Genomic DNA, 105,990 nt, shown 5'->3' on the forward strand with positions numbered 1-105,990 from the left:
AGTAGCTTAGGGCCTCATCAAACCTAAATCCGGCCCTGCCCAAATCATTTCTATAATCGCCCTAGAGGTGTTGGTGTGGAGGATAAGAAATAATTCAGACATAAAGAGGATATGGGTGGGCCAACGGAATTATAAATTAAAAGCCTTTGCAGGTGATGTGGTGTTTTCTGTAGAAGAACCATTGACAAGTGTACCTAAGTTATTGGAGGAAATATGAAGAAGTTGCAGGTCTTAAAACAAATAAAACTAAGGTTTTAGTGAAAAATATGGATACACAGGCAAAAAAAGATTGGCAGATGGCCAGTGGGCTGACAACTGAGAAAAAGCTGAAGTATCTGGAAATATGGTTAACAGCGAAAAACTCCAATATATTTCGAGGTACTTATGTAAAGACATGGAAAGCTATAAGAAAAAATCTTGAGTTATGGGGAAGAATAAAAACTCTCTAATGGGAAGAATTTTGGTTATAGAAATGAATATTTTGCCTAAAATGCTATTTTTATTTCAAACCACTCCCAACAGAAGGCAGAACAAGATGCTTCAAAGAATGGCAAAAATATATTTCTAGGTTTGTCTGGCAAGGGAAGAAACCGATAATTAAATATTAAATTTTAAGAGATACAAAGAGGGGATTTTCACTGCCTGACGTACAGTTGTATGATGAGGTGGCTTGTCTCCCCTTCTCCCCCAAACTGCGCTGCAGTGAATCAGGCCAGAGTCCAGCTTGCCACCCGGTTTCCCAGACACTGCTGCCCGCCTTTTGCCAAGGCAAGGAGAGACTCCTCAGGGAAGGCGTCTGGATTTGCCTTGTTTGGAGTGGGGGAATGAACCAGAGACTGGAGGGAACCCAAGCCCCAAAGTCTCTTTCTCAGAGGCCTGAGGCAAGGGGAGGGTGGGGGGAGCTGGAAAAGAGGCAAGGAAAGGGACTGGCTTTGGGCTCAGAGCCTGACTGATGAGCTGGGGGGCAGTGGCGTAGGAAGGTCAAGTGGTACCCGGTGCGGAAAATTTATTGTCACCCTCCCACACAATGAAATTATTAAAAGAAGGAAAAATAAGATACTTAACAGTTGCATGTGTTATTTTCTGGTTTATTTACTTAACATTGTGAGCATAAGCACTTAAAACCCTTTTTCACAATGGAAATTTCTTAAGAATGATTTTTTTTACTTAATTTCATTATTCTGCAGCCTACTGTTGATGTGGACTGCAGGAAGCTGAGGTGCTGTGTGAGTACAACTGCAAAAAACAAGCACCAGTGTGGATATGCCCCCACTCTTAAAGAGCTTACCTAGAATACAAGAAGAGCCGGTGGTGGAGGAAGGGGGTGCCGAGGGTGCAGACCGCCCTGAATGTCATCACTGAGGGGGGTAACAAAATGACAAAAAATATGAGTTGTTGTTGTTTTTAAAGTGGGCTCACAAAACTTTTTAATTTAGTCAACAAACATAACGAACCGCGGCTGGCACTGGGCACTACACTGCCGGGGCTGGCCCTTACTCTGCCTATTTGGTAATCCAGTCTGGCCCCTTTGGCTGCAGGAGAGAAAAGAAACGGAAGTTGAGGGACGCCTCCTGATGCGCTGCAGCTGTTCCCCACAATGAAATGGAAGGCTCAACATTTGTCAGGAACTTTCGGAAGCTCAGCAGCCCTGTGTGGTTACAACAACCCTGTAAAGTAAGCCAGTGCCATGCGCTCCCCAAATTGCAGCTGAATCCCTCGCAGATTGGCATCCAACCTCTGCTTCAAAGCCTCCAAGGAAGGAGAGTCCACCACCATTCCAGAGACTCTTACCATCAGAAAGTTCTTCCTAATGTTTAGTCCGAATCTCCTCTCCTGCCCTCCCCTCTGGAGCAGCAGAAAGCAAACTTACAGCACTCAGATATTGGAAGATGGCTCTCTTCTCTCCTCTCAGTCTCCTCTTCTCCAGCCCCTTCTAGGTCCCTGATGTACAGGGTACAGACTCAAGGACTTGTTATGGAAATAAAGGGGGGGGACTTATTGGAAATTAGTTTTGTCACCTCTCAACACCTTTCCTCCCTCAAAACCCTAGGACGATGAGCCTTTGCACTGTTGACTGTCCAGAACTACCTGTAAAGGCAGGAGGCCAGAATGCAGGTTGGTAACTGGACCTCATCCTGACTCTGACATTAATGGGAAGGGGGAGACCAGGCTCCAAGCTAACAATCTTTTGCAGAAAATGGAAGAACTGGAATTTGTGTTTATGCTGCATTTTTGGACCTGTGTACTAGGTCTTTTTCACAAGGTCAGCAAAGCCCTTCAAAAATCAGACCTGTTATTGAGTTCTTGTGCAAGTTTATACAGTTCACTTCTGGATTTTTAAAGGAAAATTAGAGATGATTTTGAAGAGCTTGAGAAACAAGCAAAAGCCACCTTGCCAAATGTCAACTACAAAACAAGGTGACAAAGAGTGAGGGAACGGCAAAGGAATGACAGAAGTGCACCTGGTCCCTTAGATGCACTTTCTTCAAGAGATAGGTTTAGGATAAAATCCGTTGATGGAAGCATACCCAGAAGATACTGACCTGAAACTTACTGATGAACTTTTGCACTATCACCTGTAAGTGAGACAAAGCCATAGGCTTACAGCAGAGCACTCTGTCTCATACAGATCTTTATCAAATTATATACAGTGGTACCTCGGGTTACATACGCTTCAGATTACATACGCTTCAGGTTACAGACTCCGCTAACCCAGAAATAGTACCTTGGGTTAAGAACTTTGCTTCAGGATGAGAACAGAAATTGTGCACTGGCGGCACAGCAGCAGCAGGAGGCCCCATTAGCTAAAGTGGCGCTTCAGGTTAAGAACAGTTTCAGGTTAAGAACGGACCTCCAGAATGAATTAAGTACTTAACCCGAGGTACCACTGTACAAGGGAAAAAATTGGATGGCCTTTCCTAATGTGGAAGTAATCTTGCAGCTATTTCTTAGCCTTATGGTCACTAAAGACTCAGGAGAGAAGAGTTTTTCAAAACTCAAAAGAATTAAAAATGAATTAAGGCCCATGAATTAAATTATTAGGGGGGGAAATGGGATTAGGAGTCACATAGATAAGAGGAATTAAGGCAATTTATACAGATCGAACTACAAACCTGATTGTAAATAATGCCAGTACAGAAAAAATGTAAGATATAGAAGGGGACGAGGCAAGGATGTCCCCTATGTCATGGCTGAAGCTGCATTTGAAAGAGAAACTTAACAGTTATTTTAAATCACTTGGCTATACCAGATCAGAAAACAACAGATCTCTGCCTGCAAGGTGCTTACTAAGTAAGTGTGACAAGATTAAGTGGTGTGGGGGAGGAATTAGGAAAGCCGAGGTTCAAATCTCTGCTCTACCATGAACAGCCCAAGTTGCATTAAGCAAGGAGCTCAAGTTATGTATGTAGCTCTCCTCCTCCCCATTTTATCCTCACAACAACCCTGTGCGGTAGGTTATGCATTCCTGTGCATGCTTGGATACGACATACTCATTTTATATTATTTATTGTATGCATGGTACCTTTAGTGTGTATTTATTTCATATCCACATGTATTAATGTGGCTCACACTTTGGGGGGCTTTGGGTGGTGTATGAATAAAAAACCATGCCATATGCCATGTATGTTGCTGTGTGCATAGGATATGTTGCTGCATGTTGCCTTGCATGTTAGCATGGGGTGCTGCTGTGAAGGCTTCTGCACACATTTGTGTTTGTGTGTGTCAGAGAGATGGAAAGGGAAGGAGGAGCTATCAAGACTTCAGCTGATCAGCTGTCTCTCTGGTTTGACTTACTCTGCTCCCTTGCCCTGCAAGGGAAGATGTTTAGGACCGAAGGACGAGAGGAAAGTGCGGGTACATGGAGGCAGGTCCACGCCATACACTTAAAACACATCCAAATCACATTTAAGGCACATGACACTCCTCCCCTCCCGAGTCCTAGGAATTGCAGTTTGTTAAGGATACTTTTGAATTATGGTGCTGGAGGAGACTCTTGAGAGTCCCATGGACTGCAAGAAGATCAAACCTCTCCATTCTGAAGGAAATCAGCCCTGAGTGCTCACTGGAAGGACAGATCCTGAAGCTGAGGCTCCAATACTTTGGCCACCTCATGAGAAGAGAAGACTCCCTGGAAAAGACCCTGATGTTGGGAAAGATGGAGGGCACAAGGAGAAGGGGACGACAGAGGGCGAGATGGTTGGACAGTGTTCTCGAAGCTACAAACATGAGTTTGACCAAGCTGCAGGAGGCAGTAGAAGACAGGAGTGCCTGGCGTGCTCTGGTCCATGGGGTCATGAAGAGTCGGACACAACTAAATGACCAAACAACAAGGACGCTTGGAATTGTAGCTCTGTGAGGGGGAAACTTCAGTTCTTAGGATCCTTTGGGGGAAGTAATGTGCTTTAAATGCACTTTTTGTTTTAAATATATGGTGTGGATCTGACATAAAAGTTGTAAAGCAGCACAATACAGTATGAGACGGTAGAACATGTTTTCTGCTTACACATTGTAAAATTTAAGCCAGGCCCCTGAACTTTTACAATTCCCATGCTTTTCGTTGCATGCATAAATATATGCCGTAACTCTTCACTTAAACATATGGTTTCAACGTTCCTAGAATAACTGATTCCTAATAGTGAATGCTATCTACACTTCAGTCTTTTTTATGATTTGTATTCTACCGTCAAGTCTGAGATGTGGAAATAAAGGATGAAAAGCCATGCCTGCCTGCCGATTCCAAATCAGACAGTAATAAATCACAGTAACATGTCAGAGGGGTTCTGTGACATTGAAAACATGGGTTGTGACACCATAGTCGCTTGTCTGTGTGCCGTAAGTTATGAGATATGAGGTCAGAAAAGTGGCACTGTATTCGTAGTTCCAGTTTACTCTGCCAAAGATTATCCCTTCAACAGGGATTTTAACAGAAGCCCAATGTACGTTTTTGCTGCAGCTGGCTGTATGACTACAAGCCTTACTGGTCTGAAAAGGATTCCCACAACTGAAAGTGTACCTTCCCTTTTTGCTCTATGGAGATGCCTGCATATTAAGTGCCTTAGAATGCCATCATCTGTCCTCCCCAAGTCTCAGGCTGGTAGAAACCCCAAATTGTGCTGGGTTTTGTGATGTCCAGCCCCGCTTGGATATATTGAGGATTGACCAGCACAACTGTAAATAAATAATAGAATCATAGAGTTGGAAGGGAGATTGAAGATCATCTAGTTCTAGTCCACAGGTAGGCAAACTAAGGCCTGGGGGCCAGATCTGGCCCAATCGCCTTCTAAATCCGGCCCGCGGACGGTCGGGGAATCAGTGTGTTTTTACATGAGTAGAATGTGTCCTTTTATTTAAAATGTATCTCTGGGTTAATTGTGGGGCATAGGAATTTATTCTTTTTTTTTTCTTTTCAAAATATAGTCTAGCCCCCCACAAGGCCTGAGGGACAGTGGACCTGCTGAAAAAGTGGACAGGGGCCCCTGCTGAAAAAGTTTGCTGACTCCTGACTAGTCCAACCCCCTGCAATGCAGGAATATACAGCTGTCCCATATAGGGACTGAGCCTGCAACTTTGGTGTAAACAGCACCATGCTCTAACCAACTGAAGTGAGTGCTAATAACTTCCCTTCTTTCTAGAAAGGAGAATTGGAGAGAGGTGATTCTCAAACAAAGAAGATGAGCTGAGGGAATGTCTCACACTGGAATAGGACTGACTCCACACAGTCTTGATTTGGCCTGAGGACTGCAGCAATAAAAGGAAAGGGACAAAGCTTAACCCTGAACTTGCTCAAACCAAAACAGCGCAGCCCAGCCCAGGCATTTGTATACAGGAAATCACTCACATGATCTGCTTCAGCCTTTCCTGTGTTTGAATGAAACCGGAAGAGCAGGGATAATAGCTCGTTTTCCCACAATTCCCTCCTTGATGATTGCCCCATCAATGCCCCAAGGCCACAGGTTCAAGGTCTGCTGTGAGCTCTGTGCTATTTTCCAAAAAGCAATCAGAAAAGCTTGAGTCAATGAAGCACAATCTTGCTGGAAACATCTACCCAGAAATTCTGCCCCCAAATGCTTGGGAACCTGGCAAGCAGAGGAGGAGACAGGGAGTTACTGCTTGATCAGTTTCAGAGAATGAGAAATGTCAAATCCTAGATGTGTGATCTTTCTTGACACATCTTCACTATGCTCAGAAGCACTAGAGGTTCCCATAAACTATTTTCCCCACCCCTTGTAATCACCAATTGTTATTTTTAAAATGTTCTAGGTCTGGGTTCATGCTCAAATTTTCCCTATTCCTTTCAGTATTTGATTGTAAGCCTGCAGGCGTCTTTTAAAAAAAAGAAATTCTGACAAAATCAGAACAATACAGAACAGAACATAGGGTTGCCATATTTTAAAAAGTAAACTTCCTGACACCCACAAAGTTAAAATAGTGATTTTAAGTTTCTGCTGCTTTTTTGATCGCTTTGCCATACATCTGGGTTTTCCCTGACATTTTGCTGATTCAGCAAATCCCCCATGCTATTTTTACACCCCAAAAAACAGGACATGTCAGGAATTTACTTGACGTATGGCAAGCCTACCTAAATATAACATAAACATAAAAGTTACATATACCTACAACTATCTCTGTTCTTCTTATGACTGGAATCCTCTTTTGGGGGGTCTGTGGTATCACTTTATGTGATTCCGCAGAAGGTCACGCATGGCTAGTGGTTGCCATTGATGTTCCTTTTGTGCTACGTTTTTAATAAAAGGATGCCATTTTGCTTGTAATTTTTCTTCTGTCTTTTTAAATTTGTTCGTTTTTCACCTTTTGTGTTATTTCCCCATCAATACAATGCTGGAAGCATTCAAATAGCAAGTTGTCTCTCAAATCCAGGGGTCAGCAAACTTTTTCAGCAGCGGTCCAGTCCACTGTCACTCAGACCTTGTGGGGGGCCGGACTATATTTCGGGGGGGGGGGAATGAACGAATTCCTATGCCCCACAAATAACCCAGAGATGCATTTTAAATAAAAGCACACATTCTACTCATGTAAAAACACGCTGATTCCCGGACCGTCTGCAGGCCGGATTGAGAAGGCGATTGGGCCAGATCCAGCCCCCAGAGCTCAGTTTGCCCACCCATGCTCAAATCTTTCTACCTTCTAGCTATATCTTTTCAGCTTCAAGCTGAAATACTCCAGATAGTAAAATTTTTAATATCCTTATTTTTTAATCACCCCCCCAACTTTTTATCAAATTTTTGTAACATACAAAAGTAGATAGGCACTGGGAAAAAAGGCAAGTAACAAAGGGGGCAGGGTGTGTAATATACAGTGGTGCCCCGCAAGACGAATGCCTCGCAAGACGAAAAACTCGCTAGACAAAAGGGTTTTGCGGTTTTTGAGCTGCTTCGCAAGACGAATTTCCGTATGGGCTTCCTTTGCAAGACGAAAACGTATTGCGTTTTTTGCAAGTTTGTTTTCTTTTTCTTAACACCGTTAATACAGTTGCGACTTGACTTCGAGGAGCAACTCATAGAACGCGGTGTGGTAGCCTTTTTGAGGTTTTTGGTGATTTTTGAAGCTTTTCCAAAACTTTTCCGACACCGTGCTTCGCAAGACGAAAAATTCGCTAGACGAAAAAACTCGCGGAACGAATTAATTTCGTCTTGCGAGGCACCACTGTACTGTGTAACAGAATGAAATAACAACAGCAAACAATACCAATCATATATCAAATGGTATTGAAATACCCCAATCATAATGTTTTACATTTTGACTTCCCTCATCAAATATGGGTAGCAATGCTATCCTGGGATTTAGGTCTAGTTTCTGACCCATGGTTAAGTCCCATTTCATAAAATATATTTTTCTGTAATTTCTGTATCTTCTCACAGGACCACAACATAGGGAAATTAGAAATTGACTCAGCAGCCTCTCCAGCGTAGTAGGCTATCGGTACTTGATATTCTGCTAAGACTCTGTGGAGCCAGGTACCATCGATGAATTAATCTGGGTGAATTTTCTCTCATTTGGGATGAAATGGACTGGAATGGTATCATGCTCCAGATTTGGTTTAGTTTATTCAATTTATTATATCTCTACACCGCTTTCCATTCAAATGAATCCCAAAGTGGCGTACAAACAATAACAAAACATGTAATAGAGCATCACAAATACAACATAAATCGTATAAAATAATTAAGAAATCACCAGTGAAACAATTACAATTTATAGTCAACTTTATAGTCAGTTTCAGGCTTTAAGACTTATTCCCAGTTCTCTTAGGCTTAGGGAGTCAAATAATGCTCGTGGTTTCTTGCAGTTTCTGATACAGTCCACTTCTCAGCGAAGGATCCAATTATTTAGAAATAATGCATATTTATTAATTTCAAGGCTGTTGAGAACCAAACCAGGAGTGGTTAACCTGCGATCTCCAGATGCTGAAGGACTCATAACTCCCATCAGCCCCAACTAGCCAGAGTTTTTAGGGGGCTAACCAGGTTGGGATAGCTGGCTTGTTAGTTTTTGAATGTCTTGTGTAGATTTTTCAATTTCGTTGTTCTGTATGGGACAATGACAATAAAGATTATCGTATTGTATCAATGATCACCAATGATTGGCGCTGCAGAGCAGTAACACCCAATAATACCCCAAGGGGCACAGGTTGGCCATCCCTGCCCTAATCCATCCCACTGTAGTAAGTGTGCCCCATGCTCCCCTGATGTCCCTTCTTGTATATATTTTCTTCAGGAGTCAGTTATGGACCTGGTCTCTCAGAGGAGGTTCAGAGGTTTTAGAAATCTCCCTTTGATTGGCGTGAGCTGCAGGAGAGCGCAGAGTTTCGATTTTCACAGAACGCTGCGCCGGGAGAGAGAAAAAGCCCAAGAGTGCTGTTGGACTCCAAAGCTTGCCCGCGCCCCTTTTTACACCAAACGAAGCTGCTCCCCTGGGAAGGGAGACAATGATTTTATGTATCTCCTCCCACGGATCTGGAAAGCAAGAGCCCCCGCGTTCTGGAGGCCGGAGCTGACCCTTAGCTGGAAAGCACCCTTGCCTTTTGTTCCACCCAGGAGAGAGAGAGAGAGAGAGGTGCACCCTTGCACCCTTGCACCCTTGCCTTTTGTTCCACCCAGAGAGAGAGAGAGAGAGAGAGGTGCACCCTTGCACCCTTGCCTTTTGTTCCACCCAGGAGAGAGAGAGAGAGAGAGAGAGAGAGAGAGAGAGAGAGAGAGAGAGAGACCCGCCTCCCCCGGGGCAGGCCGAGGAATTCAAACCCCTCCCCTGCCCTGCCTTCCCCGCCTCGCTCCGTCCGGCACTTCTGCCCAGGACCGAGCGAAGCGAAGGTACAAAGCCCAGGCAGGCGCGCCATCGGGGCTTCCTCCTCGACGGGACGGGTTCCTTGTGTGCCGGGGGTCCTGCCTGCCCTCCACCCGTCCCAGCGCCGGCTTTGAAACGGGGTTAGCGAGCGAGTACTTTCCGCGGAGCCGGGCGCCGCTTCGCCTGGAAGCTTCGAGGGGAGGGACCGGACGGGACTGGATAAGGAAGCTGATCGCGGCGCAGATCCGCTTGGAGAGCCTCGGACGGAGGGTGCCTTGGGAGAAGAGCAGGCAAGACGCCAGGGTGGGGGACGACGAGGGGACGACCGCCATTGCCTACATCGGATCGCGTTGGCGGGTTCGACGGGGGCCCCCCTAGCGAGTTCCCCGCCCGCTTGGGAGGAAACCGGCCGTAGGGAGCGGCCCCCTGTTCTCTGCGGGAGGGCTATGGAGAGCCTCTGACTCCGGATTCGCTGAGAGGAGTCTATAAACTCAAAGGGCTGGATCCTGCTTCCTCGACGGGAGGGGGTTTTGGCAGGCAGGAGTGTTCACCCCACTTCCCTGCTGAACGCCCCTGTGGCCCCCTGGATGGTCTCGATCCCGTGGGAAGTGGCGAGGAAGGCAATGTTAGTGACCTAGATGTGGGGGGCCGTGGACCAATGAGGCCCAGAGGACCCCAAGGAGCCCCTGGGAAGCATGTTCCGGAAGGCCCCACTAGTGGCCTGGGGGCCAGGTTCGCGGAGCGGGGGCACCACGGCCTACGCCAACCCCGTCTGGACGGCGTTATTTGACTACGAGGCTGCCAGCAGCGACGAGTTGACCCTGCGGAAAGGCGACTTGGTGGAGGTGCTCTCGTGGGATGCCGCCATCTCTGGGGACGAAGGCTGGTGGGCCGGCAAGGTGAACAACCAAGTGGGCATCTTCCCTTCCAATTACGTGTCGCCCAAGACGGGGGGCTACGCAGGCCCCGGAAGCCCCCCTGAGGCCGACTTCCGGGACCTGAGGCTGGAGGAAGTGATTGGAGTCGGTGGCTTCGGGAAGGTGTACCGTGGCAGCTGGAAGGGGGAGTTGGTGGCGGTCAAGGCCGCCCGCCAAGATCCGGACGAGGACATCAGCACCACGTCGGAGAGAGTGCGGCAAGAGGCCCGGCTCTTTGCCATGCTGCAGCACCCCAACATCATCGCCCTCAAAGCCGTCTGCCTCCGTGAGCCCAACTTGTGCCTGGTGATGGAATATGCGGCCGGGGGTCCCCTCAGCCGCATGCTTGCTGGCCGCAGGATCCCACCCCACATCCTCATCAACTGGGCCGTGCAAATCGCTCACGGGATGCAGTACCTGCACTGTGAAGCCATCGTGCCCGTCATCCATCGCGACCTGAAATCCAACAACAGTGAGTAGGAGGGTTGGGGTTGGTGGTGGTGGTGAGGGATTTGCATTTATTTGCATATATTTTGCCTAAAGAAATCTAGCTTGTTGGTTAGTTTGTGTCAAAAATGTGCATCTCCGCCTTTCCGCTTGAAATTGCTCACGTAACGATATCTTAAGATCGAACAGTGGAACGAAACCCGAGAAAATGTAACCGAGCCATAAACTGACAATAATGAAAAGAAGAACAACCGAGAAGGGAAAATAAAAACGAAACACGGAAAATTAACTCGGAACATCTCTGTTGAAATAATCTCATTTTTAAATGCCGGTTTAAAGATGAACAGGAAGGAGGCCGGGCAGACGTTTCTGGGAGAGAATGTCATCTTCTGGGTGCCACGTTGGAAAAGGCTCTGTCTCTTTCCCCCTTAATCAAACGTTTGCTGTTGTGCAGAAACAAGGAAAGCCTCAGCAGCTTGACAGAGGTGAAAGGCAATTCCCAAGACACCACCCTGCTTGCAGATTTGAGTGCAATACAGTGGTACCTCGGGTTAAGAACTTAAATCATTCTGGAGGTCCGTTCTTAACCTGAAACTGTTCTTAGCCTGAAGCACCACTTTAGCTAATGGGGCCCTCCCGCTGCCGCCACGTTGCAGCTGCGCGATTTCTTTTCTCATCCTGAAGCAAAGTTCTTAACCCGAGGTACTATTTCTGGGTTAGCGGAGTCTGTAACCTGAAGTGTCCGTAACCTGAGGTACCACTGTACTTAAGAAAACGAGGACACTGTAAGCCAGGAACAGGAAGCATCAGGCCTGGGGGCCAAATACGGCCCCCAGGACCTCTCGGTCTGGCCCTTGAACCTCACCCAAGGCCATAGCCCTCACCAGCCCTGCTCTGTGCCATAGTTGAGTTGTTTTGCCTGGTTTGCCTGTCTTCGGATTGTGAGAAGGTATCTTGCTTGCAGGATGGGAATATGTGGGGGAAGTGGGAGCCATGCAATTGCCTTTGGCTTTCATGTGCCCAGAATGCAACCTCCTGCACAAAGCTGAGCGTCACATGCATTGCTCTGCCTACTTTTGCATCTGGCCCCTCCCACTCCTGGCACGCAGCACCTAGAGCACTGGCCACGCAGGAATGCGACTTTAATGCGGGGAAGAACTTCCCCATTCCTTCCTTAAGCCTTGATAATAAATGTCAAAACTGCAATTCCAAGTTGCATCAATTTTATGGCCTAAGCTATGTCCTTCCTTATTTATTTTAGCTTTGGGGTACACAATCTAGCAGGCGGTTTGTGCCATTGTGTAGAAATATAACTTCCCGCTGGGGATTGTGCCCCACAGGGGGCGGGAACCACAGAAAGCCTTCCTTTCAGCAGTGGCGCTGAAATTTGAAATGTTGTTAGTGTTTCAAGTGTAAAAGAAAAATGGGGGGGGGGGGAATGAAGGCAAGAAAAGGTGACTTCTGGAACAGGTGTACTGGGAGCAAGCAGCACTCTCAAAAGAAGCCATTGATAAGGAATATGCACCGTAAATTTAAAGCACCTGTTCCCCATAGAAAATCCTGGGTATTGTAATTTAAGGGTGCTGAGAATTGTTGCTCTTTGAGGAGTAAACTACAGTTCCCGGGATTTTATTTGCTTTTAAGTTATGGTGTATGTGCAGCAATAGGAACATAGGAAGCTGCTGTATAGCAAGCCAGACCATTGATCTATCTAGCTCAGTATAGTATAGAAACATAGAATTGTAGACGTTGAAGGCACCCCAGGGGTCATCTAGTCCAACCCCGTGAAGCGTAGGAATCTGCACTAGCTGGCAGCTGCTCTCCCAAGATTTCAGCCAGGGGACTCTCCCAGCCTAACAGGAGATGTTGAGGGTTTAAACTTGGGACCATCTGTGTGTAAAGCGGGCACTTGACCACAGAGCCACATCCCTCCCTGAAGGGGCAAGCTGCCCAGTGGACAGGAAGGTTTTGGAAGGCACAGGAAAGGAGCCTTCCTTTAAGCCAGAATCAGGCCTGGAACCTTCCTTCAGTTCTGGGAAGCAAGGGTGCCTCTGAGCACATCCAGAGTACTTTCCCCCTCCCTCCCCCGCCAATCAAACACATTTTTCCCCTCCCACGTGCCATAGTTCAAGAGGTGAACTTAAGGTGGAGGCAGGCATGAGAACTAGCAAGTCCAGTTTGGGAAATGAAGTTCTATCTGCCACCCTCTCACTGTTCTCCTCCCGGAGTTTTGCCACCAGACAGCCAGCGAGTGTGACCTCAGTGACCCAAAGCTAGAAGGAAGTGACAGCAATGCACTCTCTCTCTCTATCTCTCTCTTCCCCTCCCTCTCCCAGAAACTAACTCTACACTGTCGTTTCCTCTTGTGAGGGCGAGATAAATGTTTTTCTTTCCATGCAAACAAGAGCCTGATGATTTGAAGCCTTTTCCTCTCTCTCTCCAGGCGCTGGGCTTCCTCCAGCTGTAGATTTGGGGAGGGGAAACCAGGGACAAGGAGGGGGAACTTTTAGATAGATAGATAGATAGATAGATAGATAGATAGATAGATAGATAGATAAACTTTATTTGCATTAGCCAACAGACATAAAACAAGCAATATATACAATTAAAAAACAACAACAATGGATAAACAGGACCTTCAAATGACCAAGAGGGGGAACTTTGTACCATACCATTGCAGCCCTCGCCCTAAGCAACTCTTGCTTTGATCTGTTTGAAAGCAAATCTTCCTGCAGCAGATGCCCGCACCTCCCCATCGCAGATAGGCAGATGGCCAGAGTCATCTCCCTTGTGCCGGTTGCAAGACACTCTGCACATGTTCAGAGGCATATTGTCCTCTAGATGTCACGTCTTTCAGGCAGAGCACTGGTTGAAGGGTTCCTGTTTCAAAGCTGATCGGATGATGGCTGTTTTCTTAGTCCCATCCCAACTGCCCGCCTCCGTCGGTCATAATGAGAATCACGCCTTGCAGGGTTGTTTTAATTCTGGATTAATGAATTTAACTCTGGGTTAATGAATTTAATTCTGTATTAAAGAATTTAATTCTGGGTTAAATGGGGAGCATCTGTTTGGCTACCATGGGGAACGAGACGCTGGAAGAGGTGGGCCTTTGCTCTTAATCCGGCAGCTCTGCTTCTTACGCTGCGGGAACAGTACCTAGCAATTTGTTCCCTAAATTGTAGTTATTACTGTTTGCAAAATGCCCACCATTATGTCAGGCACGGTGTGAGAGGAGGACAAGCCCGTATATGGCAGGGAATGTTCACTGCAACAGGATTCCTCCAAATATAGGACTAAATGGGAGCTGCCTTTGGATGCAAAGTTGGGAAGGGAGTAGATGTTAAGCACCCATCCTGCACCTGTGTGCAGAGCACTGTCCTCCTTGTTTCTTGGTCACCCTGAGTGTGACAGAATGCTGCAAACTGGGATATATACATATATTTTAGGCCCACGGATCTTCCTGGCTCAGGGACCTCACCTATCCTAAGAATGATTACTTCCCTCAAAACAAGGACAAATGCTGCTGTCATCGAATTGTAGAGTCAGAAGGGACTCTGAAGATTGTCTAGTCCAGGGGTGGCCAACTCCCAAGAGGCTGCGATCTACTCACAGAGTTAAAAACTGGCAGTGATCTACCCCATTTTGGGGGGGTCAGGTCAAAATTGTTGAGCTTCTTTGGGAGGAGCCACTGATCTACCAGTGATCTACCACAGAATGTCCACTTATTTACTGGTAGATCACTATCTACCTGTTGGGCGTGCCTGGTCTAGTCCAAGGGTAGGCAAACTAAGGCCCGGAGGCCGGATCCAGCCCAATCGCCTTCTAAATCCGGCCCGCGGACAATCCAGGAATCAGCGTGTTTTTATATGAGTAGAATGTGCTTTTATTTAAAATGCATCTCTGGGTTATTTGTGAGGCATAGGAATTCGTTCATTTCCCCCCCAAAATATATATATTCCGGCCCCCCACAAGGTCTGAGGGACAATGGACCGCCCCCGTGCTGAAAAAGTTTGCTGTCCCTTGGTCTAGTCCAACCCTAGGAATATGCAGCTGTCCCATATGGGGATCAAACCTGCAACCTTGGCTTTATCTGCACCATGCTGTAACCAGCTGAGCTATCCCATTAGGGCACAAGATTGGGAATCTTTTCAGCCTATGAGCCATGTTCCCTTCTGGAGTCATACCCCTTGTAGGCAGGGCTAGCAGCAAAAGTGGGCGGAGCAAAAATAATGTTAATTTTACCATTGTATAATCAGCTAGTTTCTACACACACGCAACACATTGCAGCGTATCCTCCATCAAGAAGCATGATCAGAGTTCAATGACACATTCCAGCCTGGCAAAAACACCCAAAGGAGGATGTGGAGCATCTGGAATTTGACAGATACTGTATGTTCAGAGCATACAGTATAGCCCATAGCTGTCAACTTTCAGATTTGAAAATAAGGGATCAGCAGCCTCGAAAATAAGGGATCAGCAGCCTCACCTGTTCCAGGGATAGTCTACAGAATATCTAACAATCCGAGATAGCAGTGGGAAGCAGTGGGAAATTGCGCTGGAATAAGGGAATTTCCCACAAAAAAAGGGAAGGTTGCCAGCTATGGTATAGCCTCTCCTAACAGGCTCAAAAACCTTGCCATCCGCCTCTCTATAGAAATATAAGCTACCGTAACAGAACGTAGACCAGAGCTTTCCAAACTTGTCATGGTGGTGACGCACTTTTTAGACACGCATCATTTCGCGACACAGTAATTCAGTTCTACTAGCAAACCAGTAATTCAGCTTTACTAGCAAGTTCTCATTCCAGCCCACACTGCAGCCGACACTATAACATGTCGCGACACAGAGTTTGGAAAGCTCTGACGTAGACAGTCGTTTTTAAGTCAGTTGGAGGTGGCTTGGGAGAGAGATTTCGCTTCCTGTGATGTACACACACATGCAAACTTCTTTCTTCCTACTGTCACTTCTGATCAAGCAAGTTTAGCGGGGGTGGGTGGGTGGGGGGATACGAAAAACTTGCCAAACCTGTTTAACACAGGTGAACATGGAAGGAGTAGGTACACCCCGCAAACAGTGATCCCTCTTTCAAATTCCTTTCGACTCCTCTCAAAGGACAACCGTTGCTTGTCTATAGGTTCTCCCTTCTTTATTCCAGGTCTTATGCGTGTGTGTGTGTGTGTGTGTGTGTGTGTAAATTTGTCGCTCATCTCAGTATTCGACCATCTGGCAATATCTGAAAGCAGCATGAGAGTCATCTTCAAATATCTGAAAGGCTGTCAGTCATGCAGAAAACAGAGCAGACTCAGGCCACCTTCACACCATACTATAATACTACTTTATAGTCATGACTTCTGTGCCAAAAAATCCTGGGAAGTCGCATTTGTTGAGGGTGCTGAGAGCTTTTATTCCTCTATTTCCCTCCCAGGGCTTCAGTTTTCTGAGTGGTTTAACAGTCAATCTCTTTTCCCAGGTAGCACTAGAAATGGTAGCTTTGGGAAGGAGAAAGGGGTTTCTTAACAACTCTCAGTACCCTTAACAAGCTTCAGCTCCCAGAATTCTTTGGGAGAAGCCATGACTGTTTAAAGCAGAGGTCAGCAAACTTTTTCAGCAGGGTGCCAGTCCACTGCCCCTTAGACCTTGTGGGGGGAGCCGACTATATTTTTTTTGGGGGGGGGATGAATGAATTCCATTGCCTCACAAATAACCCAGAGATGCATTTTAAATAAAAGGACACATTCTAATGTAAAAACACACTGATTCCCGGACCGTCCGTGGGCCGGATTTAGGTGGTGATTGGGCCGGATCCGTCCCCCGGGCCTTAGTTTGCCTACCCATGGTTTGAAGTGGTATCATAGTGCTTTAAATGTATGAATGTGGCCTTGCTAACTGTTGTTCTGGAAGTCTGGGTGTAGAGCCCTAGGTCTGGGAACAGCAGGGAAGAAGGTTTTGGCTAAAGATTAAAAGAAAGGTCCTAGTGGCATAAGCTGTCTGACAGAGAGCCAGGCTGCCTTGAGAGTCACAGGTGGGATCTCCTTTGCAGGGGCTGTTAAATCCCAGAGGCTGAGTGGCTGTCGGTCAGGGCTGTGTCACTGTAACATGCTGCACGAAAGATCCTTCGTGGAGGTCATCTCATGCAAACCCTTGCTCCACAAAGGATCTTCAGTAGATCTCAGGGCTTGCCATTAAGCCAAACCAACACAGAGTTTTCATGTACTGATGACTTCATCAATACATGAAAACTGTGTTGGTTTGGCTTAATGGCAAGCCCTGAGGAGCTGACTGGGGAGAGGACAGTTGCTACGGTATGTTGTGATCTACGGGTGTGGGGCAGTGTACCATTTTAATAAATAATAATAATAAACACAGTTTGAGCCAAGGCTTGGCCCTCATCCCTGTTTTCAGTGCTCCATTTTGCCGTCAAACATACAAAATGCTAACAGAGAGGAGAGTTTCTTTATACCCAGGCAAAGTGGCATTTGCAGCTTTACACCACACTATTATAGGGGCTGGATGGCAGTGCTTCAAACACCATTCTTTATTCTCTTTACAGGAATTCCAACCCCCTTCAGTGAATTCCTAGGGTGTCTTACCGTAAATGCAATTAAAAGAGTTAGAGAAGTACCACCATTTAACGCAGCAGCTGAAAAGCAAGGCCAGGAGATAAAATTATTCTTAAAAGCTGTTGTTGTAGTTTTTAAAAGCACATCTTCGCCCCATGCAGAAGCCAAATCAGAGCAAGCCCCACCCACGCTTCCTTAAGGAGAGCATTTCACAACCAGGCTGCCACCACAGAGAAGGCCCTTTCCCCGGTCACCACCCACTGCGCTTCTGATGGCAGAGGACAGCCGCCAACGAGACCTAAAAGCAGGGATGCGGAGCTTGTGGCCCTCGGCCTGGCTTCATGTGGCCCTCAGTCTAATGTCATGCAGGTGGCAGTAGCTGGGGGTGTGGAGAGGAGGAGAAAAAGTGAGGAGTGGGAGGCAGGAACAGCTGAAGCAGAAGCAATGATGGAAGGGGAGAAGGAAAGCTCTATGCAAGAAAGCAGTCCAGACCTCTGGCAAGAGAAACCTGCCCATTCCCTGGCAACCTGCCAGGCAAAGAAAGGTGGGGATTGTAGAAAGAGAGAGACAGATAGAGAGAGCTGGCAGTGGGAAGGTGGAAAGGGGAGCTTACCCTTCCAATCCTGAGTGTTACTACTTCCCATTAAGGTAGGGAGTAGTTGCTGACAGTGTTCGAAATTAGCCAGGGGCCAGGCGCATTTTGCACCTGGGTTTTGACCACTCACAACCAAGTGAAGGTGCCTGGGCGCGATGGTGCCTGACATCTCTACCATCTGGGAATCATTGGATCCGGACTGTTTTCCCATCCTGTAGAATTCTTATCAGTTACATTTTATCTTCACAATTGGAATGAATTTCGGGAACCAAATTGCTTTTTCTGTCAGCCTGAGCAGGAGCAGTCAGCATTAAGAAAAAGAGGTGGGAATAGGCCGATAGATAATAATAATAATAATAATAATAATAATAATAATAATAATAATAATAATAATAATAAATTTTATTTATATCCCGCCCTCCCCAGCCAAAGCCGGGCTCAGGGTGGCTAACAACAATCAAAATAGTCCAACATTCTAAAACATTCATTATAAAATTAATTAAATCAAATTAAAATCAAATTAATGGCAACCATCAAGCAAAATTTTGTGCAGATTGCCAGAGGAGGGGGTCAGGCTGCGCCCTGACAAAAGGCCTGGTGGAACAGCTCTGTCTTGCAGGCCCTGCGGAAGGATGTCAGGTCCTGCAGGGCCCTAGTCTCTTGTGACAGAGCGTTCCACCAGATTGGAGCCGCGGCCGAGAAAGCCCAGGCTCTAGTTGAGGCCAACCTAATATGCGGACTGTCCCTGGATCAAGTGACTTTTCTTCTTATAGTTCTCAAAAGTTAGCTCAAGGTTGTCAGCTGAAGTAGCCGGATGTTTAACTGAGAATCATTCACAGTGAGTCCATGAAAAAGAAGACTTTAGAGCCGTCTTGCCCTAAAATGGCAACTAGACATTCTCTTTTGGTGAGTGCAGCCTTGGTTTAAGGAGTCATTTGGCTTATATACTTGAGTTTCTAACACGGCGAGTCTTGGCAGGGCGGCAGAAGCAGGGGACGAGGAAAGTGCTCATTTCAACCACACACATAGGCGCACTGTGTTTTCATCTTCAAACCATAGCTAAGTTTAGCCATTGTTGAAAGCAACATGTGAACCAATCGACTGCCAGGGCCCTTTGCAGGAAAAGTGGGATGCAAATATTCCAAATAAGAAATGAAAATATGTGCTGGGACTGGTAGCAGCCTGACACAGCCTGCGAGAGGTGGACCCCACCATCTCCACCATGGCTGCGTGAGACCTGAGATCTGACATTTTTTAATTTCCATCCCACCTTTCTCTCTCAGGAGCTCAAGGTAACCTTAACAACCCTATGAGGTGGGTCCAGTGTCACCCAATGTCACCCTGGGATCTCCGCAGCCGAGTGGGGATGGAACCCTGGTCTCCCAGTTCCTAGTCTGACACACTAACCACAACATTGTACTTGCCTGCGCACTCCAGTGAGGAGTCTGTGTGGGGATTCTTGACTTTTGAATTGGTGGCGGCAGCTGCTGTCACTGGTGTGCCTTTAAAGATCTTACCACTCCTCTTGTGGTGCTTGCACGGTTGTTCTGCACTCCCACTCACCCCACCCCCGCACCAAGGTGAGGATCTCAGTTCTGCCTGTTCTCTCTCCTGTCCTGGAATTGTGAGCCAGAACTCCCAGACAGTTGGGGAGGCCTGGGAGTTGTGAAATCACTAGCAGAAAACCCCCGCACGCCAATTGTGCAATAATCACCATGGGAACTCTCTCGTATGTAAAGCAGCAGTCCTTGGCAGTAGAATCACAAGTAGGGACCCTGAGGTGGTTTATGTGCATGTGATTGAACGTCCGTGTGAGAGGCAAGATGATTTCTGTGTAACATATATATCCTCCTTATGTTCCAAGGTTTTGCTCTGCTGTTGCAGACCATCCAGCTAAGGCATAAGTGTTTCTCTGTGTGTGTACTAGTTGAGGAGGGAAGGGCAATTCACTCTGTAGCTGCCCCAAGAACTCCCCTTGTATTATACTTGCTAATAATATTACTTACTAATAATATTACTAATAATATTGTTCAAGGTTGTTTTCCATCTGAGTCTTATTCTGAGTAGACCTATCGGGAGGTTGTGGACTCTGCTTCCTTGGAGGTTTTTAAGCAGAGTTTGCATGGCCATCTCTCATGGATGTTATAGCTGAGATTCCTGCCTTGCAGGGGGTTGGACTAGATGACCCTTGGGATTCCTTCCACGCTGCAATTCTATGATTCCATGATTCTATGTTCCAATGAAACCCATAGCTATAACTAGCTTAGGACGATTTCTTCCCATGGGTCTACCCTAATGAAAACATAGTTGTTGTCCACAAACCTAGATATATTTATTACCTGCCCTTCACCATGATGTTCCAGAGTATTAAAATAAGTTAAAACTGATATTGCAGTTCCTTGAGAACCTTGCCTTTTTGAGGGGAGAAGAGACAAATTTCTAGTCCTTTATGCTGCCAAGTAAAAACTCAGTGGGCCGCCCATGAACACAAAGTAGTGTGCTGGTTAATTCGTAGGTAGAATTAACCTAGTGGCCTCCCGAACAATATTCACACCATACATTTAAAGCACTAGAGTATGCTCCGGGCAGCTTCCAACTTATATAAAAACATAATAAAATATTTAAAAACTTCCCTACACAGGGCTCCCTTCAGAAGTCTTCGAAAGGTTGTATAGTTAATTATCTCCTTGGCTTGGGTTTTGTTTTGTTTTTGCATAACTCCATACCCTCCAACATTTCTCCGATGAAAATAGGGACATCCTAAGGAAAAGCGGGACATCCTGTGGTCAAATCAGAAACCGGGACAGCTTCTGTAAATCTGGGACTGTCCCTGGAAAACAGGGGCACTTGGGAGGTCTGAAGTGTGGGTGCTGCCACGCTAAAAGATGGATGGCTTACAAATGTGGAATCAGTGTTAGCATGGTACCTGAATCGGTGCCAGTTCCACAGACCAAAGTGATTTGACTTAATAAGTTGTGTGTGTTTGTGTGACGGTGCTGGTAAGCAGACCTCCCTCCGGGATCTCTAGGAAGGCTGTGGATGTCGGTGGAGGGTGTGGCGTTGTTTTAAAGAGGGCTTTCCTTGCGTAGGGTGTTCTTTCAAGGCAGAGGAGGGAGGGAGAGAGAGAGAGTTGTTCGCCAGCCTCTCTTAAACAATGGCCCAGTGGTTGTGGCAGAGATCTGGTCCCTTCACTTCCTCCCCAGTGGCTTCCTGCTCGCTCTCGCTCAGGCTTCCTCTCTGTCCCGGTTGATCGGGGAAGGGAAAAACGTCTAGGCCTCAGAGCAGCAGCAGCAGCTGTTGGGGGCGGGGAGGGTGCCTTCTTGGGGTACTTCTGTCGGGGGAGCCCCTTCCCTACAGCCCAACGGAACAATGGACCGATTCTCCTGCCAGCGCCACACACAATGGGGCGCTCAGTGACGCAGCGTCCCAGGGAAATGCTTGAGTCGCCTACGGGTCATGGGGCCAAAGCCCAGCCAGAACGGCAGGGCTGGGATTGCCTCGCAGCCAGGGCTGCAGAAAGGGCTTGTGGGCCGTAGTTGAGGGCCAGGGCTGAGAAGGAGCCATGCTCCCAGCTGGTACTAAAGGAACGTGGGGGGCAGGGAGTCCTTTTGGGTGTCTCAGAGGGAGACACCCATAACCATTTCCCAGGATCTGGGAGGTACAAAACGGTAACAGCAGTGCCTCTGATGACGTGCAGAGTGCAGCCTTGGGTCACCGTATCCTGTGCTCGTACAGCTGGATTAAGGAGACAGGCTTGCTTTCTTCTGTTTATTGGGTGGTGGTGTTTGTATTTATAATGCTCTGCAGCATCTGTCAGACATGAGACACTAAGCCGCTTATGCGTTAGGTAAGGCAGATAGATTGCAATTCCAAATATGTCAGATCAGAAAGGTATGGCAAGGCAGCTCTGTTTCAGGTAGCATTAGGGATTATTTGGTTTATTCGTAACCAAAATACAGTCGTACCTTGGAAGTCGAATGCCTTGCAAGGCGAACGTTTGGGCTCCCGAACTCCGCAAACCCGTAAGTGATTCTTCTGGTTTGCAAACGTTCTTCTGAAGCCAAATGTCCGTTGCGGCTTCCGATTGGCTGCAGGAGCTTCCTCCAGCCAATCAGAAGCTGCACCTTGGTTCCCCAATGTTTTGGAAGTTGAAATGGACCTAAGTCTAGGTGGACATGTACAAAGGGCTTTTGCCTGTACAGTGGTGCCTCGCAAGACGAAAATAATCCGTTCTGTGATTCTCTTCGTATAGCGGTTTTTTCGTCTTGCGAAGCAAGCCCATTGACGGATTAGCGGATTAGCGCTATTAGCGGCTTTTAGCGGCTTATCTGCTGATCAGATCAGCTGATAAGCGGCTTAGCGGCTTAGAAAAAGGGGGGAAAGGAAAAGAAACCAGCAGGAACTCGCAAGACATTGTCGTCTTGCGAAGCAAGCCCATAGGAAATTCGTTTTGCGAAGCACCTCCAAAACGGAAAACTCTTTCGTCTAGCGAGTTTTCCGTCTTGCGAGGCATTTGTCTTGTGGGGCACCACTGTATGTATCTGCCAGGAGGAGGGAAGGAAGAGTGTGACAGCTCAGGGATAGGAGCCAACCCCTAGGGGCCAAAGTCCCTTCGCCCTCCCCCAATAAAGCATTTGAGGGGGCCAAGCCCCCCAAAGTTGATGGGCATTGCCATTCAAATGGTGTGGGTGAGCCCCAACATGTGATTGATTATGGGGGGGCTGGGCTTACCTGCCCTCCCCCAAATATTTTACTCAAGTTGGCACCCCTGGCTCAGTGGGAAGACATCTACTTGGCATACAGAAAGTTGCCATTTAAATCCCTGGCATCTCCAGCTAGGGTTTCTGAGAGCATCCTTTTTGAGAGCTGGACATTTTCTTTATCTCTGTCTGGCAGCCACTCAGAACAGGCAACAGCTTTTTAACAGGCAAGCTGCACATTGTTAAGTGCACGATCACATTTAATGTACCTGCTTTAAAAAGGTGGGGGTAAGGAAGCCAAATCGGGACTACATCACAAAGGGAACGGGGTTAACCCTCCTCTCTTGCCATGGTGAACACATACACATGGAAGTTGCTGCAGACGTTTCCCTCCTGGGCAAAGAGCAGCGTTCAGTGCGGTGATATTTATCAGAGTCCAGGCACAGAAGAAGGAAAAGGTTCAACAACCCTCTCCCTACCACATGCCCCTGTCTAGATCCCTGACCAACATCGGCCTGCTCCCCCTCCCTCGTCGTCCCCCAAAATGCCTGCTCTTAATAAAATGAAACAAACCTCTGCACACTCAATGTGATTATTGGTTCCTAAGATTTGTTGTCTCCTATTTCGTGTGTGCCCCATTATATATTTAACATTGCCCCCAAACTGTTCTGGGGAAACATCCTGATAAGCAAGAGCTGTCTGGAGGCAGAACAGGCAGCCTCGGGAAGTGGTGGGCTCTCCTTCACTGAAGGTGCTTAACAAGAGACTGTCAGGGATGCTGTCACGGGAAGATTCTTGCCCTGGGCAAGGGGTTGGGCTAGATGACAGCTAGGATCCCTTCCAGCTCTAGGATTCTGCTGCCCCTCATATGTTGGGATAACTTAGATTGATGACTACAAACATCTAGATGCTCCTGCTGGCTCCTGGATCTCAAGTTGTATAGGTCTTTAGGGGGAATCACTAACATTTCAAAAGAGGTTTAAAAAAACGGACCAGGGATTACATGTGCTTTTTCCAGCTCTGGCATGTTGCATTCCTGATAGTCAGGCATTAGTTTCTGGTGACTGGTCTCAGGGCTCTAGCGTTGACCTTGGAGCATCAAACAGGTAAGATAGAGAGCCTTAAATATGAGGACTAGCAACTTGAAAATAAGGCCCAAAGCCATTGGAATCCAGCAGGAAATTGAAAACACACTTGCAGCAGCAGGAGAGAAGCATGAGTTCAATCTGGAAAATTCACCACTGTGCTGAGCAAAGTTCTTTCATCTCCCCACTTTGAAGAGTAGTGATTGGGGGTGGGTTTCAGCTTTTTGGACCATCAGGGCCGAGGCCTGCCTTCCATCTGTGGAAACTCGGACCTGGCAGAGAACATTTAATTATTGGCTTCGTCTTAATCTGAATTCTCCTGGTCTACTGCCGTTAGTAATGCAAGATCCTCACGAAAGCAAGTGGTTTAAAACTGTGCATAAAAAACTCCTTACATGCGGTCTGCACTCACAGTCCCTACTATCAATGGGCCTCATCAAAGCAAAGAGTCTAATAGGCCAGCGCCTGAAAGACATCGAACGACAAAACAACCTGACTATCTTAAAGAAACTGTGCCCATGGTATACCTACTTTCCCCCTTCTCATTTTGACTCTCCAGCCTCATATTTGTCTAAACTAACCATCCCAAAATACAGACGTGCCTTTACATTGGCTAGATGGGATGTTCTTCCCTCTGCTGTACTCGAAGGTCGTTACCAAAAGACCCCATTTGAAAAACGACTCTGCCCATGTGGAGATGGTAACACGGAAACAGTGTCCCACGTCCTTTTTTCTTGCCCTCTTTACAAAGACCTAAGGAATGAGATTATTACTCCACTCATTCTCTCCAACCCCGGCCGTTCAACAGACATTACACTGCATTTTCTATTATCTGATACGAACAGTCAGATAACAGAGAAGGTCGCGAGGTACATCGAGAGAGCTGTGAAATTGAGGGCCACCATCTGAGTGACAGACCTGTTCACCCGACGGACCTCCTTTTGTCTGTTCTTTTCTTCCTTTTATCCCTATTCTCATTTTTAACTTTTGTACAGCTGTGGCCTGTTGGCTTTGCTAATAAAGTTTTGATTTGATTTGACCATCAGGGCACGGAGCCAGGACTCATGGGTTCCTTTGCCTGTGAAGTTCTGAGTTGGGTTTAGTAGGTTAGAGCAGAGGAGCGTGACTGCTTCTGCCTCGCCCTGGCGCAGTTTCCATGCTGTGTGTGTGCCAAGTGCACGGAGGAAGCTTGGCAGCGTGGGCAAAAGCTGCCAGCACAGGAAGCTCCTTTTGTGCCAGGGAGGTGCTGACGAGGGTGCCTTCCCAGGGACTGATTGCCACATAGTGCAGCAATAAGAATGTCAGGAGAGCTCTGCTGGATCAGGCCCATCTAGCCCAGTTCTCACTGCTGCCAACCAGCTGTCTGTGGGAAGTTCACAAGCAGGACCTGAGTGCAGCAGCCGTGATCCCCAGCAACCAGTGTTTGGAGGCATAGTGCCCCCAATAGCATCTGTAAAATATTGCCATTGTAGCTAGTAGCCAAATCATAACCCCTTAGCCACCCAAAAGGCAGTACTCCAGAATGACAACTTAAGCTGACAGAATATGTGCAGCTTTGCAGACTTAACATATAGAACAAGAGAACGAGAAGAACATACGTTTAAAGAAGATTGGAAAATGTTTATTGAATATATGGGGGAAAACTGTGTACAGCTGAAAGCACTGGAAGCATTAAGATAAATTCAACAGTGTAAATAAGTTTTGATGGACGCAATAATGAAATACTGAATGGTTTAGTTTTTGTAAAATATGCAGGGATTTATGATGTGCAAAATGAACCATGGAAAGAGAAGAATGGAAGTCATTAATATTTTAAGGATGTTTAAATGAGTGTTTAAAATTGTAAAACAGAAAATTTAATAAAAATTATACACACACACAAGTAAATAAAACAAAATGGAAGTACTCCAGAGGGCTGTCACAAAAGGCTGTCAGCCTTTGTAATTTAAGCTCCCTTTAAGCTGTTGCTATTGTTACATTTGGGACGCGGGTGGCGCTGTGGGTTAAACCACAGAGCCTAGGTCTTGCCGATCAGAAGGTTGGCGTGTTTGAATCCCCGTGACGGGGTGAGCTCCCGTTGCTCAGTCCCTGCTCCTGCCAACCTAGCAGTTCAAAAGCACGTCAAATGCAAGTAGATAAATAGGTATCACTCTGGTGGGAAGGTAAACGGTGTTTCCATGCGCTGCTCTGTTTCCCCAGAAGCAGCTTAGTCATGCTGGCCACATGACCCAGAAGCTGTCCTCAGACAAATGCCGGCTCCCTCTGCCAGTAAAGCGAGATGAGTGCCGCAACCCCAGAATCCCTTTACCTATTTTTTTATTTGTTTGTTTGTTTGTTTGTACCCCACCCATCTGACTGGGTTGTCCCAGCCACTCTGGGCTGCTTCCAGTATATACAAAAACACAATAAAACATTAAACATTAAAAACCTTCCTATAAAGGTTGCATGATCCACTATGCTGAAGTCCATTAACCACCTTTAACATGCTATTTCCCCCTCTCCCAATATTTATTAAGATAATGTGCTAAAACCCAAAAAGCCTTGAAAAATAAAAGTGTACCCTTAACTTTCCATCCCACCAATACTGGGTCCATGTCCTAACTCCACATTAGAACAATTTCCTATGGACTAGGACATGGGAGACCAGGGTTTAAGTCAACAACACAGCCATGAAGCTCAGCGGGAGACTTAGTGCCAGTCGCTATCGCTCGTCCTGACCGACCTCACAGGGTTGTTGTGAGAGTATAAGATTGAGAGGGGAAGAAATCCGTATGCCACCTTGAGCTCTCTGGAGAAACAAAGGTGGCGCCATACAAAATTATAATCAGGATGGGGCAATGGTAGATGTCTGTGTTAACGGGAGAAAAAGTATTTTGTTAATATTTGTAACCAAAGGACTCTGAACATATGAAGGGTGTCTTATACTCACTCCTGATTAGCCCCTCAGATGTACATGGGGAATTTTAAGGAAAGGCTTCCAGGTTATGGGGAATGAGGGCCAGGGAAGCTTTGGCCCGTTAAGGCCTCTCTGATGCGTTTTCCTGGATGGAGGCCTCCAAGCCTCCTTCACTGGCTTCCCTCAGAATCCCATGTCTGCTTCTTCTCTCCCTTCAGTCCTGCTGGCGGAATACGTGGACGATGGAGATGTGAGTGGGAAGACGCTGAAGATCACCGATTTTGGGCTGGCCCGCGAGTGGCACAAGACGACCAAAATGAGCGCGGCGGGCACCTACGCCTGGATGGCACCAGAGGTCATCAAAAGCTCCACCTTCTCCCGGGGCAGCGATGTCTGGAGGTGAGAGGGTGGGGTGGGTCACGTCTAAGGTTGGGTTTTGGGTTTGGAGCCCAGATGTGCAGGAAAAAGCAAGGACCCTCTTGCCCTGGGACACCTTCCTTGCCAAAGCAGAACACCCTGTTTTGAAAACCGTGTCAGAGTCCCAGTTAACTAACATGCTCTTCACGTTCTTGCTCCAAGGATCTGTGGAAGTCCACAGCAGGTAAAGGAAGCCAAATTCTGTATGTGTGTAAGAAAAGAGTCTCCCCTCTTACACACACACCTTTCAGGCTGGGTTTGGAGCTTTGACAGGGAAGCAGCTCAGACTGAGGGTTTGTCTGGGAGCTGGAAGTTCCAGCCCTTTCTGGCTCTCAGCCAGGCCCTGATCCAGGCAGGTGCTGACTTGCACTTCCCCCTCCTCACATGCAGCTAGCCAGGCACTGACAGCAACTCTGAAGCTCTTGACTGCCTTGCCATCTCCTGTGGCCCTGAGGGAGACTGGAGAGTTTGAGAGCCAGCCAGTTGGTACGGGGATCGCTAACACGTCCTCACGATCATTGGTAGTGTGGATATCTGCTATGGGGCCGGATCTGCTCCCCTTGTTCCTCCACCAAGGACACTCCAGGTCCAGGTCTGGGCAACGCTGAACCCAAGCAGTCTACATGTGTGTAAGAAAGAGGCAGACAGAAACAGGCCTCATTCACACCATACATTTAAAGCGCTCTGGTGCCACTTTTAAATTGTTTTGTTTTCCCCCAAAGAATCCTGAAAAAGTGGGAAGGGTGACGGGCGTGTTTAGGAGAACTCTGTTCCAGAGCTACACTTCTCATAGCGCTTTCCCCAATCAATTCCTCTTCTTGGGGAACTCTGGGAAACTGTGGCTCAAGGAAGGGAATAGGGGCCTCCTAACAACTCTCAAGGGACGTGGGTGGCACTGTGGGTTAAACCACAGAGCCTAGGACTTGCTGATCAGAAGGTCGGCAGTTCGAATCCCTGCGACGGGGTGAGCTCCCGTTGCTCGGTCCCTGCTCCTGCCAACCTAGCAGTTTGAAAGCACGAAGTGCAAGTAGATAAATAGGTACTGCTTTGGTGGGAAGGTAAACAGCGTTTCCGTTCACTGCTCTGGTTCGCCAGAAGTGGCTTAGTCATGCTGGCCACATGACCCAGAAGCTGTAGGCCCGCTCCCTCGGCCAGTAAAGTGAGATGAGCGCTGCAATCTCAGAGTCGGTCACAACTGGACCTAATGGTCAGGGGTCCCTTTACCCTTTACCTAACAACTCTCAGCTCCCAGGATTCTTTGAGAAAAGCCATGACTATTTAAATTGGTATCCCAGTGCTTTAAATGTATGTTGTGAATGTGACCACAGTGGGCATACACAGGACAGGGCATTGGGTAACAAGTGACTGAAACCATTTTTCATCGCCTGTCATGCTTATGTAACAAAAAACCCCTTGTGAGCTTGCAGCGCAACGTCTTGATCGCAAGCATCAGTCTCAAGTAAGCGTAAAGAGATGGGCTTCACTTTCCAGGTAGATGCTTGCTTGCCGTTTTAGCCTTGCTTATTAACTGAGGGGAAAGACACCCCGGTGACTTACAAATATCAATAATAAAAAAGTCTCTTTCCTCAGGCTTATAAGCTAAATTGTTGTTGTTATTTTATTATTTGTATCCCACCCATCTGACTGGGTTGCCCCAGCTACTCTGGGCAGCTTCCAACAAATATAAAAGCACAATAAAACATCACACATTAAAAACTCCCCTAAGAGACACTGCACAAAAGGAAAACAGATTGGGAAGAAGGAGGAAAAAGACATTTGGCACTAGTTCTTTGAGTTCTAGTAAGGACTAGCTGGAATAGGAGATCAACTGGAAGGGGACAGAGTGGAACCCTCTATGGAAGCAGTTTCAAAATGTCTGGATAAGATTCATGAGGAGGGACTTTATAATTCCCACCCCCACCCCTGCAAAGATCAGGAGAGGAGGGAGGCCCAGAGCTCCACCGTTTGGCCTGTTTTGAGAGGGCAACAGAATATCACCCTGCAAGCGGGGATCCCGGGTGGCTCAACAGCACCCTAGAATTTAGCCCTATCTCCCTTGTCCTTTTCCCTCCAGCTATGGGGTACTCCTTTGGGAGCTTCTCACTGGCGAAGTTCCGTATCGGGGCATCGATGGCCTTGCCGTGGCCTATGGGGTCGCTGTGAACAAGCTGACACTTCCTATCCCATCCACTTGCCCGGAACCCTTTGCACGTCTCATGGCAGGTAAGCAGGAAGCAGTAAAGGAGGCGGGACTTAGGGGTTCCATCACAAGATGGGATGCCCTGCAAAAAAGGTGGGAAAGGGTTGTACCCATTTCTGGCACCGGTTTGAGCTCTGTGTGCATTCTGTCTCCCTCCCTCCCGCATCCCTGTTGGTCTCGCCAGAGTGCTGGGAGCAGGACCCCCACCGGCGCCCCACTTTTGCATCCATCCTGTCCCAACTGACGGTGCTGGAGACCCAAGTCCTCCATGATATGCCCCAGGAGTCCTTCCACTCCATGCAAGATGATTGGAAAGTCGAGATCCAGGACATGTTTGATGAGCTGCGTGCCAAGGAAAAGGTAAGGGAGAGACGAGAGGAGCTGGAACGTTCATTCGGGGGCAGGGCTCGGGCCTAGAATCTCGCCGTTGTACCAGAACACTTATGAAAGCAGCCTTTGTCAACCTGGCTCCCTTCAGATGTTTGGGACTACATGATAATTAAAACATTTACTTATTTAAAATGCAACATGATACAAAGGGTAAAGCATACATATTTAAAATACCAATACGATTCAATGATAATCCATCTAATCCCCGAATGAGGGCACAGGATACCACCCTGAAACTGGGACCTTGTACATGTCTCTGTATTAATGACGGATAGCGCTTCTGAAACAAGCATAAAGTGTAATTAATGAGTATGAATGGGTTTTGTTCTGTTCTTTCTTTTTAGCTGGAAGGAAGGGTTAGTGGCTGCCATTTTATTTCCCAGGAAGCCACAGTATGGCACCACAGCTGGGGCATTCTGGGACAATAAAATGTTGATGTCCAGGAGGAGGCAGCAGTAGACGAAAGAAGGGTGAGGGTGGAGACAAAAACAAATGTGGATAATTAAATCAGGGGTGGGGAACTTTGGCCCTTCAGATATTACTTTACTGTAACTCCCATCATCACTGGCCATTGGCCATGGTTGCTGGGGCTTATGGGAGTTGTGATTCAGCAATGTCCGGAGGGCGAAAGGCTCCACATCCCTGAATTGAAGGAAGGTGAATTTACTCTCTGAATTGCAAGTCAAGTGAGGGGTTTACTAATGAAAATGGGTGGAAAAGCAACTTCTGTGCACCCCTTTGCCCAGGTCAGTGGAAGGGCCCATATGCTGGCTGGGACTGATGGGAGTTAGAGTCCTGGATGGGCCCTGGGCAAGGGCCATACCTCAGCGACTGAGCACCTGTTTTTGCATGCAAAAGGTCCCATTGGCCATGCTTGTCGGGGCTGCTGGGAGTTGTAGTTCAGCAACATCTGGAGGGCCAAAAATTCCCCATACCTGATCTACATGAACCAATGTTCTGACTCAGTATAAGGCCATGTTCACACCATACATTCAATGCACTATGGCACTACTTTAGACTGTCCTGGCTTCCCCCAAAGAGTCCTGGGAGCTGTAGTCTGTAAAGGGTGCTGAGAGTTCCCTGTGGAGAGGGATGGATTGCTAAACCACTCTGGGAATTGTAGCTCTGTGAAGGGAATAGGGTGCTCCTAATGAATCTCACACACTTCACTACACTTCCCAGAATTCTTTGGGGGAAGCCATGTTTGCTTAAGGTGCTTTTAAAGGTATGGTTTGAATGTGGCCTAGGCCAGGTTCTGGCCCCAATACTTCTCACTGGAGAAAGGAAGCTCCGTCGCCTGCAGGTTTCCAAAAGCCAAACACTCGCTCTCTCGCTCTGCCCAGACCCACACACATACCTTTCCCCCCCTTCTTCGCAGGAACTGCTGAGCCGCGAGGAGGAGCTGAAGCAGGCAGCCCTGAAGCAGAAGTCCCAGGAGGAGTTCCTGCGTCAGCGGGAGCACGAACTGGCGCAGTGGGAGCTGGAAGTCTTTGAGCGGGAGCTGAGCCTCCTCATTCAGCAGATGAACCGGGAGCGTCCCTACGTCAAGAAGCGGAAGGGGACCTTCAAGAGGAACAAGCTGAAAGGGAGGGACAGCGAGCACATCAGCATGCCACTTGGTAGGGCCCACAGGGTGGGTCCGGGGAGGGGAATCAGGCAGAAGGCAAGGATTCCTGTCAGGGATGGCTTCTGGTTAGAAGGGGTGTCTTGACAACAGGCCTTCTAGGAAGATAGGGTTGTTGCTGTTGTTGTGTGTTTATACCATGCCATTTCCCCTGACGAGACTCAAGGCAATTTTATCCAGTCCTACTTAGAGTAGACCCACTGAATTTAATAGACACGTCTAATGTATTATGAAGCTGTGAAGCTGAGGCTCCAATACTTTGGCCACCTCATGAGAAGAGAAGACTCCTTGGAAAATACCCTGGTGTTGGGAAAGATGGAGGGCACAAGAAGAAGGGGACGACAGAGGATGAGATGGTTGGACAGTGTTCTCGAAGCTACAAACATGAGTCTGACCAAACTGCAGGAGGCAGTGGAAGACAGGAGTGCCTGGCGTGCTCTAGTCCATGGGGTCACGAAGAGTCAGACACGACTAAACAACTAAACAACAACAACAACAATGTATTAATTCAACCACGGTGGATTTGATTTAAATCAAATCAATTTAAAGCACTAGTCAGTAAGACTTGGTTTAAATCATTAGTCAGTAAGACTTGATTTAAACCATTATTATTTTTTTACAGAAAGACTAATTCTTGTTGGTATCATCTTAATATTTACAACCAGATGAAGGTTTCATTTTTGAAATAATAATAATTTTCAGAGTGGTTTTTACAGTTATATCAAAAATTACTGATTTGGTTATACACAGATAATTATGAAATTATCATGAGGTTTAATAAGTTAACTGTTTATATTTGGACAACTTTTCTGCTATACTTGGAAGGAGAAAAATATTCATTTCCTCAATAAGAATTTAAACCATTTATTTAACTAAAACAATAACATTATAGCATATGTATCCATGTTTGTTAACTGATGTGGTTAAACAATTTTTTTAAAAAAACAACAACACCTGTTGCTAGTCCTAAGTTCAGTGATGGGGATGAAGAACCATGAGCCAAAACTTTGGAACATTGACAGAGCCTGGACTTCTGAGCTGGCCTTTTCTAAATTAAACTCATTTTAAACTATGCATTGTTACAGAAGGGTAATTCATGCCCCCCCCCCATTTCAGATTTTAAGCATCGCATCACAGTAATGGCTTCTCCTGGACTGGACAAAAGGAAGGACTGCCTGGAGATGGGGGCAGGTGGTTCCCCTCCCTTCCAACGTTTCCGAGCTATCAGATGTAAGTAACATTTATTTGGGGGGGGGAGGTGTAGAAGGGGAGCAAGTGGAATCTGGAATGTTCAGACTTTCCTCTAGTTAACCCCAACCAAATCCTGGCTGATTGCTGGCGATTTGGGAGTGAAATGACAGCAAGGTCTGCTTCTAGTCAGGTGAGGCACAAAGGGCTGCCAAAATGATCAAGAGATTGGAGCGACTCCCTTATAAGGAAAGGTTACAACATCTGGGGCTTTTTAGTTACAAGAAAAGGCAAGTACGAGGGCAGGGAGACACGTTAGCGGGTGTATAAAATTATGTGAGGTGTAAACGACATGGCTACAAAGACGTTTTTTTCTCCCTCCCTTATAATAACTAAAATTCGGGAGCATCAAATGAAAATTGAATGTTGAAAAATTCAGGACAAACCAAAGGAAGTATTCCACACAGTGCGTAGTTAAACCCTGGAACTCACAGCTGCAGGAGGCAGTGAGGGTCGGCAGTTTGGATATCTTTTAAAGGGGATTAGACAAATTCAGGGAGGATAATAATAATAAATTTATTTATACCTCGCCCTCCCCAGCCAGAGCTGGGCTCAGGGTGGCTATCACCAGTAAAATTACAATAAAAACATAATAGAAAAAACAAACCCAATTTAAAATACAGGTTAAAATGCAATTCAAAACGCAGCCTCATTTTAACAGTAGCCCATAGATAAAAACCGTAAGGGGAGGGAAACATAAGGGTCAGACTGAGTTCAAACCAAAGGCCAGGCGGAACAGCTCTGTCTTGCAGGCCCTGCGGAAAGATGTCAAATCCCGCAGGGCCCTAGTCTCTTGCGACAGAGCGTTCCACCAAGTCGGGGTCAGTGAGGCCATCAATGGCTGCTAGGAACAAGGGCTATGTGCTACCTCCAAGATAACCAGTCCTCTGAACACCAGCGGCTGGTAATTGCAAGTGGGGAAGTTTGCTGTGGCTCATAGGTCCTCCTTGTGGGCTTCCCAAGGGCATTAGTTTGGTCACTGAGCAAGCAGAATGCTAAATGGGCCTTTGGTCTGATCCAGCAAGGCTCTCCTGATGTTCTTCTTATGGAACAGCTGAGCCTGGTACCTGGATTTTGTGCTAGCCTACAAACTGAATCTTAGCCATGACACAACAGTTCTGTTTCAGAGAGGTGGCATACGACCAGTTCTGGATGAAGCTGCAATCCCCTGCGGGAGCGGCTTTCCCCCAAGGAACTCTGGGAGTTGTAGTTCTTTAGTTTTGAAGGGTGGTCTCCAAATTCTAACTACCTAAGAGGAGGAAGCAATTATGGTTTAAACCAGTTAAGGTTTGTATGCAAAAGTGCCATTTAATACATGGATCCCTTTCTTTTTTATTTTTTATTGAAAAATAAAAAATGGCGTCCACAAAGATAAGACACAAAAAAGAAGAAACAAGAAATAGTACCTATGTAGAAAACAGAACACAAAAAAGGATAAAGTGGGAAAAGTTGTTTCTCTTTGCCCTCCCACCCTTTGCAGTGGAGCCAAGTGAAAATGATCGAAATTGGGGTCGCCAGTCGCCGCGTCGAGGGGACGAGATTTGCAATGGCCGTACAAAGAGCTCCAGTTCCCCCAAACCATGTGAGAGCAGTACACAGAATGGCAGGTAGGGGGCAGCCTTTCCCTCCTCTCCCATTCCCTTGCTTGCTTGTAGAGAATGGGGATGTCTGGGTTAAAAGAAAGGACTGCAGCTCAGTGGCAGAACACCTGCTTGGCATGCAGAAGACCCTGGGTTCAATTCCCCCAGCCTCTCCAGTTTAGAAGGATCTAGTTGCAGGTGATGGTAAAGACCCTTCTCTGCCAAGACCCTGGAGAGCGGCTGCCAGTCAAAGCAGACAATGCTGGCCTAGATGGACGAACAGGCTGACACAGCATAAGGCAGCATCGTATGTCTTAATGACTGGAGCAGGCTGTACTATCATGGACTGGCTGGGTGCAGAGGAGCAGTGGGAGGCACCAGCTAGAGAACCCCCAAGGGAAGAAGGCTCACATCCAGGGGGTTGGTGGTGGGAGGACAATGAGTGGTCAGAGGAAGAAGAGGGAGCAGATGGGAGGAGAAGGTGTTGGAAGCGGAAGAGGCAACAGGGTTTAGTGAGCAGGAAGAGGCTGTGGCAGAGAGCAGCCCAGAATTGGAGGCAGAAGCAGAGTGGGGTCAAGAGGCAGCAATGAGGCCGGCTGCTGAAGAATCCAGGGAGTCTCCCCCTCCTGCTGTGACGTCCCCCCTGGTCTCCCCAAACACAGAGAGGAATAAAGAGGGCGCAGCAAAGACAGACAAGGCAAAGGAGCCTCAAGTTGCCTGGAGGGGGGGAGGGAGCAGAGTCTTTGAGAGAAAGGTAATCAATTTATTCCTGCGGCCAATTTATTCCTGCGGCCAATCAGATTTTTCAAACAAAAGTGCAAGCCCAGATATTCTATGGAATCCCGCTATGGATTCAAGCATATAACAGTGATTTAAATAAGATTCACTCCAGCTTTCTGAGACGTATTCTTGGACTCCCAGCTGCGATCAAATATGAAACAATGTGTGCAGAAATAGGCATACACACAATGGAATACTGGGCCTGGTCCACCTCAATAAAGTACTGGTTACGCTGCCATTTTCGCTGCTCTCCATCAAGCCTGCTCGCTGATCTGCTCAAAGACTCCTATAAATCAAGATGGTATCAGTACCTCGAAAAAAAGATTGAATCTTTAGGCATCGAGCTGGAGCCCCTGTATAATTCTAATGAGCAATACATTTTCCATAATATCCTAGCTAGACTAAAGGATGTGGAGAGACAAAATATTATGGCAGCTGTAAATAAAATTTGCTCCCCCATATTCTATGATTTAAATATCTTAGATAGCAGAGTCAATTACGTTACTAAATTAATAATCCCAGCCCAACGTAGGGCTTTTATGCTGGCCCGGTTGAATGTCTTTCCCTCAGCATTTGTCTGGGGAAGATATCAAAACATCCCTAGAAACAAGAGATTCTGCAGATGCTCTATGAATGTCCCGGACACTGTAGAGCATATTCTCTTTCATTGCCCATTGTACAGTACGCTCCGTCAACGCGTGCTGTCCCCTCTTTTGGGTGGTCTGGAACCCCAGCAAGGTGAATGTGCGGGATTCTGCCTATCCGACGTTGACCAAAGGGTAACGGCGGGGGTAGCCGAGTTTTTGGCTGCAGTCCTCCAAGGAGCAGGTTAACAAGGAAAACCACTGATTTTATATGTATATATATATATATGATTGTAGCCAACTGCTGCCTTTTTATATATATTTCAAGGCTTTTACATGTTATTTTCCTTCTTACGGTTTTTATTTGCATAATGCCTAATAAAGGTTTGATTTCAAAGAGAGAGGTAGGAAGGCGGGGACCCTCATTCCTTGCCTCATAGAAGCAAGATGTATTGGGAAGGGTTACTGGGATCACTAGGCCTGTGCTGTTTCGATTTCTTTGACTACAGAGTAAGCTTCACTGACGCCGGTGTTTTATATTGCTGACTTACTCCTGACTCCGGCTCCTGACATGTACACATCCCCTGAGCAGGTTGCAAACCCTTTCTTGTCCCCCTCGCAGGAGAAGGTCGCGGCTAGAAGAAACGACGTGGTATATGGAGCCAGAGGTGCTGCCCGTTCCTGAACAGACCCAGCCCAGTCCAAACGGTGAGCGCTTTTCAGGGTTTTTTTGCACTGTTCTGTCTCCTGAATTGTTTCCCCTGAGGAGCTGTAGCTCAGTCATAGAGTCTGTGATTTATATCTGGGGTCGGGAACCTCCGGCCCACGGGCCTTTTAGGGCCCACCAGGCCTTTCTCATTTGACCCATTTTGGCCAAGCATTGCCCAACTGCCCTACACCTCGGCATCATGTCTATGACGTGAAGCAGGAAAAGATGCACATGAGCCAAAGGGGAATTGCAGGTGCCGTCCATCATCTGGTCGTCCATGCAGGGGGACGGGGATGGGTTGGCTGGTGTCACTGTGGTACCAGCTGATTACCAAGTGGGCAGCCCCACCTACCTGTCAAATGTGGCCTGCATACATGGGTGAGAGAGGTTCCTCATCCCTGCTTTACATGCATTTCCCGTTACCTGTTATGTCACTGGCATGTTTATACTACCCCTGGAATAAAATGAACACCTGGCATCTGGAGTTTCCTCCTTTTATTTGCTGAGCTGAATCTGACACATAGGAGCTGCCCTGGATACAGTTTTCCCACAGCTGTTGCATGAGGGCTAAACTGCAACTCCCAGGTTTCTTGGAGCTATGTGCTTTAAACATAGAATGTGGAGATGACTTCAACAGTTCACATTCTGTGGTATTTTGGGTTCCCCTTACAAATTTTCTAAAGTTTTTTTTTTTTTTTAATGGGGTACTTCCGCAAGTCCTGAGGTATGCCCAAATCTGCCGACACTTCCCTCTTCTATGTCAGGAGGTGTCAGTTTGACTACATAAGCCGTGAGTAGGCAAACTAAGGCCTGGGGGCTGGATCTGGCCCAATTGCCTTCTCAATCTGCGGACCTGCGGACAATCTGGGAATCAGCGGTTTTTTTACATGAGTAGAATGTGTTCTTTTATTTAAAATGCATCTCTGGGTTATTTGTGGGGCATAGGAATTCGTTCATTCCCCCCCCAAAAAAAAATTTATAGTCTGGCCCCCCACAAGGTCTGAGGGGCAGTAGATCGGCCCCCTGCTGAAAAAGCTTGCTGACCCCTGACATAAGCAATAGCACTCACAACCTTAACAACAGATACAGCGGGAGTGCTTTCAGCATACGCCTGTGAGAAGGGCGGTAGCTCAGTGGTAGCACACCTGCTTTGTATGCAGAAGGCAACAGGCTCTATCCCGGCCATTTCCAGGTCAGGTTGGACTGTATGGACTGGCTGGAGGCAGAGGAGTAGTGGGAGGCATCAGCTGGGGAACCCCCAAGGGAGGAAGGCTCAAGGCCAGGGAACTGGTGGTGGAATGATGACGAATGGGAAGAGGGAGAAGACGGGGGGGGGGAGGTGTCAGAAGCTGAAGAGGCAACAGGGAACTTCATTAACGTGTGACCCCAAAATTCTGGATTCGCCCCCCCAAAAAAACAGATGCCAAAGTTTAGTGCTAATTTTAGTTCTGTTTTGGGCCGCAAACCCTGTGTTCCATGCCACCCCCCCAAAAAAAAGTCATTGACAAATCGGGTCACAAGTTAATGCCAACAAATCCAACTTTGTCCAGTTGACTTCAAGCAGGTGCCAAGGTTTAGTGTCGGTTTTGTGCCGCAAACCCCACATTTTGTGCCAGCCTGCAAACTGAGCAATTGACACTCAAACCGGGGTCACTGTTAAATGACCCCAAACCCAACCTTGTCTGACGGACTTCAAACCAATGCAAAGGCAGTCTGCTGGTTTGGTGTCGCAAACCCCACATTTTGTGCTGCCCCCCGCAAAACTGAGTGGACTTAAGTTAGCTAAGTGGGGACTTAAGTTAGCTAAGTGGGGACTTAAGTTTGTAACACTATGTCAGGTTGTGGTTTGACTTTCCAACTTTCTTACCCTAACAGGCAGTGTCCCAGTCGATTCCCCGGAAACCGAGGACCCCGTCCCAGAACGTCCCAGTGCCCCCCGACTCATCCAGCGGGCCCTGCTTCGGGGAACAGCCTTGCTTGCTTCTCTCGGGTTGGGCCGAGAGCTTCCGTCCACCCTCCAGGAGCCCCCGCCACCCTCCCCTCCGCAAGAGTCCACCCCCACCGTCCATGTGGAGCTGTGCAAGGAGGAACCTCCTACGGATCTCCTCGTCGATGTGGCCTCTGGAGGCAACAGGGGGGCCTTGCCTCCTCTCTGGACCCAGATGTCACCCAAGATCCCGAGACTTGTGGAAGGCCGTGGCAACAAAACCCAGAAATGGGGTAAGTCCTGGGAGGAGAATTTAGGAGGCTGCAGAGGGGTGGGGTTGAGCTGGTGTAGATGAGGGCTGCAGCTCAGAGGCTGAGCAGACGCTTTGCAGGCAGTGGGTCAGCCCCACTGTCATCTCCAGCTAGGGCTTGGAATTGTCCCCCTGTCTGCGCCCCAGAGAGCTGATACCTGTCTTTGTAGACAATGCTAGATGGGCTACATTGGCGCAGTTAAAGTGCCATTATACCACTTTAAACCGTCCCCGCTTTCCCCCCGGGAATTATGGGAGCTGAGTATTGTTAGAGGACCCCCTTATTCCCCTCACAGAGCTACCATTCCCAGAGTTCCCTGTGATTCTGTGAGAGGAAATAAGGGTCTCCTAACAACTCTGAGCATCCTTAACAGACTACAGCTCCCAGGATTCTTTGGGGAGTTTATAGTGGTATCGTAGCTTCCTGTCTTCATAGGACGGAGGCCTTAGCCGAATCTCTGGGTGTTAAACCAGCGTAAAAGGCAGCAGCATGGCTGAATACAGTGGTACCTCAGGTTACAGGTGCTTCAGGTTACAGACGCTTCAGGTTGCAGACTCCGCTAACCCAGAAATAGTACCACAGCTTAAGAACTTTACTTCAGAATGAGAACAGAAATTGTGCTCTGGTGACGCAGCGGCCCCATTAGCTAAAGTGGTACCTCAGGTTAAGAACAGTTTCAGGTTAACAGACCTCCAGAACGAATTAAGTTCTTAACCCGAGGTACCACTGTATAGTTTTTTGAAGTTTCACAACCAGATTCCAGTTCCCTCCAGGGTTTCTTTCCACTTGAGTTAGGGGCATCATGGCTAACATGTGCTTATGCTCTCTGTTCCTTACAGATGGTGCTCTCCCTTCTCCCTCCTCCCCCCGCAGCCCCCGCTCCCCCCGCCCCTCCCCACACGCCAGCCTCATCTCCAGGCCCCGCCCTTCTCCCGTCCGCAGCCGCATCGACCCCTGGAGCTTTGTGTCTTCTGGGGCCCGCTCCTCCCCAGTCCAGTCCCCTCGCCTGGGGCCGCGCCAGTTCAAACCACTGGGTCCTGAAAGGACCAATCCTTTTGCGGCTCCCGATCCCTTTGCCTGTGGGGACTTCTCAGCCCCGAGGGAGCCAACAGCGCCAGCCACCCCTGACCCCTTCCTCATTGCGTCCAGATTGGCCCCACCCGGGCGGCTCAGCCCTTCTCCGTTGCCGCGCCAGACCTCCCGGCCACTCCTGCCCGAAGAGGAGCTGCCGTGGTGGACAGCAGCTGCATCCGCTCAAGGACGGACGGCCCCAAAGTGAAGGGAAAAGGAAAAGAAGGAGGTCCCGCCTTCCCGAAGCACCTTTTCGTTCAGGAAGTTGGCGCCTTGAACTTTGAACCCCACGCTCAACTGTGATTGGACATGAGGCTGCAAATGTAGTCGAAGGCTGGGAGCATGGGCTTGCTGTCGAAAGGGGAGACGGGAATCACTGTCCAAGGGGGAGAGGGGTTTTTTCCCATGCCATAGGGGGGAGGTGGGCACACCCCCCCACACCTGAGTACCTTCTTCCCTTCCTCCCCACTTTCCATTCACTTAGCGCCTTAACCTCAACAGTGTTGGGAAGACTTTGCTTCTTTCTCAGCCGATTCCTTCAGGGATGTCAAACCACGGGATAGTATTGAGTGCCCTACGGAAGTGATGAGGGGTTGTGTATATTGGGCAGGGGGTGGGGGTGGGGGTGAGGGAGAGCGGAGAGCCCTTTCTCACGCCCCTCCATGAAATGAACACTAACCGGTCAGACCCACGCTGGCAAGGCACTCTCCTCTCCTCCACCTTTGCTGGAATGGCTTGTGGGGCTTCCACGACCCCCGCGTTGGCCAGGCTCGCTCGCTGGCAGCTATTGTCTTCATTGCGTACTGATTCTCCATTCACCGTGAGGGGCACAGCTCCCCCTTTCCATGACTAGGTCTTAGTGGCTCTCTCTCCACTGAATGCAGGGGCAGGAGGTGGAGCAGTTTTGTCCAACCTCGAGCCCTCCAGATGTTTTGGACAACAACTCCCATCACCCCATAGCCAGCAAGCGCTGATGGGAATTGTAGTCCAAAACATCTGGCAGACTCCCAAGTTGGCCAAGGCTGGCATGGAGAGCCTGTGAAGCAAGCAAGACTCCACTCTCCTTTCTCTGTATCCTTTGTCCCCAAAATGGGCATCGCTCCTCCCGCTTTATGCAAGGAGGGGAGCCTGCCATGGCTATCTTGACCCAAGCAGGTCTGAGGATGCTCTGCAGCATTCAAGAGCGAGCCACATTGCACAAACATGAGAGGAGATAGCCCAGAGTGGGGGTACACACTGGAGCCAGATTGCCCCACCTGCTGGTGCCCGTCTTTTGACGTGGACGTGTAAGAGGAAAGCAAAGAATGTCTTGCAACGGGCTGCACTTGCAACAAAAAAAAGCAGTGCTTTTTCCTGGTTGGAGTCTGACAGCCACTAGCACTTTGAATGTGCAATTCTACTGTGTCCGCCTCTCCCCTCTCCCCACCCTACTTGAAATTCACATGTGAGTGCCAGGCTCCCTCGTGCACCTTCTCCCGCTCCACGAGGGAGCCACCTGTGTCAGGCCCAATCTCAGCTTGCGACGACGGGCCAAGCCTGTGAAATGAGACCAAATAAACCTCTGATTGCTGCCTCCATCCCATGTGTCTCCCATGGTCCATAAAGGGGGTCTGCAACACCTTCCTAACAGTGGGTGTTAATCTGGTGTTTAATCTGGTGACTGGCATCTGCAAGAGTCAAAACAGCAGCCTTGTCTTACAGTGGTACCTCGGGTTACATATGCTTTAGGTTACATGAGCTTCAGGTTACAGACTCTGCTAACCCAGAAATAGTACTAAAGCAATAGCTAAAGTGGTGCTTCAGGTTAAGAACAGTTTCAGGTTAAGAACAGACCTCTGGAACGAATTAAGTACTTAACCCGAGGTATCACTATATTCCATGCCTGCATTTGTGATAACTTGGAACTTCGGCCACATTCCCATTCAAAGCACTACGACACCACTTTAAACTTTAAAGGTGCTTATGGAAGGAATTATTATTATTATTATTATTATTATTATTATTATTATTATTATTATTTTGTTTTAACTACGGCAGACCAACACGGCTACCTACCTGTAACTAGAACCACTTTAAACAGTCACAGCTTCCTCCCACAAATAATCCTAGGAAGAGTAGTTTGTTTAGGGTGCTGATAGTTGTTACGAGACCCCTATTCGCCTTGTGGAATAACAACCAATCCCTCTTCACAGGGCACTCAGTATTGTAACTGAGAATTGGGAGGGGGAAAGGGAAGTTCTTTAAAAGCAGAGTGTTAGAAATTCGGCTGGAGTGTATGCCACAGGTCAAGAAAGGTTCCAAGAGGGCTGTGTGGTTAAATATTTTGTCGGAGGAGGGGGCGAAGGGACCTCAGCCCCTAGGAGTTGGCTCCTATACCCTAAATGACAGCTGGTGTACTGACCCTGGATTTTATCCTGAGTATGCCCAGGACCAGACACAATATGTATTGTCAAGCCAATTGGGAGCAGTGACAATAATACCGTTGGTATCCATCTGTCTCGAGACACAATGGAGTGTGCTTTTGGGGGTGAAGTCAAACTGCTGCTTTAGCAGCCTTGAAGTGACAACAAGATCCCCACTCCCGGCCTCATGATGTGGTCCAAAGGAAAGCAGAGCAATATGTTTGGCACCAGCTTGCCAGAAGGGGGCGTACAAGGAGCCATCTGACCGTATTGGAGACTCTGAATTTGTATAAGGTTTACTCCTTAGCCTTTTCTTCTCCTGAAGGTATTCCATAAGGCAGCAGAGGTTTAAGAGCAGAGTTTTCCTTTGCCTAGGTGGGCCACCTCCCCAGGTTGACGAGCCCCACCTGCCCCTCTTAACACTATTAAATATCCATGTAACTGTCCAGTTGCCAAGAAAATCCAACACAGCCATGTTTGATTTCAAAAGAGGACAGTTCCTCAAAATGAGGAAATTGGTTAAAAAAGGAAGTTGAAGGGAAGAGCCAAGAGGGTAAAATCACTATTAAATGCTTGAAAGTTGTTAAAAACGGAGGGGGTGAGTGTGCTAGCTACCCCACCCAAAAAAAATCACTGCCAAAGGCAAGTTAGAGTGACAATACTGTATGGTCTTGTAGACTCCAATACTCAAGGAGGCATGTTTTATAACCGTGATTTTCAAGAGTTCTGAAATACACAGAGACCCCACCATGACCACGGGACCCCCACTCTTCAGAAGATCACCCTTCTACTTGTGGAGGTGGGTCAGAATGGGGGGGGGTAGCACAGTTGCCCCTTCCATGGCATGTTCTATATAGTAAAGGTAAAGGGACCCCTGACCATTAGGTCCAGTTGTGGCCGACTCTGGGGTTGCGGCGCTCATCTCGCTTTATTGGCCGAGATGGTCAGCTTCCAGGTCATGTGGCCAGCATGACTAAACCACTTCTGGCGAACCAGAGCAGCGCATGGAAGCGCTGCTTACCTTCCCGCCGGAGTGGTACCTATTTATCTACTTGCACTTTGACGTGCTTTCAAACTGCTAGGTTGGCAGGAGCAGGGACCAAGCAACAGGAGCTCACCACGTTGCGGGGATTCGAACCGCCGACCATCTGATCAGCAAGCCCTAGGCTCTGTGGTTTAACCCACAGCGCCACCCACGTCCCTATGTTCTATATACTAATGCAAAATGCACGAAAATACTAATCTGTGAAGCAGCAGCAAAAATGGCCAGGTGGTTTTGGACTGCATTAATAGAGCACCTCCTTTGTGTGTAGACTCTCCCAGGTTCAATCCCAGGCATCTCACAGGTAGGTCTGAAACTGTCAGCCGGCCAGTGTAGACAACAGAGAGAGACGGACCCGTGAATCTTGACTCCTGCTTCCGATGTTCTTTAAGTGACAGGAAGCAAGAGTTCTGCTAGTCAGACCTCAACTAGAATACCGTGTCCAGTTTAAGACACCTGGAGATGCGCGGAAATTGATCCTGAGACTTCCTATATGCAAGGCTCTTTGACTATGGTGGGGAAAACACTAGCTGGCATCAGCTCTCGTGTTGTTCTTTGCCCAGCGCTACCCGCAGAAGCCTGGGATTGAGCCGGAGACACACACCCCTTCCCCCCGTCCAAAAAGGGTCCTTTTTGCTCTTCTTGCGTCCTCTCTGGGCATAGAAGCGCACTCTCGCTGAGGCTGGATGCCATGAGTTGTGCAAAGTTAGACGGCGCGCCCGGGAAGCCGAGCTGCGAGGGTTAAAGCAGCTGTGCGTCACGGGGCGAAGGAACCGGTTGCCGCGCCCTGGGCTGAGGCCAGCTCACCTGGGACAGGTGAGAAGAGGCTGCTGGCTCGCTTTCTGGGAGAGGGAAGAGCGGGCCGGGCCGTCGAGGATGGCGCTGTGTCCGGCCGTGCCGCCGTCGTGGCGCTACGGGTTGCTGCTGGGCGCCTACGGGCTCTTCCTGCTGGTGGGCGCCGCCGTCTTCGCGGGCCTGGAGGCGCCTCCCGAGCGAGCCCTGCTGGCCGCCCTGCACGACGCCCGCGCCCGCCTGCTGGCCGAGCACCGCGCGTGCCTGTCGGAGGAGAGGCTGGCCGGCCTCCTGGAGCGCCTCATCGACGCCGGCAACTACGGCGTCTCCGGCCTGGGCAACGTCTCCGGAGACGAGAACTGGGAGTTCACCTCGGCGCTCTTCTTCACCGCCAGCGTCCTCACCACCACAGGTAGGTCGTCGAGCTCAGCCCGGGGGGCATCCCTTTCCTTTTGGAGCGGCGCAGGCAGAAAACCAACCGGGAGAGACTCCAGCTGCCCTCGGCTGCCCAAGCACGCAGCTCCCTGATCCTGCCTCAGGCTGTGAGCAGCAAGGATGGAGGAACCCTCCTGACCGCCCAGATGTTGGGAGGGGAGCCACTGTGGTGCAGCTAGAGCAGGGTTCAAATCCCCACTTGGCTAAGAAGCTCGCTGGGTGACCGTGGGCCAGTCACTGCCTCTCAGTCTGGTTGTTGTGGGCATTAAATGGAAAGGAGGAGAACCATGTACAGTGGTACCTCGGGTTACATACGCTTCAGGTTACAGACTCTGCTAACCCATAAATATTACCTTGGGTTAAGAACTTTGCTTCAGGATGAGAACAGAAATCGTGCTCCGGCGGCACGGCTGCAGCAGGAGGCCCCATTGGCTAAAGTGGTGCTTCAGGTTAAGAACAGTTTCAGGTTAAGAATGGGAACAAATTAAGTACTTAACCCGAGGTACCACTGTACACCCCTTTGAGCTCCTTGGAGGAAAAGATGGGACAAAAAGGCAGAATTAATGATGATGATGATGTTACAGGAGAGCCACCTGCCCCATGCCTGGCAGTGGCTGGCTAAAGTCCCCTGCAGTGGCGTAGCGTGGGGGGTGCAGGGGGGGCCGGCAGCACCGGGCGCAACATCTGGGGGTTAGGGTTAGGGGGCGCAAATCCACGGGTTAGGGGGTGCAAATTACTTGCTTTGCCCCGGGTGCTGACAACCCACGCTACGCCACTGGTCCCCTGCAAACAAAGGTCTTTTGCTCTCGCCTGCTCCCTGATCCTTTGAGCTGGCGATACTGGGGATTGAACCTGCATCTTTCTGTATGCCATGCCAGGCACTCTGCTCACTGAGGTTCCTTCTGCATGGCAAGCTTTGCACAGAGAAACATCCCTTTCATTTATTTACCTAATGGTAATTTAAAGGCATGTTGGCCATTTATGAGATATGTTGTTATAGTCTTACAACACCTTACAATGTCATACAAGCAAGCAAAAAAAATTTTAAAAAATAAAACACCCCAATCTAAACCAGAAGATGAAGTTAAGGTAATGCATCAGAAATCCCTGATAAACATTCATTTGTGTAGAGGGCAGTATATAGTTTATACTAACCGAAAAGTCTGGCCACTAATAAAATATAACTTATTAAGGGATTAAGTTGTTGGTTAGGGTTAAATAGATTGAGCAATGCCAGCACTGGGCATTTACAGGTATTTTGCATAGTAGTTGCTTTTATTTCAACAAATACTTCCTCCCAGAACTGAGCCACATGTGCATGTCCACCACATACATTGACTCAAGCCTTTATAAACAAAACAAAAGTATTATCAGTCATTTATATCTTGCCAGGACTTTGCAATCAGTGTAAACATAACGTGAGTATAAAATGTGCCAGCATTAAAACTGAAGAACAAATACAAATGCCAGTAAAAACCAAGACCATAGATAAAAACAGCTGCGTGGAGAAGGGTTTCCTCCACTGGGTAGCTCAGCTGGCTAGAGCATAGTGTTGATAATGCCACAGTTGTGGGTTCGATTCCTGTATGGGACAGCAGCACGTTTCTGCATTGCAAGTGGTTGGACTAGATGATCCTCAAGGTCCCTTCCAATTCTCCAATTCCAGACCCTCCAAGTGTCCCTGATTTAGAGAAGCCATCCCGGTTTGATTTGATCCTGGAATGTCCCACTTTTCCTTAGGATGCCCCTATTTTCACTGGATAAATATTGAAGGATTTGGAGTTATACGACCCCTGAGCCGTCTGAAAGCAGCCCTGTATAGGGAAGTTTTTTAATGTTAAATGTTTTATTATGTTTTTCAAATATGTTGGAAGCTGCTCAGAGTGGCTGGGGCAACCCACTAAGATGTGTGGGGTATAAATAGTAAAATTAAAATTACGGAATGGGATGTCCCTATTTTCATCGGAGAAATGTTGGAGGGCATGCAGTTCTATGATTCTGTTATTCTATTCCATTTGAGTTGTCGCAGTGGTGGGCTCACTCCTGCTTATCTCTGCTTGAGGAAGACAAAAATTAATCCCCCAAACAAAGGGTTCCCAAATGCCGCATCCAAGGTTAGGCCGCATCCTCAGATATGTAGGGGCCTAAACTAGTAATTCCAGTGCGTTCAGTGGGTCTGCTCTAAGAATAACTAACATTACAACCCCAGGGTCTCTTCCAACTCTATGATTTTAACCCAAAGAGTTTTTAAAAGGGGAAGGGATCCTGGAAGTCATCTAGGCCCAACCCCTTGCTCAGGGCATGAAACTTGCAAGGAGAGCCTCAGCTGAAACACGGAGGCCACCACCTCCCAATGCAACATCTTGGCCTGACAGACTCTGTTGAAGTACCTCCAGCAAAGGAGAGCCCCCATCTCCCAAGGCAGACTGTTCCACTGTCAGACAGCTCATTCTGCTAGACAGTTTCTCCCATTGTTTAGCCAAAATCTGCTTCTGTGCCATTCCCACTCCTTGGTTCTGGACCTGCCCCCTGGTGCAGCAGAGAGCAAGTCTGCTCACTCTATCTTCTGTGAGGAAGCCCTTCAGATATCTGAAGATGGCTATCGTGCCTCCCCTTCATCTTCTCTTCACAGACTAAACATAACCAGCTTTATTCCACACAGTAATTCGTTTCCAGACCCCCTCACTTGCCTGGCTGCCCTCCTCTGGACGTGCTCCAGTTTGTGCTCAACACCCTTCACAAAATCTGGTGCCCAGAACCACACTCACGACGCAGCCTGACCCAGCACAGAAGAGGGTGCCACACTTAGTTCTCGGGATCCTGCCTACCCATGTGTATCTAGGAACATGGCCTGATTCCAACTCTTAAAGGCTGTGAGCCATCAGGTCGCCATGGGCTAATAGTCATGAAAAGCCTTTATTATCCTAGAGGGCACGTTAGATTCTCAGTGACAGGATAATGCAGAACAATAGCACACTGCATTACCGTTCCACAAAACAAATTAGAATGGAGGTTGCTCTTTCCTGGCTAACACACACCCATTTCATGTTCTTTTTCAAACTGGGTACATCAATGGATGAGCTTTGTTTGGACATGTTATTCCACCTTTCCAGAAAACATGAGCAAATACGTTCTTTGCAAATTATGAACAGAGTTCCCAAAATGTTAACAGTCCATAGAAACAGTGGCCTAGGGTGGCACCTTAACCACGTGCAGAGGTCAGGGAATAGCATTTTTCCTGTGCCATAATGCAACTTCTTCTGCAAGTGCTGATCCATAGATAGCCAAAAACTGTATCACACTCCTACAGAAGGGTGGGAATTGTGATGCAAAGCAGCTGGAATGCCCCTGGTTGGGGAAGGCGACTTTATTCAATAGAAAGAACTGGGTGCAGGAGATGGTTGTTTTCAGAAAGCGCAGCTGGCCATTGGTGCCTGCAATCCCCTGTGCTTTGGCCAGCAGTTTGGTTTCATGGTGGCATCAGGTGATTGACAGGTGGGCAGTCCCACCTCCACTGTGAAAATGGTCCAAGAGGCTTGGAGGAAGTCAGGATCCGGCCCACCAACCAGCTCCAGCTCCCCATCCACAAAGTACAAAGAGGAAATGAGCTTTTGTATGGCAGTAGAGGCGTTAAGATGTGCAGGATCAAATGCCTTATACCGCTGTCACTTAAGTTATGGCCCTCCTAAATGATGCTAAACATCAGAAGAAGGTGGTGGTGGTGTTTTGGGGTGACAAATGAATGGTGCTGGTTCCTCCGTATTTTATACCTGCAGCTGAGGATCAGCTGGGCAAAACCAAAAGCAGAAAAAGCCCCACCCTCGTATGACTACAGACGCAAAGATAACGTGACCTGGATCAGTTGCCCTTTAACATACTTCAAAATAGTTCTGCACACACAATCAGAATGATTAATGTCTGAAAGGCGGCCTGCCCTGCATGGTATTGCTCTCTCCAGGAAGGAGTAAATCTGCAGTTTGGCGTCCTCCTGCACTGTCAATGGAGCCTCAACTGGCCTTGGTGGCAAGAGTGCCTTTTTTCAGCTCTGGCCACTTCACCAGAGGGACAGTCCCAGATTTACAGAAACCATCCTGGTTTTCTGATTTGATCCCGGAATGCCCCCCTTTTCCATAGGACATCCCTATTTTCATTGGAGAAATGTCAGAGGGTAAGGTGTTATGCAACTCCTGAGCCAAGGAAATAAGAAACTCTACAACCTTTAGAAGATATCTGAAGGCAGCCCTATATAGGGAAGTTTTTTAATGTTTAATGTTTTGTTATGTTTTTTATATATGTTGGAAACAGCCCAGAGTTGATGGAGCAACTCAGTCAGATGGCTGGGGTATAAATAATCAAATGATGATGATGATGATGATGATGATGGAATAAGACATCCTTATTTTCATTGGAAAAATGTTGGGAGGGTATGAAAGACAACTCAGAAACTTCAATTGGTCCAAAATACAGCAGCCAGATCTCAGATAGCCCCTGCTTTAAAACAGCTGTTTCCAGGCCTCATTCAAGGTGCTCACATTAAGGCCCTAAACTCCTCAGCTCCCAAGTGATCTGCTTCCTTCCCTACAGGTCCCTCTTGATTGATCTATTGCCCTCAGAATCTTGGTAGGATGGCAGCCTAGGAGAGGGCCTTCTCTGGGGCAGCCCCTAAGTTGTGGAACTCCCTCCCCACAGCTTCTTTATCCAGCTTTCACTGAACGCTGAAGACGCACCTCTTCATTCTGGCCTCTGACTTCTTAACACAGTATATTTTTAGGAACCACCTTCTTTTTTATTTTTTATTTTTGTTTTTTAACTGTTTTTAATATTGTGATAGGGTTGCTATACATCCAGAATTTCCCGGACATAGCCAGGATTTGGCTGTCGGAAACAGTGTCCAGGCAGAAATCGCATAAATGTCTGGGACTTCCCATGTCGTAAGTGTAGATTTTGTCAGATTTACTTAAAATAGCTTTATTTTTCGTTGAGATTTTTAATTTTTTTAAAAAAAGGGCTCAACAATTTTGTGACCTGATTTCTACTTTTTGAAATGTGGCAACCCTAATTGTGCATTATTCTGTTTTTTATATTGTGTTTTTTATATTAAAGTTGTGTCTTAATTGTAACCTGCCCTGAAGGGCAGGTTATAAATTATGGAAATAAATAAATAAATAAATAAATAAATAAATAAATACAACAACAACAACAACAACAACAACAATAATAATAGGCAAGAGATGCAAAATTGTCTCTAGCCTATCAGCAAATTGCATAGACAGACTGTTATTATGCCAGTTCATTCTTCCAGAATAAAAAAGCTCAAAAACACCGACATCCTGGAGTTAATCCAGATCACCCTATCTGGAAAATTCACCATACCGACACGCCTAGACTAGTGCTTAAATTACAGAGGAGGCCAGAGCGGCCCATCCCATTTTGCAGAAGACTTTTAGAAAGCTACAGGGAGGCAATGATTTTATTATAACCAGAAGAAGCACTTGGTGTGATGGTTTCTGGCACACCATGCATTTAAAACACCCTTATACCCAGAGGTGTAGTGGCCGGGAGGTCAGTGGTTGGGGAGGGTCAAAGGCACATTACTATTTCTGCAGCAGGGACCCTGCCTCCAGCCCCCTAGAGCCACCAAAACAGTGCGAAAGGGGAGCTCTTTAGCCACTAAGAAGATGCACTCCCATTCATTGTGCTGACTGCAGCCAATCAAAGTAAAAGGCGGAGAATCAGCCAGTGAGGATTGGCTCCTAGGGTCACTCTGGAGAAGGCGCATAGGAAGAACATTGAGGTTGCCTTGTTCTGTGTGATCCCAAGTTAAGCATTTAGGAATACTGAAAATGCAAGGGGCTTCTGTTTCAAGAGACTGGCGTGCAAATTCTGTTACGTACAACAAGGAAAACACAATGCAAATCAATCTGACATGGGCAGCTGCCCCTGCCCCAAAATCAATCAAATAAATAAAAACACTTAAGTAAAAGTAGAAACTATAGAAAGATTTTGACAGATTTTTCTGAGCACTTGGGTTCAGAAGAAACAACTTGTTGAGGCATTTTGTTCCAAATCTGCTAGGCAGAGGATGGTCACAGGTGGGTGTCCTGCCCCCCACCCAGCATCAATCCTGCCTGCACTCCAAAAGCAGATATGGGTGCACTCCAAATCATTTGCACCAAACATAGCAGATCTAGCTGAAAGGCAACACCTGGAGCTCCATCCTCATTCTGTGAGACGTCGTCAGAGTTCAAAGACATATTCCCACCAGGAAAAAAACACCCAAGGAAGGTGCAAAGAAGTAGGGTATAGCCTAGCAGGTGGGTCTGGCCTGTGGGAAGGTAGGCCACTTAGCGGAGACTCATGCAGCGGCGCCTGTTCCTCTCGCCCACAGGTTATGGACACACGGTCCCTCTCTCGGCTTTGGGCAAAATATTCTGCATCCTGTACTCGCTGCTGGGCATCCCTATGACCCTGTTGCTCCTGGCCTGCCTGCTCCAGCACCTTCTGCCCCTCTTCAGCCACCGTCCCGTCCGGTACATCCAGACACGCTGGGGTTTCCCGCTGGCCCGCGTGGCCCTTGTCCACGCCATGGGGCTGGGGCTGGCCACCCTGGGGCTCTTCATCCTCATCCCTGCCATCTGCTTCTGGGCCCTGGAGGGCAGCTGGAACTTCCTGGAGTCGGTGTATTTCTGCTTCATCTCCCTCAGCACCATCGGCCTGGGCGACTACGTGCCGCGAGGGAGCTCACAGCCGCCTCTGCACGAGCTCTATGAGCTTAGCATCACTTGTAAGTCACTAGGCGGCGCTGCTGCACACTTATTAATTACTATTAATGCGTAATTATAAGATCACTGTTATCTTCTTAGTTATGGAATCTTAGAAGGGGATATGGCTGTTCCCACCATGAAGGGACCCTGCATTTCTGAATTTGCCATTGCACTACTGGTTGGGAATAAAATGTTAAGGTTGAAGGTTTAGGCTTCAAGGAAAACTTCCTTCTAAGTCTCTCTCTCTCTCTCTCTCTCTCTCTCTCTCTCTCTCTCTCTCTCTCTCTCGTCAGGCATTTAAACTAGCCAGAAGCTGTTCAAATCCCCACTTAGTTAATGGGCTCGACCAAGCAGATGGGCTCAGATTTCCGCTTAGTCTGTAAAATAGGGACTATTGACCTTCTGCAGCGTTTGAAGCAGAAGTGGAAACAACTTTCACAATGCACTTTTTGCAGTGGATGCGAGCTAGAACATTGTTGTTGTTGTTGTTGTTCTGCCCTTCATTTGTAAGAGTTCAAGACTGTTCACTGAATCAAATGCAGGATAAAAATAAGTAAATAAGTAAAACAAAACAGCAAAACAATAACCTCCCCCTTCCCACAGACACATTTAAAAGGGTATAAAATATTAATCAGCCAAAGGCCTGGTTGAAGAGGAACGTTTTCTCCCGGTGCCTAAAAATATATAACAAAGGTGGCAGGTGAACCTAGTTGCAATGTTGTCTCTGCCCCAAATGGCTTACAATCTGGATTAAGACCTCCATAGCAAACGTGGGGTGAGAGATCAGGGGCTGAGGTAGGGGAGACTGGCCATGAGAGAAGCAGTCAAGAGGATGGGTAGGTAGGTGAGGCATGGGTGGGAAGTCAAAGGGAGAAATGAAAGGGGAGGCAAGGTACGAAATATTGTCAAATGGGGGAACTGAAACAATGAGGACTAGTAGCTTGTTTTCCGGTGGAAAGGGCCTATAAAGGGGGCATCGTGATTAGGAAATGCTACGACCATGCCCAAGATCAGGTGGGGAGATTTTTTAAAAAATAATGCTGCCCCTGCCTCACTGAGCTTTATTTTCACACACACACCAGGCTATCTCCTTGTTGGCTTATTGGCCATGCTTGTGACTCTTGAGACGGCCTATCAGCTACAGGAAGTCCGGGCTTTTGTGCGTTTCTTCGCTCCTGCCAGTGACCCACCCCAGGAGGACGACGACCGTCTGGAGATCTTGGCCAGAGACCAGCTTGCCTTGGCCACAGTGTCTGGTTCCACTTCCCAAGATGTCCCTATGGAAAGAGGTGCCACTTGACATCTCCTGGGGGGGAGCCAACCCTCCCCCAGTCACCGTTGGTTTTAACGGGTGTCTCTGTTGATGGATGCTTTACTTGTCTTTATTTACGTTCTTGCTATTTTATTGTATTTTATTATATTTGTATTGTATTGTTGTTGTTGTTAACTGAACTGCTCCAAGCGCCATTTGGCAGAAAGGCAGGGTGCAAATTTAACTGATGTAAAATTTGCACCCTAGTGAGGAAGATTACATGTGATAGAGAAGAATGCAGAGGAAGCAAAGGCTTTGCAGCGCACAGAGAAGCCACAAGTAGAAAGCCCATATTTCCTCTGGGGGGGGGGGAAGGGAAAACAAACAGCAAGAACTGTACCCTCTCCTCAAATGCAGCGCTTTGTGATTCTGTGGGATGACTCCATTCAAGCATGGTTGATCTATGTCCAATCGCTCTTCTAAAAAGGTGAATCCAGGAAGCAGTGCAAATTTGACACCACCTCCTAGACTCACATAGAACTCTCCTTCGTTCTTTCTCGGTCCACATTCACAACGTAAGTGATGCCACATGGCTTCCCCCAGAGAATTCTGGGAGCTGTAGTTTGTTAAGGGTGAAAAGAGGAGACCCCCATTCCTCTCACAGAGCTGCAATTCCCAGAGTGGTTTATCAATCGACCCGTCTTCCCAAGAATGATGAGAATTGTAGTTCTGGGAGGGGAATACAGGCCTCCTAAACTCTCAGCATCTTTAACAAACTACAGCTCCCATGATTCTTTGGGGGAAGTCACAGCTTTTAAAGTGGTACCTTAGTGCTTTAAGTACTGTATATGGTGTGAATGTGCCCCCCCAGCACCTTAGAACCTAAGAGATGCAGTAGCCATGAAAATCCCTCAACATGCACAGCTATTAGGCTGCACCACACACAGTAATTTTTAAAGCTTCCACACATACAAGGAAAGCCGTGGTTTGGATGGGGAGGCCTTGTATGCTCCTCCCAGTCGATTTTGAGACGCTTCCCACTCTGGGTATATTTAGCCCGGAAAAGAGGAGACTGAGAGGACATATGAGAGCCATCTTCAAATATCACAAGGGCTGCTGCATGCAAGAGGGAACAAGCTTCTTTTCTCCTGCTCTGGAGGGTAGGACCCAAAGCAATGGCTTCAAGAAAGGAGATTCTGACTAAACATCAGGAAGAACTTTCTGACAGTGGAACGGTCTCCCTCGGGAGGTGGTGGACTCTTCCTTCCCTGGAGGTCTTTAAGGAGAGGATGGATGGTCGTTTGTCTGGGATGCTTTAGCTGATATTCCTGCATTGCAGGGGGTTGGACTAGAGGACGCTGCCAACGATTCTGTGATGATGCTGTCCTTCCACTGTCAGAGGAAGGTGTAGTGTGGAGACAGCTGCTGTGCTCAGGCCCTGCTTGTGGGCTTCTTGGAGACAGAAGGTTGGCCACTGGAAGAACAGGGTGCTAGGCTGGATGGGCCTTTGGTGTGATACATCAAGGCTCCTCTTTTTATGTCCACTACTTTCTGGAGACCTGCATCACAGACAAGAACCATTTTCAAGGACCACACTCCCTTTGTGGCAGCCTTCCAGGGGCCACATGCCAGAGGCAGCGCAGGGCCAGAAGCAAAAGCAAGCCAAGCAACGAATGCAAATTTTACCTTTGTACGGCAGGTGAGTTTCTACATTCACTCCTGTATCCACCAACCAGGAAAACACAAGGTGTTAGCAGAGTTTGAGAGCATTTTCCTGTCTAGCAAAACACTAGGGTGAAAACCACAGTTGAGAAGAGGATTTGTAGCCTGGACAGATTCCAAATGGCCAAACACAGAGGCCTTGAGGGCTGCATTTGGTTCCTCGGCTTCAGGTACCTGAACAAAGACGGTGCAGTTATGTTTATCTGGCTGTCAAAAGGGTAATTATTCTGGCTGCATGAGTAAGTCAAGGCACTTTATGTATCGTTGTCAGCAACACTGGTACTTAAAATATAAGAATATATTTTTCCTATTCTTTTTTAAAAAAATTATTTTTACCCCACCCTGAGGTCCTTTGGGAGGAAGGGTGGGAGAACTAAATAAATGAGTGGTGATTTTGGAAACCACCCAGAGAATGTTGGGTTTGGGGGCAGCACAGTTAAATAAATAGTCTGTGTGACTCTTTCAGAGGAGGGCAGTTCCCTTGCAGCAATCGGTGAGGGTCACAATCCATTAGCAGAGGAGAAAGAGGGTTAGAGTAATGAGTTCTCACTTACCCAGTCAATTAGCACAAAGATGAGATTGGACAACAAGTGGAAAAAAGCTGACTGATTGTAACAAGCCAAGAGCGAAAACTGGAGGTGGTACAGCCCACTTCATAGAAGTCTTTGCTCCTGCCTAGTCAAGGGACAAGGGCTGTTTCCCAACCCAGTGCCTGCATGATGCCAGAAATAAACGCCCCTGCCATCTCTATTGCCCCTTGTCCTCTTTCCTGTATTCTCTACCCCATTTTCTCTGATTCCTGCTTATTTATGTACCTAATTCCCTTTATATCCAGTCTTTCCTCCAAGGAGCTCAAGGTAGTGCACATGGTTCCTATCTCCGCTTCCCCTCCCCCTACAAAGTAAGTGCATTCAAACAAATTTAACTTTCCCTAAAGGATCTGTGTTAAAGGCGTATCCAGTAATCTGAGCCCTGAAAAACATGTGAAAGTTCAGAAGGAAGTGGGAAAGAGCCCCACTTCCTCCTTCAGCTCTAGGTACTTTTTGAGGGAGAAAAAGGTAACCAGCCTCACAACCTCATGTCCAAGGGGGCACTAAGTGGGGGGTGGTATGTTCAGAGGCTTTGTGAGCACCACAGGAGGACCTCGAAAGTGTCGCATATTTTGCTTACCCCCTAGGCTAAAAGGTGCTGAATGGCTCAAGGTTACAGAGTAAGCTCCACAACCGACTAGGGATTTGAATTGTAGTTCCTCAGACCTTTGTGCAATACCGCCATACCTTTAGGCGTTCGTTCTGATAAGCCCATGGCCTTCCTGCTTACTTTGTTCTAACAGCATATAGCATTTCCTGTTCTTTTGATACCCCTGCCAAGCTCTCAGTTGCCACACGGAAGGGGGACTGTTCACCAATGTTCTATAGCTATACCTCACAGAAAGTGTTCAAAGACTTTCCGTGACAGAAGGGCAGCTCAGCCAATGGCCACGAAGCAGCAGACGATTTCCAGTATGTATCGCGAACACATCACAAACTACCTTCCTCACGCACCTTGTGTCTTTTGATGTATTTATTTCAAACTCTGGTACAAATTTAGTGCAAATAACCAGGGAGGGACTGGGCTGAGAGGGAGGTGCAAAACTGGGGGGGGGGCAGAGGGAAGTTGGCCACTGTCACATATGGCTGTAGGAGTATTCAAGGCACTTTGTGGCTTTTGTACCATCGACCAACAACAAACATTGATCATTAAAAAATAATAATAATAGAGCCAAATAAACTTTGTAAAAACGGCCGAGGTGGGGAGGAGGCACCCGTTTTCAAACCCTAAAGAGCAGCTCACATGCATGTGCACACACACAAAAATCACACACACACACACAAAAATAAATATCGTTCCTAAAATTTGGAGAGTGTGCTTTTGAAAAGCTGATTTCTTCCCTCTCCAGGTAAACCAGGGTACACGGGCACTGCCCTTTAAAAGTGGCATCTTCTCTGGGGTGGGCATGGACATAGGGTAAGAGAAAGAAAGAAAGGAGAGTTTGGACGATCTCCCTTGCCCCAGTAGGGGAAAACAAACAAACAAACACACGCACCCCTCTTTGGCATGAGCAGTCAAGCAGCTGCGCCCCCCCCCCCAGAGGACTGTGGGCAATGACGTGCTCCAGCAAGGCTGTGGCATGGCAGGCGAGGCCCTCCCAATGGCTAGTGGGGATTTAGGACTGGGGTTGCCTTTGGAGTGGCAGAAGTGCTCTCGTGTGCTGTGCCTCCTGCCATCCCATGTATGGGGGAGTGCGGGGAGAAGAGGCAAATTGCACCAGCCCATCTCAGCTGACACGGCACTTCTCCTTGCGGCTGAGCTTGTGGCGTCTCTGCTGCAGTCCCCGTTCCAACCGGGCGTCCTCTTCCAGAGCTCTAAAGTGGTGTTGGAGGGAGGCAGGCAGAAATGGGGAAGAACAACAATGGAAAAGCAGCATTAGTGGGTAGAAAGTAGAGCCACGTCACCGACAACAACTGGTTGAGCCCCCCCATGCTCCATAAGTACCTTTCAAGAGCCCTGCTGGTCAATGGCCCATCTAGTCTAGCATCCTGTTCTCACAGTGGCCAATCAGATGCCCCAAATGGGAAACTGACAGGCAGGACCTCAGTGCAACAGCAACTCTCCCCACTTCTGGTTTCCAGCATTCACTGAACACAGCGAACGCCATTTCTGAGCAAATGTGATGCAGAGAGGATCACACTTTTTAATCGTTGCACCACTTCCATTTATCAGCAAACTGCCATCCTTCCTCAACTGGCAACCATCACCTTAAAAGACATGTTTCCCTAGGGCAGGGGTCTGCAACCTTTAAGACAAAAAGAGCCACTTGGACCCGTTTCCGAAGGGAAAAAAAACTGGGAGCTGCAAAACTCGTCATTATAAAAATAACTTTTTTGTCACTTTTTTATTATTTCTTTGTTTGACCCCTCAGAATTACTCCTCCTCATAGAAATAAACGTTAAATTAACAAGTTACCTTTTTGTGTGTGTGTGTGTGTTCTTCACTCCCCTTCAAAACAGTGACCAGCGTACATGCCCCCTTTCAATGCAGTGACCAGCGTACATGCCCCTTACAATGCCGTGGGCGGGCGGGAAGGTGACGTCGGGACGGTGTGTGACTAACGCATGCACCGCCCCCATGCGACGTCACAGCCAGTACAGCGCCCGCCACAGTGGGGAGTGTTGGGGCGCACAATGCACCTCCTCCCCTCGCTAGTATCCGCCCCAGAGCCGCAGCAAAGGTGTAAAAGAGCCACATGCGGCTCCGGAGCCACGGGTTGCAAACCCCTGCCCTAGGGAGGCAAGTGCTTTGTTTTTAGAAAGGGAGCAAGAACTTGAAGTTTCAAGAGGGGTGGAATTACGTTTGTCCTTCACTCGCTAACAACATTTATCCCCTCCAATCTGCTTTGAAGAAAAACAAAACCAAAAAGAGAATTGCTTCCATGAAATCAATGGAAAAATCAAGGTTCCAGTCCTTACTAGTTTGTAAAACCCTCTCATCCTCCACCCTGATTTTTTAAAACAAATTATTTTAGATGTTCCATTCAGAAACAAACTCTGGTCTCCAGTGTTTACATTTGACGGGAACATCAGTGTTTACTGGTGGGGTGGGGCAGGGTAGGGCAGGGCACAGGCTGACACAATAGCCAACCTACTTCAATGAAACGAGTCTCTCTAAAAGCTGGCATGATATCCAGGTACCTCATCACCCCTATTATCTTACTATTCTCATTTCTATACTGTAAAATATGCTCAATATTTTAAGAATACTGTATATTAACTCTTCTTGTCAATACAAGTTTCTCTCTGCAGCTACATGGCAAGGACAATACAGAAAATTTAGTGTTACATATTGAGCCTCAAGGACAAGAAGCCAAATGAAATGGGGATTTTTGTGTGTATGTGTGTGTGTGTCTGCATGTGTTTGCACAGTATTCCCATTTATAAAGGTCTCCTCCCCATGTGTCATCACTGTCATCGAACACCCCCCCCACAACCCTTTCCCCAAATCCTGACCAAAGGGTTAATATCTAAAAAGGAAAAATTCCAACGCTCATCCATTCCTGGATCAGGAAATGTGGCTACAAAGGGGAAAGGTACTCTGCACATGTGCAGAGGCACTGGTGCTTTTGCTGTTGCTTGAGTGCTCAGAAAGACCTGGTCCTTGTGTCAGGAGCCCAGAGTCTAGGAAAGCTTGGGAAATGAGGCTTTTTGGCTGCAAATAGGAGGATTAACAGGCACCAGAGAAGTCCTTATACCAGAGAACCCCTAACTTCCATTCTCACACATCTGTAGTCCCTGGTGGGAAGGAAGGTAGCTTCCCCCTTGTGCTTTAACTGCCAGCATCCATCTTCCCTCACACTCCAAAGAAGAGATGAGCCACTCACATCCTCTCTTTGATGTCCAAGTCTCTCACCAGCTCATCCCTCTGGTTCACCAGTGACACCAGCTCTTCCAGAAGGAGCTGCTCCCGCTGCTGTTGAGCTTCTGTTTTGAGCCAGTCTAGAGTGGGGAGAGGCATAGCAAGAAAGGCTGATCCACCTTCCAATCCACATATATACAAAGCCACATACAGATGCATATATTAAAAACCGCAAATAAACCTGGGCGTGCAACACACACACTGTAGGACAATTAAAACATCTGAAGACTGAAGAGAACAATTTTGAAAACAGCAGTAGAGAAAACCAAAACATTGGAATAAAAACCAAGCGCAGAATAAATGGCAGAATAAACTTTTTTAAAAAAGAAAGAAAAAAGGAACACTGAAACAGAACTTTCATTTTGCCACCCTGCCCTGCCGCCAAACTTCCTGGATCTCTCCATACTCCATGCTTCATCAACATCCCTAATCAGGAAATGCTCCAGGGGGCACAACAGCCCAGCAAACTGGGCATGCTAGAGAAGCACTGACACAGCCTCCCAGGCCCCCTTCCCCTCCAGGTCCCCTTTCCCTGTCCTCCATCCTGGTTTTCAAGTCTTCACCTTCAATAGCCATCATGGCTCTCAGCTCACGGCTCAGGAGTTCAAATCGTCGCTCCAAGTCTTGCTCTTCCATCCTGGAGAAGAAAGGAAGAGGCTGCGTTCAGACACCCAAAAAGTACCAGTAACTCCTCTTAGCAGCAGCTGCTAAGAATTACAATTCCCAGAGTTCCTGGGAAAGAGACACTGGCTGTAAAACCAATATGGTAGCTCTGTGAGGGGAACAGAGGTGCACCAAAGACACCTGGCACCCTTAATAAACTACAACTCCCAAGATTCTTTGGGGGAAGCCATGGCTGTTTAAAGTTCTTTAAACATATGGTGTGGATGTGGCCTTGGATCACATGAGCGAGCCATCATGCTCCATCAAGCAGTGAGTAAGGAAGTCCCGCCCCCTTCAGTGCTGCCATTTTCTCTTCCCACCCCCCACCCCTCCTGCACTCACAGCAATTGCAGCTGGTCTTGCCGTCGGATCAGGGCATTCTTTTTATTCACCAGTGTGAACCATTCCTGGATCAGCTCCTCCTCCCTCAGTTTGTCAGCACCTGAAGTAGATCAGGGGAAGAGAGGTAGGGTGAGGATCTCTGATGATCTGTCTTCCCCATGTGGACATTTGTCACTCCCGAGAATTTTACAGTTGTGAGCAACTTGCCCCACCCTCAAAGCCATATGTGACATCAGATGTGTAGGGTGTAAAAACACAGGGCTGCAAAGGAAAAACCAGCGTGCTGCCAACTGTTCAATGCTAAGCGGGACTTGCAAGTGTTTCACTTTCAAAGGGCTTTATTTTCAGTACCGATCAGCACTGATAGCAAGCCCACTTTTGTAGCTGTGCTAGAGGGACTTGCTGTCAGCACCAATCAATGCTGAAATGAGTCCCTGCTCAAGGGCCACATACAGGGCTGGATTTAGGTTTGATGAGGCCCTAAGCTACTGAAGGTAATGGGGCCCTTTATATGTCCAGCTGTCCTTTGTTTTTTGTCCTTTGTTGAATATATGCTATATGGTAATTTTTGGACCTAATAGGTAACTAAAGCCATTTGCCACTGTTGCTGTGTGTAGTTTTATTTTATTTGTTTTTTATCTTATATTTTGGAAATGTACATCCAGTCCCCCCGCCTTTAATTTTATTTTGGGGCCCCCAAGGGAGTGGGACCCTAAGCTCTAGCTTGTTTAGCTTATACATAAATCTGGCACTGGCCACATGTGAGGTTGGATGAGTGCTTGATAGGCTTGTAGGGGTGTTGCATGTCACTGGACATCTGTGGGTGGGGCCTGGGGTGAGCAGGGGCATTTAGATACGCAGGAAAGGTGCGCCCAGGAAGGGGAGGCTTTACTCTCCCCCTCCCACTTTCCTCCCCATCACAGGAATGTACTTTGCACGGGCAAGAATTGTGCATTCAGCACAGAGGCAGCAAAATGCAGGGAAGGTCTCTGCAGACTTGCCCACTCTCGCCCATGAGGTTGCCCCCTCTCCAGAGTTTCAGGCGGGGGTCTTTCCCAGCCCTACCTGGCAATGCCAAGAACAGAACCTGTGAACTTCTGCATGCAAGGCTCTACCCACCGAGCTGTGGCTCCCATCCCCAGTTTTCCTACCTGATTCCATAAGGCCCCGCAGGTCCTTCTCCACCACAGCTGCTCGCCCATCAATTTGCCGCTGTTCATTCTCCAAAGCCCGGAGTTCAGCAACCACGTACTGGCTGGTGTCTTGGAATCTCTAGGGTGAAACCACAGCAGTCATTAGAGGTGGTGTCTGTCCTGGGATGGGAGATGTGAATGCCACCCTGGGGCATGGAATGGGGCAGGGAAGAGCTAGACTGTTGCCTACAGAAATGATATTTCCGAAAGCAAAAACGCCTTGCTAGAGATGAAAACAGGACCCATTATATGAAAGGACATTCAAACTCGCTTTGTTACCTGCAGATTATCCCAGTCTGCTTCCTAGTGGTGAGAGTGTGACTTTCAGATCTGGGAGACCTGGTTGTTAAAGTCCCACCTCTACCACCGGGTGGCTTTGGGCAAGTTTGCATTCTGGTTCAGCCTCAGGTGCCCAATCTAAAATTGGAACAACAGTGGCCAGCCTCACAGGGTGGTTGTGTGCAGAAAAAAACCCCCACACAAAGGCTGTTCAGTGCTTTGCCAATTTAAAGGAGCTGTAGAAAAATGAAGAAGGTGCAACTTATTCTCATTGAAAAATCTACTTTTTTTGTCGGTGCAGAACTATTTAGGCAGTGATGGCCACCAATTCAGATGGCATTAAGACTCTATGAATCGAAAAAGAAGATGCTATATGTACTTGTCCTTGTTTGTTTTGTAACACAAGTATTTTTTTTTAAATAAGAACTAATTTAAAAAACAAGAGAGGAGTGGACAAATTCATGGGGGAGAAGGCTATCAATGGCTATTATAGCCAAGGTGGCTGTTCTCGGTCTCCACTGTTCAAGGCAGCTATGCCAGTTGCTGGAAACCACAGCAGGGGAGAGGGCTCTCATGCTCGGCTCCTGCAACTGGCTGGCCACTGTGAAAACAGGATGCTGGACTAGTTGGAGCACCAGCCTGGTCCAGGAGACTCTTCCTATGTTCTTTGAGGAGAGGCTTTGCAGGTTTGGGACATTTTCATAAGAAGGAGCAGTAAAGCACATTATGAGTAACAGATGAAGCAGCCTTGTAGGAAAGCAAGCCCTTGATCAATCAAGCCCAATATTAGTTACTTTTGACTGGTAGCGTCTCTCCCAGCTCTGCAACCTGAGATCCTTCAAATGTCAAGGATTAAATCTGTGACCTTCTGCATGCAAAGCATGAGATTTGCCTCTAGGTTACGAGGCGCTTCTCTGGTAACACGCAGAAAGAGAGGAGAGACCACGAACTGCCTAGAAAACAAGCCCCGTCCCACGGTTAGTAGAATTAGCTACCCAAATCTCTCCTGGGTTACTCATATGCTTTCTAGAACAGCTATGAGTGGCAGGTAATGAACAACCAACCAACAACAATTGCTATCTTGAAACTAAAGGGCCATTTCACACAAGCCTGGCTCCTGAAATCAGCAATTGATTTCCCCCCACACCAGAGGCAACCAGAAGAATGCAAGAGCAAGTTTGCAAGATTAAGTAACAGGCTCATCTAGACCACATGTATACCCTACATTTAAAGCCCTATGATTCCACTTTAAAACAGTCATACCTTCCCCCTAAAAATTATGGTAACTGTAGTTTGTTCAGTTGCCTGAGAGTTGTTAGGAGAACCCTCACAGAGCAAATGTAATTTTTGTATCCCACCCATGTGATTTGGTTGCCCCAGCCACTTTGGGGCAGCTTCCAACAGGGTATACAAAACCACAGCAGCAGCAACAACTACAATCACAGAACAGAACATCTCACGTTAAAAGTGTCTTGATACAGGGCTGCCTTCAGGTGTCAAAGGAAAGTCACATAACTATTTATCTCTTTGACATCGGATGGGAGGCCCCATGAAGAGACATTGAGTGTTAAACCATCCTGGCAACTGTAGCTCTGGGAGAGGAATAGGGGTCTCCTGACATCTCTCAGCACCCTTAACAAACTACAGCTCCCAGGATTCTCTAGGGGAAGCCATTCCTGTTTAACGTGGTATCACAGCACTTTAAGTATATGGTGAGAATGTGGCCCTAGTCCAGCAACTTGATCTCACAGCATTCTCCAGATGCTTATGGGAAGTCTGCAAGCAGGACGTGAGTGCAAAAGCTCTCTCCTCTCCACCTGAGATTCCCAGCAACTGCCTCCGACACTGGAGGGAGAATGCAACCATTGTAGACAATAGTCACCCATAACTGGTGAGGGTTGGGGGAGGCAGGCAATTGGTCTGCTTCCAGCACCAATTAGCAGGGAAGAGGCCCCTAGGAGGCATGGAAGTTGGCTAAGAGCCATATGCCACCTGGGGCTGCCTGTATGTGCCATGATGCCAAACTCTGCTGCCACCCACCCACCCAGCAAGGTCTCCACTCCCCCTGGGAAAAAACCCTCCTCATAAGATGGTGGCAACGTCCCCAACACATCAGCATCTTTGGGCAGATATGGGGTATTTTGAGGTTTCTGTTTCCAATAAAGGAACTTGGATGACTCACTCGCTACGAACATGGCTGGTCTGGGTAGGAACTGAAACGGCCTCCTGTGCAGCACAGCAGTCATGTGGTTCCCCTAAGGGCCTAAGGCCATGCAATTTCCTGCGGGGACTTGTGCTCTTGGACACCTTCCTTAAGAGCTAGAAACTTGTCAAGTGTTAAAGCCAAGTTTCTTAGGATTCGGAATAAGCTGTCCAACACAACTGCAGCTAAGAAGAAACTAGTCTAATATATGTTGCCCATCTCCTATTACTGGAGGACCGCTCTGGTGAGTTAAACCAAAGTTTTATCTAGATCAGGACACTTATCATCAGCAGTAGTCAGCCCAATGTTTCTGAGAAGCTCATGGACACAAGGAGCTGAATTTTTACTACGGTTTGTCCCCATAATCTGGAAAATCAGAGGTAGATTGCCTTAGGACATGGAGGCTCCATTTAGTTATGTTTAGCTAAATGGTTAATAATAGCTTCAAACAGTCTCCATTTATTCAAGCTTTTCATGCCGTTGTTAAAGAGCCCCCAGCCAGGCAAAAAGGGACACCTATGAGGACAGAGATGGATCAGATTTTAGGATTAAAGTCTCCTGTTTTTTTGGGGGGGGGAATGTGTATTTTATAAAAGCTGTGGTGTTAGAGGACTAGCTTCCTTTTTCTGGTGCACCTTTTTTACCAACTGAAGCAGCTGCTAATCAGAGAAAGGCTGCTTTCAAATGAGGCAGTTTCGTTTTAAATCAGATCTTGCTCCAAAAGCGATTCTAAGCTCATGAGGCCCAATTGTTCCTATTATCTTACCAGAATCTCTTCTTCATTGGTGCTGATCTTCAGGCTGGTGTCCTGGGGCAGTTCCTGGGAGGTAGCAGTTGGAGGGGCTGTGAAGAAGAGAGGCAAAGATAACCAGTCTGAGCTAATTACAAGTTTTTTTGTGGGGCTGGGGTAGATAGAAGGGGTATTCAGACCAGAGCACCTGCTTATGCAGGGGACCCTTCAGAGACATTTGGGAGATGGAGGAAAAAGCAAGCTGTCCACCTCTTTAGTTCCAGCCTACCAACTCTGCAAGGATCCAAACTCACCTGGGTGCCGCTGAACTTTTGGTCGGGGTCTTGAGCCCCCATCACTAACATCCTCCTGGGAGAGGGAGGGAGGGAGAGGGAGGGAGAGAGAGAGAGAAAAAAAATTGGGTCTCAGCAAAGCAAACAGAGTCATGTAACTTTCATCTTTGAAAAATGTTGAACAGAGTCGGGAGACAGATGTGGAGAGGCTACATCCTCCCCCCCCCAATGTTGTGGAAGCCTAGCTCCCATCACCTGCGGCCATGTGCCACGTTGCCTAGGCTGATGAGACCTGGAGTTTCAACTAGAAGGCACCATGAGTTGGCACCCCAACCTCCCAAACCAGGTGTGCACCAGAAGATTTGGACTACAACTCCCATCTGCCCCAGCCCTCCTTGCAGGTGTTGAGTCCAAGATATCTGGAAGCTCCCAAGTTGCTACAGAGCACCAGAGCAAATGTTTAATTTATACATTTAAACCAGGCATAGGCAACCTCGGCCCTTCAGATGTTTTTGGGACTACAACTCCCATGATCCCTAGCTAGCAGGACCAGTGGCCAGGGATGATGGGAATTGTAGTCCCTAAACATCTGGAGGGCTGAGTTTGCCAATCCCTGATTTAAACAAACAACAGATTATTATTGCCTTAAGAGGGTGGGGAACCTTTGGCCCTCCAGACGTTGCTGAACTGCAACTTCCATAAGCCTTGGCCATCAGCCATGGGACTGACAGGAGTTGTTTTAATGCAATGTCTGGAAGTGAGAAATTGCAGGTTTTCGGCCAGCATTTTCCCCTAGACAGTTCTATGGTCTTCACCCTTTCACCATGCAATGGCACATTCGTAAAAGAACATGGAAACATGGAGATGGCTGGCAAGCGAGCAAGCTCTGATCAGAAACCAGCCTGATATTGTCTGCTCTGACCGGAAGCTGCTCTCCTGGGTGTCTGCCAGAGGTGAGTATATTTCCCATTTCCTCCTTCCTGATCTTTTGAACTGGAGATGAAAACATGACCTACAGCCCATTACTAGCAGACTATTCTACAGCAGGTGCATGCAGCCTAGCTGCCTGCACTAAAATTAGCAAACCAAGCATAGAAGCAGCGCACATAAAAGGCACGTACTTGGGAAGCAGAAGATCAGTGCTGGCTCCAGGTTTCCATCAAGATGGCCTCTATATGGCTCCCCCCACCCCACTTCCTTTTGGGCCAAAAGGCTCTGAGAATCGACAGTCTTCCCTCTGCAGGGGTGTAGGCCTTGGCAGCTGCATCATGAACCAATCCCAGTCCCAGCCCTGCACAAGACATACCTAAAACAGATTCTGGCCACACTCGCACCATAAATTTAAAGTAATGCACTGCCACTTTAAACAGACATGGCTTCCACACAAAGAATTCTGGGAGCTGTAGTTTGTTAAGGGTGCTGAGAGTCATTAGGAAAACTCCAATTCCCCTCACACAGCTACAGTTCCCCGAGTTCCCTGTGAAGAGCAATTGTTTGTGAAACTATTCTAGGAACTGTAGCTCTGGGAGCGGAATGTGTGTGTGTGTATCTGTCTTACCAACTCTCATTACCCTTAACAAACTACAGCTCCCAGAATTCTTTGTGGGGAAGCCATAACTGCTTAAAGCAGTAAGAACAAAGGAGAGTCTCATGGCACTTGAAAGCCTAGCAGATTGATAGTTGTGGGACCAGAATTCACTTTGCCATCTAAAATGGCTGGATATCATGCACAAACACGCATACCCCAAGAACGGAGAAATAAGTTTTTATTTTATTAATTAATAAAATGATTAGTAGTTCACCAAGACAACTCAAAAGTGAGAGGCACACAAAATTTTAAGCTTTCAATGCAAACACTGTTATTAGTTCATCTGCGGACAGAGCAAAAACCACACAGAACAACCCATTTGCCAATGAGAAACAGAACAGAAAATCAGGTTAGGGCAGAGACAGGGAGGCCTGCAGCTCTTCCAGATGTTGTCTAACTGCAACTCCCATCGGCCCCAGTCAGCACAGCCAATGGCCAATGATGACACAAGTTGCTGCCTAAGAACATTTGGAGGGCCACAAGGTCCCTAATACCAGGGTTAGAAGGAATCAAAGGCTGTGCAGCTAAACTTCCAAGACACGGGACAGCACCACACCAACAATGCACCCAGTTTGATTCACAAAATCCAAGCAGTGTTCCAAGAGGGTGGCAGCTGTTACAAAAGGCAGCCGAAAAGGCCCAGTTCTCAAAACCTGTCCATCAAACCCAACCACCATATTTCAAAAGCAGGAGACCAGTGCCAGAGCTCAATGGTACCTGGAAGCCAAATGGGCAGCTTTGGCTGTGCTGATGGAAATGAAACTCTGCATGTGCCCAGCAGCACTCTCTCCACAGCAGCATGTTTTTCAAAGCCAAAAGCTTGGATCTGAAGCAGTTGCAGGTCCAAAGCTAGGCCTAGGTTAGACCCTCCTAGATCAAGCATCCCGTGCTATAAAAGCTCTTAGTGCAGCAGGGCAAGGGGTTAGCAAAACGATAAAAGTGCAACGATAAAAAAGCGGCCATGCAACATTAACCCGGCAACACGCCCAAGCAAGCTTGTCCAGTGTCTCCCTGGGAGCTCCACTCACCATGGCCAGCCGCCTGGCAGGGTCCTCAACCGGGCTCCCCGGCTCCCCTTCGTCCATCGACAGGGACTCGCTTTTGAGCCGTGAGCGCCGCTTCTTCACCAGGTCTGCATCCCGCACATGGGCGAAGGTGGACTTGGCAGCGTGGGAGCGTGGGGGGGCTACCGGGCCTTGGCTCCCTGTGGACAGTGCACGCTGCAAGGGGCGTTCGATGCTGCCCCGCGACGCAATCCGCTTCAGCCGCGGAGGGGGAACCAGCTTCTCCCCGTTGCTGGTGGGCAGCTTCCCCTCGGGCCTTGCGGCTTCTGTCCCAGAAGCCTCTGCTTCCGCACCCTGAGCGAGAGTAGCCCCATTGGCCAGCAGCTTCCCATTGGGCTTTGAGGCAGCAGTCTCAGCGTCACTCAGGGCAGAGACCTCTTCCTGCTGTTCAGGGTTTTGACTGGCCTCAGTGCCATTAGCCATGGTTTGTGCACCAGGCTTCGGGGCCTCAGTCCTAGAATCCACTTGGGCCTGAAAAATGGCCCCACGTTCCGTGGCTGAATCAGCTGCAGTGCCATTAACAAGTGTGTTCCCATCAGATTGGGAGGCCTCTGCCTTAGTGGGAAGAGACTGTGTGTCTGCGGTACTCTCAGCCACAGCCTTCTCATCAGAATTTGCACCCTCAGCTTTACAGTCCACAGTTCTGAGGGGCTCCGGTGTGGCTTCGTCGGCTGGCTTGACGGCTGCGCCATTGACAATTCCCTTCTTGTCAGCTTCCGCCATGTTCACCACCTCAGGTGCCTGATCTAGTTCCACAGGCTGTAGCGGCTCAGCACTGTTGGCTTCCGTCACCTTGTTCTCTGCCACAACTGCCTTCCCAGAATCCTTTGCAGCATCTGCCTTCTCCTCGCTCTGAGAATGCTCAGGGGCAGCATCCTCCAACTTTGGCTTCTGGCCTTCCTCTGGCATGGTGCTGGACGCGTTTGCCACCCCAGAGTCCTCTGGGCCCGACCTGGGCCCTGTCTGGGAGGCGGCAACGTGGAGGTGCTGGGAGTAGAAGTCGGCGGGATCAATGGAGCCAGACGAGTCCGTGTCGAATTTGCCCACCTTGTAGGTGGTCTGGTTGCTGTTGGCGGCAAACTGCACCACGTTCAGCTCTTGCCCAGTGAAAAAAGCCCGGATTTGGCATAGGTATGTCATGACGATTAGCCGGTCGGGCACAGCCAGGAAAACCATGTCGGCAGGGTCCATCACCCGGGAGATCCCCAGTGAGGCAAAGCCATCAAAGGCCTGATTACGGAAGGAGAGAAAGAGAGAGGAACTCAAAGAGCCTGTTAAAGCCTTTTCCCAACCAAAGGGCTTTCTCCACAGCAGGGTTTTATTTGTTAACATCATGCTCTCCTCCTCCTCCCCTACTGCATTTTTCAAGGGCTAAAAAACCTTTTCTGATATATATATATGAGAGTAAGTGACTGGCCCAAGGTCACTAGTGAGCTTCAGGGCTGAGTGGGGATTTTAACCCAACCTGCCAACACTCTAACCACCCCTTGACACTATTACCTGTTTTACAGGTGGGAGTGCTGAGAGAAACAGGCCTCCTGCACCTGTCTTGTCCTTTTCACTCTGGGCCACCCCAGAGTTTTCTGAATTATTTATCCCCAGAACAACCCTGTGAGGTAATCTAGGCTGAGTAACTTGGACTTAAGGCCACCCAAAACTCAATAGCTCAGCTAAGGATGCGAACCTCTCCCCGACAAGGCGTTGGGACCTCCCTATGTTAAAGGTGTCCCTCTAAAACATGTCCACGCAACAGCCTGGCCCAATTTCTTCTGGCTCAAGGAAAGCTGGAGCTACAGACTCACCAGTTTATTGTTCTCTTTGATATCAAGCGGGTCCAGGGCTTCGTAATTGCTGAAGGTGGGAAGGGGGGAGAAGCATAAAGTCTGTGAGCAGGCTTTGACCTGGATCACCTGGGACCCCAAAACGTTCTATCACCACCACCACCACCACTGTCCGTACTTGGCCCTACTGCCACAATGACCCCCCAACCTTTTCTCGTTACCTCTGCTTAAAACAGTCTATCCCCGGGTGCCTTGATCTCTTTTCTATCCCTATGCTTCTGGGTGTTTCATTGCTCAGGCCAGTAGACACCCTCCTCCCCACCCCATTCACAGGGGGCTCTCCTCACTCCAACAAAGCCTTCTGCACCACTGGAGCAACCCCTACCCATTGGCTGGCTGGCTTTGAGGGGTTCATTCATGGTGCCCTGCAAGCCTAGCTTTGCAAGACTAGCAACACTTCTAAAGTTCTATGATTCTAAGGCAGATCCCCAAGTTCTTCACATTTCCTGCAGCATCTCTGCAAAGGCAGATTTGTTGAGGTTTCTGGAACATGCAAATGCATATAAATTCAACGGGGAAGGCCCATAGTTCAGGGGCTTTCAATGGAGGAGGTCCCAGGTTCCATCCCTGGTGTCTCTAAGTAGGGTTGGGAGAGATTCCTGCTACAGGAAGTCTACGCGTTACAGAACTAGCTGGACCAATGACGTGACTTGATAGAAGGCAGGCTGCTTCCACCACACTGATCTTCTAGAAGAGATAATGAATCCAGACAACATTCTTTAACTAGGTTAACTGTAAGAGCCACAGGCAGGACACTAGTCCTTTGGGACTGGCATCAGGACAGCTCCCTTACGTGTCAGTTCTCTGCCACAGTGAAACAGCCATGGGCTCCCATCAGAACAGGAGCTCTGCACACAAGACAACAACTCACATCTTCTCTGGGTGGAAGTGATGGAGGATGGCACAGAACGCCAGCCCATTGCGCCAAGACGTGGTGAAGTTGGTGATGCGGACGCCCCGGGAGCCTGCCGTCACTTCCTGACACCACTCCAGCAAGGACTGGCTGGAACTCACAAGCGATGGGCTGGTGGGGGAGTCAACCTAAAAAGGGTGGGGGAGGGGAGGGGAGAAGCTGGTCATGGGTCTGGGTGAAGGGACACGGATAGCTCCCTCCCTGCCCCCACAATTGCGGCAAAACTTTCTAGGTCCTGAGTGGGGTGTTGCTGGGCCACAACTCCCATCGTTCTTGGCTATCAGCCACATTGGCCGAGGCTGGTGGGAGCAACAATGCCTGGGGAAAGTAGCAGTGAAGATGGCGCTTGCATGTCATCCAGCCACTGCTAATTGGGTCTATCAGCATTTCAGTATGCTTGTTCACGCACAAGGGTTAAGATGGATATGCAACTATTAAGGTCTGCTCAAGATGCTCAGCTCATTTCCCAGCGTTAGCTTCTGCTGGGTGGACAGCAACACAGCAACACAGCCATTCAGCCATTCAGCCATTCATTCATTCATTCTCTCTCTCTCTCTCTCTCTCTCTCTCTCTCTCACACACACACACACACACACGAGTCATGGAACTCCCTTTCAAATAACACTCAGGTGCTCCCCACATTGAAGCACCAGGTAAAGGACCTTTCCATTTGCCCTGGCCTTTGGGATGCATCGAGCATTTAAAAAAATAAATTCTATTTTCCCCCCGCCTACTATTGCTACTCTTTCCTGCACACCTATCCATTTACGACATGGCATTGACAATATTTTGTGTACTGCCATGTGTGGGATATGGTACTGTTGGCCAATCTGCTCTACTGAGCTTGTTGGAACCAACACAGAGACACAAAGACAGAAGCACACACACACACGTATATACATGCAGGACGGCTGTAGCTTTCTGCTTTGCATGCAGAAGGTCCCTGTTTCAATCCCCGGCATATCTAGATATGGCTGGGAGAAATTCCTGCTTGCCTGAAATCTTGGGAGAGCTGCTGACAGTCATTGCAGAGACAACACTGAGCTTGATGGGCCAAGGGTCTGACTTGGTATAAGGCAGCTTTCTATCTAGGCCGGGATGCAAGCAACAAACCAGCAAATATCCCTGAACCTGCCCATGGGCAGTGGCCATGGGGCACGCTGCTTCACCTGTCCCTCTGCAGCATGTTATGATCGCTGGGAGCCCCAGCTGGGTCTCTGTAGGTCTTCTGCTCTACACTGTATTCCTGCCACCCCTCCCCACAGGAGGAAATTAGGAGCCATCATGAGCTCTGCCTCTTCTGTCTCAGCAGAGCCCTTCCTGCTCCAAATCAAACACCCAGTTTAACTGGTAAGGTTCAACACTCACTGCTCCAGAATCGAACACATTTAAAAGGAATGAGGTTCTGGGATCTCATAGTTTCAAGTTATCTTACAACAAGGCTCCAACCACCATGCTCTGACCTCGGCCCTCCTATCACCACTTCCTTATATACAAAGCAGGGAGTGTCCCACAACAAAACCAGAGTTAGGTGAACATTGAGAAAGCAGGGGAGAGAATTGGCCATGGGTTGTCGACAGTAAGGAGGATGGCCTTCTGTACCTGGGATTCGCCTTGAGCTCCAAGGTCTGTTGCTGTGCCACGGGGTGGGGGGACTGGTGCCAGAGTTTCCTGGCTGGACCAGGCACTCCTCTCCTTGAGGGAGCGGGGAGCTGGGAGAGGTAAGGCAGGGCCCTGAGGTGATGGAGGACTTGGGGGGTGAGGAGCTTCAGTCGAGACTACCGCTTGCTCTTTGTTCTTCAGTGGCAAATTATCTGCCTCTGTGCTGGATGCTTTTTCTGCCTTGACCTCTCCGCTGTCTGACGGACTGCAGCTCTTCAGCCATTCTTGGCCCATCCCTGCCGCTTTTAAGCTGGGGGCACTGCTCTCTGGAAATTCCAGGTCCAACGCCTCACTCCTCCTGTCCCCCTCTGGCTTGTGCGACTCCGCTGCTGCTGCCGTCTCCAGAACACCTTCCAGCCCTTCCTCTCTGATGTGTTCTTCTTTGCACTGCTCTTCTCCATCCTCAGAAGCCATACCTTCCACTTGAGCAGCTTCCTCTTTAGCCGCCTCCTCATGAAAGGTCCCTCCAGAAGCTCTTCTCCCCTCAGGATTCCTCCCATCACCTGCCTCTCCTTCCTCCGGTCCTGAAAACGCAGAGCCTTCCGGCGGGCTTTGGAGACTGCTCTCAGCAGCTGCCATTTTGTCACCCACATCCCTACTCCTCTCAGGACTGGGTGGGGAAGTGAGGACCGGGATGGGCATCTCTGCCATGCTCACCTCTTCCACCTCTTCCCTGCCCTCCCTTGCAGGAGACAGTGGCGAGTCTGGCAAGGTTTGAAGGCCGCTGCCACTCACCCCAGCCAAATCTTCCTCTGGCACAAATTCCACCTGCTGCAGAGACGCTTCTGGGGAAAGGCTTATTGGTGGGCTGGGGCCTTCAAGCCCCTCAGACACTTGGCAACAGCCCATCTCTGTTTTGTCCCCTATCCAACTTTCCTCCCGTTTAGGAGCCTCCTCAACAGAAACAGCTTCACATGCCTCCTGGCTGGTTTCAGCCTCAATCTGCTCCCTCTCCAGTTCCAAAGGGGGCATCTTTTCCACTGCACAGCCCAGCTCGCCATCAGAAAGCTCTCCTTTGAAAGCAACCCCCTCCTCCTCCTCCACCCCACTTCTTGCTGGGCCAAAGGGGGGTACCTCAGGCAGGTTGCCATCTCCAGGAGTCCATGTCCCCCCTCCCCATCGCTCCATCTTCACCACAGCGCTACCCCCACCAGGTGAGACAGGAGCAACTGCTAACAGGGATGGCTCTCCTGCTGCGCTGGTCACTGCTTCTCCAAAAAAAGCAGCCATGGGGGAAGGCCCCATGAGGGGAGACAAGGCCATGAAGGCCGCATCCGAAGACGACCCCATGGACTCTGCATCGTCGGTGACTAGGAGGGGCCTGTGTTCAGCGAGGGCTGAGTCTTCTGCAAAATACATCACCACAGAACCATGGGTGGGAGAGGAGGGTCTTTCTGTCAGGCTCCTGCGGCCTAGTCTTTCCCTAGGCGGGCTATCTGGGGCACAGGGCACACTGAGGGGATTGGAGCTGTCCTCCACCAAAGGTGTGGCCACCTCTGCCGAGGGGCTTGGAGACTCTGGGGACAGCGGCATCTTCTCCAGCCTGCGTTTCCGCACAGGGGGGGCCTCAGGTGCCAACGGAGGCGAGAGAGGGAAATCTGTGGGGCCTGGAGGTCCCCTGAGGGGGCTCTTCTTCCTCCTCTGTGGCACAGGAAGAGGGTTCTGCTCTCTGGGTTTCCAGATATCGCCAGGCCTGGAAGCAAGCAAGAAAGGCAAGTCCTGAGAAATTGGCCCCAAAAAGGACAACACATCTTTCTTCTGCCAACGAAAAGTTCAAACCCCTTCCTGGGCGAGAGTTGGGATGGAGCCACCACTGTCTCCCAGCCTCAACCTTTTCTGTTTTCCTACCAGCATTCTCCCTTGAGATCCTAACTCTCCATCTCTGCTCTGAGACCCACTTCACTGCCTGCATGTGCATGCAGGCATGCGAAAAACAACAACCATCACTTCCCCAACACTGCTGCCTTCTAGACTGACCCTGGGCAACAGCAGCCCTGTTTGTTTTTTTCAGGTTAGCAGAAGCAAGCATTGGGAAATGGTACAGGATGGTGCAAAAGTCCAGAGAGAAATGGAAAGGACAGGCATGGTGGGGAAACAGGAGAAACAAGGGCAGAGAAAGCAAGTCAGAAAAATGACCTCAATGACATGGATAGGGAACCTGCAGTCCTCCTGTTTTTGCGTTACAGCTCCCATCAGCCCCTGACCATTGGCTACCCCAGTTCTTTGTGGATGGAATTATTCATCCCAAGGCCCCTCCAGATGTTGCTGGACTCCAGCTCCCATCAGCCCCAGACCACACAGTCAAAGGTAAGGAAAGATGGGAGTTGGGAGACCCACAATGTCTAGAGGGCCCAAAATTCCCCATTCTTAATTCAGAGCAGTCCTATGGTGTAGAACGGACCCATCTAAGCACTGTAAGCCACACTCAAACGACTATATCGGATGTCCTTTAAAATGTGTTGTGGGAGTTTTTGTTCTTATTTTTAATATGTGTTTTGTGTTTTTTTATATTGCAAGTTTATGTTGTGAACCGCCCTGAGATCTACGGATGAAGGGTGGTACACACATTTTAATAAGAATAAGAGTAAGAATAGTAAGAACTTCAGGTTCTTGTACAAATGACCCTGCCCAAAGCTAGCTCTAGATCACCCCTGCCAGTTTTTGAAATATGGAGGGAGATAAAAGGAACTTGCTCCCCACCTCCTACATTAGTGACTGTTCTTAAAAGTTCACAAGGGAGGGGTACGATATGACTGAGTTGGGACTTGTGGGCGTCATTATGGGACCCTATAGCTCCTCCTCCAACCATAATTTGAGCACTGATCCATGCAAGGGATTATGCTGCCCATCCATTTAGGTTATTAAACACTTTCTACATATTTATTTCAAAGCGCCCAGAGGACATTACGTTATGAAGCAGCAAAGAAATGCTGCAAATAAAATAGCTAACTTATGGAATAGTTAAAACTTATGGAACTCACTGCAACAAGATGCAGTGACGGTCACCCATACAGGCATATTTAAAGTGGGATTAGACACGTTTGAGGAGGGTAAAGCTATTGATGGCTACTAGTCACGGTGACGACATATCCCCTCCAGCATCAGAAGTGGCATTGCTCTTTGAGGAGCAGCATTGGAGAGGGGTCCCTGCACTGGGACATCTGACCAGATGCTGGACACTAGGTAGCCCTTTAGTCCGACCAAGTAGCCAGGCTCTTCTTACGAGAAGAAAAGGAGAAACTCGTGCAAAATCTGCTACCACAAAGTGAATCAGAGCAACTGACTGCCCTCTTGCACAACAACCCAGAACCCTTCGTAACAAAAGGGGTTTGGTTTTGTTGCTGTTGTTTTAAAGTTCCCTACAGAGGCAAAGCAGGAGACCAGTGGAAACCAGCAAGCAGGACTAGAGCGCAACACCAACTTTCCCTGCTTGTGATTCCCAGCAAGTGGCGTGTTAGAGGCATCCTGCCTCTGATCCTGGAGGCCACAGACAGCCTCGCTCTCCATAAATTTGTCTAATCCAGGATTTCCCAAGCTTGGGTCTCCAGCTGGTTTGGGACTACAACTCCCATCATCCCCAGCAAGAAGGACCAGTGGTCAGGGATGATGGGAATTGTAGTCCAAAAAACCCCCCCAAAACACAACTGTTGGAAACCCTTTGGGAAACCTTGATCTAATCTAACCAGATCACCACTATGGGAAGCCTGAAAGCAGGACCTGAGCTTGAGACTCCCAACAACTGGTATATGGAGGCTTTGAAATTGCCCCCTCCCCCACACACCTAAGCAAAGCCATGTAGTCGAGACTCATTTTAAAGAACAGTGCTGGGGAGGAGGGAATATGTTTTTTGCAATGGGGCAGTGCAGTGTCCTCCTTCCTTCTCAGCCCCACCCTCATCCTTCTAAACAGCCGAATTCCCCTCTCCCCAACCCCTCCCTGCCCTGAGAGGCCTCTCACTTCCCGTTCCTCCTTTGAGCAAACTTCTCTTTTCTTCCTGCGAGTGGAACAATCTTACTTCTTCCTAGCCTTGGGGGTGGGGTAGCAGGGACAAGCAGCTATATCTGGCAAGCACCTTCACATCCAAAGAAAGGAGAAACAAAACTCGCAGCTGTCCGTCTCACTTTGCTCCTTTGCTACCACATGCATTTCAGGCCTGCCCAAAATAAATAGAGGCGCCTTCCTCAGCGCATCAGGCAGACAACAAAGCACGAGGGACTCTGCACTTCCTGCGTCCAACAAGAGCGTGAAAGAAAGGAAGGAAGGAAGGAAGGAAGGAAGGAAGGAAGGAAGGAAGGGGGGCATCTGCATGATTCATTTAAAATGCTATGATAATGCTGTAAGTAAGCATGGCTTCCCCCCAAAATAATAATAACCCAGGGAACTGTAGTTTGTTTGGGGTGCTGAAGAGTTGTCAGGGGACCCCTCGCAGGGCTAGAAGCCTCAGAGAAGAGTGATTCTTGAAAACTATAGCTCTGTGAGGGGAGGAGGAAGGCTCCTAACAGCTCTCAACAGCACCCTTAACAAACTACACTTCCCAGGATCCTTTGGGGGAAGCCATGATGGTTAAAGTGATATAAGAGTACAGTGGTACCTCGGTTTACATACGCTTCAGGTTACAGACTCCGCTAACCCAGAAATAGTACCTCAGGTTAAGAACTTTGCTTCAGGATGAGAACAGAAATTGTGCTCTGGTGGCACGGCGACAGCAGGAGGCCCCATAGGCTAAAGTGGTGCTTCAGGTTAAGAACAGTTTCAGGTTAAGAACGGACCTCCGGAACGAATTAAGTACTTAACCCAAGGTAGCACTGTACTTTGAATGTAATGGTGTAGATGTGGAGGGAGAGACAGCATGAAAGCAAGAGCATAGAACAGAGCCCAGGGCCAAAACAGATGTGGATCTCAAATAAAATTCATCCCCCACCCCTTTTAACAATAGAAGTTGTAGCAGAAAGGAGAGGATTGGGACCATTTTGAACACACGGAAGGGGGATTTAAGCCCATCCTCTGTTCCACAGTCCCATTTTTCTTTTTTTAAAAAACCCCAACCCCACCAAATTTGCACCCCAAAGGAAGCTTTATCAGTGACGCTTATTAAGACAGAGAGAAAAACAAGCAGCCACGAGAAATGCACGCAATGTCGCATCTTGTCCCTTTGCTCAAACCCAAACAGATGCTCCTTCTTTCAAATTCTGCGACAGGACCCAGATGTCCAACTTCCCCCGTCTCCCGATAAAGCAGCACTCACCTAACTTCTGTGCCGTCCAATGGCGCCAGCTGTCCCCGGAGCAGTTCAGGTCCTTTCTCTTCCTTCTCTTCTTCAGCCCCTGCCTGTGCCAACTCTGAGAAAGTCCCCGCAGCTTGGTTCCGGGTGTCCGGGCCTCCTGAGGGGCCAGTCGCTCCTCCTGGCAACACACCACTTGCCCCTCCGTGCCCCACACTCCCAGCACACTCTGCACCACTTACTGCAAAGGGTGCCACCCCAGAGATGGTAGGGGCTGGCTCTGCCGCAGGCGGAAGGCTGTCCAAGGGGGCAATGGTGCCACTGGGATTAGCACCAAATGGGCTCTTGGGAACCTCAGCAACAGCTATGGGGCAAGAGAGAAGAGCTCAGGTGTTGGGAGGGATGGGCAAATTTCTTGAAAAAGTACATACAAATAACACAAATACACACAACAACAAATAACACAAATATACATATTATACATATAGTCCCTACAAACTCAAAAAAGGCACCCTACCCACCTCCCTCCGCCACAGCTTGACTTCCTTAAATTTTTATTTGATTATTTCACTGCATTTCCAATAATCTTCATCTCTTACAACCATTCCTGATTACATTCTCATCTTTGCTTTGCCTACTTATTCATATTCTCACATCTACTTTACATATTTAATCTATGCATACTAACATATTCTTTTTAGAACAGTACTTTCCCATATATTCTTCAAAGCAATTCCATTCTAATTTTAAATTTCGATTTGTTTGGGATCTTATGACTGCTGTTAGTTTTGCTAACTCTATATATTCACTTAGCTTATAAATCCATTTCTTTCAGTTTCTCATTTACCCCATCTGAAGTTCTGTTTCCACATCAGTTTGCATTAAAAAAACAAAAAAACAATGAAAACTCATTGGCATTTTGTGCAAAATTTCTCCTAATAGACACAGTCTCGTGTGCAGTTTTGCCTAACACGTTGCACATTTTTTGCAAAGCAGCCTTCCCTGATATAATGCTTTCTTCTGTGTTACTTTTGCCTGAAAAAACGTAAAATAAGTTGGAGTTCTTGTTATTAAGTTGGAGTTCTTGTTTTTCTTGGTATATTTTTGCCTGAAAGCCTGGAGAGCTGCTGCCAGCCAGTGTGGACAACACAGCACTAGATGGGACAAATGGTCTAATTCCATATAAGGTAGCTTGCTACATTCTTACGTTCTTTTTTAATTGGAGATGCTGGGAATTCAAACTGGGACCTTCTGCATCCCATTGGGGCTTCCTCCCTAGATCCTTAAGAGAGCCACGCCGTGAGACAATGTGGAGCTAAATGGTCTAAGCTAGGAGTGCCTTTTCCCAGCTGAATCCTGGCTTCCCTAACGGTCCACTTCGCCAATCACTTGATACCACCTACAACATCAGGTAGCCCGTTTTTCCTCCGCAGTCCAACTTAAGTTCAAAGGAAGATCCCAGCAGGGCTTGCAGTCACATCTGATCAGTGCTGACTGATTGACTGTGCTACAGAGTGCCCAGGAGGTCACTCTACAATGCAGCCGACCTCAGCAGGCTTGAAGTTCATGCCTATCATCTGACTGGTAGTGACAGCAAGCCTCCCTTGCTAAAAAACAACTGGGAGCACGCTTTCAGGATGCCAATTGCTTTTTGGCAACTGCAACCCATGTGACAACTTCTCAGGTGTGGTAGAAGCAGGCGTAGTTTTTGCAAGGTAACACTGCAAGCTAAATGGGGACCTGTGCTGGACCTAGTAAGGCCTGCAAGCAGGAGGTGCTCAATCACGGGTCTAGACCTGGCAAAAAACCGCTTCAAATATTTATCCTTTTTAATCCTCTCTACCACAAATGAAACCCCCTTCTTCCCTTACATCTGCTTCTCACCCATGCCAGTAACGCACCCCTTCAGATATCAGTCAAAGCATCACATCAACACTCCTATCAATTTAACAGTCATGGCTTCCCCTGCAAAGAATTCTGGGAGTTGCAATCCGTCAAGGGTGCCTGAACATGTGGCTCTATGAGGAATCCCCTAACAATACTCGGCAAACTACTGTTACCAGGATTCTTTGGAGAAAGCCTTGGCTGCTGGCTGCTAAAAGTGGTGCAACAGCACTTTCAACGTATGATGTGGATGTGGCCGACTTCTCCCCTCTGCCCAGCCCACACCCCTGCAGAACACGGGATGCAGCAACCTTTGGTAGGCAGACTCCTTCCTCCCGCTTACCTTCCTTCCTGGAAGGGGCAGCTGTTGCCAATGTGCTCTGAGCAGACGGGTCCTCCTCTTCCTCAGCCAGAGTGTTCAGATCTCGTGAAGTGTCTGCATTAGGAGGAGGAGGAAAGATAAAGGGGATTAGATACAATTCATGGAGGTTAAGGCTATCCATGGCTACTAGCCACAATGGCAGTTTTCTACCTCTGAATGCCAGTCACTGGGGGTCACAAGCTGCTGTTGTGCTCAGCTCCTGCTTTTGGGCTTCCCTTTGAGGCATCTGGGTGGCCACTGGGAGAACAGAGGGCTGGACCAGATGCAACACCCCCCCCCAGCCTTTGGCCTAATCCAGCTTTAGAGCTCTTCACATGTTCTAATCTTAATCTACTGCCTGTTCCGAATGCCAAACACTCCCAGAGCAGCCCCCAAACTACCTGGTCCCTTTGCAGTCATTTTAGTCCCCCTGCTAGATGCAGGAAATGCGGAGCTAAAGAATCCCTCTGGAAACAACAACAACGACAAGAACACAAGAATACACTGCTATTCGTGCCCGGAACTCCCTCGCAGAAGGCTGCCCACTCTCTCTTTCTCCCTCTTGCCTTGTGAAGCCTCAAGCCTTTAGAGCCCCTTCCCAACTGAAATGAAACCACAACAGAGGCTTGCAAAGGACTGGCCCTTGCAATCCAGCCCACCTCTTCATTTTGTCCCCTTCCTCTCCTACTACTGCCATCATTTGGATGAGGGATCACCAACTATGATCATATTTGGCCTTTGGAGCGACTGCTGTGGTCACCTCCATTTGCTTCTCTCCCCCTTCCCCAGATCAGTCCCCACCCCACCCCCCTCTTTGGCAGAGCGGCAGAGAGAGCACATGCTCACATTTTGCTTTTTCAAGAGATCTGGGTAAAAGCCGGATTCTGTGGAGTTAAGCTGAGCCTTGAAGAGCCCATAGAGCTGAAAGAGAAAGAGGGAAAGAGTGCCACTCTTCCAACTTCCTCCTTTAGCTGTATGTACTTTTCAAAAGGCCTTGCTAATTGGCTCAAGAGACTTTGTGGGCAGCAGGAATGACCTCAAGGGCGCCACTGCACCCACAGGAACCATGTGGGCAACCCCTGATTTAGATTGCAATCTCTCTCTCTCATGCACACAAAATAGAACACCACCTCTTATGCTAAAATACATCCGCTGGCCTTGCTCTAAAAGGGCACCAGGTTGGGGAAGCCTGCATTACACAATCACAATCATTAGCTACATGCTAATCAACCCGCAACAGGCAACACCCTCCGAATAAGCAGCCACAATTGTGAGTATGAGTCACAAGTTCCCCAGTATGCATTGGGAGAAAGTCACAGAGGTTGAGTTCCAGCCAGATTATGAAAATGATGGTTCAATGGTGCTAAGCAAACCTTGGGCGTCTGCCTACGCCTACCTGCAAAATAGTCCGTCAACACGTTTTGGAGAAATCCTGAATGGGTGAAACAGACAGACAGACAGAGAATAAAGAGAGAGAGAGTGACTTAAAGGCAGAAGCAAATGCGAAATCACTGGTGGAGAAGCACTGTGGGGGAAGGTGAGGAATGATACAGCAGATTCTAGGAAGAGGGCAGGGCATGCATGAGTAATTAAATTTGGAAAAGGGACATTTGAAAAGCACAACGATGCTCCCAGCCAGGCAAGAAAGACACGGTATCTCTTGAGAAGGAAAAGCAAAGAGAGTCCAGAAAGCCAATGGATGTTTGATCGGGTGGGAAATTCTGTGATTGTGCTGTCCAATAGGAAGAAGTGGGGACAGAACCTGCATTATACCCAGTGAGATTTCCCCCCCTCCATCTAGCCCAGTATGACCTGCTCTGACTGGCAGCGGTTCTTGGGGTCTCAGGCAGAGAAGCATCTTTCTCATCATCCTCTGGATCCTGACCTTCTGAGGGAAGAGGAAGTACAGAGTATACCCAGCACAACCAGCATGGAAACGCAGTGGGATAAGAGAAGATGGATAGTTCACTCCATCCCTCCTCTGCTAGTCAGCTTGGTTTTCACTGTATTTACATGTTTCTCCTCCTCCAGAGAGAGCATGGAAATGCAAGCAGGTAGCTTCTTAGCAGGTTAGTAAAAAATGGCAGCCTTGTAACTTTTATGAGCTTTTTTTACAAGGCTGCACTGAACAACGGTTGCAACCTTCCCTCTCTCCTCCTCTGGCATGGCCACAAGGGACGAATCGGAACTAAGCAACGTTCCCTGTTACATAGGTATGAAGTCAGGGAAACACTGGTTAGTTTAAACTATAGATAATGAAGAAGCCAGAATCATAAACCACAGTTTGATCCTGATGTTTGAACTAGCCATAGACTAACCAGAGTTCCCCCAAGTACAGTTGTAAAGAGGCTTGGATGAGTTTGAAGGAGAAGGAAAATATTCCAATCTCCTGAAGGGGAAGTACATAAGCCCAAGGCTCATAGATGTAACCCTAAACCAGCCATGGGAAACTTGCTGTCCTCCAGAAGTTGTTTGTGACTTCAGTTCCCACCAGGCCCAGCCAACAGGGACAATGGTCAGGGCTATCGGCAATAAGCTACTGTTTTAGTACTAGTCTCCCACATTTATTTGCTTATATGATGCCTTTCTACCTGACATCAGGTCTCCAAGGCAGCTGACAGTAAGTAAGCAAGATTAATACAGAGAAAAATATAATGAAAACAATAAAACCTAAACCAGAGAGTGGGAACCAGCAGCCCCCCCCCACCTCAAGGTTGCTGGATGACAACTCTTTATCATCCCCAACCACCAATCATGCTGGCTGGGGCTGATACGAGCTGGTGTCCAGCAACATCTGGCCACAGGTTCCCCACCCTTGGGTTTAGAGTTTGGCCACCCTTTTGCTTAGGTTTGTTTTCATTAATTTCTCTTAAGCAACAGCACTGGCAATTCAAACTACGCTTGATAAGAGCCAAGTAAAAACACATGGCAAGACCTCAATGGTTCAGCAAGTTAATTATTTACAAAGAGTCTTGGAAAACCAAGAGCTGATGGGCCAGGCCAAAGCCCCACCAAAGACCTCAGCTCACCTGCAAGTTAACTAAAGTGAACTTTGACAGAACCCAAGCAACTCGCTTGCTCCAATTCAAGCTCTAGCAAGGAACAATTAGCTCTGGTTCCAGGAACCAGGAGTGGAGACGGAGGGGGTGACTTCGAAGACTGGAGGGAAAACGCTGGCATCCCTCTTTCGTTGATGAAAGAGGTCTGCAGGGCTGGGCCCAAGAAATGTGAGGTTTCTGGAACAGAAGGGTCCCCCCACCTTTAGACAACGCCCCCTGGCTTGCACTATCCTCTTGACGGCTCTTCTTCGGGGCTTCCTCTGCCTCCTCTTCGCTGTCAGCGAAGTCCTCCAGGTTGGCAATATCGGAGGGTTTGACACTCATCAGGCTTGCCAGACTTTGCATGTCCTCATCCCTGCAAAGATGAAAGGGTTAAAGGAATGTCACAAGAAGGCAGCTGCTTTTCCGTCATCCACCCTCGCCAGGACATTTTTGGCCAGAAGTGACTCCCCTGCTCCCTGAACAATGCATGCCAATCCAGTTATTGTAGATTTTACTATAGGAAGATAGGAAGCTGTTTATTCATCTAGCCAAGTACTTTCTTCAATCAATTCCAAGTGCTGGTTTTGACCTATAAAGCCTTCAACGGCTCAGGACCGCAATACCTCAAGGATCGCCTCTCCCCATATGAATCAAACCTGGACTCTGCATTCATCATCCGAGACCCTTCTTCATGTGAGGCTCAGAGGGTGGCAACACAAGAACTGGCCTTTTCTGCATTTATGGAAGGCCCTTCCCAGGGAGGTTCACCTGGCGTCTCATTATATGTATTTTAGGTGCCGGGCGAAAATGCTCCTCTTCAAACAGGCCCTTGGCTGATTAATATTCTACAACCTTTTAAATGTGTTTGTGGGAAGGGGGAGGTGTTGTTTAGTTGGTTTTGTTTTAACTATTTACTTGTGTTTTTTACCTTGCATTTTATTCTGTGGACCACCCTGAGATCTTGTGATGAGGGACAGTATATAAATCTAATACTGTACATAATAATTTATTTTGTGTTTTTATATCGTGGTTTTATGTTGTGAACCGCCCAAATGCAAAATAAGTAAATAAATCAATTTTATTCTGTCTAGTGGTGACTCTCCAAAGTTCCTGTCTCGCTAAGTGCTTTCCTTTTCCATCCCTTACAACCCAAAGATTGTTATCAACATTCAGAGGAGGTGTTCCATCTCCTGAGTTAATGGGCCCCGATGAGAAGCTACCTTTGGCCAAGACAATCTAGCCCAATATTGCCTGCTCTGACTAGCAGCCATTCTCCAGGGTCTGTAGTAGGCAAGAGTCTTTTCCCATCTTCTTCCACCTGATGCTTCCAACTGGAGACAGCAAGCATTGAACTGAGGTCCTTCTGGAGGCCAAGAAGGTGCTATGGTGCTTTCCCCAAAGAGAGGGCAACAAAGGATTCCAGGATAGCCTCATTTTTAAAAGGGAGGAGGTCCTCCCGCCACGACCCTCTCCCCGAAAGGCAGCACTCACGTGGCTTTCCCCTCCCGGAGGAAGACGCAAGAGAGGGTGAGCTGCAGTGTGGCGGTCACCACCTTCACCGACCGCGGCTTCAGATTCAGCTTCAGGTCCACTTGGGTGGGCGTGGTGCTGGCAAAGCGCTTGAGGTTCACATCCACAGAAGCCAGGACCTTCCGGTGCCCCTTCGATTCCTGGCGTGAGGGCGTTAACAGTCATGATTTCCACTTAGGACAACTGACATCCTCTCCGCACATATTCACAAACTCACCTTTCCCGCTTGCCCCTTATTCCTCTCACAATGCATGACTTTCAAACCCCTTATCCCTGCATGCGTCCTCCCCATCATTAGGAACTCATAATCAGCCACAATCTCATGTCTCTAGCTATCAGAAAATTGCCCTTGCTGCCATCATCTGCCTGGGATCAAGTCAAAATACTGTACTTCCTTTCCACCTTTAACACTGGGGAATGTTTTCCAGACTGAGGTCTGCTTTCCCTTCTGGGAAACCTCCCGGAGGGAACATCTCAATGAAAGTGGGAGGAGCCTTGAATGTAAATATTATCTTTGTGCAGTAGTCTAGTTTCTACACGTCCCTACCCATCTCTCTACCCTCCATCCAGGCAGGAATCTTGCAACTATGACATCTCTCTGCCTAAAAACCTCCAGGGGAAAAAAGCCCGGAGCCATCTGAGGCAGCCTGCTTTGCTGTCCAACAGCCTGGCATAGGAAGCCATTTCTCTGCAAATTCCACCCATTTAGTACTAGTCTCTTTGGAGCAGCAGGATGCAAGTCAGCTCCACTTCAGACATGGCAGCCCGCTGGATAGTTTAAAATGGCTACAGGATCACAGAGCTGGGAGGGAGAGAGGGAGGACACACATCCTTGATGGACTTGCAAGCTGCTGGAGGGGCCAAGACTGGCACAGCAACACAGCCACAACCCCAGAGTGAAAAATCAGTGACATTGACAAGGCCTGTCGTTGCTGACTGAGGTGGGGGCATCCTTCTTTTGCTTTTTTAGAACTCAATCAATACAGGTCTGTATTGCTGGGCAAGGGACACTCCTGGCAAGAAAAGATGCCCACAGCTTTAGACAAAAGGCCCACCTCCTCCCAGTTCCTATTCCTAGGCCCACCAAGGCCCACATTTGAGGCTCCCAGAAACAGGTTCACTTCCACATACGTTTTCAATCACGAAGGTCCAGTCTTTGTCTTCATATTCCTCTACATGGGGATCCTGGAAAAGCAATGAGAAGAAGGTCACCTGGTGTTGGGGTCTGAACATACAATGCCTAGGGCTGCAATCTGATCACAAGCACCCTCCATCTAGGATAATCAAACCTCTTTCTAGGCGATCATACTGTTTATCCATCTCGCACAATATTGCCTGCTCTGACTGGCAGTGGCTTTCCAAGGTGGGGAACCGAGGGCCACATTCTTGTCTAGGCAAAATTCTGTGAGGTGGGGAGTGGGGACGGGCCAGTAGTGGGCAGGGCCAGTGGGGAAATAGGCAGAAAAATAAACGTAAATATTAACTTGGTACAGTAGGCTACAGTCTATGTACACTCGCACGACCCTCTTTCTTTTGAAAAATGCATTATCAAAGGCCACACTTACACAAAAAAAGCACTATGACACCAGTTTAAACAGTAAATGGTTTCCCCCAGAGGATTTTGGTAGCTTGTTAAGCGATTTGGGAGTTGTTAGACGACCCCTACCCTCTTCCCAGAGTTACAATACCCAGAGTTCCTTATAAAGAAGGATTGATAATTATAGCTTTGTGAGGGGAATAAGGGGTACTCTAACAATAATCAGCACCCTTAACACACTAAAGCTTCCATAATTTCTTTGGGGGAAGCCATGACTGTTTAAAATGGTATCATAGCACTTTAAATGTGCGGTGTGGATGCGGCAGAAATCCTCCTCCTCTTAAGGCCTTCCTTGTGTCAGTCATAGAGCCCACAACAGACTCCCAGCACTGTGGCTGCCATACCCGATAGAGCGTCACCATGATGTCCACATTTTCAGGTACCATCCACACCACGGTACCCCTATAGGGGTTCTTGATCCCTGGCTGCCAGCCATGAGCCTGCAGGTGGAAAAGCAGATAAGAACAAGCTAAAACATCAACCGGTGCCTCCAGAGGTGCAGCTTCTGCTGGGATTTGGACCCTGCACCTTAAGGCAGCCTTCCCCAACCATGGGCTTGCCAGATGTTTTGATCTATACAGCTTCCATCCACCCCGGTCAGCTGCAGGAGGGCCCCGGGTTGGGGAAGGCTGAGGCCAAACCCCGCCGTAGTTGAGAAAGTCAACACACCTTGGAGCAGATCCTCCGGTTCCTTCGGGTCCAGACCACAACCAGCTTGTCGGGCTGCCTGGCATTGGGAGAGAAGACAATTCAGAAACAAGAACAAAGAGGCAAACGTACTAGAACCCATAGAGATGTACTGTATAGGTCTCGTACCTCTACCTGTTCTTAGGCCTAAGGCAGAGATGGGGAACCTCTGGCTCTACAGATGCGCCTTGATTACTTTTATATATCCCTGTCTGGCTGGGGCAACCCAGTCAGATAGGTGGGGTACGAATAAAACAACAACATACGGTATTTAAAATATCTAAAAACTGCTAAACACATCTAAACAGTGCTTTTTTCGGGGGGGGGGCGCAGGGATACGCATACCTCTAAACATTTTGTGAATCTAAGTTTGGCCTCATTGAAGGGCAGTATTTCAATATAGGTAGGAAAATGAAAGTACCCCTAAACATTTTTTGAGGGGGGGAAAGCACTGCATCTAAAACAAATTGAATTATGGTAAGTTTGTTCTGGGTATAAGCTTCTGTGTGCCTGCACCCTTCTTCAGATACGTGTGAATGCACACGAAAGCTTATACCCAGAACAAACTTAGTTGGTCTCTAAGGTGCTACTGGACAGTTTTTTAAAACATTTTTTTGATGCTACTACTCTTGAACTCTGTTTCAGTGGTGGCAATTGCCCCCCACCCCCCATTCCAGTTCAAATTTGACTTCTGGGAAGTTGCTCTTGCATGCCATTCTGAAGAAGAAACTCTTTGGCTGGTCTCTTCCCCAATTTAGTTTCAGGAGGAAAGGGAAGCTATGATCTGCCCCCCCAGGCCAACCAGGCATGTACTGGTGGTATTAGGGGATGACTTGGTACATTGTCATCTCTTCTGCTTAGTAACCCACCACTGCTGCTATTGCATTCCCAGTATGGGGTGTGGGGCAGTGGTGTTACTCCTCAGTTCCATTACAAGCAATGCCCAGCTTCTGATTTTGCCACTATGCTATTTCCCTCCTAATAATAATAAACGAAAAACAGATTAAGACTTGCATAAACTTTCTAAATATCCGGGTAGGCTTGTCTGAACAAAAATGTTTTCAGCAGGTGCTTCCCAAGTTAGGTGCTGCCACACTAAAAGATTGAGTACTTACAAATGCACAAGGGGTACTATGTGGCATCTGTAGCCGTGCCAGGTCCGTTGACTGAAGTGGTCAAGTGTGTGTTAGTACTTTTTAATGGGTGTCTTGGCAGAAAGGCAGCATATAAATGCAATAAGTAAATAAAAAAACCCTGTTACCGTAGTTGATCTCTAAGGTACTACTGGACAATTTTTTATTTATTTCGACTGCATCAGACCAACACGGCTACCTACCTGAATCTAAAATATTTTTTGTTAGCATTCAAAGTACAAAGTCCTGTGCAAATTCCTCTGAGTTCATTGGGACTTCATACCCTCCAACATTTATCTGATAAAAATAGGGAAATCCTATTTAACAACAACAACAACAACTTGTTGTGGTGGTTGTTTTATTATTTATACTTTGCCCATTTGACTGTGTTGCCCCAGCCACTCAGGGTGGCTTCCAATATACAGTGGTACCTCGGTTCTCGAGTGTCTCAGAGCCTTTCAGTTTTTGAATGCCGAAAACCCGGAAGTAAATGCTTCCATTTTCGAATGCACCTTGGAAGTTGAGCGGCTTTCGCTGTGTGTTTTTCTATTTTCTCCATTGAAATTCTCCCCTTGCACCTTGGTTTTCAAACGTTTCAGAAGCTGAACGGTCTTCTGGAACGGATTACATTTGAAAACCGAGGTACCACTATATATCAAAATCTAATAAAACTTTAAACATTTAAAACAGTTCTCTATACAAGGCTGCCCGGTCCGGATGTCTCCTAAAGCGTGTATCTCCTTGGCTTGGGGGTTGCATACCCGCCAACATTTCTCTAATGAAAATAGGGACATCCTAAGGAAAGGTGGGACATTCCAGGACCAAATCAGAAACCGGGATGGTTTCTATAAATCCAGAAATGTCCCTGAAAAATAGGGACACTTTGGAGGGTCTGGGACTTGTTCCAATGTAAAGCCGCATCCACACCTTACATTTAAAGCAATATGATACCACTTTAAACAGTTCTAGCTTCCCCCAAACAATCATTCTTCACAGGGAACTACAAATTATAACCCTGTGAGGGGAAATAGGGGTCTCCTGACAATTCCCAACACTGTAACAAACTACAACTCCAATAATTATTTGGGAGAAGCCATGACTGTTTAAAGTGGCTCCACACCACTTTAAACGTATGGTTTGATTGCGGCCTACATCTCCATACGGACTGAGGCCTTAACTGCCACTTTATATCCCACCATTTATTTATTTTAAACATTTCAATGTTGCCTCCCCACTTCCAAGTCTCGAGGCAGCCTGCAACAATACTAAAAGGCATATTGAAACATGAAAATATACAGGGGGAAAACACAATCGAAAAACCAGGAGAGAGTTTAAGGTTATAATGCCCTGAGCCGGGAGCACCAGTGAAGGCTTAGGAGGGCTGTTCTAGCCATCCTCAGGCCTTCAAATTCGACAGAGGGTTAGTTTCTTCCAGCAAAAACAGCATCTTATAAAAGCTAACAAAGCCTTCAGTTGGGCATATGCCAGCCTTTGCCAACCTGGGATGGAGCTGACCAAAGTTGGCATAAGCTTTTGTGGGCTGTAGCCCACTTTGTCAGGTGCACAAGCTTCAAGGACCACACCAGCTTCTTGAGCTGATCCTCGGCAGAAAATGACTTCTCTGCTGGCATGTGGAAGGGAACTCGGGGCTTCTGTGGGGCAGCGGAAAGGAAGACTTCCTCATTTTCCTTTCCGGAGTGGGCTTTCGAAACCGAGAAAGCTCTGGGGCCAGGCAGTAACTTGAACTCTGGCTCAGCAGCACAGAGGTTATTTCGGTGGGAAGCTTTATCTTCCCCTTCCCAGACTTCACCGGGTGCGGCTCTGATCCTCCTCGGAGCTGGGCCAGGTCGCACCCAGCCAACACGGGTGTCCAAAGAGGCCAGCCCCACTGCTGCCCTTCAGGCCTGATCACACTTTCCTTCATTTCTCAAATTGAATCAGGAGTCTTTGCTCTTTAGCACACACACCCTCAGATAAAGCTCCTCTCCCTGCCTGAAGTTTAGGATCAAACCGGATTTAACCCAACAGACTTCCCTGGTTCTGAAAAGGACCCAGGTGTCCTGGCTTCCTCTTTGCCAGGAAGAACATGTGAAGATCCTGAGGCATGTTCTGAGCAGCGGTGTGCAGTTACTGGACTAAGGGGACTAGGCTAGTCCCCTAAATGTTCCCCGGGTGCCTCCTTCCATTATTTTTCATTGCATTTCTATAACACTTTATATTTTAAAGAACATATCTCAAAGCAGTTTACAACACACTAAAACATCAAATAAGACAATTCAGAATAAAGCCAATCCAAGCTTCAAGCAAAATATTTCAGATCCTCTTAGTTACATTTTGCTTCCCCAAGTCGCCAACATGGCATCCATAGATTTCCACATGGTCGCAGTTGGACCCGCGCTAGTCAAAAAACGCGCCTAGCACCTGGCTAATTTATAACACTGCTATAGCAGGCGGTGAGGGACTTGTGGCCTTCCAGATGTTTCGGGAGCCCAGCTCCTATGACCCCCTGACCATGGGCCATGCAGGCTCTGGGCTGATGACAGCTGAAGTTCAGCAACATCTGGAGGACCGCAGATCCCCCTGCCCTGTGCTCCCCAATCACAACATACAGTGCACTACACACACACACACACACACACACACACACACACACACACACCTGTTTATGAAAGTGATGCCCAGCTTCATCTTAATATCCTCTATAATTCTTCTGGGCTAGTGTCCAAAGGCTAATTTTAGCCCCTGGGGGCTAGCAGTCATAAATCCGCTGCAGGTGCTGGGTTAAATCTGGGCGCAGTGAGGAAACCCAATACACCCACCAAGCGTCCTTCTCTTCATCACAGAACAGCCTTGTAGGACTCTCCACTTTCACCCAGAATGGAGAGCCAGAGGGGCAAAGATCCCCATGAGAGGAGGCTTCAAGGCAAAGGTTAATCTCGGAACGAGGGGCTGGAGGTCAAGTTGACCCCCAAGCTCCAGTGTGTAAGGACCCAACTAAGGCTACACTGTGTAGGTAAGGTAAAGGTCAAGGACCCCGGACAGTCAAAGGTGACTATGGGGTTGCAGTGCTCATCTCGCTGCCTTCAGGCCGAGGGGGCCGGTGTTTGTCCACAGACAGCTTTCCGGGTCATGTGGCCAGCATGACTAAACCACTTCTGGCGCAACGAAACACCGTGATGGAAGCCAGAGTGCAAGGAAACACCGTTTACCTTCCTGCCACAGTGGTATCTATTTATCTACTTGCACTGGCGTGCTTTCGAACTGCAAGGTTGACAGGAGCTGGGACAGAGCTACTGGAGCTCACCACGTTGCAGGGGTTCGAACTGCCGACCTTCCAATCGGCAAGCCCAAGAAGCTCAGTGGTTTAGACTACAGCACCACCTGCGTCCTACACCATGTAGGAGGAAGCAACAGAACAAACACACACTCTTGGCATGCCCAGAGGTACCCTTGTTCTTCAAGATTTTTTTCCATTTTGCAGCTGTGTTTGGCTCTGGTGCTGGAAAACAGGGTCTTGAGCAGACTATTCCCCTACTGGGTGCTGCTTCGGGCTACAATTCCCATTGACCCCAGCCTGCACTGCTGCTTTGGCTGGGTGTAAATCTGTATCCTTTTGTAATGCCAACATCAGATAATTACAATTATATTTAAATCATTTCTGTATTGTTTCAGGGTGGCAGGTGGATGCTTTGCCTCGTTTCCTCACCCCAAGTCTGCTAATAAACTCTTCTTGACCTTCCATATCCTAGTGTTCTGGACTACAACTCCCATCATCCCTGATTTGGCCAAGGCAACTGCAGAAGCGGAGAGATGGGAATCCAGCATCTGAAGGGATGCAGGTTTCCTGCCCCTGTTCTAGGAGCTTGATCCTGTAAGCTCTGGAGATAGCTAGAGCACGAGACTCTCAATCTCAGGGTCATGGGTTTCAGCCCCATGTTGGGTAAAGCATCCCTGCATTGCAGGGGGCTAGACTAGATGACCGTGGTCCTCTCTTCCAACTATACAAATTCTATGATTCAGAGCCAAGGATGGCCCCTCAAAATCAACATAGCATCTCAGGCCGGTAGCAAAAAAATGTGTTCCTGTACATGTGCTGAGTGCCTAGTTCAGCACCATTAGTGAAATTGAAGGTAAACACTCTTAAGTCAAGGCTTTAAAAAGAGAAAGAGAAAGAAAAGTACTGGGTTTGAGCCAAGTTCTGTGTGGCTGAATGGTTCCCCCCCCCCCAAAAAAAAATAATTCTAGCCAAGTCATGGGAATGAGGGTGTGGCTGAGGACCAGCAAAAGTACTGGAAATAACTTGAGGAATCCAAGAGCTCTGAAGCCAGATTACCCCCAAGGGGAGGACAGACTCCACACTCCCACTCGGCCAGGTCCCTGCTCTTCCCATCTGAGACAACCCACATTCCCTCCCTCCTGTTTCCATTTTTTGCAGCGTTCCTGTTATCCTAACACACACACACCCTGAAATTTCAGCCCTCCCTTTTCCATTTTTAGCTCTGCAATGACTAAATATTTATCATTTCCCGAGTCCCTTATAAGGCCTTTGCCATGTCAGAATGAGGGGAGGGGTGTGTGTCCTTATTCGCCTGCTCCTCCACCATATCAGTCTGTCTGCAACTCCCAAAGTCTGGCAACCGGCACATCTCCCAGTGGAGTTTGTTGCGGGGGGGGGGGCTAGACATGAGGAGTAGGCCTGACCTCCAGCATCTCACCTGCCCACCACTTTAAAAAAGAAAAAGTAACTATATAAAGTCAGCCTTCTCCCACCTGGTACCATCCAGATGTTTAGGACTACAATTCCCATCAGCCCCTACCAGCACAAACTAGTGTATTTCAGCACAGAACGCCAGATCTTGCCCCTTCTGCCCTAATCTTCTTCCTCTTTCTTCCACTATTCTGAATGCAAACCTCCAGCACATCATATATATCAGAACTCAAACCAGGAACATGCAAAGCAAAAGAGAAGGAAGAAGTGACTCAGAGCATGGGCAGAGTATATCTTCATCTAAGATCAGCATCCTAGGTAGGTTTGAGAGGCCTGTCCTGTTTCCTTCAAGTCCCTGAAGCTTGAACAGATATCACCAGCAGATGGCTTTTCTTGGGGAGATGCTAAGGAGCCAGAAAGCCCACAGCTCAGCAACTGAGAAACAGCATCTTCCCTGAGTCTTCATGCTGCTCCGCTGACTGTGCTCATTGAGCGCTTAGGAAGTTATCTTCTACAAAGTCCATCTACTGGTCCATCCTTCTGTGACTGGTGACAGCTGTCCAGAGACAAGGAAGTTTTCCCCACTACTTACTACCTCATCTGCTAGAATCATAGAATTGTAGAGTTGGAGGGAACCACAAGGATCATCTAATCCAACCCCCTCCAATGCAGAAATCTTTTGCCCAATGTTCTAACCCCGAATCCTGAGATTAAGACTCTCATGCTCTACCAACTGAACTATAACCTGGGTCCTTTTTGCAAGCATAGGCAGATGCTTTGCTGCTGACTTTTGCTTATCACCCTGAACCTAAAGCAAGATTCCAACTCTCTAGTTCTGAACAAAGCACTGATTTAAAATAATAACCGTTTCTTCATTCTTTAAAGCATTTTTACCCTGCTCTTCAGTTTAAGAAGGCTTCCAGAGAAGTTTACAAAGACCAGTAGTAATAAGATACAGTGGTACCTCTGGTTACGAACTTAATTCATTCCAGAGGTCCATTCTTAACCTGAAACAGTTCTTAACCTGAGGTACCACTTTAGCTAATGGGGCCTCCTGCTGCCAGCACACAAATTCTGTTCTCATCCTGAGATAAAGTTCTTAACCCAAGGTACTACTTCCGGGTTAGCGGAGTCTGTAACCCGTAGTGTTTGTAACCCGAGGTGTTTGTAACCTGAGGTACCACTGTATGCTCTTTCCTGAAGCAAGAGTGACTAGTGGGGTGCCACAGGGTTCTGTCTTGGGCCCGGTCTTATTCAACATCTTTATCAACGACTTGGATGATGGACTCAAGAGCATCCTGATCAAATTTGCAGATGACACCAAACTGGGAGGGGTGGCTAACACCCCAGAGGACAGGATCACACTTCAAAACGACCTTGACAGATTAGAGAACTGGGCAAAAACAAACAAGATGAATTTTAACAGGGAGAAATGTAAAGTATTGCACTTGGGCAAAAAAAATGAGAGGCACAAATACAAGATGGCTGACACCTGGCTTGAGAGCAGTACATGTGAAAAGGATCTAGGAGTCTTGGTTGACCACAAACTTGACATGAGCCAACAGTGTGACGCGGCAGCTAAAAAAGCCAATGCAATTCTGGGCTGCATCAATAGGAGTATAGCATCTAGATCAAGGGAAGTAATAGTGCCACTGTATTCTGCTCTGGTCAGACCACACCTGGAGTACTGTGTCCAGTTCTGGGCACCACAATTCAAGAAGGACACTGATAAACTGGAACGTGTCCAGAGGAGGGCAACCAAAATGGTCAAAGGCCTGGAAACGATGCCTTATGAGGAACGGCTAAGGGAGCTGGGCATGTTTAGCCTGGAGAAGAGGAGGTTAAGGGGTGATATGATAGCCATGTTCAAATATATAAAAGGATGTCACATAGAGGAGGGAGAAAGGTTGTTTTCTGCTGCTCCAGAGAAGCGGACACGGAGCAATGGATCCAAACTACAAGAAAGAAGATTCCACCTAAACATTAGGAAGAACTTCCTGACAGTAAGAGCTGTTCGACAGTGGAATTTGCTGCCAAGGAGTGTGGTGGAGTCTCCTTCTTTGGAGGTCTTTAAGCAGAGGCTTGACAACCATATGTCAGGAGGGCTCTGATGGTGTTTCCTGCTTGGCAGGGGGTTGGACTCGATGGCCCTTGTGGTCTCTTCCAACTCTATGATTCTATGATTCTATTCTATGATTCTATGAAGCTTATAATCTAAAAGACACAACACAAAAGGAAAAGGGGACTGGGAGGGAGGAGGGGGAAATGCAAACTCAGCTGCTAGTTCCTCATGGCTCAGCACAGAGGAAGCTGCCTTATTCCAAGTCAGGCCCGGGATTTGTCTAACCCAGAAATGTCTGCAATGACAGGCACGAGTCTCAAAACAGGAATTTTGCAAGTGACATCAGTTAACCTCGAAGACAGACGGCCCCAGCCAGTCGGATGGCACAGACAGCACCTTGTGGAGTGGAGAGAAAGAATCAGCCTCAGGCAAGGTCAGGCTCAGTTCTGCTTTCCCTTCCTGACCACTGCAAAGAAACTTTCAGGCTAGCAATGTCAGTGTCTTTTGCACTAGGGCAAAAAAATTGAGAGGCACAAATACAAGATGGGGGACACCTGGCTTGAGAGCAGTACATGTGAAAAGGATCTAGGAGTCTTGGTTGACCACAAACTTGACATGAGCCAACAATGTGACGCGGCAGCTAAAAAAGCCAATGCAATTCTGGGCTGCATCAATAGGAGTATAGCATCTAAATCAAGGGAAGTAATAGTGCCACTGTATTCTGCTCTGGTCAGACCTCACCTGGAGTACTGTGTCCAGTTCTGGGCACCACAGTTCAAGAAGGACACTGACAAACTGGAACGTGTCCAGAGGAGGGCAACCAAAATGGTCAAAGGCCTGGAAACGATGCCTTATGAGGAACGGCTAAGGGAGCTGGGCATGTTTAGCCTGGAGAAGAGGAGGTTAAGGGGTGATATGATAGCCATGTTCAAATATATAAAAGGATGTCACATAGAGGAGGGAGAAAGGTTGTTTTCTGCTGCTCCAGAGAAGCGGACACGGAGCAATGGATCCAAACTACAAGAAAGAAGATTCCACCTAAACATTAGGAAGAACTTTTTGACAGTAAGAGCTGTTCAACAGTGGAATTTGCTGCCAAGGAGTGTGGTGGAGTCTCCTACTTTGGAGGTCTTTAAGCAGAGGCTTGACAACCATATGTCAGGAGGGCTCTGATGGTGTTTCCTGCTTGGCAGGGGGTTGGACTCGATGGCCCTTGTGGTCTCTTCCAACTCTATGATTCTATGATTCTATGCTTCATGTCTATGGCTGTCCCTGGTGTCCTTGGCATGGCACAGTAACCTGCTGCCCAAGAGAAGAGGCTGCTTTCCTACTGCAGCACTGACCCATCCATTCAGGCTCACACCTTTACTAGTCTGGCAAAGCAGGAACTCAAATGAGATGACCGACCTCCTAGAAAGACCACCAGATGTCAGGGACTGACTGGACAAGGAACAGTAGAGAACCCCCTAGGGAAGCCTCAGAGCCAGGGGAGTGGTGGTGGGACACAGAAGACAGGTCAGAGGATGGAGGGGAGGCAGAATGGTTGGATGCTGAACAAGCAGCAGGCTTGAGGGAGAGAGGGGAAGAAGAGCCAGAAAGCGCTGCAGACACAGGATAGGCAGCTGAGGAGGAGGTAGGGGCTGAGGCTGCAACAGATTTACAGGAGCCTGTATTCAGCTCCACTCCTCCTTTGTCTTCACGGCCACAGAAGTCTTCATGGGCTTTGCATGTAGCAGAGCAGAGAGCTCAGAGAGCACTGGGGGGGGGGGAGCCCTCCCCGACAGAGTGAATCAACTTTACTGCTCGTCTCTGAGTCTGATCTGCAGCTGAACCAGCCCTGACACCAGATTTTCCTAGAATGCAAGCGAGTTGCGCTTCCACCCTCCCTAACTTGGGAGTTTGTAGGACAGGGGAAGGAACTCCTCCAGTGACACCATCTCTAACCTGTCCCCTTGCATTTGGACCAAGCCCCCACTCCCCATAACCCTTTACATAGCCCCTTGTACAGTTTACAACAGGGGTAGAGGTCCTTTTTCCCTTCTGGGCACCTTCCTGGGGGCTGCATGCAATTGCTTGGCGGAACTGGAAACAAAAGTGGTCAAAGTAATGAATGTTAATGTTTACTTTTGTGCAACAAGGCTGGTTTCCACACATACACCTATTCTGGCAATAATAATAATAATAATAATAGTATTTTTTATTATTTATACCCCGCCCATCTGACTGGGTTGCCCCAGGGACTCTGTGCGGCTAGCAGCATATATAAAAACATGATAAAATATTCAACCTTAAAAAGTTTCCCTATACAGAGCTGCCTTCAGATGTTCCCTAAATGTTATATACAGTGGTACCTTGGTTCTCAAACTTAATCTGTTCTGGAAGTCTGTTCCAAAACCAAAGCGTTCCAAAACCAAGACACGCTTTCCCATAGTAAGTAATGCAAAACAGATTAATCCGTTTCAGACTTTTAAAAACCCCTAAAATTCAACATGAATTTTACTATCTAACAAGACCATTGGTCCATAAAATGAAAGCAATAAACAATATACTGCAGTCACGCAATCAATCAATCAATCAGTAGTTGAACTGGGTTCCACACAGTCACAAAAACAAAACAAAAAGAGCTGCAAAAACGCAAAAATAAATAGCAAAAACAGACAGACCTCAGCGTAACACTCAAAACAGAAGTGTGACACTCAAAACGGAAGCGTGGCACTCAAAATGGAGCACATTCAGCTTCCGAAAAACGTTCACAAACCGGAACACTTACTTCCAGGTTTGCAGTGTTTGGGTTCCAAGTTGTTGGAGTACCAAGGCATTTGAGAATCAAGGTACCACTGTAATTACTCATGCCAGTCAAAAGCACTCAGGGGGTGGGTGGCCAGAGAGGAGGGGCTGGGCCTGGAGCCTGAGGCCCCTTGCAATTCCCTCTTTTCCCGTTTTTCCAATTCACCATTACTCCTAGCATCGTGGGCACCCAAGCATCCTCATTCCACCCCCCAACATGCCAAGATACCATGGTTGCTGCAATTTCTAAGCTGGATTGCCTCAGCAAATGCTCTGCGTGGGTCTGCCCTTGAAGACAGCGCAGAAGCACCAACGGGCGCAGAGCGCAGCTCCCCGTCTTCCTGTTACAGCTACTGTGTGACAAAAAACAGATTTCGGTCTGCTCTGCACAGCACCAGTTGCATTGTTTACCCATTTGCTTCCGAGTTCGATTCCACATGCCAGAGCTGAAAGTTTTGCAAAGCCCACCCATCGACAGAGGCCTAAACGTCATGCATGTTATTATTTATTTGCTTCCTTTGTTAAATTCACATCTGTGTTCCACTAAACGGTGCTTAATCAAGGCAGCTAACAGAGTAAAAATTGAAACCTAGAAAACCTAATTGTGACATGGGGAGGGGGATGAGGATATTCTCCCCCCACCCCGCATGGGCCACCTGTGTCCTGCAGGTTTTCCACCCTTGATTGCACTGTAATTGTGGCAGAATTCGCTAGACCTTTTCCAGCTGGGTTTCAACATAGAAACATCTTTCACTTCTTTTTTTATTATTATCATCTTTCACCTCTACCAGGCATTTGTCCAATCTGGGTCATTTTCTGGGCTTATTCAGTACGTAGATTGCTTTTAAATGCAATTTTTAAAAAAATTGCCTCTCCTGTTGTTTTCACGATTGCACGGAGTTGTTGTTTTTATGTCACAAACCACTCTGAACTACTTGGAAACTAGCAACATCGTAAATGGGTTAAATCAATAAAAACATGATTCCCTTTCACCTCCACTTACCACTTCCTGGTGCACAAGCTTCTACCCGTAACCTAGAACACAACTTGTGAAATGCAAACTGGTTAAAAAGGCCTGCACAGGAACCGGCAGCCCCTGGTGCAAATCTCATCTTTGCCATGAAAAGCCTAGGTAGCCTTAGGCACACAAAAGCGACACAGGAAACTGCCTTAATGCAGAGTGAGGCCTGCACCAGAGATGGGAAACTTTGCCCCCCCCCCGCCATGTTACTGGACTTTCATTATCCCAGTGCAGAGTTAGATGAGTCTAATGATACCATTAAGGCCCTTGGCTCTCCTGGTCTGAAGACATTTCCAAGCCTTACCAGGAAATGATTGCAGTCAGTCCTACGATCTTATTTATTTTATTTTTTTTTCTAAACCAGAGGAGTGTACAACTGTAAAAACACAGTGCTATCAAGCAATGATATAAACAATATGAATTAAGAAGCAATGAACTACAAGGTTACTAAGCAAGACAAAGACCACAAGCATTGCCCTACCACTGAGCTATGGTCTTCCCATAAAAGATAAAGTAAGCTTCTAGTTCTCATGGTTGTGAAGAAAAGGCAGATTTAAGCAGGGACCTAGGAAAATGCTTTATAGTACCAAGACTTGGATTGGTCCATTTGGCTCAGTATTGTCCACACTGACTGGCAGCAGCTCTCCAGGGTGTTGGACTCTTTTGCAGCCCTGCCTAGCAATGTCCAGGTTTCAGCCTGGGACATTATAAAACACAAAGCATGCCCCTGCCCCTCACCTGGAGGAGCCCTTCCCCCAAACTGCCCCTCCTCTCGCCACAGGTTTATGAACACAGGGCCGTTGTAAAAAATTATACCAAGATATAATTCAAAGGCGTATTCTTGTGCGTACAAAGTATGAAATAGAATAGAACAGAATGTAGTTGGTAGATCATGAGACTCAATGTCAGGGTTGTGGGTTTGAGCCCCACGAAGGTCAAAAGATTCCTGCATTGCAGGGGGTTGGACTAGATGACCCTCGTGGTCCCTAACAACTCTATATTCTGGATGATAATATATTATATCCCTTGAGTTTATTAGCAACACCGGCCTACCTTAAAAGGCAGTTGTGAAACCCTACCCCGCCCCTTCACCATTGCTCGTGCATTCCCCGCCCCTTTCTCCACTTCCTGGGTCCAGACCCCCCCCCGCCCCCCAAAAAACCCTCCTCGTGTACTCACAAGACCCTGAGTCACCGTCTCTCCCTCTCCCCCACCCCACGGCCCCGCTGCCCCACCCAGCCTCACCATTTCTTGGTGCACTCCACCACCAGCTCCTGGTAACAGGCCACGAAGTGGAATTTGGCCGCCCGCTTGCCGACGCGCTGGAGCCGCTTCCACACCGAACTCATGGCCGCCCCGTCGGTTTCCGCGGCTGTCGCCTCGCTGCTGCGGCCCCGGAGGAGAGCTGTGGGTCGCCGCCGCCGCCTTCTTCACACCCCACCGGCGCCCCTCTGCTCGGCCCCCATCACCCGCTGCTGCTGCGTCTCCTCCTGACCCCGAGCCCCGACGGGGCGAGCAGAGCAGTCTGCAGAGAGCTTGCCTCCTTCTCCTGCTGCTGCCGTCTGAACGCCTGGCTCGCAGCCCGCGGAAACCTGGCCGGGAGGAAGTTGGTGCAGAGCGAGAAAGTTACAGACATCGAAGCGGGGAGAGGAAGAGAGAGCGGAGGGGGGGGGGAGCCCGGTCTCCGTCCGCCGCTGGCAAACGGGCTGTGGGTGTGATCTTCAGACGGAGAGGGCGGAGCGCGGGAGGGAGAAGCAGCAGCTAGGCAGAGAAGGGAGCGAGCGACAGCTGACGGCAGCTACAGCACCCGCACCCACCCCGGGACATCGGGGGTGCGTGTCTGCAAAGAGATCCTCAGAAGGGCTCCCTCTGGGCCTCGGGCTTGCGCTCCGTCGTTTTGGCCATATAAAAAGTTCCAACCTCCGCTGAGCTGTTTCTGCCCATGAACAGACGGCCTCCTCCTCCCTTCCCCAACCCCGACCAAAGTTCGTAAATGGCTTCAAGACGCCTGCCTGCTGGGCCGAGCAGCAGCGTAAGGAAGAAAGCCTGTCTTAGGAAATAGTGCCTCTGGGCACATGCAGAGTGTTTGCCCGCCCCGCGCGCGGCTGCTCAGATGGGTACCATGTTTTTTCCCCCCAAGCCACTCCCGTATATTAAAAAGGGAAATAAATAAAAGACGCCACAGTGAGCAATTCCTCTCCCTCTCCTCCTGGCCCTACACTCTCCTGCGTTGGCCACTAACCAGGAGGAGGAGGAGGAGGAAATTCTGGCCAGCTGGCAAACCCGCTTTGTCAACAGCAAAACCGGCAATGCTGCTTGGCAAAGACAGAAAGACAGTCCAGGACCATGTGACTAAGTAAATACGGTACGTAGTGGAGAGAAGGGTGCCTTCTGAGCATGTGCAGAGTGCATTTCACTTGCCATGAAATAATCCCTCCCATCGAGGGTTAGAAGGCTGCATGCGGAAAGGGTTGATCTCCAGGCCGCTTTTGAACCTTTTTACATTTACGTCTAACTTTTCTTTCAAGCAACTTGGGGGGACCTACCCGGTTCTCCCTGAGTCTGGTCCCAAAACCCCTGTGAGGTAGATTAGGCTGAGAAATAGGCTGCCATGGAGCTTCATGGCTGAGGAGTGGGGTTGAACCCTGGTCACCCAAGTCCTAGTAGTCTGACACCCTAACCACTGCACCACACTGCCACATCCATTCCTTTTCTCCTCACCACTGGGGCTGCTCTTCCACAGCAGAGGATAGACAGATGACCTTGGGTCGTGCTAGTCGCTTTCACCCCCCCACCAAATCTAATCTACCTCACAGGGTTGCTGTGTGGATAAAATGAGAGGGGGCTGTGTGCGCCCCCTTGAGCTATTTGGAGGAAAAACAGGCTATCAATGGCATTAATTAACAAGCAGTAACATTCTCGCTTTCATCCACAGGCGTTCCTTGGAGGGTTCGGAGAGAGAATGGTAATAATACTACCCACCCCTTCCTCACCATATTGCAGGCCAGAATGTATGACAGGTTGGTTTTTCAAATAACAAAAACAAAGTAAGGATCCTCCCAAGCAGACATGCTCTGAAGTTTTGTTGCCCACTTCAGGCCCCAAATTCCAGGTCTCTGAATCTTTCACCTCAAATTCTGAGCTTTCATCACACTCCTCAGCCCTCCCTCCTTCCCTTCCTCGCCTGCCATCTCTGCCTCTATCCTTTCCTTCCCTCCCTCTGCTTCTTTGGCTTCTTACATATTTGCCTTCTAGCTCAGAGGGTATAAATAAGCACCCCGTAAACTGATCCCAAACTGATCCTGGCATCATCCTGGGTGGGACGGGTTCGTCATGGAAATTCACCAACCCCAAATTTAGCAACCGAGGGACAGAATCTGTCCCAGAGGCTTCGGAAGGGCAAGTGGGAGGGGCGAGGCTCGTGTAATAGCCTAAATAATGCAATACCCTTCAAAAGAATGGGTGGCTTAAAACTGGGTGCTCACCTATCCCCACACAATCACAGCTCTACTAACTGTAAGCAACACACAACTGCAAGTGACTTTTCACATTGGGGTGTGTGTGTGTGTCTGTGCATATCCTGTTATGGCTCCACCCACACTAGTGATTTGCCATGATGATAATAATAATAATGGAGGAGGAGTAGCAATGTACCTGAGCAGGCTCTTTTAAAATCGCCCCCGTTTTTAAATTTGCACGCAGGTGGCGCTGTGGGTTAAACCACAGAGCCTAGGACTTGCTGATCAGAAGGTTGGCGGTTCGAATCCCCGCAACAGGGTGAGCTCCTGTTGTTCGGTCCCTGCTCCTGCCAACCTAGCAGTTCGAAAGCACATCAAAGTGCTAGTAGATAAATAGGTACCGCTCCAGTGGGAAGGTAAACGGCATTTCCGTGTGCTGCTCTGGTTCACCAGAAGTGGCTTAGTCATGCTGGCCACATGACCCGGAAGCTGTACGCCGGCTTCCTTGGCCAGTAAAGTGAGATAAGTGCCGCAACCCCAGAGTCGGTCATGACTGGACCTAATGGTCAGGGGTCCCTTTACCTTTACCATTGCACAATTGCAAACTTTTATAAGGTTGGTGTGTGTGTGTTAAAATCTGCAATTCAGTGGTGGGGAACCTCAGGCCCAAATGTGGTCCTCCATGCCTTTCCATGTGGCTTTCTGACTCTTCCCTGGCTTTGTACCTTGAGAGTTTTTGCCTGTCTTACATGTCCATGAATTCCAACCATGCCTCTTGCTTGCCTAGATGGAGGGCAGAGAAGATTGTGTGATTGTGTGTGGGAAACTAGCCTACTGTACAAAGATTTGCATTGATGCTCTGCTCACTTTTGCCTCTGGTCCCATAGAGTGTAAGGTCATACCATCCAACATTTCTCCAATGATAATAGGGACGTTCTATTCCACAGTAATAATAATTATATTATTTGTACCCTGCCCATCTTACTGAGTTGCCCCAGTCACTCTGGGCAGCTTCCAACATATATAAAAGCATAACAAAACATTAAAAATCTTCCCTAGACATGGCTGCCTTCAGATGTATTCTAAAGGTTGTATTGTTACTTATTTCATTTGCGCAGCGGGTTGCATAAGTCCATACCCTCCAACATTTCTGCGATGAAAATAGGGACGTCCTAAGGAAAAGCAGGACATTCCAGGATCAAATCAGAAACTGGGGTGGCTTCTGTAAAACCGTGACTGTCCCTGGAAAATAGGGGCACTTGGAAGGTCTCTAAGGTTATCAAATCTGCTATTTATTATGGCTTTGTCCTACCTCCACTCCTGGAGGCAGCATGCCTCTGAAGGTAAAAGGTGAAGGTAAATGACCCCTGGATGGTTAAGCTCAGATGAATTCGGCTATGGGGTGCGGCGCTTATCTCCGCTTTCAGGCCCAGGAAGCCGGCGTTTGTCCACGGACAGCTTTCCGGGTCATGTGGCCAGCATGACTAAACCACTTCTGGCGCAACGGGACACCGTGATGAGTGCCAGAGTGCATGGAAATGCCATTTACCTTCCCGCTGCAGCGGTACCTATTTATCTACTTGCACTGGTGTGCTTTCGAACTGCTAGGTTGGCAGGAGCTTGACAGAGCAACAGGAGCTCACTCTGTCATGCGGCTTCCCACAGGTGTCTGGCTGGCTCTTTGCAAACAGGATGCCAGACCAAATGGGCCACTGGCACTTATGGGGTAGCTGTGAACAGGAAGGCAATTATTATTTCTCATATTTGCACCACACCTTTCCTCTAACAAATTCAGAGGGCCCGTACGGGATTGTCTCGTTGTTTACTTCACAACAACTCTGCAAGGTAGGCTACGCAGAGAAACAGTGGCTTGCCTGAGCCCACACAAGCAAACTTCATGACTCAGGAGGAATTTGTGTGAATCCACCCAGGTCCTTTGTCCATGACATCACACCAAAATAACAATGTGCTGTCAGAGCGTGTTTTCCGGTTTTTAGCGCGGTTCCCCACGGTTGAGCCCTTGGGAGGGTGGTGGCAGTCAGCAGCTGGAATTAATAAAGAATCCTTAAGGCTCATTTGGAATCTGTTGCTACCTGTTCCAAGGCAAGCATTTAATTAAGCACTCGGAGCTTCGCTCTGTGGTGTAGGACGCGAGCTTCCAGTTAAGAATGCTGTGTAAGCCAAAAGCTTTCATCATCCTTCATGCCAACAGAAGCTGATCCAGCCCAAGGAGTTATCTGACCCATTTGGCATCTCTCGCTCCAAAGCCTAGTCAGGAAAGTGCAAGCACGCTTTGAAAGCCTGGTGCGGAAAAGTGGTTCTCATGGCAGCAAGCCTGTGCAGAGCTACAGGTTCCTGGTGGCTGGGAAAGTGCGTTTCTTGCTTTTCTCAGTGCTCACAAGAGCTCTAGAGGTGGGGAGGAGTACTTGGGGGGGGGACGGACAGCCCCACCCAGGACAAACAGAGTCTTCCTGTGACTCAGCCTGGCAAGAGCCAGCTGCTCACCCTGACACAGCAGGTGAGTGCGGCTGCCCCTGGGGCAAGACTGACAGGTGACTTTGGCCCAGGGCCTGAATAGCAAAGAGGGATCTGGAGACGCCTCGTTTTCTGCTGAAGTTTCTGAGAAAGTTGCCCAGACAGAGTAGGCCAATTCGGGCGAAGAAAGAGGCAGCGGCGTTGGATTGCCAAGAGGGGCTGGCTGGGAAGGCCTGAAGTCCTGCTTGAAATGAACAGAGGAATATGCCCTCTTCGGAGTCAGTTCCCTGTGTCATTTCCAGCCCAGTATTGCCCACAGCGGCTGGCAGGAACTCTCCAAGGTTCCAGGCAGGGCCTGATCTGGACATGCTGAGGACTGAACCTGAGACCTTCCAACTGCAAGGCACATGCTCTACCATGGAGCTCCAGACCTTCCCTAAAAGCTGCATGGAGTGACTGGGTTCTGGGACCTTGGTTACATGGCTTTGGGCAAGTCACTCACCCCCAGCCTCAGGTGCCTTTTAAAGGAACAGCAGAAGAGCAATTTGCAATTTTACAAGGAGCATTTAGTAATCAGGGAGGGACCACCATGCAGGAGCAGAGAAGATGTTCTGTGTGCAAAAGGTCCCATTTTCAATCATTTCCAGGTAGGATCTGTGAACGACTCCACTGCTGGTCAATGTGGACCAAGGCTGGCTAACTTGTGGGTCTCCAAATATTGTCTGACTACAACTCCCATAATCTCTTGGCCATTGGCCACGTTGGCTGGTGGGAGCTGTAGTCCAAGAACACTGGGAGGACCAAGATTAGCCATTCCTGGTGTCAACAATATTGAGTTCTATGGACCAATAGTCTGACTCCATGGGCGCCAGCTTCCTATGTTCCTTCTGCTGATAATGTGTGTGGATGCTCAGTGTCCTTTAACTGCATGCAAAGTATTACAATTGAGGTTTTACTGAGGGCAGGATTAGATAGCAGATTCCTCCCAGCTTTTCAGAGTTGATCATTTTGTACTTAATGAGAGATAGCCCTAGCACAAAAGCCACATGTACTCTTGAATTGCTCAGAATTACCTTTTGCCCGCTTCAAATACGTCCTGTTCACTATTTTTATGTAAAGTGGTGAATGTTAACACCCAACAGTGTTTTGTGCAATGGTATTTTGTTATCTCCATGAAAAAAGTGTGTGTGCGCGCACACACACAAAACCGTCCCACAATTCTGTAAACGGCCTTGCTCTTAGAATCTCCTCTTCGCACCATATTGGATGGTTTCTATTCAGTACGCTAATTCCCAGAAAGCACTGAATTTGGGCTGGAGCTTTACTGCTGAATTTCTTTCCAGTTCCAGCAATGAGCATGTGTGAAATGTCCTCCTCTTCACTTGTAACCCCCCTCTGCAGCTTCTGCCTGAGAATTGCAGTCTGGAGGGCATCAGCTTGGCAGAGTCTGGCTCTACACAAAGGCAGGGTTGGAGCTCACCAACTTTTCTCAGGCAGTAGGGGAAGGGGAAAAGTCCTCCAACACAGGATATTGTTACCCAATACAGATTAAGTCATGGGTCATAAGGCTGGGCAGAGAACACTCATTCATTCCAGAGGATGGCCTGTGCTCTTATTTCTGATCCTTATTTCTCCTTAGTTCTTGTTTCTTATCCTTTGCTTGCCACATTTTGTGCATTTCCTGAGTGCATCTAATGACTATCCAGCTGCCATCCATGCTCGAAAGCCAGAGAGCTCACAGGCTTTTATCACGGAAGATAGTATTGTAGCCTAAACACCAGATCAAGTGAGATAACTGAAATCTAGGCAGCTCCTCAAAACTTTCCTCCTTCACCTTTGAAGTGAGTCTTTCTTCTTTTTCTTTAGCACTGCAAAATGCCTGGAACAACTGATCATCCTGATACACAAAGTCAGAGAGGCCCACAAGTCTAGCCACTTCTGAGATCCCTCTCAGTTGTGGCACCAGCAGCTGTTTCACAACTCAGCCCAAAGGAATATTCCAAACCCCTGATTTAAAGGAAGTGCACCAGTCCCTGGAAGAGTGAGGCAGATGTAAATAGGAAACTCAGAAGCTGTGTGTGTGTGTTGGAAAAATATTTCAGACTTCTGGGAGCCAGCATCTAAATGTTTAGACATCTGTCACCCATGCTCAAAAGCCTGCATGCAGGGTTTTGAGGCAACACAGAACACTGTGTTCATTTGTTCCAGTAAAGCGAAGAGTTCTTTGTAACTCCAAGAGACGGGGCAGATTCACACCACACTCTTAAAAGCACAACCAACTCACATTTAAAGCACATGACTTTCCCCAAATAATTATGGGAACTGTTTGTGCAGCTAGAGTTCCTAGCAACCTTAACAAACTACAGTTCCCAGGATTCTTGCGAGGGGGGACCATGTGTTTTAAAGGCACGGTTTGGATCTGCCCCCACTCCCAATCTTGCTTTCCTTTTCTGCCACCCTCGTGGTACGAGGAAACAAAAGCAGCTCAGCTTTGCCGAGGAGTTGTGTATAGACTTGGTAGACATTCCCTGGCACGATGCCAGAGCCAAGAATGGGCGGAAACAAGGAGCTGGGGAAGCCCAATTATTGAGACAATCTGAAAACCAGACAGATTCCAGCAGCCTCACAAACAGGAAGAAGGGAACAATGGTTGCCTCAGCGTGAAAGGGATACATACGCTGGGGTGTGTGAAAGAGCAAATACTGCGGCAACAGATCTGTAAGAATTCACTCAGAGCCCGTTTCGGTTGATGTTTGAGGTAGTGACGGTGCCTCTGACCATGTGCAGAGTAGCTGCACAACCTGGGGGAGGGGGGAACCTGTGGCCCGTCAGATGCTGTCGAATCCTTACCCTCGGCATAAACCAGGCATAGGCAACCTCGGCCCTCCAGATGTTTTGGGACTACAATTCCCATCATCCCTGACTACTGGTCCTGTTAGCTAGGGATCATGGGAGTTGTAGTCCCAAAACATCTGAAGGGCCAAGGTTGCCTATGCCTGGCATAAACCATTCCACCCACTCCCCCCCCCCAAAAAAAAACTATAGATCA

At 48.2% G+C, this 105,990-nt stretch overlaps 3 protein-coding genes across 7 annotated transcripts; 2 read left to right on the plus strand and 1 right to left on the minus strand.

The window, feature by feature from the left end:
- Positions 1-9,748: 9,748 nt before the first annotated feature.
- MAP3K11 (mitogen-activated protein kinase kinase kinase 11) lies at positions 9,749-40,921 on the plus strand. The gene is made up of 10 exons (XM_082203643.1): positions 9,749-10,692; positions 26,722-26,902; positions 28,995-29,143; positions 29,305-29,480; positions 30,889-31,129; positions 32,251-32,364; positions 33,863-33,989; positions 35,949-36,034; positions 37,911-38,255; positions 39,113-40,921. The coding sequence occupies exons 1-10, from the start codon at positions 9,999-10,001 to the stop codon at positions 39,550-39,552; spliced, it is 2,553 nt and encodes an 850-aa protein (XP_082059769.1). The 5' UTR covers positions 9,749-9,998; the 3' UTR covers positions 39,553-40,921.
- Positions 40,922-43,649: 2,728 nt separating this feature from the next.
- On the plus strand, positions 43,650-54,503 carry KCNK7 (potassium two pore domain channel subfamily K member 7). The gene is made up of 3 exons (XM_082204003.1): positions 43,650-43,992; positions 50,404-50,799; positions 51,862-54,503. The coding sequence occupies exons 1-3, from the start codon at positions 43,665-43,667 to the stop codon at positions 52,077-52,079; spliced, it is 942 nt and encodes a 313-aa protein (XP_082060129.1). The 5' UTR covers positions 43,650-43,664; the 3' UTR covers positions 52,080-54,503.
- A 795-nt stretch (positions 54,504-55,298) lies between these two features.
- EHBP1L1 (EH domain binding protein 1 like 1) lies at positions 55,299-98,729 on the minus strand. Of its 5 annotated transcripts, none has more exons than XM_082203614.1 (20): positions 98,254-98,729; positions 85,280-85,337; positions 84,955-85,050; positions 84,145-84,198; positions 82,975-83,153; positions 81,702-81,856; positions 79,839-79,874; positions 78,425-78,517; positions 76,222-76,561; positions 70,917-72,669; positions 69,273-69,442; positions 68,363-68,411; positions 66,525-67,790; positions 63,930-63,984; positions 63,652-63,728; positions 60,362-60,482; positions 59,211-59,310; positions 58,769-58,842; positions 58,171-58,285; positions 55,299-56,158 (listed from the first exon to the last, which is right to left on the minus strand). In XM_082203614.1, the coding sequence occupies exons 1-20, from the start codon at positions 98,355-98,357 to the stop codon at positions 56,071-56,073; spliced, it is 4,983 nt and encodes a 1,660-aa protein (XP_082059740.1). In that variant the 5' UTR covers positions 98,358-98,729; the 3' UTR covers positions 55,299-56,070. The 5 variants fall into 5 exon arrangements, with proteins under 5 accessions (XP_082059740.1, XP_082059743.1, XP_082059742.1 ...); XM_082203617.1 differs by lacking the exon at positions 98,254-98,729 and adding an exon at positions 88,398-88,421; XM_082203616.1 differs by lacking the exon at positions 98,254-98,729 and adding an exon at positions 87,930-88,246.
- Positions 98,730-105,990: the final 7,261 nt, after the last annotated feature.

The sequence above is a fragment of the Podarcis vaucheri genome, assembly GCF_965113315.1.
Source record: "Podarcis vaucheri genome assembly, chromosome: 16".
Taxonomy (NCBI): Eukaryota; Metazoa; Chordata; class Lepidosauria; order Squamata; family Lacertidae; genus Podarcis; species Podarcis vaucheri.

Bases quoted from the DNA above. Each gene is read 5' to 3' on its own strand.
- MAP3K11 (XM_082203643.1), top strand. From the start codon at position 9,999: ATGTTCCGGAAGGCCCCACTAGTGGCCTGGGGGCCAGGTTCGCGGAGC. The intron at 29,481-30,888 runs GTAAGGGAGAGA...CCTTCTTCGCAG, and splicing joins AGCTGCGTGCCAAGGAAAAG to GAACTGCTGAGCCGCGAGGA. The intron at 32,365-33,862 runs GTAAGTAACATT...CACCCTTTGCAG, and splicing joins ACGTTTCCGAGCTATCAGAT to TGGAGCCAAGTGAAAATGAT.
- KCNK7 (XM_082204003.1), top strand. From the start codon at position 43,665: ATGGCGCTGTGTCCGGCCGTGCCGCCGTCGTGGCGCTACGGGTTGCTG. The intron at 43,993-50,403 runs GTAGGTCGTCGA...TCTCGCCCACAG, and splicing joins CAGCGTCCTCACCACCACAG to GTTATGGACACACGGTCCCT. The intron at 50,800-51,861 runs GTAAGTCACTAG...CACACACACCAG, and splicing joins CTATGAGCTTAGCATCACTT to GCTATCTCCTTGTTGGCTTA.
- EHBP1L1 (XM_082203614.1), bottom strand. From the start codon at position 98,357: ATGAGTTCGGTGTGGAAGCGGCTCCAGCGCGTCGGCAAGCGGGCGGCC. The intron at 85,051-85,279 runs GTGTGTTGACTT...TTCCACCTGCAG, and splicing joins ACCGGAGGATCTGCTCCAAG to GCTCATGGCTGGCAGCCAGG. The intron at 63,729-63,929 runs GTGAGTTTGGAT...TCTTCTTCACAG, and splicing joins AAAAGTTCAGCGGCACCCAG to CCCCTCCAACTGCTACCTCC.